This window comes from Polypterus senegalus, chromosome 14, assembly GCF_016835505.1.
Source record: "Polypterus senegalus isolate Bchr_013 chromosome 14, ASM1683550v1, whole genome shotgun sequence".
Lineage (NCBI taxonomy): Eukaryota > Metazoa > Chordata > Cladistia > Polypteriformes > Polypteridae > Polypterus > Polypterus senegalus.
Genome location: NC_053167.1, coordinates 134,550,090 through 134,689,112, shown reverse-complemented (window position 1 = coordinate 134,689,112; position 139,023 = coordinate 134,550,090). Strand labels below are relative to the sequence as shown.

The 139,023-nt window shown below is 41.7% G+C and overlaps 1 protein-coding gene across 1 annotated transcript; it reads left to right on the top strand.

Moving 5' to 3' along the window:
• The first annotated feature begins 17,586 nt into the window (after positions 1-17,586).
• On the top strand, positions 17,587-129,792 carry c14h1orf210 (chromosome 14 C1orf210 homolog). Its single transcript, XM_039734667.1, has 6 exons — positions 17,587-17,858; positions 51,266-51,486; positions 88,795-88,994; positions 101,313-101,814; positions 116,219-116,347; positions 127,817-129,792. Exons 1-6 carry the CDS (start codon positions 17,587-17,589, stop codon positions 128,206-128,208), a joined length of 1,716 nt encoding a protein of 571 aa, XP_039590601.1. The 3' UTR covers positions 128,209-129,792.
• Positions 129,793-139,023: the final 9,231 nt, after the last annotated feature.

Genomic DNA, 139,023 nt, shown 5'->3' with positions numbered 1-139,023 from the left:
AAAATGTACCCAAATCTCAGCCTGTCATTCCCTCGGATGACCACAAGGGTTATTTTAACACTGTGGATATGACTGTGTATATTGAACTACTTTTTGATCTATTTCAGTGTGAAATAATGAAAATAGTCAAACAGTGGAAACATGAACTTGCTCCAACTGTCCTTATCTTTTAAAATGATTCCAATTCCATTCTTAGTCTTCTGTCTGCTGTGCTTTACTGAACAACAGCCCTTGAAATCTTTCCAGTTCTGAAAAAAAAAGCCACATCAGACAGGAAATCCTTGATTATATCAAATAAAAAATGTGATTGGATGAAACAACACCACCCATCCCCCAACAGTGGATTTAAAAATGGGTGGAGTTACTGTGGTGTCGGTGGGGGGAGGGGTTGGGGGGCGTATGCCTGGTGACAAAAACACAATTGTGCCAGGAAAAAAAAAAGAAACTCCAAGGCAAAGCCGAGAGCGGGTCTGGTCGGGATACCCACAATGCCAGGTTTTGCAGCTGCCACAAAGGTTCATGGCTCCCGATTCGTTGATCATTTTTTAAAACTGTGTTCTGAGACGGTCTCTCTGACAGGCCAAAGGGCAGAAGGTCGAGGCAGCAGGCCAAGGAACTATTACACGGGGATAAGAAAATGGCAATAAAACAAATAAATGGAGCCATCATGCCAGCAGACCTAACCTTGGCATCCAACGCTGAACTGAGAAAGGATCCCCTTCTGCAGTGACACTTGAAGAGACTGGCACACCTTACCAACACACACAGACACACACCCTGTCACATTTTGCTTTCAGTTTAGACGTGAGTGAAGTGCAGATTGTAGACCTCCATTTAAGGGGATTTTTACACATTTCAGTCACACAACTCTTTTTCCACACGGTCCCCCCATTTGAGGGCACCATAATGTTTGGCAAGAAACAGTGGCGGGTCTATTAAAGCCATTGTCATATTTAGGACTTTGTTGCATATCCCTCATATGCAATGACTGCTTGAGGTCTGACATTCATAGACATCAGCAGATGCTGAAGGTCTTCTCTGGTGCTGCTCTGCCAGGCCTCCCTTCAGCTCCCACGTGTTTTGGGGGGCTTTTCCCCTTAAGTTTTCTCTTCAGCTCAGTTTGATTCAAGAAATTAATTCAGTCATTCTAGAGTTTTCCATTTTTTTTACCTTTGCCAAACTCCTGTGTTGCCTCAGCAGTCTGTTTGGATCGTCATTTTGTGTATTGAAGTGCCATCCAATGTGGTTGGGGGCCTCTACTGGAACTTGAACCGATCAGATGTTTCTACCCACCTCAGAATTCATTGTGCCACTGCCATCAGAAGCTCCATCGTCAATGAAGAGAAGTGTGCCAGGACCTGTGACAGCCATACATGCCCAAGCCATAACACCCCCAGCACCACCATGTTTAACAGATAAGGTGGTCTGCTTTGGATCTCTGGCAGTTCCTTTACATTTCCACGCTTTGCTCTCACCATCATTTTGATGAGGTCCATCTTTGTCTCGTCTGTCCACAAGAACGTTCCCCAGAATTCTGCAGGCTCTTTAAAGTTCTATTCCACAAACTGTAATCTGGCCATCCTGTTTGTGTGGTCTTCACCTTGCAGTGTGGCTTCTGTGTTTCTGTTCATGAGGTCTTCTGCTGATAATTGTCTCTGACACACACACACACATCAGCCTTCTGAGGACTGTTTCTGATCTATCAGACAGGCATTTGGGGCTTTGTCTTTACCGTAGTGAGGATTCTTTCTCATCGCCAATGGAGGTCTTCCTTGGCCTAGCAGTCCCATTGTGATCACTGAGCTCACCACTTGTGTTCTTTCTTCATGATATCCAGACATCCTGAGATTTCACCGATGTCTCCAATGGTTTGATTCTTGTTTTTCACCCTCATTATGGCTTCTGGTTCGTTTCCCAGGTCCTCCCTGCGTGGAGTTTGCATGTTCTCCCCGTGTCTGCGTGGGTTTCCTCCCACAGTCCAAAGACATGCAGGTTAGGTGCATTGGCGATTCTAAATTGACCCTAGTGTGTGCTTGGCGTGTGGGTGTGTGTGTGTGTGTGTGTGCCCTGCAGTGGACTGTCGTCCTTCCCAGGGTTTGTTTCTTGCCTTGCGCCCTGTTTTGGCTGGGATTGGCTCCAGCAGACCCCCGTGACCCTGTGTTTGATATATAGCGGGTTGGACAATGGATGGATGGATTATGGTTTCTTTGACTTTCATTGGTACAGCTCAAAGTTGGCAACTACAGAGTCCAAAGGGTAAAAACACGCCGAGGTATCTAATGAAGCCATGAAACCCACTTGAGGAATCACAAACACCTGTGACGCCAACTGTCCCAAACATTGTGGTGCCTTGAAATGGGGGGACCATATAGAAAAGTGTTGTGTGACTGAAATGTCTGCAAATCCCCTCAAATGAAAGTCTACAATGCCCACTTTAATCACAATGTCTGAAGTGTTGGATTTATCATTTTGAACTGGGGAGCAGAGGGGTTCATTAAAGGTAAAGGGGTCTTTGTCCCAAAGATTATGGAGGGCACAGTATATACAAGGTGGTACTGAGCCCAATTAATGTTGACAGCACGTTTAAATTAAATTTGGTTGGGTTCTGTCATCTTCATTGTGTGGCGGCCGCTTTTAGAGGTAAGCGTGTTTGTCGGCCCAGAATACTCGAAAGCAATTGGCTGCCATCTTTACCTTTGACCTCCTTTTCCATGATAAGAGTGTTTTAATTATAGACACACAGCTGAAAAAATCATTAAAAAAGTCAACCGGCTGCAGCCTTGCTCCAGAAATATCCCACACCAGGGCCTCGCAGAGTTTCATCTTTTTTCTTCTCTCTTTTTCATTGTTGTGATGTAAGGCTGGCAACAGGCGTGTGAGAGACGGGACTGGATGACCGCTCTGCAGGAATTCCTGCTGCTGAGATGGCTATCTGGCCAGGAAACGGCTCCCGAATGGAACCAGGGGCAGACCCCAGGCAGAAACAGGAAAGCCCCCCCACCCCCTGAACCAGCCTGTGTGCAAAGTGACTTGCATGCATACATTTTTTTATTTTTATTTATTTAGCAGACACTTTTACACAAATAAAAAGCAAAAAAATTGAAATTAATAAGCATGTAGGTTTGTGTCACCTTAACGGCAGAAAAAAAAAAAATGAAACAGTAGCTTGGCACATGACATGCAAAAGAGAAATGGCTGACATTATTTCTACAAACCCAACCACCCTGCCAACGCCCCCCTGTGCTTGGTCAAATCAGAGAGCCTGTGATATTAAAGGTGCCCCCCCCACCACCACTACCAACTTGGGAGAGAGGAGGGCAGATGATCGGGGGAGCAGACGTGAGCCTAATGCTCAGACAGAGTCACTCAAATGGAACATTCTAGAAGCGCTGAGCGATTCTACTTACAAGTCGAGTTAAATGTTTACAGGGCCTCTTGGGTCAGGGCCTGTTTATAAAAGCTGGGGTTGTGGTCACTTTTTATTTTACCTGTAAAGAGTAATTTATTGGGGTTTGGGGTACAAGGAAACTCCACATTAATTCTGTTGTTAGATTTAAGTGCAGCATTTGACACCATTGACCAGTCTATTTTACTACACAGGCTAGAAAATGATGTTGGGCTTACAGGCCCTGTGCTCGCTTGGTTTAGTTCTTATTTATCAAATCGATTCCAATACGTACAGAAATGTGTTGACAGGACTCCATCATTATACACAGAAGTTCAATATGGTGTCCCGCAGGGCTCAGTACTCGGACCTTTACTATTTTCACTTGACAGGCTTCCACTGGGATCTCTCATTAGGAAACATCATGTTCATTTTCACTCGTATGCAGATGACACCCAGTTATACTTTTCTTTTAGATCAAATGAAGTTTCTCCGATGTCATCTTTAATTAGATGTGCTAGTGAATTAAAGGAGTGGAAGGATGAGAATTACTTGTCTTTAAACACCGATAAAACAAAGATGTTAATTGTTGGAGGGAATGACGTTGATCACAACAATATTCTGTCATCATTTAACTTAGTTGGAATCTCCATTAATTTTACTGAATCAGCCCGCAATCTCGGAGTTCTCTTTGACTCTAGCGTGTCATTTAAAGCACATATTACAAAGTTGTCCAAATCATGTTTCTTCCATCTTAAAAATGTTGGGAAATTAAAGCGTTTCCTAAATATGTGGGATACTGAGAAATTGATTCATGCATTTATTTCTAGTAGGATTGACTACTGCAATGTGGTGTTCACTGGTTGTTCAAACTGTTCTTTATACAGCCTCCAGTTAATCCAAAATGCTGCTGCAAGAATTATTACAAGAACTAGAAAATACGAACACATAACTCCAGTTCTTAAATCCTCTCCACTGAGCTCCCGGTTAAGTTTAGGGCAGATTTCAAAAGCCTCCTTTTAGCATATAAAGCCTTAAATGGCCGAGGTCCAGCTTACTTGTCTGAACTTATCATGACTTACAAACCAGAGCGCACATTAAGATCTCAAGATGCCGGTCTGCTTATGATTGCAAGGATTAATAAAATAACAGCGGGAGGTCAAGCTTTTAGTTACAGGACCCCCCTAAACTGTGGAGTGGTCTGCCTGCAACTATAAGAGGTGCCCCTTTGGTCTCAGCTTTTAAATCCCAGCTGAAGACTCACAACTTCAGTTTAGCACACCCTGACTAGAGCTGCTGATTAGCCATACAGACTTCATCTCTGTTGTTGGTCATTAGCACTAAAGCATAAGTAACATGATAGTTATAATTTGTTACTAACCCTCACCTGTTCTGTTTCTCTTCTCAGTACTCAAATGTGGCACTTGGTGCCACTGTCCCCCTGCCAAGTTGTTCTACCTGACTAAGCTAAAGTCATCCCTGATGGAGTATCTCAGGAATCATCAGGTAGAGGGGTCCTTTCATCAGATTGGCTGGCCCAGCACTGACTCAGTTGTGGAATGACCAATAGGGAGGAGGCAGCTTGATGGCCGAGGTCTTCAGGACTCTGAACTACTACTACTGCTGAATTCTGCTCTGTCCATCCATCCATCCATCCATCCATCCATCCATTATCCACCGCTTATACGAGGTTGGGTCACGGGGGCAGCAGCCTAAGGAGGGAAGCCCAGACCTCCCTCTCCCTGGCCACCTCTTCCAACTCCTCTGGGAAGACCCCGAGGCATTCCCAAGCCAGCCGGGAGATATAATCCATCTTGCATGTCCTGTGTCTTGTAATAACCAGATGCCCGAACCACCTCAACTGACTCCTCTCAATGCGGAGGAGCAACGACTCTACTCCGAGTCTCTCCCGGATAACTGAACTCCTCACCGTATCTCTAAGGGAAAGTCCAGCCACCCTGTGGAACAAACTCATTTTGGCCGCTTGTATCCGCGATCTTGCTCTTTCAATCACTACCCAAAGCTCGGGGCCATAGGTGAGGGTAGGAACGTAAATCGACTGGTAAATTGACAGCCTCGCCTTTTGGCTCAGCTCTCTCTTCACCACGACGGACCGTTGCAGAGTCTGCATTACTGTGGATGCCGCACCAATCCGTCTGTCAACCTCTCGCTCCATTCTTTCCTCACTCATGAACAAGACCCCGAGATACTTGAACTCCTCCACTTGAGGCAGTAATATGCTCCCAACCCAGAGAGAGCATTCCATCCTTTTCCGGCTGAGAACCATGATCTTGAATTTAGAGGTGCTGACTCTCATCCCCGCTGCTTCACACTCGACTGCGAACCGCTCCGGTGAGAGCTGGAAGTCACTGTGCAAAGAAGCCAACAGAACCACGTCTTCCACAACTAGCAGAGACGAGATTCTGAGGTCACCGAACCAGACCACCTCTGCTCCTTGGCTGCGCCAAGTGCACTTATGGACACCATTATGCTCAGAATATGGTGTTCGTTATGGACAATCCATGACCAGCGAAGAAGTTCAACAACTGAACACCACTCAAGTTTAGATCAGGGAGGCTGTTCCTCCCAATTACACCTCTACAGGTTTCACTGTCATTGCTGACATGAGCGTTTAAGTCTCCCAGCAGGACAAGAGAGGCCCCAGGAGCTGCACCTTGCAGCGCTTCTTCCAGGGACTCCAAGAAGGCCGGGTACTCTAAACTGTCATTCAGCGCATAAGCGCAAAGAACAGTCAGAGTCCTTCCCCCAACGCGAAGGCGCAGGGAAACAACCCTCTCATCCAACGGGGAGAACCCTAACATGCAGGCATCGAGCCGGGGGGCCATAAGCAAGCTCACCCTGGCCCGATGACTTTTACCCACAGCAACTCCAGAGTGGAACAAAGTCCAGCCTCTCTCAAGAGGAATGGTTCCAGAGCCCAGACCGTGCGTAGAGGTGAGCCTGACTATATCTAGCCAGCACTTTTCAACTTCTTGCACCAGTTCAGGCTCCTTCTCTGCCAGAGAGGTAACATTCCATATCCCAAGAGCCAGTTTTGGCAACCGAGGGTCGGAAAGCCAGAGTTCCCGCCTTCGGCCACCACCCATATCACATTGCTCCCGACCCCTATGGCCTCTGTTGCAGGTGGTGGGGCCACAAGAGAGCGAAAAAAAATGTTGCTCCTTTGGGCTGAGCCCGGCTGGGCCCCACGGTCAAAGGTCCAGCCACTAGGTGCTCGCCAGCAAGCCTGGCTCCAGGGTAGGGCCCCGGGTACCCTTTACCAGGCAAGGGAAACACCGATCCTTGATTTAAATCCATGTGGGGTTTTAGGATCGAGTTAGTCTGGATCTTCACCTCAGACCTGTTTGCCTTCACTAGACCGCACAAGACCTTCTGCCACGGCAAGACCTCGATCCAAGAAGGGGAATTCTGCTTTGTACTTGTAATATTTTTATTTTACTATTATATTGTATTGAGAATTACTTGTGTTCTGTTCTGTGTATTGTATTGTATTGTATTGTATTGCCCCCTTTTTGACACCCACTGCACGCCCCACCTACCTGGAAAGGGGTCTCTCTTTGAACTGCCTTTCCCAAGGTTTCTTCCATTTTTTCCCTACAAGGTTTTTTTTGGGAGTTTTTTCTTGTCTTCTTAGAGAGTCAAGGCTGGGGGGCTGTTAAAAGGCAGGGCCTGTTAAACCCCATTGCGGCACTCCTTGTGTGATTTTGGGATATACAAAAATAAATTGCATTGTACTGTACATTTACTCTCACTATGCCAATCAGCTAATGCTGACAAATCCCACAATAAACAATCAGTCTTGGTTTAGATGGTCAATGTCTCTCGTCAGTATCCCTCAGTACAGCCTTCTTCATCATGCAGCTCAGATCTTCCACCCCCATCAGTGTGAAACCAGAGTCTGGTGCAGCAGAAGACCACCAGCTGTCAAGTTGTTCATGATGAAGTGCAGATCACCCTCCACACACAAACACACATACACACACAGAGTTCAAGGGTCTATAAAACCTGGTAGTGAGGGTTCAGTGCTGATCAACCCCCAAATCCATCATCTCCATTAACCACCTGCACTAAGACTCAGCTCATCATGCCCTTCATGTCACCTAATTGCTTCACCTCCTGTCTTCTACTCTGTGGTAAAGCATAGTTTGTGGTCCATTGCAGTGGGCTGGTTGTCTCTTAAAAACTGTGTGCTCAGACTAGGAGGAGCAAAGGTGAACGTGGTAGTGTGGCGGTGTAGCCCTGGGGTGACTGTATGAGAATGAGGGGAACATCAAGGGGTAATGCAGTTATTGCACATGAAGTATTTTGGAATGCAGTACACATTAAATGAAATATATAATATTTGTCTTAGAAATAGTATGAAGAGACTGTTCAAATGGACAAGTAAACACAGAGAATGTTCCAGAAGAGGGAAGGAGAGGCTGGGAGCATGCACTGATACAGCACAGTGCCAGACCCACCACATGGATAGGGACCCAAGTGCAGCAGGTTTTTTAGGTAGAATGCCCAGAGGGGACTGGGCGGTCTCTTGGTCTGGGACCCCTACAGATTTTATTTTTTTCTCCAGCCTTTGGAGTTTTTTTTTGTTTTTCTGTCCACCCTGGCCATCGGACCTTACTCTTATTCTATGTTAATTAATGTTGACTTATGTTTATCTTTTATTGTGTCTTCTATTTCTCTATTCATTTTGTAAAGCACTTTGAGCTACATTTTTTTTGTATGAATATGTGCTATATAAATAAATGTTGATTGATTGATTGATTGATTGAGCAGGTGACACCTCACGGTGGCTGGAGTGCCAGTCCTACCACCAACCCCCATGTTTCCCCTGTAAATTGGAGGACATGCTTGCAGGCCTTGATGCAGGTTAATGTCATACCCTGGATGAAGCAATTGCAGGTTAAAGATCAGAGTAGAGTCACTTCTTGCGTTTATAAGATTTGAACCAGGCAACTTTCCGACTGCTAACGCAGATCCTTAGCCTCAGAGCCACCACTCCGCCTTAGAATGTTTTCAGGTGATGGTTCAAAAAGCCAGCTGCTGTCATGTTCTTTCATGGACCCAGGAAGACTTGCCAGTTGTCACGTAGACAGTTTTCCATCAAAGAATAAGTTCTGAACTTAAGAAGACTTTTATTTGGGTGTTTAAGTCAATGAACCAATCAGAGTAAGCATTAATTCAGCACTGCTATGCAAATTCAGTTATCTATAACAGTGTTTCTCAACCTTTAAATATTTCCGACTCGAGTTTTCATAACAGTTTTAATCACGCCCCCCCCCTAACATTTTTTTGAAATGTAGATACATATTTTATTATACCAGTGTAGCAGGGCTACATGGTAATAGTGTTGAATGTTTGTTCTGAGTGCGTTTTGTTTCCATCGTCCCGTTTGCTGTTTGTGTGCGTTAGTAAATGTCGTCCCCATAAATACAAAGGGGGACGGATGATGGAAGGAAACCGCAGCCCCAAACCTGCAAAACACCTGTTAACTATCATTCAATCACATCCAGCACAGGACTATTTAAGCAATCAAGAGGAAACAAGGAGGAGAGAGGAGAGGAGAAAGAAGGAGACCATTTTTTCAGAACCACAAAGCAACTTACCTGCTGTTTTCTCACATCGCGCTTTTATCCTAGTTTGTTTTTCATTCCGGCGGACTGTCTTCTATCCCTCATCTGCAGAGACCCCGGGGTCGGATCATAATCCACCACGCGCCGAGGAATCACGGTGAGGTTGCTCCATTTACCCGGGAAATTCAAACAACTCACTTATCTCTCGTACAGTCATCCGTCTGCAGGACAGTTTTTATAACCGGATTATAATTCACGATCATTCATTCCGTTTATCATTCATTTTTGTTATTTGTGTTGTTTGTTGTATGTTACAGGAGCAAGGGAGGTTTTGTTGTATTTATATATGGTGGTGTCACGTTGTTGCTGTGGTGGAGGGTTTTATATATATGTATATATATTTTTTTTCTATTTATTTATTTTGCATATTTCCTGTTGTTATTTCATTTAAATACAATTAATCAGTTTAATTTTACATATCTGCTTTTCTGTTGTGCTTATATTTACACCGATTGTGGGGAAAAGTTTCATTTGTTAGAGGTACAGCTTGATATTTAGATTCAACCTCAGTAAATTATCCAGGCCACAGGTCTTGGAGGTGTAGCTGCCGGCTGGGAAAGGGGTCGGCCGTTACACCTACTTAACTTTTATCGACATTTATCTAACTCTATATTTATTGTTCTAGTATCAGAATGTAGTTTAAGTTAATTTGTTTTGGTTTTAACAGATGTTTTTTTTCATATTTTTGATACTTTTTTTTTTTTCACATCTTCACGCCCCCCTTTTTGTTACTTCCCACAGGTTGAGAACCACTGATCTATAAGAATGACTTTCTGTCTGTTCTGAGACTATTGGCGGACACCTCTGCTCAGGACAATGCCCCCTAGTAGACTGCTGTAACAGGGGCCTCCCTCTACATGAAGAGAAATTAAAGATGCAATGAACAAGCTTCCTCCTGCCTGGTTCTTGACTCACAGAGACCCTAAGGGGAAACAAATTTCTTTCTTTAATTAATGTATTTTCAATTTATTTCGTTCATGGTTTTAATTTATTTTAAATTCTTCCACATGAGGCAATTGGCAAACCAACATTCGTGTGCAGATGTGTGCAGTTCAGGTGATTTCTTCATCAGTGCCTACAGTGGGGTGCGTACTGTGCCCACTCAAGTATAAAAAGAGTCTGAGCACACTGGTAAAAAAAAGTGGTCGTAATTTAGCAGAGCAGCAGAGCTGCCAATCGTTTAACTCTCACGGAGCACAGACCAGTATATGGTTTGTCTCAAAATAATTAGAGCCAACAAATGCAATTCTATGAGCATTAAAATTGAACTGTTTCATTTTTCTTCTGATTTACATTTTAGACAAGTCAAACTTTATTTCTTAAGCACATTTACAACAGTGCTATACAAGAAAGGGTAAAAGAAGTAGTTAAAAGATATACTTTACACACGCACCACAGAACTGCAAACATAACCAACTGTTACATAAAATAAACTCAGAATATCGAGAGCCATCCATACATATTTATAATCACGAATGTGCACAAGCCAACATTTACAAACATAATGTTGAATTCTTGTAGGGTCAAATGCCAGTAAGAAGAGAGAAGACTTTAAAAATTACTTAAAAATGACCAATGTTGGGGCAGGCCTGATATAATAAGCCAGCGTTTCTCAACCTTTTGCGTATTTACGACCCGAGTTTTCATTACAGTTTTAATCGCGCCCCCTAACGTTTTTTGAAAGGAGCCCACTAATACCAAGTTGTTCTTTTTTAATTAATGATATATCATAGATGCATATTTTATTATACCTACTTAACTTTTATCAACATTTATCTAACTCTATTGGCACTTTTCCACTGCATAGTACGGCACGACACGGTTCAGTTCAGCTCACTTTTGGGGGGTTTTCCACTGGGAACAGTACCTGGTACCTGGTTCTTTTTTTAGTACCACCTCAGCCGAGGTTCCAAGCGCCGAACCGTTACCAAACGTGGCGTGTAAACTCTGCTGGTCACTGATTGGCGGAGAAAGTCGCATTAATGCGTCACTGGCTATTCTTTTCTTTAAAGGTACACACGCGGAAGTTTGTGTCCCGTCTCTCCATCGCTGGACGCAGTTTGTTGCATGAGTGGATGAATGTTTCTTCAGACATTCGAAAGTTCTCCAGCCACTGAGTGTTTGTAAAACCGGGAACAATCACATCCCACCACTCTGAAGCACGGTTAAATGTCCAAACAGATGATCTGTTGCAGAGACTTTTTTGCAAAATGTGGAAGATCTGTAATATACAGAATCAGCATTTTAATGTTACACTGGCAGTTAAGTTCATTTTATGCTTTGCAACAGTGATAAAAGTTAGCTAGTGATGTGCTTTTTTTAGATGCTTAACCTTGCGCGTCATCGAGCTAAAGTGTTGTCGTTGTCTGCGTGTTGTTGTAAAAGTTCCACGGTGTCACGGCAGTAGAGGCGCGCAACTATAATGACACGTGAATAATCCGCCCACTCTAAAGCGGTACTAAACTGCAGTCGAAACGCAAACCGAGCCGAACCAAGGTGAGCTGTACTGAACCGTGCTGTGCCGTACTATGCAGTGGAAAAGCGCCTTATATTTGTTTTTCTAGTATCAGAATGTAGTTTAAGTTAATTTGCTTTGGTTTCAATAGATGTATTTGTCATATTTTTGATTCTTGTTTTCTTTTTTTCACATCTTCGCGCCCACCTTTTTGTTACTTCGCACCCCCCTAGGGGAGCCCGCCCCACAGTTTGAGAACCACTGTAATAATGCAACAATAGCAACAATTTATTTCTAGAGCTATTTTCATACAAATGGCGCAGCTCAAAGTGCTTTACAAGATGAAGAAGGAAAAGTTTATATGAAACAAAAATAAGATTAGGCGATACTAATAAACAAAGAATAAAGTGAGGTCAATGGTCAGGGAGAACAGAAGAAAAAAAAAACAACAAAATAAAAAAACTCCAGATATGCTGGACAAACTCTGCAGGGGTTCCAAGGCCACAAGGCCACAAGACCACCCAGACCCCACTGGGCATTCTACCTAACATCAATGATCTCAATCAGTCCTCATGGTTTCCAGGCTTCTTGTGAAAGAATTAGATGATGATGGTCATGTGGACCTCTAGCCTTCAACCCATCAATGGAGGGACCACATGGTGCTCTGATCAGGTGGTGACTAGACCGCCACCACAGAAAACCTGGATTGTGGATAATTAAATGCATATATAGAATATCAGGGGTAGGGTACACTAAAATGAAGCTATTAGAATGCCATGTTACAATAACGTGTTTTTAGTAATTTTTTTAAAGTGTTCCACTGTATTAGCCTGGCAAATTTCTATCAATAAGCTTTATAGATTTGAAGTGCATAACAGCAAATGGCCGCCTCACCACTTCTTGGAATTCTAAGCAGACCCTCATTTGAAGATCTAAGGTTATGATTTGGAGTGTAAGGTGACTGACATTCAGAGATATAGGATGGAGCAGATTATTGAAGGCTTTGTAAATCATTAGCAGTATTTTAAAGACAATTCTAAATAGCACTGGTAACCAGTGTAGTGACGCTAAGGCTGGTGTGATGTGCTCTGATTTTCTTTTCCTAGTTAAGATTCTGGCAGCTGCATTCTGCGCTCATTGTAATCAATTTTTTTGTGTCGACCTGAGAGGAGTGCATTACAGTAATCTAGTTGACTAAAAACAAAAGCATGAACTCATTTCTCAGCATCTTTCTCATTCCAGAGAAAAGGAGCAGCCACCAGAAAAGCTTTCTTCAGCTTTGACCTCGGCACAACTAAGGGCTCATTTATACTTCACGCGACGCGACGCATGCTGCAGCGGATGCTCCTGCTACGCAAGCGTTGAAGTGTTTATACTTGCGCGCGTACTTTACGTAAATCTGGAGGAGTCCACCAGGTGGCAGTGCGAGATATTATCGCGGTGAGAACATGTTCGGCTTCTCTGTGTTGTGAATTGCCTAAAACACCTATTAAATTCCGATAACACCTTACCGCAATATCTCTGAAAAGGATGTTTATTGATTAAATCCATAAATCCAGGGATGTATGTGTCCATTCCAGCAAGCATTGGGCACGAGTGAGAAACAGTCCCTTGACAAGGCCTCAGCTCATCGCAAGGTGAATACAAGCACACATACACTAGCGTCATTTTAGCGGCACCAAATCCCCAAATCTGCATATCTTTGGAAGGAAACCGGAACACAGTGTGGAATACAAGCAGGAAATTCCAGCGACATAACTCCCTGCGAGACAGCAGTGCTATCGCTCCGCCACCGTGACACCCCCATGTGTGTATTTATTAACAGTATTCATTATTTAAACGAAATTATATGTAAAATCTAACATACACATTTTAATGCATTTCATCATGAAAGTGATATCAAGTATAAATCTAAATATTCTAAATGTGCAGAGAGTTGGAATATCATACATTTAATTTGTTCTGTTTGGCAATCTATTGCTGCTTTCTGCTGCTGAAGCAAAATGCCGACATACAGATGCATTCGTGGTGCTTTTATATTCAAGCGTCGCATATTCCCGATCGTAATGAAACAATACATTTTAAAAGTCTCACATACCATCTTTTGTGCCATCTATTTTTTATTGTTTTACTTTACCTGCTGTCAGGTCCAAGAAGCTCGTAGCGATTAAAAACTGGGATGACATTTACGACCGTCTGCTTTAATGATAAAGTAAACTACGAGGTTAAAGTGGACATTTCGAGATTAAAGACAAAATTTCCACTTTAATCACAAAATACACGTTTTCACCGTGTCCTTTATTTTTTTCTCAGTGGCTCAAATATAACGCTATACATTATGTTGCTGTTGTTAAGTTGCAAAAATTAAAAAATAAAAAAGACATATATAAATGACACGATACAATTTTAAAAGTCTCACATACCATCTTTTGTGTCGTCTCTTTTTTTATTTTTTTTTTGTAACTTCACATCGATTACATAATGTATAGCGCTGTATTTGAGCCATTCATCAAACAGCAAAGTGTGCACATCGATCCCCGAAGGATCTCCATAGAGGCTTTCTGTCACATGTAGATAGTAAACAGAGACTCTGACGCACGTTCCGACTTTTAGCACACTGCCCCGACTTTTGCTGGTACTGCAACTCGCGCACGCTGCCGCGTTAATTTCTGAGGACCTGCTCAGAGGACGCGTGAAATGAACGCTGGGAACGCGTGGCAGCCATGATGCGGGCGCGTACGCATTCTGAGCGTGAAGTATAAATGAGCCCTAAGAGCATATCACTAGTAGACAAGTGAAGAAATTTCAAGAGGTAAGATGGGGGGGCTGTTCCACTCAAACATTTAAAAACAAGTAGCAGACTTTTAAAATCAATTCTGAAGCGGACCAGAAGCCAATGGAGTGATGTCACCATTGGTAACATATGGTCACCCTTACAAGAGCCGGTCAATAAGAGAGCAGCAGCGTTCTGGGCTAGTTGTGATCAATACGTACATACAAAGCAATGCAATAGTCCAAACGAGATGTTGGAAAAGCAAGGATGGCCTTTTCAAGATGACTAAATGAAAGAAAAGCCTTTACCTTCACTTAAAGTCTCAGCTGGAAGAAGCGGCATTTAACCACCCAATTTAACTCTTAGTTGAGTTTGAATGAACTTTCGAAAATCAGGCCTAAGTCCCTAACTGAAGCTCTATGATATACGACAAGGTGACCAGACCGCCACCACAGAAAATCCGGAAAACCCGGATTGTGGAGCCATGAAGAAAATGATAATTAAATACATACTGTATATAGAATATCAGGGGTAGGGTACACTAAAATGAAGCTATGAGAATGCCATGTTACAATAGCGGGTTTTTAGCAGTTTTTTAAAGTGCTCCACCGTATCAGCCTGGCAAATTTCTATCAATAAACTATTTCAGTTGGCGTACAGCAGGATGCTAGGGGCTTCTTCCGGCAGTGGGAGAGATCATTGCATCTGATTGGGTAGTTACAGCCCGCTTCAAGATTGGCAACCCCCAGCCAGTAAGGTGTTGCTTCACCACAATCCGTTAACCTCACTGGGTGCTGGGGGTGTAATAATGCAATAAAACCGTTGTAAAGTTGGGCACTTGAAATATCAAGATAAAGACATTTAGAAAACGTGAACAACGTTAGCGAGACTGCTGTCATTGACAAGGAACTAGCGAGACTCCAGATGGCCATCGTCACCCTTCAGGAGACCGGACACCCAGGATCAGGATCTATGAGGGAGAGAAGCGTTTCCTTTTCCTGACAGTTGAGAACTACCAGAAGAAACCAGAGAACAAATTCACTGTTAGAAGTTTGCTGGGCTCTATCACTTCACTTACTGAGGGAAGTCTGTGCATCCTATCTCTCCAGTTCCATTCCTCAGCGGGATTAGCCAGCCTAATTAGTGCTTATGCATCAACTTTGACCTCCTGTACAGAGGCCAAGACATGATGACTTAAGGACTGCAACCAGAAGAATCCCTGAGAATGAGCCATCGTTCATCCTTGGTGACTTTAACGGCAGAGTTGGCACTGATTACAATTTGTGGCCCACTTGTCTGGGTGTGTTTGGCACTGGAAAGATGAACGAGAACGGGCATCACCTGCTGGTGTTCTGCTGTCATCACAGCCTCTGCATCAGCCACACACTCTTCAACACTCAACACAAAGTATCCTGGAGACACCCAAGATCTAAGCATTGACAACAGCTTGACCTGATACTCACTCACTAGGCACTGTCACAATAACAGTCCACAGACATCAAAAAGGTTTGGGGCAGCCACCTTGGTTGAAATGGTAATTTTTGTTGAGTTGTTTACAGGTTGGAGTCCAAAACAGAACTGATTTAAGAGTGCAAATATGGCGGCTTTAAAGGCCGAGGCAGGAAATGACGTCATCGGGACCGGAACCGGAAGGGACATCATCAATGGCGCCAGAACTGGAAGTGCCATCATCAGGGTTGGAAAGTGATGTCATCAAAGGCGCTGGTACCGGAAGTGATGTCATCAAGGTTGCCAGTTCCAGAAGTGATGTCATCAAAGGCTCCAGGACCTAGCGGAATTTCCTGAAGATGGTCTGCAGAGGATTGAGTGAGAAAGTCAGTGCAGCTCTTCACACCCTAGTCTGGCATGGTACTACTATTATTATTCAGACCCTTAAGCTGCCTCCCAATCGCACGTGTGTGACAGCACTCAAGCTTGTCCAGCGTCAAGATCACACTCAGCATTCAGAGCACCGACTGTGACACTGACCACTTCCTGGTCTTCAGTAAGATCAAACTGAGAGTAAAGGGGTTACACCGTTCAATAAAGGAGGAAAGACCTTATACTGACATCAGCAAGACATACAATCAAGAAAAAGTGGAGGAATTGGTGCACATTATAGAAAATTCACTCTCAGGCCCGCACAATGTGCACACAGAAAAAAAGATGGGATCAATTCAGGGATACTGTCTACAATGAGGCAATGTCTCATCATGGCAAGAAAACCATCAAATCGGCAGATTGGTTTGAAGCACACGAAAATGACACACATCATTAAAGAGAAAAGATTCACCCTGGCAGTAAATAAAGACTGCCGCAGTGAAAAAAACGTATAAGTATCTTCGGATTACCCGCAGTAAGGTGATGTGCCAACAACTCTTGGCTCCTGCTCTGCTCCCAGATCCTGATTGCAGCCAACACAGGCAATGTGAAGGAAATGTACGATGAAATCAAATTGGTGCTTGAAGTAAACTGCTCTTCTGAAGTCTACCAAAGGAGTGCTTATACAGGATACGGCACAATGTTGAAGCTTTATGCCCGGGAAAACTGTGTTTGCTGAAGACTTCCTAAGCGTCTACTGGTGTTGGATGAGCTTGATGGAGAACCTACCCTCGACGAACTCATCCTCTGGTAAAGCACTGGGCAAAGATGGAATCCCAGCGGAGGTCTTGAGATGCAGTAAGGGGGCCCATCATCACTGAAATACATGAAACACTGTGCCTCTGCTAGAGGGATGGTGCAGTTCCACAAGACATGAGAGACACCAACAGCTTCACCCTTTACAAACACAAAAACGACAAGGAGCGATTGCAATAACTACCAGGATATTTCACTCCACAGCATGCTTGAGTTGCACTGAGAAGGTTACAAATCCTGGCGGAGCAAGTCTACCCAGAATCACAATGTGGAATTCGTGCCAACGTGTCAACAATCAACATGGTTTTCTAACTCAGAGAGCGACAGGAGAGTTGCAGGGAGCAAAGTCAGACGCTTATGAAGATCTTACAAAGGCCTTTGACCTTGTCAGCAGAGATGGTTCCTTCAGAATCCTCCCTAAGTTTGGATACTGACAGGCTCCTTAGTATCATTAGATCATTCCACGAGGACATGAAGGGCACAGTGGTCTTTGATGGGTCAACATCTGGCACCTTCAACATACAAAGTGGAGTAATGCAAAGGTGGTGTTCTTGCCCTCACACTGCTTGGGGTCTTCTTCTCAGTTCTATTGAAGCATGTCTTCCGATCTTCTACAGAGGGTATCAACCTTTGCACCAGGTCAGATGGAAAGCTTTTCAGACTCTCCAGGCTAAGGGGCAAAACCATGGTTCGGGTGAAGTGCCTGTGTGACTTTCATTTTACAGATGATGCAGCAATCACCGCTCACTCAGCTGATGACCTCCAACTACTTCTGGATGGCTTCAGTGGGGCTTGTTGTGACTTCGGTCTCACCACTAGTCTGACAAAAACACAGGTCATGGGGAAGGATGTGGACTCTTCACCCAGCATCAGAATCTCCAACCATGAAGTGGAGGTCATCTATGAATTTGTGCACCTGGGCTCAACCACCTCAGACTCCCACTCACAAACATATCGGTAAGGCTGCTATCGCCATGTCCAGACTAAACAAAAGAGTGTGGAGCAGGGACGTGCGGTCAGGGGAAGCAGGGGAGGCAGAGCCTCACTTGTCATCATCTATCCATCCATCCATTATCCAACCTGCTGTATCCTAACACAGGGTCACAGGGGTCTGCTGGAGCCAATCCCAGTCAGCACAAGGAGCAAGGCAGGAAACAAACCCCAGGCAGGGCACCAGTCCACTGCAGGGCACACACACCCTCAAACCAAGCACAATTTAGGATCGCCAATGCACCTAACTGTTAAGTGAAATGTGGCTTAACTCAGCGCGGCTGTTTTAATCAAATCTGCACCTCCGGATTAAAGTTTTACTCGTGCAGACCGCCAGGGGAAAAAGGGAGGCGGATTGGCAAACATTTACTCGAGTCGGTTAAAATGTAAAGATGTTAGTTTTGGTAAATTTAAGTCCTTTGAGTATCTTGCCGTTGTTATTCATGGAGATTCTCACGTTCTAGTATTATCCGTGTATAGACCTCCTAAATATAACGCGTCTTTCTTTGAGGAATTCTCTGACTTAATGTCAATTTTAATTACGAACTATGACACACTCTTAATAGTCGGCGACTTTAACTTTCATATCGACAATCAGTGTGACCAAAAAGTAAAAGAATTCATGAACCTCCTGGACTCTTGATTTGAGACAGCTCGTTAATCAACCTACACATAAAGCAGGTCATACGTTAGACTTAGTGATTGCTAAAGGACTTAAAGTTGACATAAAGCAGGTCACTGATATCGGTCTATCAGACCATTTCCTTCTACTATTTAATATAGAAATAAAAATAGAAAACACTCATGAGAAGCATTTTGTTAAAAAACGCTTCTTTGACTCATCAGCAGCTTTAAAACTTACAAACATTCTAAGCAATCAGTCCGTTTATAGTGCCAACTATAATAGCGAGGATAATGTAAATAGTAAAGTGGAAAACTTTAATTCTAAAGTAAGAACTGCTGTTGACATAGTTGCACCTGAAAAGACAGTTAAAAAATCTTCTAGTATTGTTATTCCATGGAAGACCCAAAGAGTGTCTGATTTAAAAAGAACATGTCGTAGAGCTGAGCGTAAATGGAGGAAAACTAAACTAACTATCCATTATGAGATATTGAAGGCTAAAATAACAGAATACAATAACACTGTCCGCCTTGAGAGGCTGCTATTTCTCTAAGATTATAAATAACAATGCTAGTAATCCCAGAGTCTTATTTTCTACAATTGATCGTCTGTTAAACCAGGTACTGTGGTGGGTTGGCACCCTGCCCTGGACTGGTTCCTGCCTTGTGCCCTGTGTTGGCTGGGATTGGCTCCAGCAGACCCCCGTGACCCTGTGTTCAGATTCAGCGGGTTGGAAAATGGATGGATGGATGGATAAACCCAGGTAATACAAAGGAATGCCCCCAGAATACTTCCAGTGAAACCTGTGAGAACATTGCTGTATTTTTCAATCAAAAAATTAATGATATTAGAGATAACATAGTATATCTCCCCAACACTGCAGAACCTCCAAAGCCCCGGTACTCCATTATAAACAAATTAAATGCTTTCACCAGGATAGATTTACCTGAATTACATAGTATAATCTCTCAACTGAAACCCTCCACCTGCGTCCTTGACCCAATACCAACAAGGTTTTTCAAAGAAGTATCAGGCGTGCTAATTGATAGTATTCTTGACATAGTTAATTTGTCATTAGATACGGGGGTCTTCCCAGACTGTCTTAAGACTGCTGTAGTTAAACTGCTCAAGAAAAATAATCTTGACCCCTCTGCCTTTGAACATTTTAGACCCATCTCTAATCTGCCCTTCTTAAGTAAAATTCTAGAGAAGGCAGTCATTATGCAGTTAAATGACCACCTCAATAAACCTGCTATTCTTGATAAATTTTAGTCGGGTTTCAGAACAAATCACAGCACAGAAACTGCACTCGTTAAAGTAGTAAATGACTTGCGGGTAAATGCAGACAGAGGCCATTTATCTGTTCTCATCCTCTTAGATCTGAGTGCTGCATTTGACACCATTGATCACAATATTCTTAGAAATCGCCTTAGTCAATGGGTGGGCCTCTCTGGCAGTGTCTTAAATTGGTTTGAATCCTACCTGACAGGGAGAAAATTCTTTGTGAGTTGTGGTAATCATATCTTAAAGACACATGACATCCAATATGGTGGTCCACAAGGCTCTATTCTGGGTCCGCTGCTCTTCTCAATCTACATGCTTCTGTTAGGTCAGATTATCTCAGGGCACAACGTGAGTTACCACAGCTATGCTGATGACACACAGCTGTACTTATCAATAGCACCTGATGACTCCGACTCTCTCGATTCACTAACACAATGTCTGACTGGTATTTCTGAAGGGATGAATAGTAATTTTCTCAAACTAAATAAAGAGAGAACTGAAATTTTAGTAATTGGCAATAATGGATTCAATGAGGTTATCAGAAATAAACTTGATGCACTAGGATTAAAAGTCAAGACGGAGGTAAAAAATTTAGGGTTATAACCGTTGACTGTAATCTGAATTTTAAATCGCATATTCATCAGACCACTAGGACAGCATTTTTTCACTTAAGAAACATAGCAAAAGTTAGACCTCTTATATCAATGAAAGATGCTGAGAAATTAATTCACGCTTTTGTTTTCAGTAGACTAGATTACTGTAACGCACTCCTCTCAGGACCACCCAAAAAAGACATAAATCACTTGCAACGAGTGCAAAATGGAGCTACTAGAACCTTAACTAGGAAAAGAAAATCCGAGCACATTTCTCCAGTTTTGATGTCACTACACTGGTTACCTGTGTCATTCAGGATGGACTTTAAAATACGGCTTATGGTTTACAAAGCCTTAAATTAATCTCGCTCCATCTTATATATCGGAATGTCTGACACCTTATATTCCAAATCGTAACCTTAGATCTTCAAATGAGTCTCCTTATAATTCCAAAAGCTAAACTTAAAAGAAGTGGTGAGGCGGGTGGCCTTCTGCTGTTGTGCGCCTAAAATCTGGAATAGCCTGCCAATAGGAATTCGCCAGGCTGATACAGTGGAGCACTTTAAAACACTGCTGAAAACACATTACTGTAACATGGCCTTTTTACAACTTCACTTTAACTTAATCCTGATACTCTGTATATTCAATTCATCATAATAACTATTCATGGTGGCTCTAAAATCCGTACTGACCCCTACTCTCTCTTCTGTTTCTTTTTCGGGTTTCTTTGTGGTGGCGGCCTGCGCCACCACCACCTACTCAAAGCATCCTGATGCACCAACATTGATGGACTGAAAGCCAGAAGTCTACGTGACCATCATCATCAGGTCCTTCCATGAAAACTCTAAATACAAAGAGGACTGTTTGACTAATGTTAGGTAGATTGCCCAGAGGGGTCTGGGCGGTCTAATGGTCTGGAATCCCTACAGATTTTTTTTTTTTCTCCAGCCTCTGGAGATTTTTTGTTTTTCTGTCCACCCTGGCCATCTGACCTTACTTATTCTATGTTAATTAATGTTGACTTATGTTTATTTTTATTGTGTCTTCTATTTTTCTATTCTTCATTTTGTAAAGCACTTTGAGCTACATTTTTTGTATGAATATGTGCTTCATGATGCTCAAACAATGATGGACGGATTAAAAGGCAGAAGTCTACGTGACCATCATCATCATCAAGCCCTTCCGTGAGAATCCTAAATCCAAAGAGGACTGTTTCATTTATGTTAGGTAGAATGCCCAGAGGGGACTGGTCAGGTGGTCTCACGGTCTGGAATCCCTACAGATTTTATTTTTTCTCCAGCCGTCTGGAGTTTTTTTGTTTTTTCTGTCCCCCCTGGCCATTGAACCTTACTCTTATTCGATTTTAATTAATGTTGATTTATTTTGTTTTATAATTGTGTCTTTCATTTTTCTATTCTTTAATATGTAAAGCACTTTGAGCTACTGTTTGTATGAATATGTGCTATAAAATAAATGTTGTTGTTGTTGTTGTAACCTGCATGTCTTTGGACTGTGGAAGGAAACCCACGCAGACACAGAGAGAACATGCAAACTCCATGCAGGGAGGACCCGGGAAGTGAACCCAAGTCTCCTTACTGTGAGGCAGAAGCACTACCACTGCGCCACAGTGCCGCTCACCTGTCATCATGAAAAGTAAAAAAAAAACTAATAATGATAATATAAAATAAATGTGTCCACTGGTCTGTGCTATAATTTTTTTTTCGGTATGATTCCAATATCTTTGATCATTTTTATAGTTAAAATAGCTGAATTGGCGGATTTCCTCTTCAGATACTGGAGAGAAACGCGACGTGTGGCAGCGACGAGCCTCACCTCATCTCGGACTGCGCTCTGCCGCACACGCTGGGTTGATGCTGGGTTGCCTGTTGCTGTCTCTCTGTATGTTGCCAATTTAAGGTTTGCACACACGTTTATTATGCACCCTGACTTTCTACAGTCTGGCTAACATCTTTAATGTTATTATTAACATATTTAGTCTTGCTGATCGGACAATAAACCACAGTGAAAAGGCACAAGATGGGGCAGACAGTACCGTGATGCCCTAAAGGGGGCGCATGTGAGCTCAACAAGTGCCCATTGCTGCTGTTCTTCTACGCCAGGGGTGTCGAACTCCAGTCCTGGAGGGCCGCAATGGCTGCAGGTTTTCATTCTAACCCTTTTCCTAATCAGTGTCCAGTTTTCACTGCTAATTCACTTCTTAATTTTAATAGCCCTGTTTTGGAGGATTCAGTCTTTTGAATTTCTTTCTTTCTTCATTAAATGATAGCCAATCAGAACTGAGATGTGAATCGAGCCGACAGATGACCATCTAAACTGGGATTTCAAACTCCAACCAATCTCTTAATGAAAAGCCGATTCTTGCTGTTAATTAAACCTGTTATTTAATTCCATGGCTTGTTGCTGCTCTCTCATTCTATCACAGCAGACATTTCCAAGACTGTTGATTTTTCCGTTTTTTCTAAGAACACCATCCAAATGTTTTGGTGACCTGAGAGATCAACCTTACCGAGACCTTCACCTTTCTTTATTTTCAGATATTGTGCGATGGGCACAGGTGAGCTGGTCACGTGGTGGCTCGTTTTGTGTCTCGTTATTATTTGGCTGCTCATTAAGGAAAAAAGAGACAACTAAGGGGCCTGAGTCAAGTCAATTAAAACAAAGGCAAAACAAGTGAATTAGCAGCCAAAACTGGTCACTAATGAGGAAGATGGTTAGAATGAAATCCTGCAGCCACTGTGGCCTTCCAGGACTGGAGTTCGACCCCCCTGTTCTACGCAGAGGTGCCTATAAGTTAGCGATATCAGAAAGTCAAGTGCACTGTGGCGGGCCGTTTATTTTTATTTTTTGTTCTGACTGACAGCCAAAATGGAAGATTAAGATTTTTTAAAACTGAAGGAAAATAAGGAGGACTTTTACAAGAAAGTGACGGAGATTTTCGTGGAGAAGGACAGGCGCATGGACCTCATTTACAAATAAAGGTAAGACCATAAACGGTTTTTAATTTTAGAAAAAATGGGATCAGACTAAGAAAAAAAAAACAATCCAATAGTTAAAAACTAAATTTTGACCTTAAATAAAATATTCTTTTGCTTTTCTTGTTATCCTTTTTTTAATCAGTCTGCATTAAAATTGATTAAAGCATCAGAATTAAAAGCTAAACTAAATATTTCCACAAAGCTCAAAATTGAAATCTGTTTTTTTTTTTTTTTTGTACACCTTTCTATACTTTAATTTGTATTAAATGAGTGTGAATTGTGGAATTTAGAACACGTGGAGGGTGAGGAGCAAATGCGCTCTCTCTCGCTGCTAGAAATGTCACGTTCTTTCTTAGTCAAATGTGAACCTTACCTGTGTGTGTGTAAAGAATGATATGAAACATAACCAGCAGTCAACGTGCAGGCTGCCAATTGAATAGTCAATGAGCTACTCTTTGGGGTTCATATATCTTTAAATGTCACTCTGAAGGAGTCTGGGCCCCACCAGCCATGAACCTCACCGCACGTCACTGGTGTGGAGCAACAGCAGGCTGACAGAACACACTAAGGTCCAAGTCTACAAAGCACCCTCCTTTATGGCAACGAAACTTGGACACAGCATGCCAGGCACGAGCGAAACTCAACACTTTCCACATGTGCTGCCTCCAGTGAATCCTCAACATCTCTCGGCAAGACAACATCTGCAACAATGTTGTCCTCAAGACGGTCAGGATTGGTAGCACATACTCATACATGCTCCTGAAGCACAGACGGACATGTTGCGCGGATGGATGTAGGCCAAATACTCAGGTTACTTAATGTACGGAGAACAGGTAAATAGGAAAAGGCCTGCAGGCAGACCACAGCTGCAATTCAAAGATGTCTGCAAGAGAGACATGAAGGACCTTAGACACAGACACGGACACGTGGGAAATGTTGGCCTCCAAACAGCAATCCTGGAGGCAGGCGGTGCAGACAGGCTTCGCCTGTTTCGAAGAAACGATTGTCCAACAGAAAAAGAAGAAAAGCTAAACTCCTGTAAGAAAAATCAGACTTTCTCTCCACCAAATGTAGTAGAGACTGTAGAGCAGGGGTCTCCAACATGTCGCTCGTGAGCTACCTGTAGTTCGCCACCCATTTCCAAGTAGCTCGCCAAAGGGTTAATGAATCCTATATAAATTTGAAAACTTGATTAGTCAAATTATGGGTGGGTGATCTTTCCAAAAAAATCATATCACGATCCTTTTAACACAAAATCACGATCTACAATCTGAATTGCAGTCTATCATTTCAATGTGGCATACACTTAAGAGAATATCCAGACTCAAACTCATCAAGACCTCAGTGACACTTTATTTTAAATATCAAACAAAGTTGAATTCAATTGTTCTGTCGTTCGCTAGCTAAGAGGAGTTAAGGACCACGAAGCTGGCGAGTGAGTGAGGAAGGCAAACGGCCCATTGCGCGGATCTTGGAGTCACACAAATAAATCGGTACTGCAAGTGAACTCTGATACACAGCGCAAAGAGAGAAGTCGCAAAATCAACAGGAATATTCAAGCAAATTATAGAAAAAAAAAAACAATCTAAATCCATTAAGTAGTTCTCTCGTGGAAAGCGGACAGACATACAGACAGATAGAGAGACATTGGATTTTATATATTAGATATTAATAAACCTTCAACATAATGTGCAGTTAAAGTCTCAACAGCATTTCCAGAGCTTAGTAGAGCCAGATAACTATAAGAATCTTCACCAAGCTGCAGCTCTGAAAATGTCAGCTTTGTTTGGGTCTCCATACCCCTGTGAGTCTGACGTGAATGTCATGAAGTCAAAGTTCAGAACAAGACTGAGAGACGAACATCTAAATGACTCCATGAGAGAGAACCTCAGGGGCTCCACTCCACCATACACCTCAGTGCCAGTCATCTGACTAACTAAAAAACACATCACACATGCGACTGGACCTGTGAATAAAGTGACACAGTGACATGTGACAAAATGACAAATGAAGAAGCCATATCTGTGGATTTGGAATCACATTGTTTTGTTTTGATAGCATTCACGTTTTAATTCAGTAGTGAGAGATACACGAGAAAATGCATACAGACACACAAAATGCACTTGAAGGTGAACTAGATATTTGTTTGTGATGTTTTAATGCAAAATGAGAGTTGTGGACACCAACATTTTGTAAACGTTGAGGCAAAACAAGCTTATTCAGTTTGTTTGGGTTGAAATAAGTGATGAGAATAAATGTTAGAAAACATGAGGAGCTCTCGGCCATTTCATTTTGTAAAAGGAGCTCTCAGGGAAAAAAAGGTTGGAGACCCCTGGTGCAGAGACTGCCAATCCTGCACAGGCCTGCTAAGTCATAAAAGACGCTGCATTAGAAGCTGAACCCAGCGCTCAACGCCAAAGACTCTCGTGATTGACGGCTGCCTGTAATGCTGCATTGCTCTTTTCTTTACTGTGAAAATGTAGGGGTAAGGTTGTGTACTTGTTTGGATGTTCATTCAGTGTAGGATATCAAAGTGAATAAAGGAGATAAGAAAGAAAGAAAGAAAGAAAGAAAGAAAGAAAGAAATAAAGAAAGAAAGAAAGAAAGAAAGAAAGATGGAGGTAAAAGGAAAGAAAGAAAGAGAAAGAAAGAAAGAAAGATGGAGGTGAAAGGAAAGGCAAGAAAGAAAGACAAAAGAAAGAAAGAAAGATGGAGGTGAAAGGAAAGGCAAGAAAGAAAGAAAGAAAGAAAGAAAGATGGAGGTAAAAGGAAAGGAAGGAAACAAAGAAAGATGGTTCAGGATTGAGTCAGAGCAGTGGGGGTGAAAGAGAGGTGGCAGACCGATTTGTGCTTGTCGGCGGGGGTCTCTTCTGGCCAAGCAGAGCTTGTTGGGTCGTTTCACACACACGCACGTTTGGGACACAGTTTACAGGCTCAGATAAATGCAGGTACCCGCCAAACCAGGGGTTGGCGCTGCCCTCTAATTCTTTTTTCCTCTCTCCCGGCAGAACAACTGAAGAATCCACCTAATAATATCACATCCTCAAGACCCACCTCTTCATGACGTCACTTCCGGTTCCCATCCTCCTGATCCCACCTCTTCATAGCATCACTTCCTGCGAGCTCGACTATATACACCGCCCTCACTTTCTCTTGTGTCAGTTCCGATTGGAACTCAGTCAGTAAAGACGTCATTTCCTTTTGTGGTGTGACAGTATATGGGAGATCCTCCCCAAACCTTTGACGGTGCTCTTGTGTTTATTTAACCGTGGGCATCAGTGACGTGACTCTTCCTGAGTCACCAAGTCTCTGTGTTGGTTTTGAAGAAGATCCTGATGGTGTTTTTGCCGTCTGATTTTTAACCTGTGAGTATTTCTTCATTTATTGTGATTTTTTAACTTCCACTACAGCACTGTTTTTTATCTTCATATCATTCATTAATTAGCTTTTCTAAAGAACACTTGTGCTGCATCCATCCATCCATTATCCAGCCCGCTATATCCTAACACAGGGTCATGGGGGTTTCTGCTGGAGCCAATCCCAGCCAGCACTGGCACTATTTGCACTTTGACCAAATAAACGACATTTTGCACGTTTACACCAACCTTCACTGGTTTGAGACCTCATTGCGCAGACTCATCCTTGTCTCATGACTATCGCAGCTCTGGGTTCAAGGGACATGGCAAACTCCAAAACCCAAAGTAACGAGTGTAAACTACACATGGACCTCCCACCCTGCCATAATGCTTACAGTTCATGACGCACTGCCTCACTTTTTCAACTTTGACCCCAAAACAGGGAGCAATGCAAGTCACCTCACCTCAACCTCACGAATGACACACTGCAGACCCCATGTCCTTAACTCCCCCACCTAGGAATCAGAATTTGAAACAACACAGGACCCCCCACAATCCAGTTTAATGACGATATGCCCACCCTCTCTGAATACTGTTGCAATGGAGATCACTAGATAGGACCACCACCCCCCCAACCAAAACAATCCCAGATAATGAATTTTTACAGGCAGCCATCCCCTCACCCTTCCTACAGCATACAGTCTTGTGAAAAAGTAAGTACACCCCCCCATAGAAATGGTTGCCTATTCCAACCTATCTGAATGGCACATCTTCATACAGATAAAGGCCATCTCCTTCAATAAATGACACATTAAACTGACATGGTGTATTCATTCTCTTAATCTTAATTAGCAAAAACGGAGATCTGTTACATGGAAAAAAGTAAGTCCATCCCTACATTTCTCAAAACTTTAAATCCATTGTGGCAGATGGCCGAGGTCCTTGCCCGACCGGGACACCCCTTCTGTATATGGTTCTGGGGAGCAGGCATGGGCTGCACAGTACCTCCCCCGGACCACTTGGTGGCAGCCCCCCTGGGTGACTGTGGTGCCTCAGATACCTGCAGGGCTCCATGGGAGATGAAGTTCTCCACAGCCCTGTTGGGATCCGTGGTGGCTACCAGGGGGCACTGCAAGGGTTCCTGTGCCTGCCTGGGCCGTAGTTCAGCCACACCTGGAGGTGCAATCAGAGGCAGGTGGTCAAGCACCTGAAGCACTTCTGGGTGAGCTATAAAAGGACCAATCAGCCACCACACAAGGAGGAGGACAATGCTTGCCATGAGGAGGAGTGGTGCTGAAGAGAAGGGTGTCTTGCGTTGTGTTTTTGAGACTGCCTGTGCGACACGGGGAAGGCGTCCCCCCCATACGTACCTCCGGTGTTAGTTTGTTGTCAGGTGTTAGTTTGTGTCAGGTTGGTGCCTATATAGCGCCTTTGTTACACCATCAGAATAAAATGAAGTGTTCTACATGAGGTGCCAATGATTAGAACCCCGTTAGGGAGTCTGCAGGTGGACCTGTCTCTCTTATTTAAACCTCAGATACCGAGGGTCTGCTCTTCTCTTTGCTACTGACATGCGGGGTGGCATCATGATGAGATCAAATGAGCTCTCTAAGGGTTGTGGATGTCCAGGAATCTGGCAACGGACTGAAAAAGATCACTAAATCATTTAATATCAAACATTCAACTGTAAAGAAAATCATCTAAAAGCAATTTGTAAAATCAATACTTGGACTTTACCAGAGAACATGCCATATCAGTGAATAGTGTTATACAAAAATACACAGACCTGAATTTAAAGTGTGGCAGTTGATGCCAATCACCACATATCAAGAAATAATCTGCCAATGTCTTTTCCTGGGCAATTTCACCCACCCCTACAGAGAGAGGCTGGGAGGAGGAACTGATACCCACCATACGACGAACCACCTGGACTGGGACCCGAGTGCAGCCAAGACACTGGAATGAGGCGAGGTTTTTTTTATAGTGGCTGGAGTGGCAATCCTGCTACCAACCCCCAAGTTTTCCCTGCAAGTTGCAGAGTAGAATCACTTCTGATGTTCACAGGATTCAAACTGGCAACCTTCTAACTATATGATAGATAGATTTATTCATTTGGATGATGACTTGATACAAAGCAACTTACAACATCTGAGATACAATTGGTTACATTTCCTTTCTTTTTTAAATTGGAGCACAGGCAGGTGAAGTGACTTGCTCGTGGTCACACTGTGTCAGTGGTGGGATCTGAACTCACAACCTCAGGGTTTGAAGTCCAAAGCCTTAAATACTACACCACACTGCCTGATAGATAGATAGATAGATAGATAGATAGATAGATAGATAGATAGATAGATAGATAGATATGAAAGGCACTATATGATAGATAGATAGATAGATAGATAGATAGATAGATAGATAGATAGATAGATAGATAGATAGATAGATAGATTGCTCTGGCATCATACCTCTGTTAAAAGAAGCCATTTTGGGACTGTTGGTGGCTGGCAAGATAAGCTGTAATCAGCTCTGCTGCTAATTTCTAACCAAGAGGCCTGTTTTCTATGAGCCCCTCCACGACCCACATGGTCAGGGCAGTCAGCCCGAGGTCAGCGGTGTCAAGCTGTGCAGACTGTCTGCAGAGTCACTCACACTCAGTGCCTTTTTAATTTTTTTTTTTTTGTTTGTTTCCCCTCACCCAGACCCACCCCTGGCACCACCGGCATGCAAGCTTGCGCCAATTTACTTGCAGATCACAGCAGCACAGGCAGCTTCTTAATCATCAGACACAACGGGAGCAAGGCGCTCGCTGACTGGGAGGAAGCCACTCTATTGTTTCAGGGGTCATATCACACTTCCTCCCGAGCAAGGTGACACAATGTTTACTCCATTTAGGCCACTCTTTTCCAAACAAGCTTCATTTTTCAGCTTAGTGGGTGAGACAGCAGAGTGCGCGGCTACAATTTTTTTTTGTTCATTTTGGATGCAGAAACCGGGAACAAGATGCTCAATCTTATTTGAGGAAGCGCAATTGTGTCTGATGGTGGCTGTCAATGTTTGGCAGCTGAGCTGTAGTGCAGGCACAGGAAAGGGAAAAGGAAATGTGGAGAAATCAATGCATGAGTGGGAACTCAGTCTTTATATAGCGCCTTTTGTAGATTGTGTATAACCATTGATGCAAACTTCCTTCCACCAGCCCTGAAGTCACACCTAGTGTACCATGCCACTGCCATATGGATTAAAGATGGTACATGGTAGACGCCTAAACCGTATTGTTGATAACAGCAGTGGCTGCTGGGAAAGAATGAGCCTCTGACAGAACATCAGCCCACTTAATTTACAGGCGCCTTGACAAAGTCTTCATCCACCTCAGTGATTGTCCTGTGTTCTTATTGTCCAACGTGTTCTTTGGAATTCAAATGGATTTTTGGGGGGTTAGCACCATTTGATTTACCCAACATAGCTACCACTTTGAAGAGGCATATTAAATTTTTATTGTGACACAAACAAAAAAACAGAAATCCTTTAAGTTAATCCTGATACTCTGTATGTTCTATTCATCATAACCCCTACTCTCTCTTCTGTTTCTTTTTCTGGTTTCTTTGTGGTGGTCTACTCAAAGCATCGTGATGCTCCAACAATGATGGGTGGATTAAAAGGCAGAAGTCTGCGTGACCATCATCATCAAGCCCTTCCGTGAGAATCCTAAATCCAAAGAGGACTGTTTCATTTATGTGAGGTAGAATGTCAGAGGGGACTGGGTGGTCTCATGGTCTGGAATCCCTACAGATTTTATTTTTTTCTCCAGCCATCTGGAGTTTTATTTTTTTTTGTTTTTTCTGTCCACCCTGGCCATTGGACTTTACTCTTATTCTATGTTAATTAATGTTGACTTATTTTATTTTCTTACTGTGTCTTTTATTTTTCTATTCTTCATTATGTAAAGCACCTTGAGCTACTGTTTGTATGAAAATGTGCTATAGAAATAAATGTTGTTGTTGTTGTTATATCAAACTTAAAGAATGAAACAAGATTCCATCCATCCATCCATTTCCTAACCCGCTGAATCCGAATACAGGGTCACGGGGGTCTGCTGGAGCCAATCCCAGCCAACACAGGGCACAAGGCAGGAACCAATCCCGGGCAGGGTGCCAACCCACCGCAGATGAAACAAGATTTATAAACTTTAAACAGAACTTTTCTTAACAAGAGCTTTTCCTTTTTTGCTCTATCAATTTTCTCTTTTTTGTGTGAACTGTTTCACTTTGAATTTTTACTAGTTTTTAAAACTGAGGATATTTTGTCTTTGGAATCATTTTGACGAGTCAGGCATTTGCTGAATCCCATTTACAAGCTGGAGCCGCTGAACTTTGATAATTTTGGATAAATGCAGCTCCACACCTCATTGGGACTGGGACTGCCAAAACCAGAGCTTTTCTTTCTTTATTTCTGGCTTTAGAGTCATTCCGGTATGTGTTCAGACCAAAGTGTGTGTGTTTGTTTGTTTATTTATTTATGAATTTATTTGTGCCCTCCGGTGGGCTGGTGCCCTGCCCAGGATTTGTTCCTGCCTTGTGCCCTGTTCTGGCTGAGATTGGCTCCAGCAGACCCCTGTGACCCTGTGTTAGGATATAGCGAGTTGGACAATCACTGACTGACTGACTGACTATTTATTTATTTAAAGAGCTTCTGTTAAAAGCCAAATTTCCCCCTGGGGACAAATAAAGTTCTATCTATCTAGTGATTTCCAGTGGGGAGAGTACAGTAATATGAACAAGTGTGCATTGTAGTGTGACTTCTTATGGAAAAGAAGCAGCATGTGAAATTTTTAAAAAATCATACCATACTCCGTCATTGTGATGTGAACCTGAGGCCTGCACTGAGCTGAGCTTTGCCAGTGGGCAGCAGATTACGCAGCAGCATAACACAGGAAAACATGGCTTCAGGGAGCAGTACTCCTTGTTTCCCGCCACTAATAAATTCTTTTTAAGTGAGTTTTCCATCCATCCATTATCCAACCCGCTATATCCTAACTAGAGGGTCACGGGGGTCTGCTGGAGCCAATCCCAGCCAACACAGGGCGCAAGGCAGGAAACAAACCCCAGGCGGGGCGCCAGCCCACACACACACACACCAGGGACAATTTAGGATCGCCAATGTACCTAACCTGCATGTCTTTGGACTGTGGGAGGAAACCCACAAAGACACGGGGAGAACATGCAATCTCCACGCATAAAGGACCCGGGAAGCGAACCAGGTCTACTAAATACGAGGCAGTAGTGCTACTGACTGCGCCACTGTGCCATCCTTAAGTGAGTTTTTCATTTTTCAATTGCAAAACACCTACAAAACAAATTTAAGTGTCAGTTTCGTGAAACTGTTTGGGAATCAAAACGTTGTTTCACTCATTATTAATTTTGACTGGTCGGCAGCTGATATAAAGTAACATTATCAATTTACTTATCTTATCGTTCTGTTAATCAGGTCTGCAGTCTGTAGAAATGGTACTTCGAAGTACCGTATATACTCTGTGGACGATAGAAGGCGCTGTTGCCCTGTGAAACCCAACAGACAGATGCTCTGGACACAAGTATAAAAGCATTTAAAGATTTTTAATTCTTTTCTTTTCAAAAGTGCCTCCAAAACACCACATCCACCAAATACACAATAAAATAACACACTAATTCTCTCCTTCTTTCGTCCCAGCAGCTCCATCACACTCCCACCCAACTCCACGAGTCCTTTTTATAGTCCTTGACCCGGAAGTGCGTCTGTCCTTCCGACCATGTGATTCATCAGCACTTCTGGGTCAGATTGAGAATTGTATATTCTTCAGCCCGGAAGTACTTCTGTCCTTCCGTCCCCATGACTTGGCAGTACTTCCGGGCTATATGGGAAACAGAAATCCCCGTGTCTCCCTGCAGCGTGACCTGGTGGCACCCACGGTAACCAGCAGGGCTGTGAAGCTGAACTCCATCTCCCATAGTGCACTGCGGGAATCCGGGGCACTGCTATGCTGCAGGGAAGTCGTCATCTAGCATCCTGGGTGTGTTGGTCGTGTTGAGCTGCCGGCCGTCCATCACAACTCGCGTATAAGTCGGGTCTTGAAAGCTGAAAAATCGATCGTAAAATCAGACCCTGACTTGTAAGCCCGTTCAAAAATACGACACTTAATTGTTTTGATTTTTTTTTTACATCTTCTTGCCTCCTCCAATCTCTCACCAGTTTCTCAAATACATCAAATTTTGTTGCAGCAGTGCAGTTACCAATTTCTTTCACCACTTCAACGACGTTTAATTTAAAACCAGCTTCATATTTTCTTCTGATTGAACGCTCCATCGTAGACAAGGGATGCTCTTACGATAAAGGTGCATGAGGGTGTGAGACACAAAAAACACAAAACAGTGCAAACATCGCTTTAGAATAGTTCGGGTAGTTGGTCTCGTCCGATGCGAGAGATGGACGTCTGAAGTGGAGCTCTGCTAGCAGTGGTGTTATTTTTCATATTATTTACTTATTATCCTGAGATATCCTGTATTTATTCAACCCAAGAGGGACTGCTACAGTATATGTAAGCACATATAAACATGGCCAACAAGAAGGGGGATTCGAAAGAATCGAAAACTAAAGCTACACCCAAGCTGCGATCAGCAAGCCCCAGTTCTAGATACGGCCTTTCAGAGACAGACCTGGATCAGATGGGCGAAAGCACAGACTCCTCAGGACCACAGGCCGCTACATCGTCGCCGGCTGAGAGCGATAAGGGGAGCGAAGGTGCGATCGTGAGTGCAGATCTGGATAGCTCGCTGACTGGAGAAGATCACATGAAACTGGAAAGGGCCTTGAAGTCCGCGGCTTCAATTACGCAATTACGTGAGCCTGGAGCCTGCTGCTTCATCTACGGTACAAGAAAGCACAATTGAACTATCTGAACTGAAGGTGTTGTTCGCTGAGCTCACACAAGATATAAAGAAAAGCGAGAAGGCTAATGAGGAATTGAAACAGGAGATAAAACAGGCCAATGAATGGCTATGACAGGAATTCCAACAGGCAAATGAAAGGCTGCGACAGGAATTCCAACAGGCAAATGAAAGGCTGCGTCAAGAGGTGCAACTTGAGCTTCGACAAGTGCTGGGAAAAATTGAAGAGCGCATTCAGGAAAACTCGGTTAAACTGAGCACACTTACTGATCAATTGGACCATTTCAAGGAGACATTCACGAATTGGATTGAAATGGTCGAACATTTAGCTGCCAGTGATGAGGAAAGAGCAGTAAATGTCAGTTCCAAATGCAAAAAACTCGGAGAAAAACTTGGAGACAGACTGGCTGCTTTAGAAGATGGGAGTAGAAGGTATAATGTCAGAATTGAAGGTCTGCTGGAGAATCGAGAAAGTTCAAACCCTGTGAAATTCGCAGCTGAACTTTTTTCTAAAATAATCGGGGACGACTTTAAAGCAGAATCTGAGATAGCAGCGGCTTACCACGTATGCGGATCAAACACCGTCAGACCCCGACCAAGATCTTTTATAGTTCGTTTTGAACGATTATCATTTAAGCTAGAGGTGATGGCACTCCTCAGAAACAAGGAAGATATTATATATGAAAATAACCACATTCGTATCTTCCCTGACTTCCAGCAACAGCTACTAAACACGCAGCCTTCTATAATATTAAACAGCAGCTATGGCAAGCCAGTGTCAAATACAGCCTCCTGTATCCGGCAAAACTGAAAGTGGAATGGCAGGGTCAATTCTATGTCTTCGCTAGCAAGGAAGCAGCAGAAAAGGAATTAAGAAAGCTGATCCCGGGACTATTCTGATACATAATAGTGAGTCATGGCGGTTAATGATAAAGCAAGGATTAACAATCTACTGTCTGATCTATTCGTTTTAAAATGCGGGTTTTTATCAGCATATATTGTAATATATTCTCATTATTACTTAGTATTACTAGGGGCTATCTGTTTATGTTTTATTGTGCTTAATTATTCTTTTTTTTTCTCTTTTTCTTTTCTAATTATTTCATCTCTACCCTAAACGAGACTGTTCAATATCATACCCTTGGTTTACTGTTATTGCTATTACTGCATTAAGACTTGTTATGCTTCTTCTGGACACTTTTTAACACCATCCCCCAGGTTTATTATCTGGGTGTATCATCTTAATGCACTAAAATTGCTGAAGACTATATATATATTTTAAGTGCAAAACTCCTTTTTTTTTTAGAGATATCTCTATCTTTTAACCCTAAAGCGCCGCTGCATTGGAGCTTGTTTTGCTTTGGACGTACTCTGTCTCTGGGTATGTCAGAGGACTGGGACTGTGTGAAGTGGGTTTTAGCCTCACTTGGGGAGGCAAAAGGGAGGGTGGGGGGTTAAGGGGGGGAGAGAAAGAGAGCAGGCCTGATCTATACCTAATCTATCCTCTCAGTCTTTATAATTATAATAAGACTATAAAATGACATCAAAAACTCAGAATCAGTGTCTCCATGATGGGACAGTTAACTTCGTAAGCTGGAATGTTAAAGGCCTGAATCACGAATTAAAGAGAAAGAAAGTACTCTCACCTAACAGGTCTAAATGCTAAAATAGTATTTTTACAGGAAACCCACTTACTAAGCAAGGATCAGTTCCGCTGCAAAAGACTGGACTGGCCAAATGTTCCATTCTAGTTTTACGAAGAAAACTAGAGGTGGGAATTCTCATACATAGAACAGTACCATTTGTAGCATCAGATGTAGTATTGGATCCTGAAGGGAGATATGTAATGGTCATGGGAGACTTATCTAACTGTAAAATGATCTTGATAAATGTTTATGCACCTAATGTTGATGATAAGGAATTTATACAAAATTTATTTGCATCCATTCCCAATCTGAACACTCATAAAGTTATAATGGCTGGGGACTTTAATTGTGTTCTAAATCCACTTTTAGATAGGACTTCCTCCACAGGGGAACGCATCTAACACTGCAAAGATAATTACAAAGTTTATAACTGATCACAACTTATCAGATCCCTGGAGGTTTTTAAACCCAAATTCAAGAACATATTCTTTCTACTCACCAGTACATCATTGCTACTCAAGGATTGATTACTTCTTTATAGACAATAACTTCTTGCCTAAGATTAAATCTTGCAAATATGATGCTATTGTTATTTCTGACCATGCACCTATGATCTTGGAGCTAAAATTACTAAGCCCCATGCACACACCCGCAGATGGCCTCAACCCGCTTCTATTAGCTGACGAGAATTGTACTGAATTTATATCCAAACAAATCAAATTCTTTCTAGAGACAAATACATCCCCGAGATCTCTGCAGGAATACTCTGGGAAACTCTTAAGGCCTTCTTAAGAGGACAGATTATCTCATATCTTTCCCACAGAAATAAATCCGCCAAGAAAGTAGCAGAGATAAAAAGCGAAATTACTAAAATAGATGAAGAACATGCCAGACTACCAAGCGAGACTCTACATAGGAGAGGCAGGCTCTACATTCAGAATTAAACCTCTTGACAACTAAAGAAACCGAACAACTAATTTACAAATCCAGACATCATTATTATGAACATGGAGAGAAAGCTAATAAGCTTTTAGCTCAACAAATTCACAAGCAAGAAGTGCAACAAATCTCGTAATCACTAACACTAACGGAGATAAAATCATCGAACACAAAAATATAATGCACACTTTCAGAGACTACTATAAATCCCTATATACTACTGAGTTTAAAGAAGACAATACACAATCTAATGCATTTCTGGATACATTACAGATACCACAAATAGACGCTTTAGTGTGGAGGAACTTGATAAACCTCTGCATTATCAGAATTACTAGATGCTATAAAGTCACTCCAAGGTGGAAAGCAGCAGGCCCTGATGGCTACCCTGCAGAGTTTTACAAGAAATTCTCCGCTCAGCTAGCTCCCTCCTATTAGCAACATTTACAGAAGCCAGAGATAACCAATCTCTTCCACAAACCTTTCGCCAAGCACTAATCACTGTCTTTCCAAAACAAAATAAGGACTTATTACAATGTGCATCATACAGACCAATTTCACTTCTGAATAACGACGTTAAAATACTCTCTAAAATCATAGCTAGAAGGATGGAGAAAGTGCTCCCCACAAGACCAAACTGGATTTATTAGGGGCGACACTTATCTTCAAATCTTCACGCCTGTTTAATGTAATATACTCACCAACTAAATCAAACACCCCAGAAATATTATTATCATTGGATGCAGAAAAGCATTCGACATGATTGAATGGAAATACCTTTTTACTACATTGGAGAAGTTTGGGTTTGGCAACATTTGTGCATGGATTAAATTACTGTATACTAACCCAGAAGCTTCAGTTTGCATCAATAACATTTGCTCAGACTACTTTAAACTAGAACGTACTAGACAAGGATGCCCTTGTCACCGCTGTTGTTTGCACCATTGAACCACTGGCAATACATTGTCGAAATACTGATCAGATAAAGGGGATTAGCAGAGAAGGACTGGAACAGAAAATCTCATTATATGCAGATGACATGGTACTGTATATATCAGAAAATTCTGTGCCTGCAGTCTTAGCAGCACTCACAGAATTTCAAAAGATCTCTGGTCTCAGAATTTATCTGAATAAAAGTGTACTCTTTCCAGTGAATTCTCAAGCATATAATATTAGATTAGAACCCTACCTTTTATCATTGCAGAACAGTTTAAATACCTAAACATCACAAGTAAACATAAAGCTCTTTATCAACAAAATTTCGATGGAAAAAATTAAACAAGACTTGCATAGATGGTCAACCCTTCATCTCACACTAGCTGGAAGAATTAACACTGTTAAGATGAATATTCTTCCTAAGCTCCTTTTTTATTTCAAAACATCCCAATATACATTAATAAATCATTCTTTAAGCAATTAGATTCAACAATAACCTCATTTATTTGGAATTCAAAACATCCACGCATCAAAAGAGCGACCCTACAAAGACAAAAGGCAGAAGGTGGCATGGCTCTACCTAACTTCCAGTTTTATTACTGGGCAGCAAATATACAGGCGATAAAAACCTGGACACAAATAGAAGAACATACACAGGCTTGGACCGCAATAGAAGTAAAATCCTGCAGTACTTCTTTGTATTCCTTGCTCTGTGCTCCAATAAACACACGATCGGCAATACACTAATAACCCAATTGTGCTCCACTCACTTAGAATCTGGAACCAATGTAGAAAGCATTTTAAGACGGAGAAGCTTCTATCTGTGGCACCCTGCAAGAGAACCACCTCTTTCAACCTTCACAAACATATGCAGTTTTTAATATCTGGAAAAAATTTGGAATTAACTTGCTTAGAGATCTTTATATAGACAACGTCTTTGCATCCTATGAACAATTACATTCCAAATTTAACATTCCAGCTACACATTTCTTTCACTATCTTCAAATCAGGAACTTTGTTAAACAGAACCTTCCAGATTTTCCTCATCTTGCACCCTCATCCATGCTGGAAAAAATATTGCTCAATCTCAAGGACTTAGACTCCATCTCTACAATATATAAAATCATTTTACAATCCCTCCTTTCAAAGATCCAAGAGGACACTGGGAAAAGGAAAAGGAGTGGAAAGTAGCAATGCAGAGAATTCACTCAAGCTCCATATGCAAAGCATACAATTATACAACTCAAAATTATATATCGAGCACATCTGTCTCACTAAAACTCTCCAAAATGTTTCCAGGGCATGATCCAACCTGAACGTTGCAACCAAGTCCCAGCCTCACTAGGTCACATGTTCTGGGCCTGCACCAAATTAACATTATTCTGGACAAAAATTTTAATTACCTCTCAGACAGCCTTGGACTCACAATCCCTCCTAACCCATTAACAGCTGTGTTTGGGGTTCTTCCAGAGGGCTTAAAGTGGAGAAAGACAAACAAATTGTGATTGCATTCACTACACTGTTGGCACGCAGACTTATTCTGATAAACTGGAAGAACCCAAACTCTCCTCTTTAAGTCAGTGGGAAACTGATGTGTTATATTATTTGAAATTGGAAAAATCAAATACTCAGTTAGAGGATCTGTACAGACTTTTTCAAAACATGGCAGGATCTAATCAGTAATATTTTAAAATAAGTTCATAAAGCACAGAGAATTTATTAATTTAGGTATGTTTACAAGCCTTAAATTTACACGCTTGGCTTGCTCTCTCTCAGGGTGGGGATCGATCTGTTCTTAACTAATTTTTTTTTTGTAAAAACTTGATTGCTTTGTATGGATTGTAATAAAATTAATAAAAAAAAAAAAAAATTACACAGCTGAGAGCATCTTCTCTCCAAAATTGCGTATGGATATTACAAAGTGCCAAAAATCACGGCTGCAAGACAAGATTGGAAAACACTTGCCTCAAGACCCACACATTGATGGTGATTGGTGACAGGAACAGGACCTGCTCTAGAATTAGCTGTGAAGAAGAGTCAGACTGAATGTCAGGTGATGAGTTTGTTCACTATGGATGACGTTCACATAGACAATCCTCAATAAGTTATACTAAACACATACTGAGGGAGCGTCTCATATTCTTTTCTCAATGCTTTAAGTTCACCCTTGTATTGCTTATACCGTTTGTACATTTTTTATCTACCAGGATGATGCTCTGTTCTGGTGTTGAGTTCATAATTGTTATAGAGTGGAGCATTCAATAAATATAATATTTGATTAAAATACTTTTAAATTATAAAAAAAAAAAATATATAGAATAGTTCGGTATTAGTTCGGTATTACCGTGTGGTCACGTAGGCACAATACATAGAAATAAAATGGCCGTGTGCTCTGTGGATACTCTCTCAGGTGGGTGTTAGCATATTGTAATCTCTAGGTGAGTTTTCCACATTCGACTTATACAACCGACATTGTAAAATACTGGAAATTATACAGTAAAATCAAGACCCGACTTATCTGCGGGAGAAATTAAACGCGAGTGTATATGGTAAATACGTCAGTTCATTGGCCTTTATTTTTACGCACCTTACAGTGTGCTTGTTCTTGACCCCATACCGCGATGTGCAACAATTTATTTTATTTGGCCCATTTGGATTTTTGGTTTGGTAACTTACCAGTTAGTCTCACTGAAGCCAGATGTACTGTATAATATAGAGTACCAATAATAGCGCACTGCTGTAACGATAATGTGCAGTAAATACATTTGACTTGACCATTCCTAGTTTTCCTCATCTTTCTCTGTACGTTTAGCATTCATTTGCTCAGAGATTGATGCGCTTGCTGCTTCCTAAACAGCTCTTTTTGCCCGCTTCTTCTCTTCTTTCGTCGTCATCTTTTTTCGTTAAAACTGATTAAGTCAGTGTTTGTGTTGCAATTACTTAGTACGTTTTCCTTCATTTTTCTCTTAAGCCGGCACTTAACTCTTCAATTTGCCTCAAGAACAATTTAAGATGTGAAGAGGTAGGGAAGGTGGTAGGGGTGAGAACGGCCCATACTCATGTGCCTCACAGCCCTACTGGCCGCTGTCAAGAGTTGATTCTACAATAAAATAAAATACAAAGAGGAATAACCTTGGAGGTCAATCATCACCCGAAAGTGGATAGTAGAAGTCATGTAGTATATGTGTACCAAATTTCAGGTCAATAGTTCAAACGGTTTGCAAGCTACAAGTGATTTAAAATGTGGGATAGACAAATGGACAGCCACAGTAGAGTACCTATATATATAACTAGCAAAATACCCAGCGCTTCGCAGCGGAGAATTAGTGTGTTAAAGAAGCAATGAAAAAGAAAAGAAAACATTTTGAAAATAACGTAACATGATTGTCAATGTAATTGTTTTGTCACTGTTGTGAGTGATGAGTGTTGCTGTCATATATATATATATATATATATATATATATATATATATATATATAATATATATATATTTACACACACACACACATATAAACATATATATATACATATCTATACATATACACATATATATACATATACATACATATCTACATATATACACACACAGCTATTTCGTATCAGTGCAATACGCTGCTTGTTAAAACAGATAACTCCGCTCTTACATGCAAGTCTGCGTGGATATTATGAACTATCAGTATTTGTTCAAGTTCTATTTAAATTTTAAATAGAAGGAATTTTTATTTAGTCGACAGAAATATCTTTGGTAGGAATGGTAAAAACAGACAGGAATATTATTCGTGAATAAATCAACTCAAACCTTAAATAACTTAAAAGAACAAACATTGAAATTTCTTTACTCTTATGTAAATTTATATAAAAATAAACTTAGATTTTAAATATCCCAAAAGATTTTGCTCTCCATAAAAATATATCCTTTCAAAATTATACAAATTCAAATATGAACATGCTGCATAACAAAACCTGGAAATATAAATAAAATGTGTTCCTTTCAGCAATAACAAATCAAATCATTCAGTTGTCTTTGCTCAGATGTCATTTTAGAGCTGGACGCCTGGCATCTTTTTTTGGCCACAGGTTCGTTTCTGTTTGGTGTGAGGTTCTGTGTTGTGGAGATTCTCAGGATGGATTGCAGGTGCTCATCAGTGAGGCGACTCCTGTGTGCTGTTTTGTTAGTCTTTATCACTGAGAAGAGCTTCTCACACAGATATGTGCTACCAAACATGCACAAGGTTCGAGCCGCATGTAGACGGACTTTTTGTTCTTCAAAGTCACCAAAGCGCCGTGCAAACTCAGTGCGCTCAGTTTATCAGCAAAGTGCGTATTTGGGAACACCGTAGTGACGACTTGGTTTAACATTACTTGGCAACAGGGAAAGTGAGGCAAGGTGCACTGGTGCATTTGTGTCTCCCATAAAAGCAGCTTCACTTGAAATCACTTTGTGATTGTGCACGGGTAAAAACGTCCGCTGAAGTGTCAGATTCTTATTTAATTCTTCTGCTTTCTGTATCTTCTGCATTGCATTCAGGTCTTTCAGCCTCACTGATGAGCACCTGCAATCCATCCTGAGAATCTCCACAACACAGAACTCCCTGATGTTTTGTCTCATAGTGCCATCTTAGATTAAATTCTGTAATTACAGCCACATTAGCTCCACAAATGAGACACACGGTTCAGTAAACATATACTCAGCCTCCCATCGGTTTTAAAGGCTCTATTTTCAGAATCAACTTTTCTCTTCAGCATCGTGAGCTAGCTTCGCAATAACTTGCAGCATCATAAGCTAGACTTGATTAACGCGGTAAGTGTTCGGCAAGGCAGCTGAAGCGCTGCATTATGGGATCTGTAGTTTGTGTTACCAGCGCTTCATATACCCGGCTTTAATAACAATAATACAGTATATAAAATGATCTCGGGCGGATATAATTACACGCCGGGCGGATGTGGCCCAGGCCCTTGAGTTTGACACATATGGACTAAATAGAACTTGAAAAGATATATTTTTTCAAATGTGATCGCGCAATTCAGATAGAGTTGACGCACACTACAGCCTGCATGCCTCAATAAGTCATCCTCCCTCGCTCTTACTTTTTACCGTTCATCTAATGATTACACCGAGTATGGCTTTACCAAAACAATCATTGATGGCGAATAAAGTATCCATTATTCGAGTATGTAGATCGGGATATATATATATACATATATATATATACCCGCGTATTGCAGCGGAGAAGTAGTGTGTTAAAAAAGCTATGAAAAAGAAAAGGGAACATTTTAAAAATAACGTAACATGACTGTCAATATACAGTATTTGTTTTGTGAGTGTTACTGAGTGTTGCTGTCATCAAGGATTTGATTATCATTATTTCTTTCAATCAGGTTCGTGTTTGTAGGATGTGTTGTGTTCAAGTTACATTCCGTGTTTGTCAATCGCTGTAAAGATGACAGGTTTCATTCATCGATTCGTTTCTTACTGCATCAATAAACAGCTCGTCTTTTAAGTCAGTGAGAAACCAATACTCAGTTAGAGGATCTGTGCAGACTTTTTTCAAAACATGGCAGGATCTAATCAGTAATATTTTAAAATAAGTTCATAAAGCACAGAGAATTTATTAATTTAGGTATGTTTACAAGCCTTAAATTTAACACCGTTTGGCTTGCTCTCTCTCTCAGGGGTGGGGATCGATCTGTTCTTAACATAATTTTTCTCTTTGTAAAAACTTGATTGCTTTGTATGGATTGTAATAAAATTAATAAAAAATAAATAAAAAAAAAGAAAATTACACAGCTGAGAGCATCTTCTCTCCAAACATTGCGGTATGGATATTACAAAGTGCCACAAATCACGGCTGCAAGACAAGATTGGAAAACACTTTGCCTCAAGACCCACACATTGATGGTGATTGGTGACAGGAACAGGACTTGCTCTAGAATTAGCTGTGAAGAAGAGTCAGACTGAATGTCAGGTGATGAGTTTGTTCACTATGGATGACGTTCACATAGACAATCCTCAATAAGTTATACTAAACACATACTGAGGGAGCGTCTCATATTCTTTTCTCAATGCTTTAAGTTCACCCTTGTATTGCTTATACCGTTTGTACATTTTTTATCTACCAGGATGATGCTCTGTTCTGGTGTTGAGTTCATAATTGTTATAGAGTGGAGCATTCAATAAATATAATATTTGATTAAAATACTTTTAAATTATAAAAAAAAAAAAAAAAATAGAATAGACCGTGTGGTCACGTAGGCACAATACATAGAAATAAAATGGCCGTGTGCTCTGTGGATACTCTCTCAGGTGGGTGTTAGCATATTGTAATCTCTAGGTGAGTTTTCCACATTCGACTTATACAACCGACATTGTAAAATACTGGAAATTATACAGTAAAATCAAGACCCGACTTATCTGCGGGAGAAATTAAACGCGAGTGTATATGGTAAATACGTTCAGTTCATTGGCCTTTATTTTTATGTACCTTACAGTGTGCTTGTTCTTGACCCCATACCGCGATGTGCAACTATTTATTTTATTTGGCCCATTTGGATTTTTGGTTTGGTAACTTACCAGTTAGTCTCACTGAAGCCAGATGTACTGTATAATATAGAGTACCAATAATAGCGCACTGCTGTAACGATAATGTGCAGTAAATACATTTGACTTGACCATTCCTAGTTTTCCTCATCTTTCTCTGTACGTTTAGCATTCATTTGCTCAGAGATTGATGCGCTTGCTGCTTCCTAAACAGCTCTTTTTTTTTGCCCGCTTCTTCTCTTCTTTCGTCGTCATCTTTTTTCGTTAAAACTGATTAAGTCAGTGTTTGTGTTGCAATTACTTAGTACGTTTTCCTTCATTTTTCTCTTAAGCCGGCACTTAAGTCTTCAATCTGCCTCAAGAACAATTTAAGATATGAAGAGGTAGGGGAAGGTGGTAGGGGTGAGAACGGCGCCCATACTCATGTGCCTCACAGCCGCCCTACTGGTCACTGTCGAGAGTTGATTCTACAATAAAATAAAATAAAAAGAGGAATAACCTTGGAGGTCAATCATCACCCCGAAAGTGGATAGTAGACGTCAGGTAGTATATGTGTACCAAATTTCAGATCAATAGGTCAAACGGTTTGCAAGCTACAAGTGATTTAAAATCTGGCACAGACAAACGGACAGCCACAGTAGAGTACCTATATATATAATTCACTAATGGCACGCAAGACAGTGAGCGCAAGCAAGACAGAGAGCCACACCCACCAACTCACAGAGCCCTGCCCGCCAACTCTAAGACCATGGGATACGCTCAACAGAGCTCCGCCCGCCAACTCTAACCCTCCTACCGTGTCATGGGATACGCATAACAGAGCCACGCATGCCAACTGTAACCGTCCTCCTGCGTCCAGCATCGCTCTCGAGCCATGTGCACTGCCTGCTCATGTGCCCACACGCAACAACTCACCAAACACAGCCTCAGTCACTTTCGCCTGTGCAAAAGTCCACATGCACCTCTGAGCCACGTTGACTTTTCCCCGCACGCAAGACAGAGAGCCCCACCCGCCAACTCTAACAGAGCCCTGCCCATGGGTTACGCACTAAAGAGCCACAAACGCCCAATCTAACCCTCCTCCCACGTCATCAGGGAATGCACGACAAGGCACCGCCTGCCAACTCACCCTCCGCAGGCAATTATATGGCGACAACAACTTCTCAACTGTCACTCTGGAACAACTCAGTATGCGTGCTATATTAAGCGTCAGCAACGAAGACTCACTACACCTTAATGAACAGGTGCTGAAACTTATCCCTAACGACGAAGTAACTTTCACGAGCGTTAACTCCATCGTCTCAGACAATCCTGCAAATCAACTTGCATTCCCCGAAGAATTTCTTAACAGTCTTACTCCCACTGGCATGCCTCCGCATAAACTCAAAATTAAAATTGGTTCAGTCATCATGCTTCTCAGGAACCTCATGCCAGCAAAAGGTCTCTGTAATGGCAGCAGACTCTCTGTTACCAGCATTCACCGCAATGTACTGGAGTGTAAGACTATCACATCTGCTACCTCACAAACTGTCCTTATTCCCCAGATTTCCCTGACCCCATAAGATTATAATTTGCCTTTTACTTTTACACGCAGACAATTTCCTGTTAGATTGGCCTTTGCAATGACTATTAATAAGGCACAGGGCACAGATATGCCTGTATCTGCCAAAAACAGTTTTCAGTCACGGACAATTGTATGTTGCTCTCTCCAGAGTTCCATCTTTTCATTCACTGACAGTCGTATCCTCAAACCCTCCTCATTGGGACAACTGTGTCTTTCAGGAAGTGTTCACTCATCAATAAATAATTATATGCAGCGTATGCTACGCCGCGGGTTGGCTAGTTATATATAGAGATATGTCTGCAGACCACTGTGAGTGAATTGTTCTTCAAAGTGGGTGGGAACAATCAGACGGCTCACTGAGTGTCATACTTCTAAACCAATCCAGAGCCTCAATGGAAGCTCCACATGAAGAAATGACTAAGGGGGCTGCACCCCACTCAGTGAAATGATCGAGTCTCCACACACGCCAAACACATGAGTGGGAAATAACATTAAACGATGGGGTATCCAGGCACTGCATTGTTAAAAGTGTGATAAACTCTCTGTCACCCAGGGGCCTGTGGGGGTCTTAATCCTGTAAGTCACCGTCTGCTAGTTTAATTGTAATAGTTCAATAAATGTAAATAATAATGTTTTAAATAGCGGCTGGTGACCAAAAGATGTTGGAACCAGAAGTAGTGTACCACCAATTCCAAATCTTTTATACTGTAAAAGTTTGTCAAAAAACAAAGCACTTGACAGTTCCATGTTAGGGTTGTGCTCAATTTGACGCACTGTGCCACACATGCCTGTAGGGGGCAACACAAAACAGAAAAAACAAAGCAGTGTATCCCCCAGTCAATATGTGAAGGTGCATTCCAGCTCAGCGAGTTCTGTTTGTCACCGAGAACAAAGGTCGCTGGCTGTCACTTTATCTGCCAAAGCTCCCATTGCTGGTCTGGCTGGATGCCCGTCCATTGCAGTGCACGTTTGCACACCACCTCTCTTGTTAAATTAGAACACTTTAAATCTGCCCAGGAAGAATGTGCTAATCCCACCCAAAGGGTTTAGCCTCCTTTCACCCTCAGCAGCTGACATTGTTTTTACTGAATCTCATCCGTCAAGGGCTTTTAGGAATCAGAAGCACAGATAGAGCAGTAATGAAGAGAGCGTTAGGCGAGCCGACTTGAGGTTGCTGTAATGGACTTTAACCACATTCTTGGTTATCATGACAGTGGAGTGGCGACATGGGGTGTGTAGGCTGGACATGCCAGCAAGAATTTCACTGAAACGTGACGATAGGACTAGCACAACTACTACATTGTAACCTTTACAATGGCTATGGTGGTCCCATTGGAAAGACAGTATATATATCGCTGTCCCATCCACTGACATAAGAAATGGAGAAAATAATCTGATGTTCATGTATGATACTCATGAAGTATTAACTTCTTTAAGTTTGTTAATAATCCTTAAGAGAAAAATCAATAGAAATTCAAAAATGTCATCATCTAAAATCCATCCATTATCCAACCAGCTATATCCTAACTACAGGGTCACGGGGGTCTGCTGGATCCAATCCCAGTCAACACAGGGCGCAAGGCAGGAAACAAACCCTGGGCAGGGTGCAAGCCCACCGCAGGGCTTGCACATACACACACACACCAAGCACACACTAGGGACAATTTCAGAATCGTCAATGCACCTAACCTGCATGTCCTTGGACTGTGGGAGGAAACTGGAGTACCCGGAGGAAACCCACACAGACACGGGGAGAAGATGAAAACTCCACGCAGGGAGGACCTGAGAAGCGAACCCGGGTCTCCTAACTGCGAGGTAGCAGTGCTACCCACTGCGCCACCATGCCGCCCATCATATAAAATAATAGTAATAATAATAGTAAACAGTAAGTTTACTATTATTATTTTTAGAAGATGACATTTTTGAATTTCTATTAATTTTTCTTTTAAGTATTACTAACAAACTTAAAGAAGTTAATACTTCTTTTCATACCATACATGGATTATCATATCATACATGGAAATCTGCTTATTTTCTCCATTGCATATATATATATATATATATATATATATATATATATATATATATATATATATATATATATATATATATATATATATATATATTGTGAGACTTACCTGGACACCACCAATCGGAAACCACATCTTTATCAATTGCACACGTTTATTAATCATAAATAAATTCAGGTTCACAGTCCCGAACACCACACACAATGCACACAGCAATAATCACCACAATATGGGCTTCTTTCTCTCAGTCCTTGGCCGCCTTTCCTCTCCTCCTGGGAGCTTTGTCCTGCTCCCACTCCCAACTCAAGCTCACCGAATGTAGGATGGCGGCCCCTTTTATTCCCGCCCGGATGTGCTCCAGGTGTCTGATCACGTCATTCTGGCATCACTTCTTGGTGTGGCAGAAGTGCTGCCCTTTGTACCGGAAGCACACCGGGCGTCCCCGGAAGTCTCATCCGCCATCTTGCCGGTGTGGCAGAAGTATCAGTTTCCCGAGTCCCTTGAGGTCTGAGCCGCTCCCTGGCGGTGGCCACGGGTCCCAACAGGCCAAAACCTCTTTGCTCCTCTTCCGTGGTCCTCTCCTAGTCCAGGGTGGTTGCCCCCTCGTGCCACCTTCCAGTCCTTCCAAGCATCCTGGCTGGGTAAGGTCCCCAGCAATCTGTGACAATATATATATATATATATATATATATATATATATACACAGTGGTGCTTGAAAGTTTGTGAACCCTTTACAATTTTCATCAGATTTTCATTCAAGTCCTAAAAGTAGATAAATAGAAACCAGTTAAACAAATAAGACAAAAATATTACACTTCGTCATTTATTTATTGAGGAAAATGATCAAATATTACATATTTGTGAATGGCAAAAGTATGTCAACCTCTAGGATTAGCAATTAGTTTGAAGGTGAAATTCAAGTCGGGTGTTTTCAATCAATGGGATGCCAAACAGGTGTGAGTGGGCACCCTGTGTTATTTAAAGAACAGGATCTATCAAAGTCTGCTCGTCACAACACGTTTGTGGAAGTGTATCATGGCACGAACAAAGGAGATTTCTGAGGACCTCACAAAAAGAGTTGTTGATGCTCATCAGGCTGTTAAAGGTTACAAAACCATCTCTAAAGAGTTTGGACTCCACCAATCCACAGTCAGACAGGTTGTGTACAAATGGAGGAAATTCAAGACCATCGTTACCCTTCACAGGAGTGGTCGACCAACAAAGATCACTCCAAGAGCAAGGCACACGTGTGATAGTCGGCGAGGTCACAAAGGACCCCAGGGTAACTTCTAAGCAACTGAAGGCCTCTCTCACATTGGCTAATGTCCATGTTCATGAGTCCACCATCAGGAGAACACTGAACAACAATGGTGTGCATGGCAGGGTTGCAAGGAGAAAGCCACTGCTCTCCAAAAAAAACATTGCTGCTCATCTGCAGTTTGTTAAAGATCACGTGGACAAACCAGAAGGCTATTGAAAGAATGTTTTGTGGACGGATGAGACCAAAATAGAACTTTTTGGTTTAAATGAAAAGCGTTATGTTTGAAGAAAGGAAAACACTGCATTCCAGCATAAGAACCTTATCCCATCTGTGAAACATGGTGCTGGTAGTATCATGGTGTGGGCCTGTTTTGCTGCATCTGGGCCAGGATGGCTTACCTTGATTGATGGAACAATGAATTCTGAATTATATCAGAGAATTCTAAAGGAAAATGTCAGGACATCTGTCCATGAACTGAATCTCAAGAGAAGGTGGGTCATGCAGCAAGACAACGACCCTAAGCACACAAGTAGTTCTACCAAAGAATGGTTAAAGAAGAATAAAGTTAATGTTTTGGAATGGCCAAGTCAAAGTCCTGACCTTAATCCAATCAAAATGTTGTGGAAGGACCTGAAGTGAGCAGTTCATGTGAGGAAACCCACCAACATCCCAGAGCTGAAACTGTTCTGTATGGAGGAATGGGCTAAAATTCCTCCAAGCCGGTGTGCAGGAATGATCAGAAGTTACCGGAAACGTTTAGTTACAGTTATTGGGGGGTCACAGCAGATACTGAAAGCAAAGGGTCACATACTTTTGCCACTCACAAATATGTAATATTCAATCATTTTCCTTAATAAATAAATGACCAAGTATAATATTTTTGTCTCATTTGTTTAACTGGTTTCTCTTTATCTACCTTTAGGACTTGAGTGAAAATCTGATGATGTTTTATGTCAAATTTATGTATAAATCTAGAAAATTCTAAAGGGCTCACAAACTTTCAAGCACAACTGTAGATACAAAGAAACGGCAGGTCTCAGGTTCAGGCCTTACCAGTGACTGACTGCCTGTGTGACCCTGAGTGAGCCACTTCACCCATCATTGCTCCCCTTGTTGAAGAATATACGCAATGAACAGATATTTGTGAATGATGTAGGAATATTATTTTCAACAAAAGACACTATATAAAACTGGTCATAAGTGTAGCCCTCAAAATAGACTCCCTCTGTGACCTCAAGTGAATGATTTTCCTCACCACTGCTCCACATTGTATAAGACCGGATTTAGTTATAAGATAGCTGTATTTCTGGGTATTTTGTTTACAATGAAATTCAATAAATACAACAATAATTGCCAGTTATAACCATCACTGACTCCCTGTATGATTTGAAATGAGTCCCTTCATCTACTGTTGACCCCATTGATGAAAATATTTTGCAATTACAAGATATCAGTAAAAGAAGTGAATCTCCCAGAGGCATATTGGCAGTTCACGGCGGCGGCTAAACCAGTGAATTTTTGTTTTATATAGTGCCTTTCATTGTGAAGAGCAAAGCTATGCACTTTATTAATATGTTAGAAAACATTACACAATCTATCTATCTATCTATCTATCTATCTATCTATCTATCTATCTATCTATCTATCTATCAATCTATCTATCTATCAATCTATCTATCTATCTATCTATCTCTTATATTGTGCCTTTCAAATCTATCTATCTATCTATCTATCTATCTATCTATCTATCTATCTATCTATCTATTATATAGTGCCTTTCACATCTATCTATCTATCTATTATATAGTGCCTTTCACATCTATCTATCTATCTATCTATGCTATTATAAGATATTTGTAAATTACACAGGAATGCAGTTCATAATGAAAGGCACTATATAAAATAAAAAATAACAGGTTTGCTCCCCTCCACTGTCTCTACCATTGGCCCCCATTATTGAAAACTTTACACAATTATAACATAATTGGAAACAGTACAGGTATTCACAATAAAAAGCACTGTATAAAAAACAACTCAAAGTTTTAGCCCCTCACAACTGCCTGCTTGTAAGACCCCATATGAATCATTTTCTCCACCAGTGCTTGCATTGCACAAACCTTGATACGATTATAGGAGACCCAGGACTGTTGAAAGGCACTATATAGTGCAGGTTTAGTCCCTTGCATTGACTCCTTGTGTGCCCCTGAGTGATTTACTTCACCCACCATTGCTGCCATTGTAGAAACCTAGACACATTATAGGATCCTCATCAATTGAATAGGAATGCCTTTTACAATGAAAGGCACTATATAATAAAGCAGGGCACAGTTTTAGTCTCCACCACTGATATCCCGATTGACCCTGAGTGAGTTACTACACTTTCTAGTGATCTCTCTGTTGAAATATGAAAATAAAAAATCTACTGCAGCTGTAAAGCTCCTACACAGTGTTCATTCTAGAAAGGCGCTATATATAACACAAATTTCTCTGGGTAAGTAAGTGCTGTATATTTAGCAATTTGCCCATTTAAAATGATATGTCACTGATACGCTCAAGCCCAGGAGTCAGGGGCTCACCGTCATTCCCGGATTTCTCCTGCTTTTTTTTACACCCCTGCCTCCCAAGGAGACCAAAAATGTGGAATCCCTTGCCCCATATGAAGCAGGAGCTGTCCTCTATTTGAACTGCTAAGTTACCTGAGGGCGCCTGACTGCCCCCACCCCCCCCACCCCCCTCCTTCTGGTGGGATTCTCTTCCCTCAGCAGTTACACATTAACCAGGGTGCAGCGCCAGCCTGCAGTTCACCTTTGTACAACTGGCTTCCATTTCGTGCCGAGGACTTGTCAGAAGAGGACTTGAGGGCGGCTTGTCGTGGCCTTTTTCGTTTGGACTTGGAAATCCAGGAGTCGACAGGTGAGTCCCGTTACCAGCTCTGCACCTCTGTGCCAAATGTCGGTCTCATCTGCCAGGTGGGGGGTCCACTCCACTCCTCGCTGGGTGGAAGCCAGATTCGGCTTACCGCTGCATTGTTTACATTGCTAGCCAGGAGATTTTCCTTTTGACTTTTAAAAGTAGAAGAAGAATGAATCCATGGGCTGGATAGAAGTAGTTAGCTTTTGTCACTTCCTGGCTTGCTGAAATAAGATCTAAGCAAGTACTGATGACACTCATGTGACATTGCTGCTTCATCATGTGACAGGCCAGAAGGTGAGGCCCTGCAGGGGGAATACATGGCCGGAGAAGGAGGAGAGCCACAATGATGAATTACTTAGGAGGCCAGTTAGGGTCAGAAGGTTGAGGAGAAATGAAGGTGTGTGTGTGCGTGTGTGTGCGTGTGTGTGCGTATGTGTGTGTGTGTGTGTGTGTGTGTGTGTGTGTCCTGGCCACCACTGGAGTGTTTCTTTGGGATCAGCAAGCCATCCGTGTTATTTGTTTGGTGCTGACCTGGTTGTATTTCTTCATCTTTGAAAGATCTCTGGGCACACAATGCCTGGGCATTCTAGCCCCCTAATCACTCCCTCTCCCTTATTGGCTATCTTCTCTCACCCCTTCACCACCTAATAGTGAATGCATATAAGCATATGCGTGCAAAAATGGTTGCCATCGCCTCACCCAGGTGGATTCTGGACATCGGTACTGCTTGATGTGGCTCCCCAATCACTATTTAATTAGTTAAAAAAAAGCAAATTATTATTATTATTATTACAATTGTAATTTCCTGAATGGGCTGCTCAGTTCCAGGGGCAACTAAACAGCATTCCAGCAGTGTAGAAGAGTTAAATGAGTATGGAGGAATTTGTTGGGCAAAATCAAATAAATAAATAAGCATTGTGAAATGATTCAGCCAACACAGGAAAGAGGTTTGGGGCAGCCGCCCATATACTTGAAACTGGCTGCCAAATAGTTGCCGAAAAGGTGGTTCAGGTTGGTACAGGTCAGTCCATAACACAAGAACCAACCGTATAGCAAATATGGCGGCTATATATGTGGCAACGGGAAATGATGTCATCAGGTAGAAACTGGAAGTGACGCGTGGCCGGAACCAAGAAGTGACATCATCGGTTCCAAGTGGAATTTCCTGTGATTGGTCTGTCAGTGGAGAAGAGCAAGGATTAATGCACTCTATATCCCCTGGTCTGGCGAGGAATTATCATCTTTTGAGCCTTTAGCTGTCTCCCATGTGCATGTGTGTGACTGCATATAAATAAAAGTATTGTTTAATCTACACTCTATATATAAAATCCTAAGCCTAAAAGTGCAACGATTTTGTGCAACGATTTTATGTCACTTTTTTATGTCACTTTTTTGTCATGCTTTAAATCTGGCTTATTTTAAAACCTACATGTATATGTTTGGTATTATTTATTTTAGAATTTATTGAACTTTAATGTGATGTTGTTAGATTTTCACATTCTTATTCCATTTTAAAATTATAAACTAAAAAATATCAAGAATTCACGTCCAGCAAGACGAGACTTTGTGCCAAGAGATTTAACCACGCCCGGGGCCGGAAATAAAAGACAAAGAGTAGAACAGTGCCGCACAAAATGCAGCAAGCCAGCAGCTGATCGAGCAAAGAGGAGGTTACTGTACAGGGGGTCCTCGGGTTACGACACAGTTCCGTTCCTACAACAGTGATGTAACCCGAATTTTGGTGGAAGTCGAAACTCACCTTAGCCTAAGTCACTTACAGTACCTAACCTAACACATTTGCAAAATCATAATCTAGAACATTAAAACACAACTAAGCCACAGAAAATGGAAAAGGACATAAATATACTGTATTGTAGTAACAAAAAATAATTCCTTACCTTTATTCCTTCTGATCGCTTTACAATATCTAATTTCACTTCCATCATGATGGCTTTCCTCTTCTTCGAAGCACTACCATCTAAAGACTCTGACTTTCGTTTAGGAGCCATGATATGGGCCAAAAAGTTGCCAAACAAAGCAACACAAACGGAATATTTCCTCCGCGTGCAACCAAACTAGTTCGCCAACTCCCTCACTCATACGCTGCGTTATTGCGTATTCTTCCGCTGCGCGCAACCAACTAATTTGCCAACTCCCTTACTCATACGCTGCAGTACTGTGTATTCTTCCGCTGTGTGCAACCAAACTAGTTAACCCACATAGTCTGTAAGTACGATGCTAACGCCGTAAGCTAAAACACTCACATTTCAATTTTTTTACGTTTTTATGGGAGTGAGCATTGTAAACTCAAAACGCTGTATTTCGAGACGTTGTAACTCGAGGACCCCATGTATTTGTTTCCCATTCTATCACCTTTTAAGAGGGGGTTTCGGAGGAGCGACTGCGTCTCCTTGTGGTGAGTTCAGCCCCCCTCTTCACAACGTGAGTGGCAGAGACGCGAAGTGGCTGGTGTGTTGCACAGGCCGGGTGGGGGTTGGCAAGCGAAGCGAGCAGGGGGCGAACCCCCTAGTGTGATAATAAATAAAGAAAAGGAGTACAATAAATAAACAGAAGTGTCACAGAGTATATGTTGTTTGTTGCTTATTTGTTAGGAATGGCAGCCTGGTTCAAGGGTGAGAGTGTGATTATGTCAAGGATTGGCTCGCAGTGTTTTCCTGTTTGCAATGGTGATGGACAGGCAGGGCCGTCTTAACGTTTGGGCACAATTGGTAGGAGCAAAGGAGCCCACAATGTTTCTGATGCCTATGCTTTGCTATCAGAACACTGGCCTCAGCACACTACTTTGCCTGGGGGGTCTATGATGCTGTTAAGATGGCCATGTGAACAAGTTGACACATGTGGTCAGACAGGAGTCTCCATGGACTGCATGGTCGTGGTTGACTTTGGGATCTGCAGTGAGAGTAGACTTTACAATGAACCTGGAGAGGTGGTGGTACACATTGGAAAGAAGGAGAATGAGAGTCAGTAGGAGGAAGATGGATTACAAGGTGGTGGAAGGAGAAGAAATGGTGAAGGTCAACGAATTTAAATACTTGGGTTCAGCAGTCCAAAGCAAAGCAACGGAGAATGCAGAAGAGAAGTGAAGAAGAGAGTGCATGCAGGGTGGACAGGGTGGAGAAGAGAGGCAGGAGAGATCTGTAAAAGAAGAGTGCCTGCAAGAGCGAAAGGAAAGGTCTATAAGACGAGTGTGAGACCGGCCATATTGTTTGGTTTGGAGACGGTGGCAGAGCTGAAGATGCTACGATTTTCGTTCAGAGTAATGAGGGTAGAAGGGATTAGAAATGAGGATATTAGAGGGACAACACAGATAAGACAGTTGGGTGACCAAGTGATAGAGGCGAGATTGAGATGGTTTGGGCACATGCAAAGGAGAGATGAGGGGTACATCGAGAAAAGAATGTTAAAGGATGGAACCGCCAGGCAAGAGGAAAAGAGAAAGGCCAAAGAGGAGGTTTATGGACGTGGTGAGGAAGGGCATGAAAGCAGTCAGTGTGGCAGAAAATGATGTGAAAGACAGAGATGCTGTACATGGAGATGGATGATCCGCCTTGGAGTCCCCAAAATGGGGTCACCACTAAGCGCTGAAAGAAGACGTATTTATTTCATTCCGTTCATAATATTCCTCCAAATGCAATATGAAATACGGCTTGAATTTTAAAACTGTCACTTTCACTTGTCAAACCTGAGAGGGTGGGCTCCAGTGTAGGTTTAGTTCACCAAATGACAGAACAGTGTTTCTCAACAGCAATGGGGATTAGTGAGCTTAAATAATGGAGATATGACGACTAGTAATGTGGACAAAATGGAAGAGATGATTGTTGACTTCGGGAAGGCTCATGCTGTCCGCACATCACACTTCACTTCGAGGGCTCTGAGGTCAAGAGTACCAAATTCCTTGGTATGTTACTTGGCAGCTGACCTTACCTGATCAATTAACATCAACCTCCATAGCCATGAAGGTGCAGCAGCAGTGTCTCCTCTTCTTTCCATGACTGATGATGGCAAGCCTACCTGCCACCCCCATCATTCTCACCACAATCTACAGGGGCACCATGGTGAGCGTTCTGGCCAGCCGCATCACTGTCTGCTTTGGGAACTGCAATGTCTCTGACTGAAAAGTCCTAAAACAGAGAGTGCAGACAGCAAAAAGATCACTGGGACCACCAAGCCCTCCAGCAAAGACATCTTTACCAAGCGTTGTATCCACACAGCTTATGGCATGATGATGGACCCTTCCCACAGTCTCTTTGTCCCACTCCCATTTCACAGAAGGTGCTGTAGCATCCAAGCCATTTCTGGAAGGCATTACAACAGCTTCTACTCTTTGGTGGTCCGGACTCTGAACTCTGTGCTGCCGTCCTGGCCTCAGATCTGCCCCTAGTAGTGTATTTATATGTAGCACATTTGTTACACTCATTACTGCTGGTGCTTCTCATTTTTAGTTGTTTGCAGTTGCTTATTTATTTGTTACTATCTATTTCAGTTTATTACTCTTTATTCACTTACCTGTTATTTATAGTGTAGTATACCTGTCTTGCTCTTTTCCCGTGTTTATTTATATGTTGCACCGCGGTCCGGCAGAATGTCATTTCGTGCCACTGTTTGCTGCAATAGAGTTTATGGATGTTATGACAACAAAGTCACCTGACGTGATCAGACTAGCGAGGGCTGTGTTTTGATTGGTGAATCACCTGCACACTGGACTTAAACCTTTGGTCAACAAACACCACATTAACAGCACACACTTCAGATGCCAGCTCCTAATGCTGAATTCGGAAGGTTACTGTCATATCTCAGTCAGGTTTCTTCCCCTAGCTGGGGTTCAGATTCATGTTGGATGTCTCTGTTGTCCATGCTTGATTCTTTCATTTACAATGGCATGCAAAAGTTTGGGCCCCCTTGCTTAAAATGTCTGTTACTTTGAGTAGTTAAGGGGGCAGAAGATGAACCGATCACCCAAAGGCATAAAGTTCAAGATGAAACATTTGCTTTCAGCGTTTCATGCACAATTGGTGTATTGTTTTTGTTTTGCATAATTGTACAGTGAAAAAAATAAAAAGGAGCACCATGCAAAAGTTTCAGTTAACTCAGATAACTTTTCCCTATGTCTAAGACCTTCATTAGACCATTACAAATACCATGGCAGATATCCTCCCATTATATAAAAAGGATGACAGAGCAGATCCAAGCAACTGCAGGCCAGTAAGCTTAACATGCATCAGAGGAAAATTAATGGAAGGAATTATTAAGGACTAGCAAAATACCCGCGCTTCAAGAGCAGCGAACTACTGCCTTAAAATTTTTATTAAGAAGAAACGTAAACCTTTTTAAACTGAGGAAAAATATTCCAATAATTATTTGTTAAGGATCTCTTTGTATACCATGTTGTCAGTTCGGCCCTCCGGTTGTAAAATGACCAAGCTGTGCGCTGAGCTTACTCTTGAGCATATAACGTACAGTCGGCCATGTGAACAGTAATCTTGTCTCAAATCTCACAGCTTGGATTGCTGCTGTCATAATCGGTTTGAGTTTCATGGTTTGTTTCAATGACGACAGTATTTGTAGGACTTGTTGTGTTGAAGTGACATTTGGCATCTGTCAAGTGTTGTAAGCACACAACCAGTTTCATTGATAACTTCACATCCAGCTTTTGAGAGTTTAAACATTCATAAACATCAAAGTGTCCACTACTTAAATCGTCACCTGTCAATCTAAGATGTTTAAGAGGCATTGGTGGTTGTCCAAATGTGTAAAGTATTTGGCCATTTCGGTACACTTGAAAACGACGACCGAACAATTCAGCGGCAGCCATCAACTCACATGCAGATCCATAGGTGAAGGGCTTAAGCATTTCACTCTTCTAGTGCTCCTGTGTAGTCTAATTATCTCCTGTACCGTCATCAGTCCACACCTTGAACCTGTCCAGTCATTCAATACATAAGACACAATGTTCCTCCGGATATCAAGAGTGAGCCTGATATGGCCGTGCAATATGTAACAAAGAGAATGGAAAAGGCAGGTGCCATCTCCGGGCATGGAAACCACTCAGTAAGTGACAGTTCTTTGATCAATAGACATGTTAATGGGGGTACAGTTGGAATGATAAAGGAAATGGGTACCTGAACAATGTACAGTAAGTCTAAAATACCTACACAATAACTGTAATCGTAATAAATGAACAATAAAACAGCGGAGAAGCCGTGGATTAAATAAAAAGGCTGCAGTTATCAGCAGGGAGACGTGAATCCCGTGGTGAAGCAAGGAAGGGAATGAAGAGACCGGAGCGACGGACGGCCTTATATAGTCAGACAGCCAACAACGTGGGAGGCGTGGGGATGGGGGACCCAACGCCGCCTCACACAGTGACCGAGCTGCAGGCTATGGACGTATATAAGTACGTAAGGAGGATTCAGTTAGCGTTGTGAACCCACATACCAAATTTCTTGAAGATGGGCCCATAAGTAACAAAGAACATTGGAAAGTTCAATATGGTGGCCGACAGTGGCATCATACCACCAAAATAAGTACGTACATTGGTTTCGGTTAGCGCAGGGAAGCCGCCTACCAAATTTCGTGAAGATGGGGCCATAATTAAGAAAGTTCAACATGGCGGACGTTGTCGACCGTTATGACCGTTACACGTAGAATTTCGAAATGAAACCTGCTTAACTTTTGGAAGTAAGCTGTAAGGAATGAGCCTGCCAAATTTCAGCCTTCTACTTACTCGGGAATTCAGAGAATTAGTGATGAGTCAGTCAGTCAGTCAGTGAGGGCTTTGCCTTTTATTAGTATTGATAAGATTGAGCAGCACATGACAAGGACAGGAGTTTACTGAACTGTCACCGTGGGGTCAGAAGAGGGAGGTCGTGTTTTACTAACATGCTGGAATTCTATAAGGACGCAACAAAAGGATACGATCAAAGTGGAGTTTATGATATTATTTATCTTGACTTTCAGAAAGCATTGGATAAGGTGCCACATGAGAGGGTGGGCATCAAATTAAAAGTAGTAGGAGTTCAGGGTGATGTTTTTAGATGGACACAGAATTGGCTCAGACACAGGAAGCAGAGAGTGATGGTGCGAGGAACCTCATCAGAATTGGCCGATATTAAGAGTGGTGACCAGCAGGGGACAGTGTGGGGGACGCTGCTATTTTTAATATATATAAATTATTTAGATAGGAATATAAGGAACAACCTGGTTAAGTTTGCAGATGATACCAAGATAGGTGGATTAGCAGATAATTTGGAATCCGTTATATCATCACAGGACTTGGATGGCATACAGGCTTGGGCATAGTTGTGGAAAATGAAATTTAATGTCAGTAAATGTAAAGAATTACACATAGGAAGTAAAAATGTGAGGTTTGAATACACAATGGGCCATCAGAAAATCGAGAGTCCACCTTATGAGAAGGATTTAGGAGTCATAGTGGACTCTAAGCTATCGACTTCCCAACAGTGTTCAGAAGCCATTAAGAAGGCTAACAGAATGTCAGGTTATATAGCGCCTTGATGTGTGCAGTACAAGTCCAAGGAGGTTCTTCTCAACCTCTATAACACACTGGTGAGGACTCATCTGGAGTCCTGTGTGCAGTTTTGGTCTCCAGGCTACAAAAATGACAGAGCAGCACAAGAAAAGGTCCAGAGAAGAGCGACTAGGCTGATTCAGGGTTACAGGGGATGAGTTATGAGGAAAGATTAAAAAAACTGAGCCTTTACAGTTTAAGCAAAAGAAGATGAAGAGGTGACCTGATTGAAGTATTTAAAATGATGAAGGGAATTAGTCCAGTGGATCGAGACTGTGATTTTAAAATGAGTTTGTCAAGAACACGGGGACACAGTTGGAAACTTGTGAAGGGGAAATTTCACACATACATTAGGAAGTTTTTCTTTACACAAAGATCGATAGACAATTGGAATAAGCGACCAAGTAGTGTGGTGGACATTAAAACGTTAAGGACATTCAAAACTCTACTTGATGTTTTTTTGGAAGAAATAAGTGGAAAGGACTGGTGAGCTTTGTTGGGCTGAATGTCCTGTTCTCATCCAAATTGTTCTAATGCTCTAATGTTACATCTACTTATTTGTCTGACGCCTTTATCCAGGGCAACTTATAACATTTTTGATCCAATTAGTTTGTTACATTTCTTTTGGTTTTCCAATTGCACCACAGGCAGGTCAAGTGACTTGCTAAGGGTCACACATTGCCAGTAGCGGAATTTGAACCCACAACCTTAGGGTCTAAGGTCCAAAGCCTTAACCACTACACTACACTGCCTGTCGTAGGCCTATGGCTTGTTCAAAGTCATCGTTAGGAAACGCCGGGTGATGCAAATGTCAAAGCTGTATAAATTCTTGGACCTCTTAAACCCTGTCCCAACAATCAGCAGTCATGGGATCCTCTAAGCAGTTGCCTGGCATTCTGAAAATCAAAGAATTGAAGCTCACAAAGCAGGAGAAGGTGACAAGGTGACAGCAAAACTTTTTCAGGTCGCTGTTTCCTCAGTTCGTCATGTTATTAAGAAATGCCAGTTAACAGGAATGGTGGAGGTCAGGCTGAGGTCTTGAAGACCAAGAAAACTTTCTGAAAGAACTGCTTGTTGAATTGCTAGAAAGGCAATAAACCTTCAGGTTTGGAGTGGTGGTCCACTGTTCTACTGTGCAGCAACACCTCAGCAAATATGATCTTCATGGTATAACCAACAGAAGAAAACCTCTCCTACATCCGCATCACAAAATTCAGCACCCGAAGTTTGCAAATGAACATCTAAACAAGCCTGATGAATATTTGGAAACAAGTCCTGTGGACTGAAGAAGTCAAAATAAAACTTTTTGGTCATAATGTGCAAAGGTATGTTTGGAGGAAAAAAGGAGGTCTGAATTCCAGGAAAAGAACACGTCACCAACTATTAAGCATGGCGGTGGATCGAACGAGCTTTGGGCTTCTGTGGCAGCCTGTGGCACAGGGAACTTGTCATTGGTAGAGGGAAAACTGGAGTCAAATAAATACCAGCAAATCCGGGAAGCAAACATCACACCATCTGTAAAAACGTTACAATAAGGATGGGGGTCCTACAATAAGATAATGGTCCGAAACACACCTCCACATCTACAATCGAATACCACAAGAGGCCAGGCTGATGGTTTTACCTTGATGACCTTCGCAGTTCCCGAACCTAAACATCATTGACAATCTGTGGAGATCTTAAAAGAGCAGTGCAGGCAAGAAGGCCCAAGACTCTGGAAGAATTAGAAGCCTCCTGTAAAGATGAATGGGCTAAAAGACCCCAAGTAAGAAGTGAGAGACTCTTAGCTGGCAACAAAAGGCATTTACAAGCTGCAATACTCGCCAAAGGGGGTCTTAATAAGTACTGACCTTGTCAGGTGCACAAACTTTTACTTCAGGTCCTTTATATTTTTTTTGGTATTTTGTACCTGTGAATGACGGAAATAAAAATCTAATTGAGCTTAAAATATTAGAAATGTGTCACCCTGAACTTTAAGCCTTTTGGTGATCAGTTCATCTTCCGCTCACTTAATTATTAACAGCAACACATATTTTAAGCCAAAATAGGCAATTATAGAATTAAAGTTGCCACTTTGCACAGGAATTCTGGGTAACCTTTTTACTTCACTGGTAGTCGACGTGTCCAGCCAAAACTTTCAGTGTGCGCAGGAGGCGCAGGATTCCCAAGACGAGCAAAGAACATACGTCCACTCTGCAGACAATTCACCACTCAAATGAGAGCATTTACTCTTTTAGGGCAGACGTCGACTTTTGTCAAGAGGAGGGGCTGAGGGTGGAAATCAACTGTCAACGATGACAAAACCCGCCATTACATTTTAGTTTGCTAGAAGGAAAGTTAGCTTGGTGGGTCTGTGCTCGCGTGAGTAGTGAAGAGCAAACAACAGCAAAAATGGTACAGTCACCTGGCAAGAGATCAAAGCGAAAATACTCAGTGGATGCCATTTTGCGTATTGTCACTGAGCTGGACTCTGACTTGTTGGACTCCGATTTTGATGCAAATGATCTGGAGATCGAGATCAGAAACAAAAGTGAGATAGCTGCCTCAGCTGATTGGTCCCCAGCTGATCATGGTGTTGAACACGTTTGTGTTGCTGATGCACCTTTGGCAATGTTCGCCCGGGTGGACCGTCACTTACAATGACAAGAGGTATACGAACCAGATTGCCCTGCATTGCGACTGTGACTGCCACTGCTGCCAGAGCTGCAAGCCACGATAAGACAGCATGGCAGCCAGCCTGCCGCTCATCCCTGCCAGCCGTCATGCTGCCCGTGAGTGGTTCGAGGCACAAGAGACGGCAAACACACAGCAACAGACATTTGATGTTGATTTACACGTGAAACTATTGCTCTGTGTGCTTTTCAGAAAACTGCATTTTTTTTGGAAAAAATACTCAGTCTGGGCGGCATGGTGGCGCAGTGGTAGCGCTGCTGCCTCGCAGTTAGGAGACCCAGGTTTTCTTCCCAGGTCCTCCTTGTGTGGAGTTTGCATGTTCTGCATGTGTCTGCGTGGGTTTCCTCCGGGTGCTCCGGTTTCCTCCCACAGTCCAAAGACATGCAGGTTAGGTGGATTGACGGTTCTAAATTGGCCTTTGTGTGTGTCCTGCGGTGGGTTGGCACCCTGCCTGGGATTGGTTCCTGCCTTATGCCCTGTGTTGGCTGGGATTGGCTCTAGCAGACCCCCATGACCCTGTGTTCGGATTCAGCGGGTTGGAAGATGGATAGATAAAATATTCAGTCCTCAAAGAGTTAACTAAAGTCCGCCCTGTGACGAGTGAAAGTGACAGTTTGAAATTCAAGAAATTTTATGGAAATAAATAAATAAATAAGCAACAAACAATATAATCTGTGGCACATTGAATGATTTGTCAGTCACGGGGGTCTGCTGGAGCCAATCCCAGGGCGCAAGGCAGGAACAAATCCCTGGGCAGGGCGCCAGCCCACCGCAGGGCACACCCACACACCAAGCACACACTAGGGACAATTTAGGTCAGCAAATGCACCTAACCTGCATGTCTTTGGATTGTGGGAGGTAACCCACGTAGACATGGGGAGAACATGCAAACTCCACGCAGGGAGGACCCGGGAAGCGAACCCACAGGTCTCCTAACTGCGAGGCAGTAGCAAGAACTCTTGAAGAACAAACGTCACATATGAAGGTGTTTTATTTTAGCCAGGGTTGCTATGCCAGGCTTATGTTTGCTTAATTCTTTATTCTGCAATTACTAATAGTGTATGTTAATATTATTTTTTGTCTGATAATGTATTCTATTTCAATTTTTTGTGTACTTTACAACTATTTAGCTTGAATGTGAGTAATCTTGTTCTCCTGTGTTCCTGGCATTTCATGGGCAGACCCCACCCCCAAGAGGTGGGGCCACCAATACATCACTGCTAGGGACCGCCTCCAGCACCATAAAAAATAAGGCTTCAAAGTGGAGTCCCTGCAGTTCATTGAATGCACCTTCGTGGACAGTGGCGTTTTGCTCTCGTCATTAGATTTTCTGATTTTCAGTTATTTATTTTTCTTTTTGATTCTTTTTGCTTCTGTCCAAGGATTTCAATTTAGTAATTTTGAGATTTTTTGCTTCTATTTTTTTGGTCTTTTGAGCATTTTATTATAGTTTCTAATTTTTGCAAATACAGAAGATTCTTCTGACCCTCATCTCTCTACAGCCTAGGGATTTACAGTTATCCCCTCCCTTGTGAGAGCATTTTGAAGATATTTTACGACTTTGCATATATATTTTTTAACTTTTAAAGCCAAAGCGCATTTGCCACAGTGTAGGCTGAACCAAACCTGTAAAGTACAAACCCGGGTTGACCCTAGAGTGGACCTCTTTTAGGCAGGCTGATTAGGATTCTGGCCTACTTATTGGTTATATTCTGAAGGTCTTGCATCACATTTGCCATTTTGTTTGCTGCAATCATAGCACATGGCGTGCGCCTCGGTTGCTTATGTAACCGACTGGAATCCGTCTTACTCTGTGCCGTGTCAGAAAGAAGTCAACTTAAGCACATAAAGGCAAAATAGAAGTTTATTTTCGTTTCCCCCACAGTGCCCACCATGCATCTGGCGACTTGACAGAGAACTACAGTTCATGCGATCTGTGCGGCGTAACATTAATTACTGCCCATATGATAACAAATGCTACTAACTCTTTACAGGAACAATTGATTTTGGGGACGTTCATAACTAAAAACTACAAAAAAAATTACAAATGGCGGATAACACTTACAACTCACTAAGACTGCATTAAAAAAAAACTTTCAACTGAAAATTACTGGAAAACTCGTGCAATGTAACATGGCCTTTACGGTCCGTAGCTTTATCATTGTTTCTTATAACAAAAAAGGTGGCACATACTTGTGCTAGGAAATGATCCATTAGGTGCTAACGGGACGGAAGGCCACTTGTGATGGTACAGGGTGTGAAAGATGCCCGGACACAGACAGACACGGAGACAGCCAGATGTCCAAAAGCACACACGTTTATTTCACACAACACTACACAGCACAAACATAGTACACAAATTAGCACAAAAACAGCTCACAGTCCTTCTCTCCTCACTCTTTTGCCACCTCCACTCCACTCGTCGCAAGCTCTGTCCTCTTCCGCCCGACTCCGGCTCTTTGAATGGTATCTCTCATCAGGATGTGCTCCTGGTGCTTCCTGACAATCTTCCGGCAGCACTTTCTGGTGTGGCAGAGGTGCTGAAGTCCAGGGCTCCACAATTGTCCGGGCACCCCCTGGCGGTGTCCACGGGCCCTAACAGGGATGAGCTTCCAAGTTCTGACTCCGTGGCCCCCATATAGACCAGGGCGGCGGCCCTCTGGTGGTCCAGGGGAGGTATTGTCCCCTTCCCGGTACTTCCAGGCGTCCCGACTGGGCAGGGTCCCCAGCCGTCTGCCACAAGGGGTAGTGGCTTCGGCAACTGTAGCCAGCCCTCTCTGCAAATCACTGCACACTAGCATGGATAAAGTGGAAAATGACATTTTCATTTCAAAAGGTTTCCATCCACTCTAATATTTCCAAAATCAGTCTCTAAATGTTTATCACCCACCCGTCAAAAAATCTGTAAAACTTTCCTATTGGGTAAGAGTGGCTTGCCAGCCGAGGCCAATGATTGTTCATGGAGAAAACCAAAATATATAGAAAGAACAACAAAAAAACGAACCCGGCATCTTCCTTTGGATAGGTGATGAAGTACAACTGCTTTTAAAGGTTAGAGACGTGTATACAGCTGCCAAAGCTTTGGAAAATACACACTGGGAGTTTGGCCAAAATAAATACAGGGAAATATTTCAGTGTTTCATAGCATTGTACCCAGCAGCCAAGAAGTTAGGTAAGAACAATCCCCACAGCAAACATGAAATCACAAAGGGACTTATCAGAAGGAACTAAAGTCAGTGCCTAAGCACATGACAACCATATGTCAGCACTTCGAAAAGATCATTTTTTCCCCATCCACACAGCTACGCCTTTTCAGTATGCACGGAACGTCAAAATAAATTTTAAAAATCACTTTTCAAATCTGTTCCATGTTAGTATGGACTAAAATTCTGAACTAAAAAGCACAAAACTCTCAACAGGTGCTTTCCCAATGCAATAAATTTGTTTTCAGGAACCAGTGAGTTCCTGAACAATGTAGGCCTTAGGCCACTTGTGGTCCATGTCCACTAAGTGTGCTATGTTCCCATAATGCAACAGGAACTGTAACCTTGAGCAATATATGTGACGTGCAAAGAAGAGTAATGTGGTGCCAAGTTAGGTGTGTTCAGAAGTTCAAAGGATCCCTGGTACTTACTGCTTTGTAAATCGCCTTGGATGAAGGCGTCTTCTAGATAAATAAATAAATTAATAATAATAATAATAATAATGAGGCCGATCTCAGAGGCAAACCTGTAGCAGCTCCTGACAAAGTGATGAACGGCAAGGAGACCACCAAGAACCTAGAACCAGGCAAAGCGTACAAGGACCTTGGCATTGATGAGAGTCATGACATCAAGCTCAAGTTGGTGAACTCCAAGATCACCAATAAGGACTTTTATTAAGTGTGACTTCTCTCAAGACAGAGCTTAACTCACAAAATAAGGCCTCAGCCATCAACAGTCTGCCTTTACTGGTCATCCTCTACCACTTTGGCGTCATCTTGTGGTCATCTTTGGAGCTACAGAACAAAGACAGAAAGAACAGAAAACTCCTCTCGATGCACAGCCTTCTTCATCTAAAAGTAGATGTCGAGTTTCTCTACATCTCACGACGCCAGGGAGGCCGAGGACTTTCACAGCTCGAGACAGTGGAAGAGGCTGCAATTGTCGGTCTGGGTGAGTGCCTTGAGCGGAACGGTGGGCAGCTACTGCGACTGCTGCTTAAACACCACCAGGCTCTACACTCGGGCAAGACCATCGTGAATAGATTCCATGAAATAAAGTTAAAAAAAGGTATGGCTTACCTGAGACCACGAGCGCTAGTAGTGAGGAAACCAAGCAAATGCGCAAGTCCAAGATAATGGAGGTGTTGATGCAGCTCTACAAGGAGAAACCACTGCATGGCCAGTTCTCCAACAACTTGGACAGAATGTATATTGATAAAGACACAATACACGCATGACTTTGAGACGCAGGTCTCAAGGGGGAAACCGGAAACTTCATCACAGCTGCTCAAGATCAGGCCTTAAACACCCAGCACCACCAAAAGAATGTCATAGGAAGGTAAGTCAATAGCAAATGCCATCTGTGTGGGGAAGCTGAGGACACCATCAGCAACATAGTGTTCCAGATGCCATGTACAATACTGCCCCCATTTCTGGCAACTTCATGGGGGTGATTATTGCATCAATGAGGTGTATGTGAGGAAGAAATCATTACTTGAAATATATCTCTCTATTATAATAAAAAAATCCTGGGACAAGACAAGGCTTTTTCAGAGAGATACTTTCATGTCCCGCGAGATGAGATTTTGTGCCAAGAGATGTAATCAGGCCTGGGGTCGGACATAAAAGACAAAGAGTAGATCACAAAGTAGAACGACGTAAAGAATTCAAAAACGTTGGCACGATACACATGCAGAGCAGGTTAGAGGTAATGAAAGTACTAAAATTTGAAAGTCTCAAAAAAATTATAGTAAAGATCGCATTAGCGCTAACAAACGGAAAGTATTACTCTGTGAAATAATGGAACAGTGAAAAGAGATTGAATATATTGTTTGATTTAAACTTTAAGTCGAAGACTTATAGATCGTCTAATTTGTGTTGCCATCGGGGAGAAGTAGTGTTTCCTCTAAATGAAGAGGCCTATCCGCGAGAATGAAAAGATTTGTTGTTTGGTGAAAGTGAAATCCACATACGTGAGCGGCAGAGACACAAAGTGACTGGTGCGTAGCGCAGGCCAGGAGTGTTGCAAGTGAAGCAAGCAGGGGGCGAAGCCCTAGTATCTATTAATAAGCAAGCTGAAGAACCAGGCAGGAGGAAGCTTGTCCATTGCTTCTTTTATTTCTAATCATGAAGAAAGATACACCTACGGAATGGTCACAAAGTAAAGAAAGAGAGCTATACAGGTAGTCCCCAGGTTACGGACATCCGACCTGTGACTGACGAACGGGCCACAGCTGCGACGCATGCGCCTCAGTAACTGCTGCTCTGTCATCTTAAGCCTGTGGACTCTGCAAGCGCTGGCTGGACGGAGGCTGGAGGGGGGGCAATTTCCCTGCTCATGCAGTGTAGTGTCCCTCAAGCGGCTCCAGGCGGCAAGCGGTTTCACTGCCCGCCCACCACACACGGCTGCCCCGTTCGTTCTAGGTGGGCGGCTGGTAATGCTGCAAGCGGTGACCCGGTTGTGGCTAAATGGAGGCCATTGAGGGTGAACCGGGCGGTGGGGGGTAGCATTGTAGTGTGCATCGGATGGCTGTCTATTGAATGGGGGTGATTCACTACCCACCTTTGGCAGCAACATGTTCATTCTCGGTGGGCGAACGCTGAAGGCAGCATACTGTAGTGGAGGTGACTGTGAGGTGGGCTGGTGATGAACCACCCGTCGATGTCCCCATTCATTCTCAATAGCAAGCCTGCTTGTACTTTTACACACATAGCAGGAAGTTGTCTCTTGTCAGTACATCAGACGTGTTGACAACGGGTGCCTTCCTGCTGTGATAACGTGTACAATGCTGTGCAGAAGAGCTCATCTTAATCTTTTGACTTCACCCTTCAACAATGTCTCTGAAACACAAATCTGATGCAAGTGCTGGTGATATAGTAAAGAAGAGAAAAACCATCACCATGGAAAATAAAGTAGAAATAAAAATGTCAGAGAGAGCTATATAGGTAGTGCCCAGGTTACAAACACTTGACCTACGACTTACGAACTCCATTATTCATTGGCAGAGCACTTGGTTACAGTCAGTCAACAACAGCATTTATTAAATTTATGTACCGGTTCCAACTTACATACAAATTCAACTTAAGTACAAACCTACAGTCCCTGTCTCATACGTAACCCGAGGACTGCCTGTATTTATAGATAACTGAATTTACACAATAATGTCGAATTATTGCTTAGTCTGATTGGTTCAATAGCCTACATTCAATCTGATTGGCTAAAAGACATGAGGTGTTTTAGCAGAGAGCATTAACAAGCCTACATACTCCAAAATAAAAGTATTATTTCTACTACATTCTTTAGCCTTCTTCATCTAAAAGCAGATGTCAAGATGTTGACTAGATGAGTGATGCACACCGACTGGGACAGAGTATGGGAGACAATTACCCAAGATTCCATGGAGAGAGAAGAACCATTGGCTAAGTTGTGATCACGTGACGCTCGTCAAACAAAGAGTAGTGGTGGTGTATGGGAGTTGGACGTCATCACTGTGGGACCAGAAGGAAGAAAGGAACCCGGAAGTGCTGTTCTTTGTTTAGCCTGGGCCGGCTTATGGCGGCGGCGTTTCGTCTTGTCTATGGGAAAAGAGAGAGAGAGGTTAGTACGCTGCCTTCGTCCTCTGGAAGAGCTTGTCACGGTGCGCGTCGGGTCTTTCAGCTGCTCCCGATGCGCTCGTGCGTGACACTGTGCATATATATACTGTACTGGAGTACTACAGCCACTCTAACCCGATACAAACAGGCAGACACAAGTTTGCCACACAACACACACTTTAATTTGCAGGTGGGAGCGTTTTCTCTGCTACCCACATCACATAGCCACAGTAGTTATAGCAAAGTAAACACAGTCCCTTCTGTTTGCTAGTCCTTCCTCTTCAGTTAGCTTCATTCATCTCCTCCTGACTCTGGCTCCTCTAATGGAGTGAGGCAGAACCTTTTTTTTTCAGCACCAGGGAGTGCTCCAGGTGGCTTCTCAGGATTACCTGGTTGTAAGGTTTCTAAACTCTTTTGGGACTCCCCGCTAAGGGACAACATGCCGAAGAGCGTCCCAAAGCACAATTGCCACATCTGTGGAAGACAGCTTATCTGTTACCGGGGCAATCACAGGCTCCCAGCGCTACAGAGGCTCACCGCCAAAGCAAATCTGAGCCAATCGCAGTTGTGCTATAAGCGCTTGTAGTCGATGGGTGATGCAAGGAACATTATAAATGCAAGGAACAGTATAACTTGGCCACAACTCTGCCTGACTGCTGTATCTGTGTATTTGAGAGTGGTAGATCCCGCTACAATAAATAACTGTGCTGTTCCTGTTTTAAGCTGAATAAAGCTAGTTTTGCTAAAGTACTGAGACTCAGCCTCATGTTTAGGGGTGCAAGGCAGGGACTTACAAGTCACCCCTGGAATCACTCCCAGGTGTGGTGGAAATCCATTTAATTGCTCTGCAGCTCCCCCTGAAGGCCCCTATGGATCCCAACAGAACCCAACAGGGCTGTACCAAATTCCAAGTCCCAGCATGCCCTGCGGGATTCTGTGGTGTCACAGCCACCCTGGAGGGTTGCCGTCTAGCGTCCCAGGGGTGGTAGTGACTTGCAGATGCTCCCTTCCCCGGTCCATCCATCCAGGTGGCACCCGGCTGGGTAATATATAATATATATATATATATATATAGTAACCACAAGGGGGTGCCAGAGAGCCCCAAACCACAGACACAGTAACATTTACAGGATAAAATAAAAGGTTTTTATTCTCTCCCAAGGCACTTTCCACAATCCTCTCCAGATATAAGCCACAAGTATACAATGAATCAATCACAAATCACACAATTCTTCCTCCTTTCTCCTCCAGTGGAGTGTTGCCCTGCTTCCTCCCAACTCTGACTTGTCCATGTGTGGAAGCGGTCTCCCTTTTAAGCCAGATCTGAGAATGCTTCCAGTGCTACTGTGTCTCCTTGAGGAAGCACTTCTGAGTCACAGACAAAGTAGGATGATCCACCCCCAAAAGGTCCCTCCATCAATCCCTAATGGACTGTACTTCTGGACTCCATCTCCCTAGAACCCTTGCAGAATGTCGCAACTGGGTTCTCATCTGAGGACCACTGGCACCTAGCACATAGGCGATGGAACCTCTCCCACTCCTCGTCTTTTCTCGATCCATCTGATATAATATGTTGGCCGGGTGTAAATTCATTCAGCCCATTTGCTTGAGTCCTCACATTTGCATCCCATCTGGGTAAGGGGAAATCCATATATACATGCATGCGTGTTGGTGGACCTCCTTGGCTCAGCCAAGTTATTTGATAACCTACCAAGATGACACTGGCTGCTAACACTGTCTTCCTCTTCTTTCCCTATAGCATGGTGAAGGCATTTAGCTCTGCCTCTTCTGGTGCTGCCACTATAAGGTCCTGGGCATCCCAGAAGAAGGAGCAACCTGCGAGACAGAGCTCTGTTAAAGTAGATGACTCACGACCCTCTTGTTGAATCCAATAAGAGAAACAATGTAGATAGATAGATAGATAGATAGATAGATAGATAGATAGATAGATAGATAGATAGATAGATAGATAGATAGATAGATAGATAGATAGATAGATACTTTATTAATCCCAAGGGGAATTTCACATACCCCAGCAGCAGCATACTGATAAAGACCAATATTATATTAAAAAATGATAATAATTCAGGTATAACAGACAATAACTTTGTATAATGTTAACGTTTACCCCCCAGGTGGAATTGAAGAGTCGCATAGTGTGGGGTCTCCTCAGTCTGTCAGTGGAGCAGGATGGTGACAGCAGTCTGTCGCTGAAGCTGCTCCTCTGTCTGGAGATGATCCTGTTCAGTGGATGCAGTGGATTCTCCTTGATTGGCAGTCATCTGCTCAGCGCCCGTCGCTCTGCCACGGATGTCAAACTGTCCAGCTCCATGCCTACAATAGAGCCTGCCTTCCTCACCAGTTTGTCCAGGCGTGAGGCGTCCCCCTTCTTTATGCTGCCTCCCCAGCACACCACCGCGTAGAAGAGGGCGCTCACCACAACCGTAGAACATCTGCAGCGTCTTATTGCAGATGTTGAAGGACGCCAGCCTTCTAAGGAAGTATAGTCGGCTCTGTCCTCTCTTGCACAGGGCATCAGTATTGGCAGTCCAATGTACACTAAAGAGTGCCATCTTTTCAGTTCTGCTTTTATTTTGTGTCTCCGGACCAATAAAATGGTTGACCCGGCTGGCACCTCAAACTTTCTAAAGCTGATAATTGTACCACATACAATATATATATATGAATGGGTCATTAAATTGTGGAAAAAAACATTATTATAACCCCAATTCCAAAAAAAAAATCATGGTGGCGCAGTGGGTAGCGCAGTTAGGAGACCCAGGTTTGTTTCCTCCCTCCTCCCTGCGTGGAGTTTGCATGTTCTCCCCGTGTCTGCGTGGGTTTCCTCCCACAGTCCAAAGACATGCAGGTTAGGTGGAAGGCTGATGCTAAACTGGTCCCTGACATGTAAGGTGGGATTGTGCCTGCCTGCAGGACGGGACTGGACCTCAAAACCGGCCCAGGCATCCTTCAACGAGTGAGGTGATGAGGACGACCTACCAAGCCCATTTTTCATTGTAATATTCTTAAAATGTGTGATGAGTACGCAGCTCGCTACTTGCTATGAGCCTATGATATGAACTCTGTCTAAACTGTTGCCAAACTTAATCTGTACACTGTTTTTTAGACACAACTTAAAATTTGACAACATGCTTAGAAATAAAATTTAATTAAAAATAAAAATTTAGTAACACGGCTTACACATTATTAGAGTACATGTCAAATGTTAGTGTAAGTGCAGGTTCCCTAGTAGCTGCTCATTTACAATGAAATAAATTATAATAAAAACCTCACCTGATTGAAATGTTCCATTAACTTAACGATCAACTATAAATGTTCCGTCCTAATATGATAAAATTCCTGTCCTGTGCTTTATAACTTTATTTCATCATACTAATAATCACAGCTGAAAAGTTTTGAAAACCACTAATTATCACTCACGTAGACGACCAGAGAACAATAAAATGCATAATACATAATCTAAAGAAGAATTTATATACTAGATATGAGATCAAATAAATTGCAATAATGTATATGCTAACCGAAATGTTGCGGTATTGAAACAGAAATCGGCAAAAGCCAGTTATGACCAAATTTTTCGCTGCAACGTTGTGTACTGACAACTAAAACAACTTGATGACGTAATACGGTATATTATGTAGGACTATAGAAATCGCAGTACCGGACAGATAATGTTTAGTAGTTTAGAAAATTAATTTTAATTATCAATAGTAACCAGTACATAAAATGTATTTCATGAAACGGCCGTCCCATGACCACACCAGAGTCCGCGGATCACCCGGGCATTGCCCAAATGCCCTAATGGCCAGTCTGCCCCTGCCTGCCTTGCGCCCAACTTTTGTTAGGTAGGCTTCAGCTTCTCCACAACCCTGCTCTGTTTAAGTGGTTTTAGAAAATGAATGGACACATCATAAGTGAAGGTTGTAGGTTGGAGGAGGCGTTTTGCACGGAGGCAGGAAAGTACCGAAAGAACCTAAAAGGAAAGTAATAATTTGCAATAAACAAATATTTCAAATATGTGTACTATATGTGCATTGTAAACGGTGCGCATAATGATCATGTTAAGTAAGACGCTACATTTAACAAATCTGCTCACGTTATATTTTTGCTTAGCTGTGTTTTAAAAATTTGCTGCGCTTTCTTAATTGAAAAATGGAAACATTTTGTTATAATGATTAATACGGTAGAAAAATGACTCCCCGTCCTAAAATTCGTAAATGTAATACTGTAGTTTTAAATGACGGAAAAAGGAAACTTAACGATGTTCTAAAGTTTAAACTTTAAGGAGGTAAACAACTTCGCTTTACTTCTTAACGTATGATTATGATTTGCAATAAGGAGATTATAAAAATGCAGGCTACAAATGACATTATATAAGCAAAACTCCATAAGGAGTAATGAGGTGGCAGCGTGCAGGAGTTGCGAAGGAAAAAAAAAAAGAAAGGAAAGAAATGAATGTGATTGGCTTTTCCAAAATTTGTTCCCGCCCATGCCAACATGAAAGGCAAAGTAAAGCCTGAAATAAAGATTGACAGACGTGCGTCTCCTTCCTTATGATTGGCTGATAGTACAACACTGGGCGGGTTAACTGCGTTGATTGCAAAAAAGATTGACGTCTTCCACCCCGCCTTCCGAAGCGTCCAGCTTGCTCTTTCTCGTTTTTATTGAGACTGAGATAGAAGTGAGAGGGTAGAGGATTTGGCGGAGGTCGGAGGCAGAAAAGAGGATGTCGCTTTTAAAGAGGTAGGAGGGCGGATGGAGTTTTCCAAGAGGAATTTGGGCGTTTTGTTGGAGGGGAGGATGTCCTAAAATGGACACCGTCCGTGCGAGCCTTAGTGTGCCCTGTTGCCGTCCAGCACCCAATTCAAGTCCTGCCAAGATTGGCACAGGCGCCCTGCAGTGCTGAACTGGTTAAGTGAGTTTGAAAATAAATGGATTTATGGCTTTAACTGAATAATAAAATAACGGTATTTACACACAGGTGTAGTTAAAAACCCTTTCAGGCTGAACAGTTTTTTGCTTCATAGTTTGCGTAGGGCTGCCAACTCTATTTCTTTGGAAATGAGAACATTCAGATCGAAAAATGAGGACTTTTGAGGACGCCTTTCCCTATGTTGTCATAATACTGAACTGGTCCCCATGTGTATATAATGTAACTGCTTGTCTTATTTCATTATTCTATATTACATAGTTTGTATTTATTCCGATTTTGCACTTTGCACAATTGCACTATACAGTAGTCTTTTGCACATTACCTACATACATGTAGATATGTATATACAAATATATATTTCTTTCTTGTATATGTAGAAATGTTACTTTGTGACAGTTGAATACACACATAGACATGCGCAGAGAGCAAGGTAAAACCGGAGTCCAGTTCCTTGTATGTGTACATATACTTGGCCAATAAAGCTGATTCTGATTCTGATACAGTATGCCTTTATACTGTCTTATGGTTTTTTAAAATTATATAAACCTTTAGTAACAGTTCCTCATTATAATTATGATATGATGGCTGCAATCACAGTCACTGGCAAACTAATTAGCCATTAAATATTTTTAATATGTTAATCCTCTTAAATTAACAGACTTCATTCCTTCCATTCTTATTTGGATACCTTAACTGTCGTAAACCTATAAAATAATTTTACTCTTTTCAATTTAGTTTATTTGCATTTATCTATATTCTTTCATATTTTTTCCACTGAAACAATTTTTCTCAGTAAATCTGATATAATCTGACAATCTGATAAAACGCGAATATTTGCGTTCATGTAGTCTGTGAACTTGCACTTTCTTTTCGGCATTATGGGTATTCCTGAAATTTCTGTAAATGAGAGAATTATGAAACTATTATTGAAGAAGTGACTTATTACTTGATCAACTGATGATTAAAAAGATATTGTATTTATAGGACAGAATAAATGTGTGATTTTTTTTTTATTTAACTGAAACTTTAATATAGTAATAATAGCATAATAGACTTACTCATTTACTGTACAATTATAAATCCATTTTGGAACAATGGGTGGTAATGACGATATTTTCCATTAAAATATTACAAATCAGTACTTACTCACACTTAAATACGACAGACTGTAGCTGGATGTACAACATTTCTTGTTTAACCAAGCTCCTAAAAGAAGAATCGAAAATAAGATCTCGCATAGAAAACGTGAAATTGTAATTTCGATTTTGAATAAATTGACTTAGTTACAATGAATTAGGATCACAAATAATTAAAGAAAGGAACAGCATTTATAATGAACTGTCTACTCACCAAAAAGATGAAGCGAAAAAGCCAAGTTGGACAGATGTCGACTGTTCTCGTCAATATCTGCCCTGTTTACTACCGGAATGGAAGTGAAGATTCTATGGAAAAAATAGTGCACACACTTCTTCTGCAAATGCTGATTGGTGAACGGTTTTCAATGTTTACCAATAATAAGGATGTGGAGATTTTCAAATTTTAGGAGCCAAAACTCCAGACATTTTCAAAATTTTATAAACTCCTCCTGGACCGTCCATGGTGCCTTAAAAATGAGGACATGTCCAGGAAAATAAGGATGGTTGGCAGCCCTAACTTTTATAAATGAAACATGTTCCATTCTGGAGGAAATGTGTGTTCAGACTATAAACCTAAAGTCTTGAGGTAAAACATAGTTGCTGTGGAACTTGACCTTCAGTGGCCATCCACCTGACAAAATGATAACGAGCGCCTTTTGGTATGTATGACCCCAATTCCAAAATAAAAATATAAAGTTGAGACAGAGTGGAGAATGCTAAATAAAACAAAAAGGAGTGATTTCTAAATTTATTTTGACTTGTTTTCAGACACAAACAGAATATAAAGAAGGTATTTCATGTTTTACCTCATCAACTGCATTGTTTTTTGAAGATACACGTTTATTAGGAAGTGGATGACAGAATAAAGTTCCAAAAAATGGGCAGGGGTAGTTTAGGACAAATAATAACGAGACGAGTTGAAATAGGAAGGTGATGGGAGACAGATAAGATAATCATGTTCTAGTATATAAGGAGCCTTCTCTAGTCCTCGAGTAGCAAGAATGGGTCAGGGCTCGTCAATTGGCCAACTGATGCATCGACGAGTAATCACAATGTACCCCCAAAGACAAATTGGTAGGATTGTGGCCATTTCACTCTCTTGCAGGGGTGTCCAACTCCAATCCTAGAAGGCTACCATGGCTGAAGTTTTTCCTCCTTGCCACTTTGTTCATCAGTGACCAATTTCTGCTGTTAATTAACTTATTTTTGCCTTTGTTTTAAGACTTGGTCCTCTGTTGCTTCTTTTTTCTTAAATGGCAATCAGAAATGGCATGTGAAGGGAGCCAACAATTGACCAGCCATGTCAGGGCCTGAAACTCCAACCAATTTCACCTCCACCAATTTCGTAATTAGAAGTCGATTCTTCTTGTTAATTAAACCCGTTCTTTAATTCCATGGCTTGTTGTTGTTCTCATTCTGCCACAAATCTTAAGAGCTCCGTTAAGATGTTTTATGGCAGATGAACATTATTGAGACCTTCACCTTTTTTCATTTTCAGATATGATATGATGGACATGGATTACCAGGTCAGGTTTTGGCTCGTTTTTGTATCTCATTATGGGCTGCAGGCTTTTGTTTTTTTTTTCTCTAGTCCAGCGGTTCTCAACTTTTCTAGTGCCACGACCCTTTAATACAATTTCCCATGCTGCGGCGACCCCAACCGTAAAATTGTTTTCATTGCTACTTCATAACTGTAATTTTGCTACTGTTATGAATTGTAATGTAAATATCTGATATGCAGGATGTAACATAATTAAAGCGTAGTGATTAATAACAAAAACAATATGTAATTATATATTGTGAAATATTTATTTCTAATTACAAATAAAGGAAATTTTGTCTTTATGACTTATATGTATTTGTTTTTCTTCATTGTGTATTGAACTGTATTCACCGTATTCATGTTGTATACTTATGTGAAAAGCATGGCGTAGCATGGGTAACAGTCTTAATATAACAACAGTAAACTACATTGCTACAAAATTTTTGCGACAGTACGCGTAAAAAGCCAACGTCAGTGCGAAGGTTGAGGCTGCTTCTTTCTCACCAGATCAGAAATTCTCGGGGCAGTCTTTGCAAGAGCACAACGAAGATCATCTTCTGCAACAAGTCTACTTCTGTATTTAGACTTGATAACCAACAAGCTGGAAAACCCTATTTCACAAAGATATGATGTTGGCAATGGAAGAAAAAGTGCGTAAATCCCTGCTTACATCACGCCGTTCGATGTACAATAATGTAAACAGTTAAAAATAAAAAAGTTACGACAATTAAAATGTTTGAAACTATTCTGATTCAATTGTCTGCAGCATCTATACTCGAATGACAATTATAGTAAAAAACTAGTAACTACCAATGGAAAAAATGTGTACAATAACAAGTTTTACACATTAGAATGGACAAAACCTATATTTCCAATGGTTTTAGGCGACCCCTGGCAAATCGTCATTCGACCCCCAGGTTGAGAACCGCTGCTCTAGTCCAACTGTTTTTTCTTTCCTCCTGACTATCTGACCTTACTTTATTCTTTGTTTGTTAGTTTTGCCTAATCTTATTTTTGTTTCATATAAACTTTTTTCTTCATCTTGTAAAGCACTTTGAACTACACCATTTGTATAAGATGTGCTATATAAGTAAATGTTGTTGTTGATAAGGAAAAATGAAACGATTAAGGGGTCTGGGTCTTAAATAGTATGTCAATTATAGTTTAGGCAAAAGAAGTTAATTAGCACAAAAAAACTGGTCACTAATTAGGAAATATGTTTAGAATGAAAACGTGCAGCAACTGCGGCCATCAAGGATCAGAGTTGGACACCCCTGCTCTACAGTGCACACTATAGTTAAAAGATTCAAGGAGTGCAGAGGACAAGGCCAAAACCCACATGTGAATGTGTGGGACCTCCAATCCAGGGATGGCCAACTCCGATCCTGGAGAGCCGCACTGGCTGCACGTTTTCATTCTAAAGATTTTCTAAATTAGTGACAAGTTTTTTAAGCTAATTAACTTATTTTGCCTAAACTCACCCATAACAGATCTTATTTAATTTCATGGATTGTTAGTGTTTTTACTCTACCATGTTAGTTCATTCTTAAATCATAGATTTTTTTTTCCTTTCTAATGATTAGGGGGCTCTGCACCCCTGCTCGCTTCGCTCATCAACCCCCGTATGGGCGCTATGCGCTAGCTACTTCACGGCTCTGCCGCTCACGTATTGGGAACCGGATGTACAATTTAAACTGATTGTTATGTTCATGGGATTTGTTATATATGCATAATAGACCTAACTATTTTACATTACAGCGAGTAATTAACATTGTAAAAAATAGTAAAACTTAAATAATTGAAAGAAAATTATGCTTCATGTTGCGTTAGAGGTATTCGTTGCGTTATACATTTTCTTCTGTTTGGCTTTGAAATGAACACACAAATTGTTTTTTAAACTTTTACTGTAAAGCTTCAGTAAAAACAATATTTTGAATGAACTTTTCTTGAATACCGCATTGAATTTTGATTCCGTGTTTGGAGTTAAATGGTGACAATGCAACGTATAACTGCCTGTGAGGGAATTTCGTTTCTTTCTCTCTAATAAATAAATCGACTTTTTCGAATGTTTGTCCTTGAGATTTGTTAACTGTCGTAGCAAAAGCTATTTTAATGGGAAACTGTAAATATTTTAATACAAATGGCATTTCGAGATCTCCTTTGGTGTCTCATGTTAGATATACTACATTACCTTTCTTGTCGCCAGTTAAAATTTTACATGTTAGAATTGTTCGACCAATTTTCAGTACAACTAATCTTGTCCTATTGCATAGCCCATCACTCAGACATAAATTACGCAATAACATAATAGTACGCCCTTATTTCAACAGTAATTTGGCCGGTGGAAGACCAGACGGTGTTAACAGTTGTAGATATTCTTTGTGATATTGTAAGTTGATGTTTTCATCTTTCGCACCATCACCACCAACTGTTTCAGCAGAGTCTATTGATGCACATTTAACTAATTTGCCGTGTAACCAATCGACAATTTTCACATTTGTTTGATTTCATCATTTCTTGGTGGTAGGATGTACTCATTTCTTCTGTTGATAACCCTTTGGGATAAAATTCTTCAATAAGATTTGGACATAGTAAGTCTTCTTTTATTGGGAACTTAAAGTGAGGAAAACGTAAAAATTATAAGAGCAGAGAGGGGAAAAACTGTGTCTGACAAAAGCATTCACACAAATGAGAGGTGAGAGGACCGCGGGCATGGGCCGTGAACCGCAAATGGTGGAGAGGAAGGTGGAACTTGAGAAAATCTCTTGGCAGTATTCTCGTCTTGTCTCAAGATTTTCTTTTATAATAGAGAGATGTGTCATCCAAATGATTTGAAGCCTAAAACGGAGGAGTAATTTTCCATTCTTCACTTTCTCTTCTGTTTCCTTCTAAATACTTAATTAAACAGGTGGAAATGGTGACAAGCTAGATATAGAGCTGATGGTTGCTTTGTCATTTGTATCTTATTGCTAATAAGGAGCAGTTAAAACACTGAATACAACTGTTTAAGACTAAAAAAAAACCAGGGGTTCAAAATCTTAACAAGCAAGACAACTAAAATAAAGCAGAAAAACGTCACTTGAGCAATAAATGTGCCAACAGCGATGAATGATTTCTCATGAAGCAGTTGGGTGGGAACAAAAACCTGAAGCCACTGCAGCCCTCCAAGACCGATGCTCCTCAAGCCCTGATTTAAAGGGTCAGAGTCTTAAATAGCAAATCATCCATCCATCCATTATCCAACTCGCTATATCCTAACTACAGGGTCATGGTGGTCTGCTAGAGGCAATCCCAGCCAACACAGGGCGCAAGACAGGAACAGATCCCCACACTGGATGCCAGCCCACCACAGGGCGCACACACACATACACACCCACACACCAAGCACACACTGGGGACATTTTAGAATCGCCAATGCACCTAACCTGCATGTCTTTGGACTGTGGGAGGAAACCGGAGTACCCGGAGGAAACCCATGCAAGACTTTCACTTTGTCTTTATGGATAACTGAATTTAAATTAATGAGCAAAAATGGCAAATTTATCCATCCATCCATTTTCCAACCCGCTGAATCCGAACACAGGGTCACGGGGGTCTGCTGGAGCCAATTCTAGCCAACACAGGGCGCAAGGCAGGAACCAATCCCAGGCAGGGTACCAGCCCACTGCAGGGCACGCACACACACTGCCCCACACACACTAGGGCCAATTTAGAATCTTCAATCCACCTAACCTGCATGTCTTTGGATTGTGGGAGGAAACCGGAGCGCCCGGAGGAAACCCACGCAGACACAGGAGAACATGCAAACTCCACGCAAGGAGGACCCGGGAAGCGAACCCAGGTCTCCTTACTGTGAGGCAGCAGTGCTACCCACCGTGCCACCCTAAATAGCAAATCAATTAAATGAAATTAATTAGTAGCAAGAACTAGTCACTAATTAAGAAAATGGTTAGAATGAAAACCTGTTGCCACTGTGGCTCTCCAGGATCGGAGTTGGCCACCACCTGCTCTAAACCCTCCGACGTCACTGCCTTAAGAATCGTCGTGCGTTTGCAATGGCTATCATGGCATGGAATACTTCGATAAACCTTTGCCAGTCAACACTGTTCACCGCTGCATCAATATATACACGTTAAAGCTTTCCTTATGCAAAGCAGAGGCCATATATTAACTCTGTCCAGAAGAGCTGTCCACTTTTCCGGGGTTCGGCTCATCTGAGATGGAATGTAGAGCAGCAGAATCATATTTTTTGGTCCAATGAGTCAAAATTTAAATAGTTTTTGTTAAAAATAGCTGCTGTGCTCTCTGAGCCAAAGGAGAAAAGGACCATCAGTGAGTGATTAAAAAGTCAGCATCTGTCATGGCAAGAGTTTGTGTGGTGTAGGTAGTTTGTACATCTTTGAGGGCACCATTTATGAACAAGAATATGTACAAATGTTGGAGCAACATAGGCTCCCAATCAGATGCCATCTTTTGCTGGGACATCTCTTCCATTTTTCAACAGGACAACAGAAAACCCCATTGTGCCCAGTTTACGAGCGCATGGCTATGTAAGCAACAACAGTTTATTTCTTGTATAGCCCAAAATCACACAAGGAATGTTGCAATGGGTTTTAAAAGACCCTGTTCTTTGACGAAGCATTGACTCCCCAAAAAGACGAGAAAGACTTTTGTCAATCCTGTTGCAGTTTAGGGTATAGAGATCTCATTTATGACTTGGTGTGGATCCGAGTGTGAAAATATGTGCACACCAAAAAATCAGTAAAATTATCCCCCAAAAAAATCACATTTTTTAAATCTGGCTTGCACATATTTCTATGCAATTTAACATTTATAAGTCACACTCACCCTATAAATGTCCATATTTAAATGCACCTCGAACGGCAACCAGAAACATCCATATATGGAGCGTGCTAATCAGCCTCATGCATATGCAATTATGATGCTGCAGAACCTCTTTGGCTGGTAGAGCAGCCTCCCACCTGACATATCGAGACCCCCACCGCCTGTATTCAAGATTATCTGTCTGTGCCACGCAACTGAGCATGCAAGATCATGTGTGGCTTGGAATTATGGTGTCTCTTCACTGGATTATGGAGGTCAGGGAAAGGTAAAAGATATCACTGTCTGTGAGGGTAGCCATACTGACATGATTGCTGTTACACTGAATAGTTCAATGAGAGTTCAGAACATTACGTCACCAACAAACCAGCAATCAGGTGCAACACCATCAGGCCTGCTAAAGCTACTTTGTCTGAAAATAAATTAACAATAAATCACTCTATTCTATAAAAAAAATCCTGGGACAAGACGAGATTTTTTAGCCTGGGACGAGACGTGACTTTTTCAGAGAGATACTTCCAAGTCCCGCAAGATGAGACTTTGTGTCAAGAGATTTAACCACGCCCGGGGCCAGGAATAAAAGACAAAGAGTAGAAGACAAAGTAGAACATTGTAAAGAATTCAAAAACGTTGGCGTGACACACATGCAGAGCAGGTTAGAGATAATGAAAGTACTAAAATTTGAAGGTGTAAAAAATGATAGTAAAGATCGCATTAGCGCAAACAAACGGAAATTATTACTCGGTGAAATAACGGAACAGCGAAAAGAGATCGAAAATATTGTTTGGATTTAAACTTTAAGTCAGAGACTTGTAGATCATCTAATTCATGTTGCTATCAGGAAAAAGTAATGTTTCTTCCCAATGAAGAGGCGTATTCACGAGAATTAAAAGATTTGTTGTTTATTGAAAGTGAAATCCACATACGCTAGAAGTTTGGGCAACCTTGTTAATAGTCATTATTTTCCTGTATAAATCGTTGGTTGTTACGATAAAAAATGTCAGTTGAATATATCATATAGGAGACACACACAGTGATATTTGAAAAGTGAAATGAAGTTTATTGGATTTACAGAAAGTGTGCAATAATTGTTCAAACAAAATCAGGCAGGTGCATAAATTTGGGCACCACAAAAAGAAATGAAATCAATATTTAGTAGATCCGCCTTTTGCAGAAATTACAGCCTCTAAATGCTTCCTGTAGGTTCCAATGAGAGTCTGGATTGTGGTTGAAGGTATTTTGGACCATTCCTCTTTACAAAACATCTCTAGTTCATTCAGGTTTGATGGCTTCCGAGCATGGACAGCTCTCTTTAACTCACACCACAGATTTTCAATTCTATTCAGGTCTGGGGACTGAGATGGCCATTCCTGAACGTTGTACTTGTTCTTCTGCATGAATGCCTTAGTGGATTTTGAGCAGTGTTTGGTCGTTGTCTTGTTGAGAGATCCAGCCCCGGCGCAGCTTCATCTTTGTCACTGATTCCTGGACATTGGTCTCCAGAATCTGCTGATACTGAGTGGAATCCAAGCGTCCCTCAACTTTGACAAGATTCCCAGTCCCTGCACTGGCCACACAGCCCCACAGCATGATGGAACCACCACCATATTTGACTGTAGGTAGCAGGTGTTTTCTTGGAATGCTGTGTTCTTTTCCTCCATGCATAACGCCCTTGTTATGCCCAAATAACTCAATTTTAGTTTCATCAGTCCACAGCACCTTATTCCAAAATGAAGCTGGCTTGTCCAAATGTGCTTGAGCAGACCTCAAGCGGCTCTGTTTGTGCTTCCTCTGCATCACTCTGCATACAGCATCTCCTTGTGTAAAGTCGCGAATGGTTGAGCGATGCCCAGTGACTCCATCTGCTGCAAGATGATGTTGTAGGTCTTTGGTGCTGGTCTGTGGGTTGACTCTGACTGTTCTCACCATTATGCTTCTGTCTATCCGAAATCTTTCTTGGTCTGCCACTTCGAGCCTTAACTTGAACTGAGCCTGTGGTCTTCCATTTCCTCAATATGTTCCTAACTGTGGAAACAGACAGCTTCAATCTCTGGGACAGCTTTCTGTATCCTTCCCCTAAACCATGATGGTGAACAATCTTTGTCTTCAGGTCATTTGAGAGTTGTTTTGTGACCCCATGTTGCTACTCTTCAGAGAAAATTAAAGGAGGAGGGAAACTTACAATTGACCCCCTTAAATACTCGGATTCACCTGTGTATGTAGGTCAGGGGTCACTGAGCTTACCAAGCCAATTGGAGTTCCAATAATTAGTTCTAAACGTTTGGGAATCAATAAAATGACAACGGTGCCCAAATTTATGCACCTGCCTGATTTTGTTTGAACAATTATTGCACACTTTCTGTAAATCCAATAAACTTCATTTCACTTCTCAAATATCACTGTGTGTGTCTCCTATATGATATATTTAACTAACATTTTTTATCGTAACAACCAACGATTTATACAGGAAAATAATGACTATTAACAAGATTGCCCAAACTTTTGCATCCCACTGTATATGACCTCAATCAGTCATCATGGTATTCAGGGTTCACATGGAAGATCTTGATGATGACGGTCATGTGGACATCTGGCCTTCAATCCATCAATGTAGGGACATCACGGTGCTTTGATCAGGTGGTGGTGGCACAGATTGTCACCATAGAAAACCGGAAAAAGAACAGCAGAGAAAGTAGGGGTTATTACGGATTGTGGAGCCGTGAAAAAAATAATTAAATGCATATACAGAATATCAAGGCGATACTAAAATGTAGCTCTGAGAAAGCCATATTCAAATAATGTGTTTTTAGCAGTTTGTTAAAGTGCTCCACCATATTAGCCTGATGAATTTCTATCGGTCAGCTATTTCAGATTTTAGCAGAAAGCAGTCTCACAACTTCTTTTAAGTTTAGCTCTTGGAATTCTAAGCAGACCCTCATTTGAAGATTTAAGGTTACGATTTGGAGTGTAAGGTGACAGGCATTCTGAGACATAGGATGGAACAGATTATTTAAGGCTTTGTAAACCTGCCACCCAGTATTTTAAAGTCAATTCTAAATGGCACAGGTAACCAGTGTAGTGACATTAAGACTGGTGTGATGTGCTTGGATTTTCTTTTCCTAGTTAAGATTCTAGTAGCTGCATTCTGCACTCGTTGCAATCGATTGATGTCTTTTTTGGGTTGCGCACATACTAATAAAAGCTCAATGATATGAATTATTATGCGTGTGAGTCGTCATTTAGCCCTTTTACCTGCATTTCCCTACTTTATCGAGGGTGTCGTGATTTCCAGCTTTCTCTGTAGTGCTGCGTACACACGGGTCAGAGTTGCAGTAAATATCCACACGTTCCTCTGTCAAGTTTTCTTTTACAAATCTTGGTGTTTGTGTGGGAAGTTGCACACACATCTTTTGAGCCAGTTTATAAACGAGGCCCCCTGTCCTCATTTACCTGGGCTTGTTTTAGACTTAATGGAGAGGGACACATACAGTCGGCCTAAAACGTTGGTCTCAGAGCAACAGAGTCAAAGTTGAAGATCTCACTGCCTGGTCACTGTGGATTCTTTGATCATAATATAGTTTGTGATACTGATTAGCAATAAAGACTTCATATGAATTACAGAAAAGGATTCATTGGGTGCCAGAGGACTGTAGGGCCATAACATACTGCCCCATAATTGTCAGGGCTTGAAGTTCCCAGCTCCCGGAAGACAAATCCTGCCATTGTATGCAATGCACGCATTCTCAAAGACAGCAGTTTGAATGCGCCAAAAGAGCATTTCTTATATTGCCTGTGTTGCCTTTCTATGTTTTTCACTTTTTGTTTTGCCCCTCTTCTTAATTGTTTTTTCCCATGAGAAGTTACATTCTTGCTTATTCAGTGTAATATCTGTTTACTTCACAGGATGGAAGTTTATGTTGTGTTTGCTTCTCGCACTGAGAACTAAAGCACTCGGGGTGTTTTTCCCTCAATTGTGCAACTGTGAATGCCAAGGTGATGATAAAATCAGCTCAGTTGTAAATGCTGTGAACTGCTAAGAGTTAGCGTGGGTGCAGAGAGCAGTGAAATGCATGCAAACAATTCATGGGGCGGCCCATCCCAGGTTAACTCATGATGCGTAAATTCATTTGGCAGGCAAGTTAGAAAGAAAAAGGCAGAGGGAAAGTCAGCCCAGCTGCGATCACTGTTACAGTTGGCGGGTTCAGTTTATTTGTTTTGTGTCCCTCTGAATTCAGCATAAAAGTTTTACAGTACTCTGCATATTATGTATTTATTTATATAAGATCCAGGCCTTTAATGACCTCTTGGGCACGGCCATCAGCAGTGTGTCTGTCTGCGCAGAGAGTGTTCACCTTCTTGAGAGGTTTACTTACCTTGGCAGTGACATTCATGTCTCTGGTGACTCTTCCTGTGAAGTCAGTAGACGGATTGGGAGAGCATGGGGGTCATGAGGTAGCTGGAAAGGGGTGTGTGGCACTCCCCATATCTATGCAAAAGGACGAAGGTCCAAGTCTTTAGAGTCCTGGTGCTTCCTGTCTTGCTATATGGTTGCAAGACATGGACGCTATCCAGTGACCTGAGACGAAGACTGGATTCCTTTGGTACTGTGTCTCTCCGGAAAATCCTTGGGTACCGTTGGTTTGACTTTGTGTTGCTCATGGAGTCCCGAATGAGGCACATTACCTGCATTGTGAAGGAGCGTCAGTTACGGCACTATGGCCATGTGGTGCGTTTCCCCGAGGGTGATTTGGCTCGTAAGATGCTCATTGTTGGGGACCTGAGTGGCTAGACAAGGCCAAGGGGTTGCCCATGTAACACCTGGCTGCGGCAGATAGAGGGTCATTTCTGGAGGGCGGGACTGGACCGCCTGGGGGGTGGCAAACCGGGATCCAGAGTTGTTTCGCCGTGTAGTGGGTGCAGCAACACACTGTACCAGTGCATGCTCCCCAACTTCACTTGACTTGCATATTGTTTGGGTTAGGGGTAGGTTAGTGTAGTGTACCCCTAATCCTAACCCTAACTTTTTCTTGATTTGCTACTCTGTGCCACAGTTTAAAATTACAAATCAAACATTTCACACATCGTGATTAAAGTCAACATTGCAGACCTTCGTTTAAGTGGGTTTGTATGCATTTCGGTCACACAGCACTTTTTCTACATGGTCTCCCCATTTCAGGGCACCATAACATTTGGGGCAATTAGTGTCGCAGATGTTTGTCATTCCTCAGGTCGGTTTCATGGCTTCATGAGATACCTCGGCTTGCTTCTATCCTTTGGAGTCTGAAGTTCAACTTGAGGACGTAAGTTGTGCAAGTGAAAGCCAAAGAAGCCTTTATGTGGCTGAAACACAAGAATCAAAGCATTGGAGACATTGATAAAACCTTAGGATGACCTTAGGTAACTGTCTGGAATATCATGAAGGAGAAAGAACACACTGGGGAGCTCAGTAATCACAAAGGGACTGGTGGGGCAAGGAAGACCTCCATTGCTGATGATAGATGAATCCCCACTGTGGTAAAGAAAAAGCCCCAAACATCTGTGCGATTGACCAGAAACAGTCATCAGGGGGCCGATGTGTGTGTCAGAGACGACCTTTAGCAGAGGACTTCATGAACAGAAACGCAGAGGACACATTGCAAGATGCAAACCACACAAGCAGGATGACCCAATTACAGTTTGTGATTAAGGACAACAAAGAGCCTTCAGAATTCTGGGAAAAGGTCTTGTGGACAGAAGAGACAAAGATGAGCCTCATCAGAGTGATGGCGAGAGCAAAGTGTGGAGCCGAAAAAGAACTGCCCGAAATCCAAGGCAGACCACCTCATCTTTTAAACAAGGCGGTGCTAGGAGCATTATGACTTGGGCATGGTCCTGGCCCACTTCTCTTCATGGATGATGGAACTGCTGGGAGCAGTGGCACAATGAATTCCGAGGCATGTAGAAACATCTGATCTGCTCAAGTTCCAGTAGAGGCCCCCAACCACGTTGGACAGCACTTCAATACACAAGATGACGATCCAAGCAGACTACTGAGGCAACACAGGAATTTGTCAAATGGCTGAATTAATTACTTGATTCAAATTGAGCTGAAGAGAAAACTTAAGGGGAAAAGCTCCCCAAAACAAGCGGGAGCTGAAGAAAGGCCTGGCAGAGCTGCTGAGGCAACACTGGAGTTTATCAAAGTAAAAAATACGAAAATTCTTGAATGGTCGAGTCAGTAACCTGATTTAAATCCAACTGAGCAGGCCTTCCATATGCTAAAGAGAAAACTGAAGGGGACAAGCTCCCCTGAAACAAGCAGCAGCAGCTGAAGATGGCTGCATGAGGGACTTGGCAGAGGATCACTAGAGAAGATCCTCAGCACCTGCTGTCTATGAATCTCAGACCTCAAGAGGTCACTGCATGCAAGGGATATGCAACAAAGTCCTAAATATGACAGCTTTAACAGACCTGCCATGGCAGTTTCCAAACATTATTGTACCCTGAAGTGTTTGGGTAGCATGTAATAAACGTGTTGTATAACCCAAATGTGTGCAAATCCCCTTAAATGAAAGCCTGCAATGTGCAATTTAATTGTGTCTGAATTGTTTGATTTGTAATTTGAACTGTGGAGCAGAGGGGGAAATTAAGGACAAATGTATCTCTGTCTCATTCATTATGGAGGGCACTGTATATGTGTCAAGTCAAGTCAAGTTAGGGAGCATGCACCGGTGCACAATGAAACAACTCGGGATCCTGGTTGGAAACCCCCAGGCAGACACGCAGTCCAGTGCCACCCTCCGGAAAAGACCCTCTATCTGCCACAGCAGGTGTTACGTGGGTGACCTCGGGTCCTCAACAATCAGGATCTTACGAGCTGGATCACCCTTGGGTAATCGCGCCACATGGCCGTAGTGCCGTAAGTGACGCTCCCTCACAATGCAGGTAATGTGCCTCATTCGGGACTCCATGAGCAACACAAAGTCAAACCAGTGGGACCCAAGGATTCTCCAAAGAGACACATAAAGGAGTTCAGTCTTCATCTCAGGTCACTGGATAGCGTCCATGTCTCGCAACCATATAGCAAGACAGGAAGCACCAGGTCTCTAAAGACTTGGACCTTCGTCCTTTTTCAGATATCAGGAGTGCTACACACCCCTTTCCAGCAGCCTCATGCCCCCCATGCTCTCCCAATCCGTCTATTAACTTCATAGGAAGAGTCACCAGAGACGTGAATGTCACTGCCGAGGTAAGTAAACCTCTCGACAAGGTCGACACTCTCTCCACAGACAGACACACTGCTGATGGCCTGGCTATTGGGTTTTATCAGGACACTCACAAGCCCAGACACTCAGACTCCTCACTCAGTCTCTCGAGAGCCCCGATCAGAGCCTCCATTGACTCCGCGAAGATCACAGCATCGTCAGCAAAGTCAAGATCAGTGAATCTCTCTTCACCAACAGAAGCCCCACAGCCACTCGACCCCATGACCGTGCCCAACACCCAGACCATGCAAGTATTGAACAGAGTATATGTGTACTGGTTCTTTATTTAGTAGTTAGTGTCATCCAAACTTGTATTTTAACTGTGAATTGTTAACATTGATCTGCTCCAGCACTCCGTCACAAAATAAGTTATAATTACTCTAATCCATGACAAAATTTAAATGAATCATTATAGCTGCTAAATGTTGTCTCTAGTTCACTCCCGTAACGACATTTAGCCAGTCTGATTGCTTTTCTGAGTTCATACTCGTATGTTTCCAATGTCACCATTTTGAGACGTGTACATGCATTTCATTTAGATGCATAACAAACTCATATCCTTGTCTTACAGATCCTTTTTATGCATGGGACAGTCAACTGCATACAAAGAAATTCACCCCCAGTGCCAACTGTGAAGTTTCTGTGTGCTCTCTGGACATTTTCTTGAATCAACCAAGAATGGGACGTGCCAGGGTGTTTCTCAGTGTGGCCATCTTTGGATTTGCACAGTTCATCTTTGTGGCATCGAATGAATGCCATGTCAATGAGGAGGTAAGAGTGAAGGGTCCTGGGTTGCCTTGAAAGCTTGCATATTGTAATCTTTTTAGTTAGCCAATAAAAGGTGTCATTTTTTTTAAGCAAAAGAAGATTAAGAGGTGACGTGATTGAAGTGTTTAAAATTATGAAGGGAATTAGTCCAGTGGATCGAGACGGGGACTTTAAAATGAATTCATAAAGAACACAGGGACACAGTTGGAAACTTTTAAGCAGGGGTGTCCAACTCCAGGCCTGAAGGGCCACAGTGAATGCAGGTTTTCATTCTAACCCTCTTCCTAATCAGCGAGCAGTTTTCACTGCTAATTAAATTCTTTTTCCCTTCATTTTGATAGCCCTGTTTTTAAGGATTCAGTGCTCTGTAATGGTTCATTTCTTCATTAAATGAAAGCCAAACAGAAATGAGACATGAAACAAGCCAGTAGATGACCAGCTAAACCGGAGCTTCAAACTCCAACCAATTTCATTCTAATCACGTTTTTAATGAGAAGCCGATTCTTCTTGTTAATTAAACTCATTATTTAAATTCCAAGACTTGTTGCTGCTCTTATTCTGCCACAGCAGACGTTTCCAAAACTTTTGACTGTCAAAATGTTTTGGTGACCTGAGAGATCAGCCTTACCGAGGCCATCACCTTTCTTTATTTTCAGATATTGTGTGATGGCTGCAGAGGAGCTGGTTATGTGGCGGCTTGTTTTGCCTCTCATTATTGTTTGGCTGCTAATTAAAGAAAAAGGAAACAAGTCAATTAAAATTAAGGCAAAGTGAGTTAATTAGCAGCAAAAACTGGTCACTAATTAAGAAGATGGTTAGAATGAAAACCTGCGGCCACTGCGGCCCTCTAGGACTGGAGTTCAACACCCCTGTTGTTCAGGATAAATTTCACACAGATGTTAGGAAGTTTTCCTTTACACAAAGAACGATAGACACTTGGAATAAGAGACCAAGTAGTGTGACAGATAGTAAGACTTTAGGGACTTTCAAAACTCGACTTGATGTTTTTTTGGAAGAAATAAGTGGATAGGACTGGCGAGCTTTGTTGGGCTGAATGTCCTGTTCTCGTCTAGAGCAGGGGTCTCCAACACGTCGCTCACGAGCTACCGGTAACTCGCAACCCCTTTCCAAGTAACTCGCCAAAGGGTTAATGAATCCTACATGAATTTGAAAACTTGATTAGTCAAATTAGTGGTGGACGATCTTTCCAAAAAAATCATATCACGATCCACAATCTGAATTGCAATCTCTCTTTTCAATGTGGCATACACTTAAGAGAATATCCGGACTCAAACTCATCAAGACCTAAGTAACACTTTATTTTAAATATCAAACAAAGTTGAATTCAATTCTTCTCTCGTTTACTAGCTTAGCGGAGTTAAAGAACACGAAGCTGGCGAGTGAGTGAGGAGAACCCACCCCCCAACCCCCTCAGCCCATTGCGTGTTTCTCGGATTCGCACAAATAAATCGGTACTGCAAGCGAACTCTGATACATAGCGAAATGAGAGAAGTCGCAAAATCAACTGGAATGTTCAAGCAAATTATAGAAAAAAAACAGATCTAAATCCGTTAAGTAGTTCTCTCGTGAAAACCAGACAGACGTACAAACAGAGAGACATTGGATTTTATATATTATATATTAGTAAACCCTCAACATAATGTGCAGTTAAAGTCTCAACAGCATTCTCAGCATTCCTGGAGCTTAGTAGAGCCAGATAACCATAAGAATCTTCACCAAGCTGCAGCTCTGAAAATGTCTGCTTCGTTTGGGTCTCCATACCTCTGTGAGTCTGACATGGATGTCATGAAGTCAAAGTTCAGAACAAGACTGAGAGACGAACATCTAATTGACTCCGTAAGACTGAACCTGAGTGGCTCCACTCCACCGTACACCTCAGTGCCAGTCATCTGACTAAGTAAAAAACACATCACACTTGTGACTGGACATATGAATAAAGTGATACAGTGACATGTGACAAAATGACAAATGAAGAAGTCATATCTGTGGATTTGGAATTGCATTGTTTTGCTTTGACAGCATTCATGTTTTAATTCAATAGTGTGAGATACACTAGAAAATGCATACAGACACACAAAATGCACTTGCAGGTAACTCAATATTTTTTTGTGATGTTTTAATGCAAAATGTGAGTTGTGGACACCAACATTTTGTAAATGTTCAGCAAAACAAGTTTATTCAGTTTGTTTGGGTTGAAATAAGCTACGAGAATAAACGTTAGAAAACATGAGGAGCTCTCGGCCATTTCATTTTGTAAAAGTAGCTCTCCGAAGCTTGGAGACCCCTGTTTTAGAGTGTTGTAATGTTCTAACATTTTGCTTGACTTCTCACTACGTTCATAAATCCTCACACGGTACAACACCCTAGTACTACAAACTGTAGAAAAAAAGAAAAAAGAATTGCAGTTTCTTTTGGTCACAGTGGGCATTGTGTCTAGTGACAGGGTTATCATGCAGCGCCCTCAGGCAGCCGAAGTGCAGAACAGCTTCATGCGTGCGTACCGTTTCACCCGCAGTTACAGAAAGTAATCACTGGCTATTGTGTTTGTCCTGCTAGCCTGTCAACATGGGCTTCCTGTTTTGAAGGATTTGGTGAGGAATGAAAGGTTCAGCTGAAGGATGGAAGAGAAGATGTCTATTAAAATGAAAAAAACAAAATTTCTAGTGCACATTGCACACTTTAGAAGGGAACTGCCTGTGACAGAGTCATATGGAAAAACTTATCTGCATCAAGGCCTTAGTCGAATGACTCAGGGGGAGCTTTAGTGATTCTCGGCAGGAGAATAATGTTTAATGAAAGCAAAAAAAAATCCATCCAGTTTTTTTTTTATTCTGCAAGTCTTAATTTAATATTTAGCTATGATCTGTAATTAACAGACTCTCATAGTTTTTCCATCATCTATACCAACAAATGTAAGAAAAGGGAAAAAATATCCCTGGACAGAGTGACAGATCATGGCAGGGAACCCACATGTGCACAGCCGTATACAGTATGGCAATCTGAAGTCACCTGTGAAGCTGGCCTCGCCTCACACGATTTCTTGTCGGAAGGTGATGCACTGCAAAAAATAAAATCTAAGCAAGTGAAACGTTTGTTTTTTTTATATTAATCCTGTAGTGGTCACAGGGACGCCAAGATTCACACTGTCCAGAGACAGAGGTTTATTTATTTTATTGCAGGGACTCCAGGAACACCACCAGCCTTGACCCAGCACACTCTCGCACACACACAGCATAATGAACCGATAAATATTAATGGCTATATTAATCAAATAATGAAAAAGAAATAACAATATTACAAAAAAACACGTACACAAAGGCCCTCCCCAATTATCCAATGACAATAATCTATACTAATAAAAGGCAAAGCCCTCACTGACTGACTCACTCATCACTAATTCTCCAACTTCTCGTGTAGGTAGAAGGCTGAAATTTGGCAGGCTCATTCCTTACAGGTTACTTACATAAGTTAGGCAGGTTTAATTTCGAAATTCTACGTGTAACAGTCATAACTGAATCCTACTTACGTACATATATACGTCCATAGCCTGCAGCTCGGTCGCCATGTGAGGCGGCGTTACGTTCCCGATCCCCACGCCTCCCACGTAATTGGCTGCCTGCCCATATAAGGCCATCCGTCGCTCCGGTCTATTCATTCCCTTCCTTGCTTGGCCACGGTATTCACGTCTCCCTGCTGATAACTGCAGCCTTTTATTTAATCCACGGCTTCTCCGCTGTTTTATTGTTCGTTTATTACGCTTATAGTTATTTTGTAGGTATTTTGGACTTAGTTTACATTGTTCAGGTACCCATTTCTTTTACCGTTCCAACCGTACCCCCATTAACATGTCTATCGAGGTGATCACCATCGATCAAAGAACTGTCACTTACCAAGTGGCTTCCATGCCCGGAGATGCCGCCCACCTTTTACATTCAGACGTCGTGGTACATTTTCTGATGCAGCTAGACAAAAACAACTTCGTGACGCTGCCGCCAAATACTCGTAGAAAAATCCACAAGTTCATAGAGACACTGTCGCTAAATACTCGCAGGCAAATCCACAAGTTCATAGACACGCAGCCGCTAAATATTCGCAGGCAAATCCACAACTTCATACCAGAAATGCCTGTTAAACATCTTAGATTCACGAGTAGTGATTTGGGTAGTGAACACTTCGATGAATTAAACCTGTTATCTTTACAACGGTTGACCAACACGGAATGTAACTTGAACACAGCACGTCCTCCAAATACAAACCTGATTGAAAGAAATAATGATAATCAAATCCTTGATGACAGCAACACTCATAACAGTCACAAAACAATTACATTGACAATTATGTTACGTTATTTTTAAAATGTTTCCTTTTCTTTTTTATAACTTCTTTAACACACTACTTCTCTGCTGCGAAGCACAGGTATTTTGCTAGTTATCTATATACACTACACAGTATACAGTTAACACTTACCACAAAGGCCAACACAGTCCAGTATAACAGTGGCTGAGGACAGCGAATGGGTGAAGTGAAATCCCTGTCGACAGCCCTCTAAAAGAAACGTAACGGTTTGTCCTACCAGGTTCCTGTTGCAGCGTGAGGATTGGTGGTTATTGGGAGCACAAGATGAGGCCAACCAAGATGAATTCATACCAACAAGCAGGCGCAGAACTGCACATACATCATATGTACATGACAAAACTATAATCCAGTGGTTCTCAAACTGTGGGGCGGTCCTCCTAGGGGGGCACGAAGATGTGAAAAAAAGAAAACAAGAATCAAAAATATGAAAAATACATCTATGGAAACCAAAACAAATTAACTTAAACTACATTCTGATACTAGAAAAGTAAATATAGAGTTAGATAAATGTCGATAAAAGTTAAGTAGGTATAATAAAATATGCATCTATGATATATCATTAATTAAAAAAGAACAAATTGGTATTAGTGGGCTCCTTTCAAAAACGTTAGGGGGGCGATTAAAACTGTAATGAAAACTCGGGTCGCAAATACTTAAAGGTCGAGAAACGCTGCTGTAATTCAAGGTAGTGGTAGTTTGTAATCCAATAGTGTATATGAAGACTCGAAAAAAAAAACTGATAGATGATCGTGATCCCTGATGTCTTTTTTGGTTCGTATATAAGAGCCCGTCTGATTAATCTCCTTCCCAGCAACCTCTGCTTCCTCCGAATCAGCCCAGTAGCATTACACTGCTGGGACTGCTGGGAGATGTAGGCTATTTTAAGTAGTGCTGCTAAAAGCCGCTATATCTTCTTTTCCTTATTGTAAGATTTATTGAGTTGCCAATTTAGCTAGCTTATTTATAAGTTAGCTTATTTATAAAAAACATTGTCAAGTAAATTTTCCTTTCCCCATTGGCAGCTTATTATTTTTAGCTAAACAAAGGCAAAACAAGTTGATTATCGAGTTTTTGCATATGCAGTTTTTGCAGTGTGTCAGACTTGACAACTTCAGTCACCAATGTTGTCCCCTAAGGTTGTCAAAAACAAAAATTGGAATCACAGAGGATGACGAATCATTCCGTGATGACATTCCAGCACAGTTTTACATGCCTAAAGTGTCTTGCGCTTGTTATATTCTGACAGCCAATAACATGTTAGCGGTGCCACGTCTTCTTCCTTGTTGATTTCTGTCATCTCATCCTCCTGTGGCAATATCACACAACTCTCGAAGATCACCTCGGCCTGTGTCTTCTTTCATTTTGTCACTTTATTGCAGTCGCATTCTGTTCTTCTTGAGAGCCAGATTGTACTTGTGCAGCTTTAACAGTTTTCGGACGTATAAATCTTCATGATGCATTGGTAATGTGCTGTTGCAGGTCATGTTGTAAACTCTCATGGAGGTTTTTCCCTTCATTCAGATGATGAAACTGCACGTTGAGTCCATGTAGTAATCGTATTAGATTGGCTTTACAAGCAACCAGTTCTCTGGGTCAGATCTTAAACTAGATGAAACCATGTTAGTTCAGTAACTCCTATATTAAAAGTAACACACTGTTACTATTAATGAGTGTTACATGTAATGACTTATCAGTTGTGAAGTTCGACACTTTTCATAGGTCGTTGCCAGATGCTTCTAAAGATTTCGGTGTAGAATAAACTAGTTACTACGAGAATGTTCTTGAAATTCTTACTTAATACTAGATTGTTCTGGAAACACCACCTTAGTGCTAGAATGTTCTTGATTTGTTGTTTTTTTTTTTTTTTTTTGCTTACTCTAGCCAGATAAGAACCCCCAGTATGTTTGTAGTACAAAAAAAGTTCAACATGGAGTGACTTCTAAATGTTTCACAGTCAGGCTGAAATTTCATAGGTAAGCAAGCTGTCCTTGACTGAAATAAGCCTTGTGGAGAAATGATTCTACAGGCATCAATTGTTTACATTGGTTTGTGGACCACCCAGATGTCACAGTATATGACTGGCAGTCACGGGAGTACAGTACATCTCAACTGCTTCCAACTCGCTAGGTTTCTGTAAATTAAGCCTATGACTAAAAACCGCTGGAAAATTTGTGTTAAGTGACATGGCTTTAAGGAAGAAAGAGACTACTGTATATGCCATTTGAGTTGTCACATTTGCGGCCAGCCCATCTCAAAGCCACACATCTAAAAATAATTGTGCGTAGTTCCTGAAGTGGCTGTATAGCTGATCGGAAGGGGAAAAATAGGCTCTTTAAATTAAGGGTGTCTTTTGTGTAAATGAAAATGGTGACCTAAAGACAATAATGCTACTTGTTTGGGTGCATGATACAGGGCACTTTGAATATGCCACAAAGTTTAAAATGTTCAATTTCAGGTGTTTGTGCCAAATTCTCAAAGAAGCACATGTCTGTCATACTTTACTGACAACAAGGAACTTTGTTATATCAGGGAAAAATAGCATAACACCATTCTAGCTACTCTACAGTCAACATTTCCTTTAATTTCGAATGTATTGTATGTTCTTGTGTTCTTATTTTTCTTCTTGTTCAGTTTTCTATAACACCTTGTTCTGGTGTGCATTTGTGAGAATAGCTCTATAATATAAAGACTAACTGATCGAATGACCAAAGGGTGAAGATGGACACAACTAGGGGTGACATTATAAAGTCAGAGAGACATAGAACCCAGTGGTGCCTTTTAGTGCACCGTGATGGAATGAGCAGCTAGGAACACGCATTGTAGGATAGATAGATAGATAGATAGATAGATAGATAGATAGATAGATAGATAGATAGATAGATAGATAGATAGATAGATAGATAGATAGATAGATATGAAATGCACTATATAATAGATAGATAGATAGATAGATAGATAATAATAATAATAATACATTTTATTTATATAGCGCCTTTCCCATTCTCAAGGCACTTACAGAATATAAGAAAGAACGGCAGGGTATACAGTATATAGCATTGTACAAACCAAATAAATCAATAAAGAAGATTACGACAGAGAATTCAGAGATGAAAAGCCTAACAGACAACATAATTGATGGTCTAACACACACACACACAGGTTACATGAGCATCTTGACAGAGAGGTAAACTGAGAGAAGGGTAAAAGCTAAAAGCTTTCCTGAACAGATGAGATTTGAGTTGTTTTTTTAAAAGAATTCATGGAGTCAGCTGATGTGATTAATTTCGGTAGGTCATTCCAGAGTCTGGGCGCTATACAGCTGAAGATTGATAGATAGATAGATAGATAGATAGATAGATAGATAGATAGATAGATAGATAGATAGATAGATAGATAGATAGATAGATAGATAGATAGATAGATAGATAGATAGATAGATAGATAGATAGATTCAAAGGCACTATATAATATCTAGCCTTTATTTTGGTGTTACATGGCAGCTGCAGGTTGCCACTAAACTGAATTAACTTACATTGAATTTGTACAGAGTTTGGTAATATATGATAGATAGATAGATAGATAGATAGATAGATAGATAGATAGATAGATAGATAGATAGATAGATAGATAGATAGATAGATAGATAGAATGGCAATATATGACTGATAGATGGATAGACAGAACTTTATTTGTCCTCATCACAGCAACACCTTCTCACCTCTGACTTTCTTTAACATCCTGATTTAATGCCAGACAGACTATTACTAAAAGAGAGGAGTGTTATAGTTTTTAAGTAACGCCCCATTCCACTTTCTATATTTCAGATTTCTTTTTTTTGTTTAAAGTTTAAACATAAAGACGTTTTTGATTCTTGCTACTATTGGTATTGCAATCAGAATGCACAGTATATCAACTTTATATATTCTGACAGTAAGATGTGTCCTTCAGAATGATATGGTGGCCATGGGATTTCAATAACAGATATACGTACAATGGATAGTTACTTGGAAACAGTAAAAGTGGAGAACACGTGTCCTTCTTCAAAACAGTAAAACTAGATATATTAATAATAATAATAATAATAATAATAATAATAATAATAATAATAATGCATTTTATTTAATAGGCGCCTTTCTTATCACTCAAGGTCACCTTACAATAGAGTTAAACAACAATTAACAAAATAAAAACAAGAAAATGATAAATCACAAAGCAATAATTAGTGAACAAACAAATATGACAGGCAGTAACAGTGTAGAATTCACAATTGATATGCCAGCTTGAAAAGAAAAGTTTTGAGGGTAGTTCTAAACTGTTATTAAAGCAAGCTGACGAATATGAGAGGGAAGAGAATTCCAGAGTTGAGGAGCACCAGGAGAGACGCTCGAGCTCCCATAGCACTGAGTTTGACGTGTGGTACAGGAAGTAGAGCTGCAGATGAAGATCTGAGTAAGCAAGAGGGAGTGTAAATCTGGAGGAGATCAGTGAGGTTGTGCAGAGCTTTAAATGTTCAGAGCGGTATTTTGAATTGTATTCTGTAGTGAACAGGGAGCCAGTGAAGTTGAGAGAGAGTAGGTGTAATATATTCAGTGGGTTTAGAACAGGTTATTATCCTGGCAGCAGAATTTTGAATAAGCTGTAAGCGATGAATACGTTTTTGTGGGATGCCAGATAGAATAGCGTTACAATAATCTATACGTGAGGTGACTCGGGCATTAACCGATACTTCAGTATTGTGCTGGGTAAGAACAGGACGAAGTCTAGAAATGTTTCGGAGATGTTAGAAGGCAGTCCGAGAAATGGTACTTATATGGGAAGAAAAAGAGAGTACTGTCAAGAATAACACCCAGGCTCTTAACTTGGGAAGAAATATTTGTGTTAATATTGTTAATTAAAAGAGAAGAACGCTTAACCTTAGCAAGTGTAGATTTAGAGCCAATGAGGAGCACCTCTGTTTTATTGCTGTTTAGTTGGAGGAAATTGTGAGTCATCCATGTCTTTATGTCTTGGAGACATGCCATAAGGGCATCTGGAGGGAAAACAGAAGTGGACTTAGTGGATAGATATAGCTGTGTGTCATCAGCATAGCAATGAAACTTAATACCATGGTGCCAGAAGATATTACCTATTGGGAAGATATAAATGAGAAAAAGAAGCGGCCCCAAAACAGAACCCTGCTGAACTCCTGGAGTAACGACTGCGTTCTCAGATTTAAAGCCCTTTATTTGAACAAATAGCTTCCTATCAGTGAGGTAGGAAGAAAACCACTGGAGGACAAGGCCAGAGACTCCAAGACTAGCTAGACGTTTCAAAAGTATCTGGTGAGATATGGTTTTAAATGCAGAGCTAAGGTCAAGAAGCACAAGAATTGATAAAAGTCCCATGTCAGCTGCCTGGATTGTGATTTTCATTAGGGCAGTTTCTGTGCTGTGTTTAGGGCGAAACCCAGATTGAAACTGTTCAAAAAGGTTATTTTTTGAAAGGTGGGACTGGAGTTGGGAGGCAACTATCTTTTCAAGAATTTTGGATATAAATGAAACATTTGCTGCGGTGGGTTGGCACCCTGCCCGGGATTGGTTCCTGCCTTGCGCCCTGTGTTGGCTGGGATTGGCTCCAGCTGACCCCCGTGACCCTGTATTCGGATTCAGCGGGTTAGAAAATGGATGGATGGATGAAACATTTGAAATAGGCCGATAATTGTTAAGAATATTTGGGTCTAAACCAGGTTTTTTCAGAAATGGAGTAATTGAGGCTGTTTTTAGTGAGGGGGGACCGTGCCTGTAGTAAGGGAAGAATTAACTATAGTGGTTATCATGGGGGATATACGAGACAGACAAGACTTGTAGATACGTTATAACAGTTTTTTTCTAGGTATTCCTGACAATTTTAAGTGTTCAGACATTTATTCCAAAACCTGTGTAAGTAAGAATAACATTCAAAGTGCATTTTTTGGTTAAAAACTATGCTGAATTTTGCAGCATATCCTGCTTTAACATACGTGTACAACATAACTACTTTAAGTTAATCTTATAAACATTCTTACGGGGCTTTATTTTGAGGGGTAGATCATGAATATTAAGTGAAGGATGATGAAGTTATGGCCACTTAAATGAAAGTAGCAGAAGTGTGGCAGAGTTTAAAGGACTAATAAGTCCGCTATGCACATGGATATTCAGTGTACTCTGACAAATGAAGAACTTCGATGTTCAATATGAATCAGCTACATGAAAATCATCAATTAATTATATGAGATATGCTCTAATGGAATTTTCAGTTATAAATGAATTATAACACATGTTCGGTTTCACCCTAAAGGAAAATGTACAGGTAAGTCAGTTTTTTTGTCCTGCTGTTGTAGGTGCCTTCAGTATGAAAGGCCTTCAGTAAAATAACAGCTGATTATCTATATATATAATTCACTAAGGGCACACAAGTCACTGAGTGCAAGCAAGACAGAGAGCCACGCCCGCCAACTCTAAGACCATGGGATACGCACGACAGAGCCCCACCCGCCAACTCTAACCCTCCTCCTGTGTCCACCGTCGCTCTCGAGGCATGTGCACTGCCTGCTCATGTATCCGCACGCAACAACTCACCAAACACAGCCTCAGTCGCTTTCGTCTGTGCTACAGTCCACATGAGAGAGACACACACAGGCGCGCGAGGGAGAGACACACAAGCATGCGCGAGAGACACACACAAAGGCACGCAAGAAAGACACACACACAGGCGCGCACGTGCATTGTGGCAATGTTACTTTTCTTGGTTGTTTATTAAATTACGGATTTTTCAAATGTTCATTTTTTCCCCTGTGCTTAAAACTCATTAAAAAAAAGTGTTTTTAGCGAGCGGTTCCTAGCACTATAGTGCGAATTATTGCCGTGTTAGTTTTCTCTGTTGTTCAAGGTTTTCTCAGTGTTATTCAATATTTTTACATTTAGTTTACTATTACGCTGTGCATTCTGAGGTGTAATTAACTATATTTGTGCTTAAAAACTTGAAAAAAATATATATTTACATACAGTTCGTATGGTATTTACATACAATCCTATGGGGGAAATTACTTCGGTTCACGACCAAATCAGTTTACAACCAGAGTTTTGGAACGAATATATAATCGACCATGGGACAGAGCCCCGCCCGCCAACTCTAACCCTCCTCCCGCGTCATGGGGTATGCACGACAGAGCCCCGCCCACCACTCTCACCCTCCTCCCGCGTCATGGGGAACGCACAACAGAGCCCCGCCCGCCAACTCTCACCCTCCTCCCGCGTCCACCCTCACTCTCGAGGCATGCGCACTGCTTGCTCATGTGCCCGCCCCTAACACGTCACCAAACATATCCTCACTCGCTTTGGTCTGTGCTACAGTCCACATGCAGCTGTGAGCCACGTTGACTGTTCACGTTGATAATTATGCGGCGTATGCTACGCCGCGGGTTGGCTAGTGTAGTATATTTTTCTCTTTTAAAAACAGCCGGTGAAAAGTTCAAAGAATATTATAAAATCGTGGGCAAAAGTAGGTTTTTATTTGTTCAAATGGATAAACGCCATGCACGTCATGATGTTTCCAATAGCTTTATTAACTAAAAAGAATGTCACAATGGCACAGTGTACTTACTGTAGGTACAATCTTATAACTGCACAAATTGCCAGCCTTCATTATTTGCACTTTCTTGTAGTCTACTTGCTACACTCAAGCACACTTTATTAGTAATAATGATGATAATAATAATAAGAAGAAGACAAATAATACAAATAAATAATACAATAATGAATAAATAAATAATAATATAAGAATAAACACTTTGTTTCGCATACTCACAACTGTAAGCCTACTTTTGCCCACCCCTGTATATCTTATGAATACAGAAACGGCCTTATGTGCCATTTTTATCAATATATAATGTATGATGCTTACCAGTATTTACATTTTTAAATCTAGATATGGAACTGCAGCATGAAAAATTTGAAACAAATACCTGATCTTCCTGAAAATGTGACTATCTTGGATTTGTCGCTGAACAAGATCAATTTTTTGGGCCCAGAAGAACAAAACTCCTTGCGGCACCTTCAAAACCTGCATCTCCTCAACCTCTCCAATAATCCCATCCCTCATTTAAAAAGCGGGATACTGTCAGGCCTCAGGAATCTACAGCTCCTTGACCTAAGCAGCTGTGGCTTGGAGACGATTGAGCCTGATGCATTCCAAGGCCTGACCAACCTGATGATGCTGATCGTGAGCAATAACAAACTGAAAGGCGCCCTGCCAGAGGCTCTGCTTCAGCTGGACAGTTTAGTTGTCTTGGATCTGCGTAACAACGATTTAACCAGGGCAGATCTCAACTTTCGGGAATGGCTGGAGAAAGTAAAGGTCCTTCGGCTTCAAGGCAATAAGTGGAACTGTTCACACGAGGAAAATGAGCAAATTCTGATGAGGACAGCAGGTGAGTGATCAAGCAGATACGTTATTGAGTATGTGAGAAGGTGTGACCAGGTTACGGTAACTCAGCACTAACCTGAATTGTGAGACATTGACATTTTGTGAGGTTTTTTTATTATTATAAACCAACTGTGGCTAATATGCATAGAGTGTAGCGAAGATGTATTTAGCTCTTCCCATTTTTTTTTTCTTACTAATTGCACATTTTTGACACGGAATCTATTAGATTCACAAAATTAGGGACCCCCTGTGGCTGCAGGTTTATGTTCCAACCAGATTCACAATAAGTGATGATAATTAATTTCATTTAGTCAGCTGGTCTTTTCTTTCTCACTTGTCTTATTCTGCATTCAGAAAAGCACAGCAGTATGATTTTCACATTGTAAGACATTTAGAAATATTTCAGTTTTTTGCTATAGCTTTAAATACTGAACTCTTTTTTTGTTGTTTCCTAGTGAAAAGGTAAACAAAATGACCCCTTTTATTGGCTAACTAGAAAGATTACAATATTCAAGCTTTCGAGGCAACTCAGGACCCTTCTTCAGGCGAGACTGTTTCCTCTTATTTTTCCTTTTTTCTGTTGTCTGCTCCCTTCATTGCATCCTAATAGTGACAATTAAAACAAGCAAAGTAGACACCCGGGCATACAACAGTAAATGATGAAAGGCAGCAACTGCTTCAGCGTCAGACCCTAATTAGTCAATAATGGAAAGGCAGAATGAAAATCTGGATGAACATAAATAAAAAGTAAAAAAATAGTTTATGCATTATCCATATATAACTGCTTATTTTTTATTAGAACTAGGGGGCTTTGCCCCTTGCTTGCTTTGCTCACCAATCGCCCTGCCTGTGAAACGTGATAGCATCTTTGCGGTTCTGTCGCTCCTTTTCCTTGGTGATATTTTTCTCTGAGGCTAAGGATCTGCACTGGTATCCCGAAGGTTACCAGTTTGAAACCCCATCACTGCCAAAAGAGATCCTACTCTGCTGGGCCCTTTGGCAAGGCCCTCAACCTTCAATTGCTCCAGGGGCGCTCACTGTACAATGGCTGACCCTGTGCTCTGACCCCAAGGGGTATGCGAAAACTAACAAATTCCTAATACAAGAAATTGTATAAGGTGAAATAAAGAACAAAAAAAATATATACAGTATATAACATTAGCTTCCACTGCTATGCTGATGACACCCAGCTCTATCTCACTGGCAAACCTACTGCTTCCTTTCCACCCTCCTCACTTATCAATTGCATAGCAGAAATCAAACCCTGGTTTTCTTCAAACTTTCTTAAATTAAATAGTGACAAAACTGAGGTTCTCCTCATTGGTACAAAATCAACATTATCCAAAACTGATAATTTTTCCTTTGTTATTGATAATTCCTCTGTCTCCCCAACCCCACAGGTTAAGAGTCTGGATGTCATCCTTCAGTCCCACATCAACATCATCTCCCGGTCTGCATATTTCCACCTGCGTAACATTAATCGTATTCGCCTCTCCCTCACTCCCCACACCACTGCTATCCTCGTTCATTGCCTTGTCACTTCTCGTCTGGATTATTGCAATTCCCTTCTCTTTGGTCTTTCTCGCAGATATCTTTATAAGCTTCAGCTGGTCCAGAATTCAGCTGCTGTGAAGGACAGCCGGGTCCCATGCCCGGCAGGGACGCCCCGCTCCTTATGTTCTGGGGAAGCCGCCATGGGCAGTCCAATACCTCCCCCGGGATGCTTGGTGGCAGCCTCCCTGTCCGACGGTGATTCCCCAACCACCCGCAGGGCTCCATGGGAGATGGAGTCCTCCACAGCATGGTTGGGGCCCGGGGTTGCCACTAGGGGGGGCTGCCTGCTTCCAACAGCCCGGCTGGACAAGTCTTCAGCCCCACCCGGAAGTGCAATCAGGACCAGGAGGTAAATCACCTGGAATGCTTCCGGGTGGGCTAAAAAAGGGCCCAGCCACCACCACTCGAAGAGCCAGAGTTGGGAGGAAGGAGACGAAGCTTGAGGAGGAGTGGTGGTAGAGGAAGAAAAGTGTGTTGTGGTTCAGTGTGTGGTACTTGGGACTGTGTATTGCCTGTGGGTCATGGGGAAGACGTGCGCCCACGGGTGAAGAAAACTAAAATCTTTGTGCATTTTATACGTGCCTCCGTGTCCTTCTGTGTCGGGTCAGACGCCTATATAGCGCCTTTGTTACACTGGCATAGTCGGGTGGAAGAGGACAGAGCTCGGAAGAGAGGAGTGGAGGCGGTCTGAAGACTGAAAAGGCATTGTTGTGCGGCCAGGACTTAAAGGGGTGATTGGTGCTGAGGCACTGGGTTCGTGCACTTACGACTTGTACAGTAATTAGTATTGTAAATAAACGTGTGTGGTGAAACAACATGTCTGCCTGTCTGTGTCCGGGCTGTACCCCACACTGCCCACATCATTACTAGAGCCCCCTCTATTCACCATATCACTCCTGTTTTGCAGCAGCTTCATTGGCTTCCAGTTCAGTTCCAAATTCAATTCAAAATTCTCCTGCTAACTTTTAAGGCTCTCCACAACTTCGTGCCTCCATACCTGTCCGACCTCCTCCATGTTGCCATTCCCTCCCGCACCCTCAGATCCTCTTCCTCCATCCACTTGACTGTCCCCTTCACTCATCTTACCACCATTCAGTTGCTCAGCTCCCCAGCTTTGGAACTCACTACCATCTGAGCATAGAAATATTGAATCATTTTCACTTTTCAAATCTAAACTTAAAACTCATTTGTTCAAGGCTGCTTTTTCTCTTTGATTACAATTGCTCTGTCTGTTGTATTTTATTTTTGTTTATAATCTGTGTTTTGTCTATTGTCCGGTGTCCTTGAGTGTTTAGAAAGGCGCCTACAAATAAATAAAACGTAATGTAAAAAAATTAAAATATGGGGATTGTACAATTTAAACAGATTTTTATTTTCATGGGAATTGTTACATATGCGTAATATAACTAGCTATTTTACATTAAAGCAAGTAATTAATCATAGTAAAAAGGTAATAATTTGAAAGGAAATTATGTTTCATGCTGTGTTAGAGGTATTCATTGCATAATATGATTTCGTTCTGTTTGGCTTTGAAGTTAACACGCAATACACCCCCTAATAAAAAAAAAGAAAAGGCTTTTACTAGAGGCACCCACTCCAGCAGTACGTTTCCTGCATTTTCAGTCTTTATCAGGCTGCCAGTTTTATTTTGCCTGCCCCTCCTACCACCCCAAGTGTATGTTGCATGGCAACGCACACTGATAGGAGAGACCAACGGCAAACTGCAGGCAGGCACAAGGACTGGATGCTTGACATTCCAGAGAAACTCTCAGGTCAGTTGTGATATATAAATTGCCCCAGTTTACACTTTCTTTGCTAGGGTCTTCTGCCAGTTGGCTGTGACCAGCACATTGCCATCTGGGGAGTATACTTGCCTGACAAATGTATAGCATTGAAGAAGTGCTGTATGTCTCATGTAGAGTCAGGTGTCTCCTCTACAGTATACCTGCATGCCTTTGAGATGTCATCAAGTAAAGCAAAGCAAGTGTGACAAGGTCAAGTATTGCTTATTCTACCAGGATATTCTAAAAGGGCCTGGACACATTTGCTGGGACACCACCAAAACAACAAAAAGATCCTAAAAAATTGGATTTGAGTGATTTTTCAAACTCTCTGTTTTCATCAATTCATATCACACACACATCTCCAATCAGTCATTCAGCAGATTTAAATGAAGAAAGTCGTCCCTCTGCTGTTTGGTGTCATCATGTCCCCCACACTGAACATGGACCAGAGAAAGCAAAAGAGAGAGTTGTCTGAGGAGATCAGAAAGAAAATGATAGACAAGCATGTCAAAGGCAAAGGCTAGAGGACCATCATCTCCAAGCAGCTTGATGCTCCTGTGACAACAGTGTCAAACATTAGAAGAAGTTTAAGGTCCATTGACTGCAGCTAACCTTCTTGGACGTGGCCACACGAGGAAAATTGACCACAGAAAAGGCAGAAGGAGAGTGAGAATGGAAGATTTAAAAGCCAAGGACAACATTCAAAGAGATATAAGCTGAACTCCAAGGTCAAGGTCCATCAGTGTCTGATCGCACCATCCGTCACTGTTTGAGTGACAGGGGGCTCAATGGAAGAAGAATCAGGGTGATGCCACATAAAAAAGCCAGACTGGAATTTGCTAAAATGCACACTGACAAGCCACAGGGCTTCTAGGAGAAGAATGTCCTTTGGACAGATGAGACAAAACTGAGGCTTTTTGGCAAGTCACATCAGCTCTGTGTCCAAAGATGAAAAAAATGAAGATGTCAAAGAAAAGAATACCAGACTTACTGTTAAATATGGAGGAGGCTTGCTTAGGATTTTGGGATTGCTTTGCTTCGTCTGGCAGACACTGTGTGCCTCGAGTCAGTGCAGGGAACAATGAAATCTCAAGACATTCTGGAGTGAAACACACTGCCCAGTGTCAGAAAGGTCTGTTTCAGTCAGAGGTCATGGACCCCCAAACAGGATAATAAGCCAAAACACACAGCTGAAAGCCCACAAGAATGGCTAAGAACAAAATATTGGACCTTCTCTGAGCTCTGATTTGAATTCCATTGAACATCTATGGGAGCGGCACGGTGGCGCAGTGGTAGTGCTGCTGTCTTACAGTTAGGCAACCTGGGTTCGCTTTCTGGCTCCTCCCTGTGTGGAGTTTGCTTGTTCTCCCCGTGTCTGCGTGGGTTTCCTCACACAGTCCAAAGACATACAGGTTAGGTGGATTGGCGATTCTAAATTGTCCCTAATGTGTGTGTGTGTGTGTGTTGTGTGTGTGTGTGTGTGTGTCCTGCGATGGGCTGGCACCCTGTCCAGGATTTGTTCCTGCCTTGCGCCCTGTGCTAGCTGAGTTTGGCTCCAGCAGACCCCCGTGACCATGTTTTAGGATATAGTTGGACTGGAACTATATAGTTGGATATAGTTGGGTTGGAAAATGACTGAACATCTATGGAAAGACCTGAAACATGTCATCTGGAGAAGACCTCCTTCAAACCTTACACAGCTGGAGCAGTTTGCGAGGGATGGTGGACAGGTGCAGAATGGAGAGCTCTAGGAATCGCTTGTGTACAGAGACTGCAAACTCTAAAAGTTGTGCAACCAAATATGTGGTTAAAGGCTCCATCATTTTTGTCTGTGCCATTTTCATTTGTGTTATTATTTGAAATATACTTTTGAATCAAAAATTATAAACAAAGCCTATTTTTTTTTTAATTCAATGATAGGGGCTAATTACTTTTATCAGTTTCAAATTATTTCAGAGACAGTTATGGGGTCTTCTTTTTTTCGTGGAGGAGTACTAACAAATTTGTCCATGTCTGTTTAACTGGCTTTCCTTGATTCAGTGGAGGTTGTAGCTCTCCTAGAATTCTCCTAGAATTACCAAACTCCTTACCCAGTTACAAACAAAACAACACAGCATATTTAAACCCACTTAATCTAGTTGAGGTTGGCAGGAAGCTGCAGCCTACATTGGCATCATCAGGCACATGAGATGAGCCAACGCCAGACAAAATGCCTGTTCATCTCAAGGCCCACCCATGCACACACTCACAGGCTGCCAATTTTAAAATGGCAATCAACCTAATATGCAGGCCTTTGCATATGGACATGAAAGCTGGATTACCTGGAGGAAAATAGAAAAAAAAGTCATGAGGAGAAATGTGCAGATATTCAAACCCATCAATGTTAATCACTGTGGCACTGAGCTATCCCTACAAAGTAAACATTATATGTTTGTGTAAATTCAGACAATGCTACCTCTCAGCTGTAAAGCTTGACCACGTCACTGTGTATAAAGGGTTCAGATTGTTCTGCTTGATTAGTGCTGCACAGCAACAGACACTGATACAAGGAGATGGCCAAGGGTGGAAGATCAGTCAAAGCCTAAACTGTGACGATGCGGGTTCACTCCACGCTCCCATCTTGCCTCTGGGAGCCCTTGAACCCTACACCGTTGGTAATGTTACCGATGAGCTAGGCAGTGAGGCACAACATAGCAAGGGGACGGTGCAAAAGTGCTTTTATTAAAACAATAATCAAAAACAATGTTCAAATTAAATAAAGTGCAGTGCTTCAAAAATCAATAAATGAATAATCCATAAAAACAGAAGTGAAAAGTGGAGGTTAAAATCCATTAGAAAAAATCTTAAAACAAGGAGGTTAAAATAACGCAGGAAGCAATCCTTTAAAAACCTGGCGGCTACCCTGCTTCTCCCATCCTAGCTTCTCAACAGGGGAGTCGCCCTACCTATAGCTGACCTTCTCTCTACCTGCTTCACCTGATCGGATTGCCTCACCGACCCCTGGCGCCGGTAGGCTCCTCCAGACAGCAACTTGGGTCCCACAGCGACCAGGGGTTCCCACGCTGGGGAATACACACCCAAAGTCCCAACTCCCGCTGCCTTCTGAGGAGAGTCATCCGCCTTCCAGTCACTCCCACTCTTTAAAATAAACTCAGCGGGAGCGACCACTACGACTGCTCCCCGGATGTTGGCCCAACACCCAGGCTCCCTGCTCAGCTGCACGCCAGCCTGCACTCACTCGCTTGCTCGCTCTCCCACACCGACTTTCTCTCTCTCTCCACTGCTTCCTGTTTTCTGCCTTCTCCTGCAACCTAAGTTTCTTTCTTTCATTTCTTCTTTCCTTTAGCCGACTCGTGCTTCTGTATATGAAGGGGAACGTGGTAGTCACGGCAATCAGCAGCTCCTGGGAACAATTACGGATGTGGACCGTTTCTCACCTGTGCACTTAGGTGAGAAACGCCCACATCACGAACTCCTCAGGAACCGCATCGGCCACACACCAACACGCCCCCTCGCTAAGCCACGAGCGCGGTGATTATTTATTAAAACTGGCCTTAGAACCGGAGCTGTGGACCCGCTATACCACACTGACACCCAACCATATGTATATATTAGGTCTGGGAAAATTAACACATTAATTGTTGCAACTACCCAGAAAATAGGAGACAGAGCTGGAGGTGGCAGAGTTAAAGATGTTAAGATTTGCATTGGGTGTAACGAGGATTGACAGGATTAGAAATGAGGACATTAAAGGGTCAGCTTAGGTTGGGCGGTGGGGACACAAAGTCAGAAAGGCGAGATTGTGTTGGTTTGGACATATGCAGAGGAGAGATGAGGGGTATAATGAGAGAAGGGTGCTAAGGATAGAGCTGTCAGGGAAGAGGAAAAGAGGAAGGCCTAAGAGGAGGTTTATGGATGTGGTGAGAGAGGACATGCAGCTGATGGGAAGATGATTGGCTGTGGCAACCCTTAATGGGAACAGCCGAAAGAAGAAGAAGATTTAATAGGCGCCTTTCTTAACACTCAAGGTCACCTTACAATGAAGGTGTGATGTTGATGGATAGGATTAGAAATGAGGACATTAGAGGGCCAGCTCAGGTTGGACGGTTGGGAGACAAAGTCAGAGAGGCGAGATTGCGTTGGTCTGGACATGTGCAGAGGAGAGATGAGGGGTATAATGAGAGTAGGGTGTTAAGGATAGAGCTGCCAGGGAAGAGGAGAAGATGAAGGCCTAAGAGAAAGTTTATGGATGTGGTGAGAGAGGACATGCAGGTGATGGGTGTGACAGAGCAAGATGGAGAGGACAGGAAGATATGGAACAAGATGATCCACTGTGGCAACCCCTAACGGGATCAGCCAAAAGAAGAAGAATGTCGCCTGTTTAACACATTAAAAAATATTGTTGCATCCTGAACCAGAAACGTGATCACGTCAGGCAATGCTTTGATCAGGGTAACATTTTAATGTAATTTTTTTTTATTTTACATTACAGGACAATAATACAAAACAGTGTGAACTTAAAGAATTACATACACATCCATTACCAGATTTATATATTACCTTTAAAAATCTTAAGAAATGAGATTTTATTTGAAAGTTTCAAATGACATATTTCACAATGCCTTGCCACATGTCAGTACGTGGTACTGGTATTGATTTATTTGATGTATACATACCGACATAGGTGTAGGGGAGTGGGAGGAAGGAGGGTTTATGGTAGTCCTGGCGCAACAATTAAGAAACGTTTTCTTATCGCCTTCTTTTCAACTTGCCTTTTAGGAGGGGAAGGTATTCAAATTCAGGTTGTACTTACTCAAATAGTATTTTGTTATAAGTTCAGGTTTAAGGTCATTGTTTAAGTTTAAACTATGCCATTACATTTTAAAAAATTCTTTTGTGCTAATTCTACATTAATTTTGCGATTGAGTGTATATTTACTTCATGGTTTAGAATGGATTACAGAAAATGTATGCATTTAATTTAAGATTGCATGTTTTAATGTTAGATGTGATTAATTGCAATTCATTGCATGCAGTTATGCTATTACTTAGTTAATTTTTTTAGTTGATCCCCAGCCCTAATATATATATCTCGAGCAGAATTAAAGCAAACTGGACACACCTGAGCACAATTTGGAGTGCCACAGCAAAGGGTCTGAATACTTCTAGGAATGACAGATTTCAGTATTTTATTAGTTATGAATTTGCAAGACTTTCTGAAAACTTGTGTTCACTTTGTCATTATGGATAACTGAATTTAAATTAATGAGCAAAAATGGCAAATTTATCCATCCATTATCAAACCCGCTGAATCCAAACACAGGGTCACGGGGGTCTGCTGGAGCCAATCCTAGCCAACACAGGAAGCAAACCCCAGGCAGGGCACGCACACACACCCCAAGCACACACTATGGACAATTTAGAATCGCTAGTCCACCTAACCTGCATGTCTTTGGACTGTGGAAGGAAACCCACGCAGACACAGGGAGAACATGCAAACTCCACGCAGGGAGGACCCGGGAAGCGAACCCAGGTCTCCTAACTGCGAGGCAGCAGCACTACCACTGTGCCACCGGTGCGCCTGGATACTAAATAAAGCGTGCAGAAATTAAAGTGTTTTGAATGCCTTCGCATTGGAAGGACCAGGGGAGAAAACATCTACAGAGCATTATCTCCTTTGGAGCGATAGATGGCAGCACCCCGGGTAGCAGCATCACCACAGTTTCCCACAGGGATTCATGGGAATTGGAGTTTGGTGATTCAGCCCTGTTGGGTGCTGTGGGTGCCACTAGGGGTTGCTAAGAGGACTGGGGAGCCCCAGCCTTACCCAGAAGTGCTCCTGGGTCAAGCCTTCGGGACACTGGAAGCACTTCCAGGGATAACTTAAAAGGTGCTGCCTGCCTTGATTCTGGGAGCCAGAGTTGGGAAGGAGAGGATGACGCTTGCCTGAGAAGGAGTGGAGTCAGAAGGAAGGAGAAGAGAAGAAGAAAAAACACATTGCGTTGTGCTTAATACTGTGCTGTATATCATGCATTGGTGGGGTACAAAAGAAAAGAGTTTCCCACGGTTTAATAAAGGCCTTGTGTGGACTTGTGCCTGATGTTTGCCTGTGTAAGGTCTGTGGAGCTGGTGCACCCCCTGGTGGCCACAATATATATATATATATACTGTACATATACTGTAATATACACTCACCTAAAGGATTATTAGGAACACCTGTTCAATTTCTGCATTTCTTCATTAATGCAATTATCTAATCAACCAATCACATGGCAGTTGCTTCAATGCATTTAGCGGTGTGGTCCTGGTCAAGACAATCTCCTGAACTCCAAACTGAATGTCAGAATGGAAAAGAAAGGGGATTTAAGCAATTTTGAGCGTGGCATGGTTGTTGGTGCCAGACGGGCCGGTCTGAGTATTTCACAATCTGCTCAGTTACTGGGATTTTCACGCACAACCATTTCTAGGGTTTACAAAGAATGGTGTGAAAAGGGAAAAACATCCAGTCCTGTGGGCGAAAATGCCTTGTTGATGCTAGAGGTCAGAGGAGAATGAATGGGCCGACTGATTCAAGCTGATAGAAGAGCAACTTTGACTGAAATAACCACTCGTTACAACCGAGGTATGCAGCAAAGCATTTGTGAAGCCACAACACGCACAACCTTGAGGCGGATGGGCTACAACAGCAGAAGACCCCACTGGGTACCACTCATCTCCACTACAAATAAGAAAAAGAGGCTACAATTTGCACGAGCTCACCAAAACTGGACAGTTGAAGACTGGAAAAATGTTGCCTGGTCTGATGAGTCTCGATTTCTGTTGAGACGTTCAAATGGTAGAGTCAGAATTTGCCGTAGACAGAATGAGAACATGGATCCATCATGCCTTGTTACCACTGTGCAGGCTGGTGGTGGTGGTGTAATGGTGTGGGGGATGTTTTCTTGGCACACTTTAGGCCCCTTAGTGCCAATTGGGCATCGTTTAAATGCCACGGGCTACCTGAGCATTGTTTCTGACCATGTCCATCCCTTCATGACCACCATGTACCCATCCTCTGATGGCTACTTCCAGCAGGATAATGCACCATGTCACAAAGCTCGAATCATTTCAAATTGGTTTCTTGAACATGACAATGAGTTCATTGTACTAAAATGGCCCCCACAGTCACCAGATCTCAACCCAATAGAGCATCTTTGGGATGTGGTGGAACGGGAGCTTCGTGCCCTGGATGTGCATCCCACAAATCTCCATCAACTGCAAGATGCTATCCTATCAATATGGGCCAACATTTCTAAAGAATGCTTTCAGCACCTTGTTGAATCAATGCCACGTAGAATTAAGGCAGTTCTGAAGGCGAAAGGGGGTCAAACACCGTATTAGTATGGTGGTCCTAATAATCCTTTAGGTGAGTGTACATATATAGCTAAAATGAGTCATGTATCTTAAAATAGTTTTTTTTATTCATGAGCTTTCCTAAAACAAGATGGAGAGTGTCAAAACCTACTCCATAGCTTTTCTCACGCCTTCCTTCTGCCTCAGGACCATTGGCACTCGCACCAGTAGGTACAAAGACAGTTTCTATCCACAGACTGCCAGGTTATTGAGTATGATATAACAACAATTGTTACATAAACATTGTTTGTATATGTAAATGTTGTTGAACAATATTTAATGTAAAGTTCATGTTGCAGATAATTGATTTATAATGGGTTACATAACTTCATAACTATATAGTTTAACTTTAAAATATCTAAACTGAAAACGTGATGTGTATAGTAAATTTACATGTTACAATTCGTTTGTTATTGTTAAGTGACTTTAAGATAACACAGTATGTATGTAAAGTAATAGGAGTTATCGGGCAAACATGAGAAAGACCTGCCCCATGGACCGCAGGTGGGCGGATGTCTCTCACGAGGCTCTGCCATGTCACATTTAAGATTAAAACTGTAAATGTCTGAAGCTAAAACAGACAATCAAAGTGATTTAAGGACCTCTTTTCATGACAAGTCGCCAACTAGGTATTTTACTTGTAAAACATCTTTTCTTTCATGTTTGCACTAAGTTTTTTGTATTTCATCCTTTGTGCACGCAAGTTACTGTGTATTCATTAATGTGTTCTGTACTGATTACTCACCATGTAGTTCTTACAGCGTGGAGGTGTGACGGTGTGAGTAAGACAAGCCCAAGCAATAAACGCCCATTTCAAAGAACCAACCTGTGTCTGTGTTGTTGTGGAGAAAGCTTCAGTATATTTTATATATATATATATATATACAGTGGAACCTCGGTTTGCGAGTTCCGGAAATGTGCTCGCAGTACAAAGCACTCGTATATCAAAGTGAATTTCCCCATAAGAAATAATGGAAACTCAGATGATTCGTTCCACAACCCAAAACTATTCATATAAAAAGGATTAATACAAAATATAAAGTAAAAATAATGGGCAGTACGGTGGTGCAGTGGTAGTGCTGCTGCCTCGCAGTTAGGAGACCCGGGTTCACTTCCTGGGTCCTCCCTGCATGGAGTTTGCATGTTCTCCCGTGTCTCGTGGGTTTCCTCCGGGTGCTCCGGTTTCCTCCCACAGTCCAAAGACATGCAGGTTAGGTGGATTGGCGATTCTAAATTGGCCCTAGTGTGTGCTTGGTGTGTTTGTGTGTGTCCTGCGGTGGGTTGGCACCCTGCCCAGGATTGGATTCCTGCCTTGTGCCCTGTGTTGGCTGGGATTGGCTTCAGCAGACCCACGTGACCCTGTGTTCGGATTCAGCGGGTTGGAAAATGGATGGATGGATAAAGTAAAAATACATAAAACAAATTAACCTGCACTTTACCTTTGAAAAGAATCATGGCTGGTGTGAGTGAGTTTCTAAATTCTTGTGGGATTCCACCTAACGGGACGACATGCGGAAAAACGTCCCAAAGCAATCACAGTCTCCCAGCACTTTAGCAGTTCGGTATAAAAAGCGAATCCAGAAAGATCGCAGACATGCTATAAGTGCCTGCCATCAGTGGGTGATACAAGGAACAAGGAACATTATAAATGCGCAGGGCACAGTACTACTTGGCTACGACCCTGCCTGACTGCTGTGTCTGTGTATAGGAGAGTGGCAGATCCTGCTATAATAAATAACCGCACTGTTGCTGTTTCAAGCTGAATAAAGCTGGTGGTGCAAGATGGGGACTCACACGTCACAGCACACACACACACACACAGTCACAATGCTGTAGTAAACAGTATACGCTAGTACGGATGTTGACTATATGAGTGAGGCACGCTGACTCAGACAGAGAATAGGAGACGATTGCCCACAATCCCGCAGCAAGAGAGAGAAGAACCATCAGCTCAGTTGTGATTACATGACGCTCAGCAGACAAAGTGTATCCATACTAATCGTATTGCAAGACGTCACTCGTTTATCAAGTCAAAATTTATTAAACATTTTAGCTCGTCTTGCAAAGCACTCATAAACCAAGTTACTCGCAAACCGAGGTTCCACTGTATATTAATGTATATTTTATATATATGTGATATGGTTTGCGTATTTGTAGCTATGAATCCATAGAGGGTCAAATTGAGTCACTTATCTTAAAATAATTTTTTATTCCTAAGCTTTCAGCAACCTACCAGGTGTCATCATCAGAGGAAAAATTATTAGACATACAGGAATCAAAGGCAACATATGGCAAATGGGGGGTGTCTTAAAGTCTTTTTTATTATTTGGATGTCTTTTTTTTAATACACTGGGTTTATGTCCAAGTGTTTGTTAATGGCGTTTTCGTTTGAGAGCCACGATTCAGCCTTTTAGTATTAGCCCAGTGTCCCAGTTAAACATGTGCCTGGTTGAACTGGTACATGCATATATCAGAGACTGTGGTCCCTTCCTCCTGGCAGTATTGCGATGTTCTTGCACACGTGTTACGAATGTTTTAGATGACCAACAACCTCTGAACCCCACCTTATTAATGCCTACCCCCATTTTCTATATACAGAAAACGGGTCACAACCGTAATTCGTTTCAAAACTCTGGTCGCAACCCGATTTGGTCATGACCCAAACTAATTTTCCCCATAAGATTGCATGTAAATACAATTAATTCGTTCCAGACCATACGAACTGTATGTAAATAGATTTTGTTAAAGATTTTTAAGCACAAAAATAGTTAATTATACCATAGTGTAATAGTAAACTAAATGTAAAAACATTGAATAACACTGAGAAAACCTTGAAGAACAGAGGAAACTTACATTGCAAGTGTTTGCGCTATAGCCTTATGAACCGCTCGCTGTAAACACTTTTTTTTAATGAGTTTTAAGCACAGCAAAAAAAATGAAAATTTAAAAATCCTTAATTTATACAAAAACTAAGCATAAACAATCAAGAAAACTAACCTTGCATGAGTCGAGTTCTGGCGTGAAGGAAGTGAGGAGGAAGCTGGTTGGAGAGGAGATTACAGTTTTGAGGAAGAGTCTGGCTCCGCGATGGAGGGATGTTCTCCTTCAGGTGTTTTCTCTCTTGTGATTTCTTGGGTTTCTGGTGTTTTTAGCTGTTTAGCTGGTGGATCAGACTTCAATTTCTTCTAACTGTTCTTCTCACCAACACTACCACTCTTCACTTGCTTAGAGGCCATGGTTAATTGCAAAATTAATGCAAAAAGCACATGAAATAGAGCACAGACTTCACAGCGAATGCACGCGCGTCTGACCGAGAACAATGTACAGGGAGAGACTGAACACGCGCAGAAATCACTGGCACGTACGAACCGGAAGGGAAACTGGCTGACTGCCAGTGTTTTTGTTCGCCACCCGATTGTGTGGTCGTGAACAGATGCAAAAGTTTGGTGAACTTTTTGATCATAACCCTATTTGTATGTGTTCTGAAACGTTCGTAACCAGAGGTTTTACTGTATTGTTTTAGAATAACTCGGTTTATGTATTGGATGGAAATCTGACTAATTCTTAGCAGTGAGCTCTGTTGGCTGCAAATGCCTGTAGAAGGAAGAAAATTAAAATACAATTTGACATTAAACCAGCAACCTGCCTCTTATTTACTGACATATTCCTTCTTTTTCAGCCTCCACAATAAAATGCCTCTTGCAAGATAAACAGAAAGACTGGGCAATCAGACACGAAGAGTGGAGAGATGAGCATGCGTTCTCATTATTTTTGAAGAAGAGAGATACCATTTCCCTTCAAAATAACAGTAGGTTTACTTGCAGCTTTCATTATCGTATTATATGTTCTACTATTTTGCATATATAAAAGCCAAATCTATGATCTTTTTCTTATTGAATGGAAAAGTAGTGCAGCAGTTTAATTCTATCGCCCTACAGCTACATAGAGCTGGGTTCAATTCCAGACCACATCTTTGCACATTTATCACAATTCTAATATCTCAATTTCTTTCAAAATCCAGAGAATGTGACTTTTAGCTAGTTTTGGGTCAGTGTTTCTGTTTACACAGTCATGCCTGGTGGTTCTCAATAAAACTTTGATCATAGAAAAAAGACAGAAAAAGCAACAAACAAAAATACCTGAGGATGGTCTGCTGTCCCATCCTGGGTTGTTTCCTGCATTGTGCTTAATGCTTGCTCCTTCCAGCCCTGAAATGCTCTACACAGGCACAGACAATAGATAGATATTGTGGCGAGTGGCTGTGGCTGCTGCCCAGCTGGGACACCCATGAGGTGTCCTCCAGACCACGAGGGGGCGACCGCCCTGGTTGCTTTGGGGACCACGGGAACAGAGCTTTGAAGCTCAACCCTGTAGGAGCCCGTGGTCACCGCCAGGGGGCACCCCGGTGCCTTTGGAGCCCTGGACCTCAGCACTTCCGCCACACCCGGAAGTGCTGGGGCGAAGAGGACCGGGGACACCCAGAGTGCTTCTGGGTGCGCAGCCGACACTTCCACCACACGGGAGTGTCGGCGGAGGAGTGTCAGGAAGCACTTGGAGCCCATCCGGGTATGTATATAAGAAGCCACCTCCCTCCATTCGATGACTGGAGTTGGGAGAGGAGAAAGGCAGAGCTTAGAGGAGAGGAGTGGAGGCAGTCAGAAGAAGAAAAGGCATTGTGAAAAGGCCAGGAATTAAAGGGGTGATTGGTGCCGCGGCACTGGGTTGTGCTCATTTTATTGTTAAATATAGTGTAAAATAAACGTGTGTGGTGTTAAAACATCATGTCTACCTGTCTGTGTCCAGGCTGTAACCCACAATATATATGTTTTAATTAATTGGGGGGGGGGTGGTTATTTATGATATTCACCTACTTGAAGCTGCTTGTCCAAGTTCTAATTGAATGTTGCATGATCAATAACTGGCACAGGAGTAACTAAAATAATAATAATAATAATAATAATAACTAGGGGGCTCTGCCCCCTGCATGCTTCGCCAACCCCTGGGCCTGCTTCTGCTAGCCTCTTTGCGGTTCTGCCGCTCACGTATGGGGATGCACATGTACAATTTAAACAGATTTTTATTTTCATGAGAATTGTTATATATGTGTAAATAGATCTATCTATTTTACATTAAGGGAGTAATTAATCATAGTAAAAAATAGTAAATCGTAATAATTTGAAAGTAAATTATGTTTAATATTGCCTTAGAGTTATTCGTTGAGTAATACAATTTAGTTCTGTTTTTCTTTGAAATTAACACACAAATACTTTTTAAACGTACACTTTTACTGTAAAACTTCAGTAAAAACAATTTTTTTAATTAAATTTTCATCAATATCGCATTGAATTTTGATTCTGTGTTTGGACTTTCATTGTGACAACACAATATATTCAGTTATACACACACTTTCTCTCTATTAAATATAACAACTTTTTTGAATGTTTGGCTCTGAGATTTGTTGTCCTTGCAAAAGCTACTCTAACGGGAAACTGTAAATGTTTTAATACGAATGGCATATCAAGATCTCCTTTGTTGTCTAATGTTATCTGCGGAAGATATACTACATTACCTTTCTTGGATACATCCTACTTTCTACAGTAATTCGTAGGGTGGAAGACCGGGCGGTGTTAACGGTTGTAGATATTCTACGGGATATTGGAAGTTGATGTTTTCGTCTTCTGCACGATCACCACCAACTGTTTCAGCACAGTCTATTGATGCGTATTTAACCAACCTGCTGTGTAACCGATCGACATTTTTGGCGTTAATTCATTTGACTTCATTGTTTTTCAGTGCTAGGCTTGCCCGTGTACTCATTTCTTCTGTTGATAACCCTTCGTGGTGAAATTCTTCAATAAGATTTGGATACAATACGTCTTCTTTAATTGGGAACTTAAAGTGAGAAAATTGTTCAAATTTATAAGAGCTAAGAGAGCAGAAACTGTGTCTGACAAAAGCATTCACACTAATGAGAGATGAGAGTACCGTGTGCGTGGTTGAATATGGTTGAGAGGAGGGTGTGACTTGACAAAATCTCATGGCCAAAATCTCGCAGGACTTGAAAAAATCTTCCAAAAAGTCTCGTCTCGTTGCAGGATTTTTTAATAACTAGGGGGCCCAGCACCCTGCTCGCTTCGCTCGCCCATCCCCGGTTTTGGTTTACCAGATATACAATTTAAAGAGATTGTTATTTTAATGGGAATTGTTACATATGCATTATTTTCACTTTTACTTTAAAACTTTTGTAAAAACAATACTTGTCCTTTATTTCCGGCCCCGGGCGTGGTTATATCTCTTTCTCGCAGGACGTATAACGCTGTGAAGGGGGTGCGGCTGAACGCATGCTAAGGAGATGTCGTTGGATCATCTGCTGACTTTCTGCTGCTGGCGAGCTGCCTGTTCTGCTTGTATCGCTGCCCGATCATTTCAAAGCCTGTACAGCAGCTGTCCTTTTGCCACTTCGTGTCTCTGCCGCTCGCGTTGTCAAGGGGGACAGGGTGGCTGAAGAAGCAGCTAAGGAGAAGCAGTTGGATCATCTGCTGGCTTTCTGCTACTAGCAAGGTGCGTGTTTTGCTTGTCGCTTGTTGTTGTTTTAAGAGATGGGAGCACATGAAGCATGTCTGCCAAAAGCAATCCAACAACTGCTAGGTTAGATGTCTGTGGATTTGTTTTAAATGATGTCTCACTGCCTTGTCTCGCGTGACGTTGTAAAAACAATACTTGTCCTTTATTTCCGGCCCTTTGTGTGGTTAAATTTCTTTCTCACAGGACGTATAACGCTGCTCGGGTTGTGAAGTGGGGGAGGCTAAATGCATGCTATGGAGATGCCGTCAGATCATCTGCTGTCTTTCTGCTGCTGCTGTCGCGCTGCCTGTCGCTCATTTCAAAGCCTGTACAGCATCTGTCCTTTTGAGGGGGTGGGGTGAGCTTTAGGGTGGCTGAACATCATCTGCTGGCTTTCTGCAGCTGGCAAGCTGCGTGTTTTGCTTGTTGTTGTTTTAAGAGCTGGGAGCAAGTTAAAGTGTCTCTCGCGGGACTTTAAATTGTCTTCTGAGAAGATCACGTCTCGTCTTCCTAGTCTCCCTCCCCAAGATTTTTTTTATAATAGAGAGATAATAATAATAATAATAATAATAATAATAATAAATTCCATTTATATAGCACCTTTCCCATTCTCATATGTATCTCACTTCATTTTATGGTCAATCAAATATTCCCTGTCACCTTCAAGTCCTTTTATCTTGTCTTATTTGAGCCCTCCTAGTCTTGGTAGATGTTCACCATTCTCTTCCACATTCACTACAAATGTCTGTCTTGTGGTATTGGTGTAATTTTATATTATATATAGCATTAAGTATACCCCTAGCCTTAGGTGTATCTTACATCTTTTGACCTACTGACCACAAAAATTCCATTTATGTTTTCCTACCACGTGCCATTTTACTGCCATGGCCATTTTTTTGTGATTTTTCTCATGTTGTATATATACTGTGGTAACTGACCCGGGCACAGACAGGCAGACACCATAGGTGCAAAACCCAACACATGTTTATTCATGTTTACCAATTACAGGGCACACACAACCCCAAAACTCCCCCAAAGTCCAGGCCTCACAATGAATCCCTCTCCTCTTCCGGCCGTCTCCACTCCTCTCCTCCAAGAGTTTGTCTACTCCACTCCCAACTCCAGCCATCGAATGGAGGGTGGCGGCCCCTTTTATACACACCTGGATGTACTCCAGGTGCTTCCCGATTAGCTTCTGCCAGCACTCCCAAGTACCGGCTGTGCACCCGGAAGCACTCCGGGTGTCCCTGGTCTTCTTCCCCCCAGCACTTCTGGGTGTGGCCAGGGCTCCTCAGACATTGGGGTGCCCCGTTGGCGGTGACCATGGGCCCCTATAGGGTTGAGCTTCTAAGCTCTGTTGCCGTGTTCCCCAAAGCCACCAGGGCGGTCACTCTCGCGTGGTCTGGAGGAGGCATAAGCCCTCCTCCGGAACTTCTGGGCATCCCGGCTGGGCACCACCCACAGCCACTCGCCACAATACATATAGATTAAATCAACTACACCTGGAACATCTGTGGTGATCTAAAAGTAGTGGCACTGCTACTCAAAATGCAGTTTAGATACACCAAACACTGTTGTTTAATTTGTGAATGGGACCACCGAGCTAAAGAGTTTCATTACATTGAAAAGATCTAAGTGCAGTACAAGCATTTGTTTCCAGGGCAAGAAAGTGTGACACACAAACCTCTTGTTGACCCTACAAAGATACTGTTGCCTCATTTTCATGTAAAACATAGTATGGCGAAAACTTTCTTGAAAGCATTAAAGGAAGTTGAAGGATTTTGATATCTGAGACAGATGGTTCCATGAATAATTGATGCCAAGATTAATTAAGGCTAAAAATTCATTTTCTCCATTTACCTGTGCACTTCTTCCCTGTGAATCTTGGTGCAGTCAGTGACAGACATGGTGGAAGGTTTCACCAGGGCATTGCAACAATGTTAAAGGAGCATCTGGGCAAGTGAAATCCATCAGTGCTGGCTCATTATTATTAGATGTGAGGCATCAGATGTAAAGTGCAAGCAAAAAGAGCAGCAAAACATTTTAGTTCAATTGGACCAATGCAGTGTGTCAGCATCATTTGGCAATTAATAACACTAGATTCAGTAAAAGTTCATTTAATGTATCTCCAAACTCCTATGTGATACAGTCAATCTGAAATCATATATGTGTTCAGCTTAAAGCTTTCTATCATAATCAGCAAATAAAAATCTGGAATGCAAAACCTTCACAATTTTTTTTCTTTAGTTTAATTGGTCATGTCTACTGTAAGGTTGCTCATCACTAAGGTCTCATTTCATGGATATGAGCAGTAGCTTAGTCAAAGTAGAAGCTGCATGAAGTGCCACAGCAGAATACTGAGAATAAAATGCACAATGGAAAAAAAAAAACTCAGTAACAGGTGGTAATCATTATCCGGCTTTCCTTTGTTAAAAATAACTATCATATGTACTGGCAAAATATGAAGGCTAATCAGACACTCTAATCAATGCCAGAAGAAAGTAGCGAGTCTTATTCCTGGAAGTAAATGCCATGTCAAATGGGATGTTCCTTACATTGATAGGCAGGTCATTCTGCATGATTGGGGCCCTGGAGCAAAAGGCCAGACCTCCTAGGCCAGGGGTGCCCACACTTTTTTGGCTTAGGAGCTACTTTTAAAATGACCAGGTCAAAATGATCTACCTACATTAAAAATGCTATATTTATATATACAACATAAAATATATGTTGTTGTACCTTCCATAACTGAATAAACTTTATGGCATAATAACAATTCAATACATTTATGGTCACTACAGTATTTGGATTTAATAATCGTCATGTGGGAAAAGGCTGACTCGCATAAATAAGTAGAGCCGAATAATGCAGTCAAGGAGCTTTTGAATTCAGCCGAGTGAAAAATGACGGCTGTTCGATTAACTGCGATTTTAGTTCCCTCTCCTTTCTCTTTCCCAGATCGCTTTTCGGAAGGAAGTCAGTTTCGTAGTTTTTATGAACAGTTCGAAAGTGCCTTTCCACATTTTCCTTCTTTGGAATAGCAATGATAGATTAACAGATCAGACAAACGCACTTCGATTGTGACATTGTGAGAGAAAAAAAATCCTCTTCCACATCCAGCCCATACCCTCCCCAAACAATTTTTTTTTAAATCCCTTCTTTAGTCGATATAAATTGGAAGACTAACTAGATCACAGTCGGAGTTTTGCAGTAGCTCTCGCATTTGATCGTGTGTGCGGGATGACAAGTGTGTTAGAAGTGAAGAGATCTCAGACTGGCCGCCCTGTATGTCAATCAAGTGGCAAATGCCATAGGGAGGATATACAGCATGATAGATTAACATTTTAAAAAAGATTTTTTTGAATGCAACGGAATCTACCTGCACTACCTTTGTGATCTACCGGTCGATCGCGATTGATGCATTGGGAACCGCTGTCCTAGGCAACTAAGTCAAAAAAATTAAAAATGTATGTACTTTGTTGATCCTTAAGGGGAAATGTTAGGTCTCTGATATGCCTACGGTATACATCATGAGTTTCATCTTGATTCCAACCATCAATCTTCATGTAAATTAATGTTTAGGTGGATATAAAAGGCACCATTTGATTGGTAGATAAATAGATACAGTAGATAACAACTATATGATAGATAGATAGATAGATAGATAGATAGATAGATAGATAGATAGATAGATAGATAGATAGATAGATGTTAAGGCATATTTTTTACTCTATACAACATTTTCACTACAGCACAAGGAATATTCAGAACTCCTTCCTTTTACAAGCTGCAAACTAATTTGGTAATTCTTAGTCATACAGTGTCCATCTGTTCACAAGTTATACAGTAATCAATACGGCTGAGGCATCACAGCCATTTCATGGGCTTCTGCTTCCTTTACACAGATGGTTTAAGGTGATTGATTACTCGTACAATTCAGAAAAAGAAAACACTTTGATGTTAATTGTCTCTGCAAGTGTTATGTATTTCAGTTTATCTTGTTTGTTTGAACAAAAAATAAAATATAAGCATCTACAATTTTTAAGTGTAATCCAAATGGAAGCTATACCAGACGGATGCTGCCACCCAGAATACTGGGGAACACATGACTCCAGAATGCAGTCTCTCTCTGTCCTTCCACAAAGATGGCTTTTCAGCTGGGAAAGGTACCACTAATCACCCTGGTCAGGATGCCCGTCCATCTACATTTTTCTCTATGGTGTATACTCACACATCCACGCATAGGCATTTATAAAGGTCACTATCCAATCAACTTAAATTGCACATCTTTCCAATATGAGATCAATCCAGAGCAACTGGACAATATGTAAATTTCATATTGGCAAGGGTCAAGCCACGGATTCAAATGTTCCGTGAAGCTGTTGCAGAAAATACTTAGTAAATAAAAAAGTACAGAGTCATCATCCATCCATCCATCCATCCATCCTCTTCCGCTTATCCAAGGTCGGGTCGCGGGGGTAGCAGCTTAAGCAGAGAAGCCCAGACTTCTCTCTCCGGGACGTGGTCGAAGTTCTGCCGAAGGTAGGAGTTGAAGTTACTTCTGACAGGGGACTCTGCCAGCCGTTCCCAGCAGACCCTCACAACACGTTTGGGCCTACCAGGTCTGACCGGCATCTTCCCCCACCATCAAAGCCAACTCACCACCAGGTGGTGATCAGTTGACAGCTCCGCCCCTCTCTTCACCCGAGTGTCCAAGACATATGGCCGCAAGTCCGACGACACAACCACAAAGTCGATCATCGAACTGAGGCCTAGGGTGTCCTGGTGCCAAGTGCACATATGAACACCATTATGCTTGAACATGGTGTTCGTTATGGACAATCCGTCACGAGCACAGAAGTCCAATAACAAAACACCGCTCGGGTTCAGATCGGGGGGGCTATTCCTCCCAATCACGCCCTTCCAGGTCTCACTGTCATTGCCCACGTGGGCATTGAAGTCTCCCAGCAAAACGAGGGAATCCCCAGAAGGTATGCCCTCTAGCACCCCTCCAGAGACTCCAAAAAGGGTGGATACTCCAAACTGCTGTTCGGTGCATACGCACAAACAACAGTCAGGACCCTTCCCCCCACCCGAAGGCGGAGGGAGGCCACCCTCTCGTCCACCAGGGTAAACCCCAACACATAGGCTCCGAGTCGGGGGGCAATAAGTATGCCCACACCTGCTCAGCGCCTCTCACCGGGGGCAACTCCAGAGTGGTAGAGAGTCCAGCCCCTCTCAAGGAGATTGGTTCCAGAGTCCAAGCTGTGCGTCGAGGTGAGTCCAACTATATCTAGCCGGAACCTCTCAACCTTGCACACTAGCTCAGGCTCCTTCCCCTTCAGACAGGTGACATTCCACGTCCCAAAAGCCAGTTTCTGTAGCCGAGGATCAGACCGCCAAGGTCCCGCCTCCGGCCACCACCCAACTCACACTGCACCCGACCTCCTTGGCCCCTCCCATAGGTGGTGAGTCCATGGGAAGGAGGACCCATGTTACCTCTTCGGACTGTGCCCGGCCGAGCCCCATGGGTGCAGGCCCGGCCACCAAGCACTCGCCATCGAGCCCCACCCCCAGGCCTGGCTCCAGAGGGGGGCCCCAGTGACCCTCGTCCGGGCAAGGGAAAACGTCGTCCACAGTTTTTATTCTTCATTAGAGGTGTTGAACCGTTCTTTGTCTAATCCCTCACCTAGGACCAGTTTGCCTTGGGTGGCCCTACCAGGGGCATAAAGCCCGGGACAACATAGCTCCTAGGATCATTGGGACACGCAAACCCCTCCACCACGATAAGGTGACGGCTCAAGGAGGTGACAGAGTCATCATTATAAATGAAATCCAAAGACATCCTTTATTTACATCAGCTGGTGAAAGCTTACTACGTGAGCAGCAAGGCTCTCCATGGCAAGTCTAATTCAAGTCAATTCCATGTTCCCAACTTTGTGGGATGGCCCCTTCCTGTTCCAACATGACTGCACTCCAGTGCACATAGCAAGGTCTATGAAGAAATGGATGAGTATGGATGAACTTGACTTGCCTGCACTGAGCCCTGACCTCAACTTTGGGATGAATTTGAGAGGAGACTGCGAGCGAGCCAGGCCTTCTCATCCTACTTCAGTGCCTGACCTCACAAATTCCCATTAACACACTCCTACACCTTGTGGAAAGCCTTCCCAGAAGAGTTGAAGCTGTTATTGCTGCAAGGGGTGGGCCAACTCCACATTAAAGCCTATGTATTAAGAATGGGATGTCATTAAAGTTCAATATAGTGTAATAATATTTATTTTTGTACATGGTGTGACCTGAAATGTATGCAAATCACCTTAAATGAAAGTCTGCAATGTGAATTTGAATTATGTCTGAATTGTTCAATTTGTAATTTTAAACTGTAGAGCAATGGGGAAATCAATGAAAAATGTGCCTTTATCTGTGACATTATGGAGGGCACTGTAGTTACGGACCTTATGTAAAATATCAGGGACACATAAAGTTCTATCTAAGTCTATCTAACGAAACGTATTTAGTTTTATGTCTCCTTAGTGTTCTCATTCATCCACACCAGAAATTTCAAAAAGTGTTGTACTCCTGCTTCTGAGAGCACCATTAACATGTCAAGGGGAATAGAAGATAACTACGGAAGCCGAGAGAGGACGTGCAATATATCATTTTTTTAAATTGTCTCCTCGAGATAACAGACTAATTTTATCGAGACGTCGTGAAAATGAAAAACTGTTTTCTTGAGATAATGGAATAATTTTATCGTGATCTTGAGAAAATGAAACTTAACCTTTGCTCCTGGCATCAGGCTCGTTTAGATTGCGAAGCCTATACAGCTTAAAGCCTTGCTAACCTTCTACTTCAATGATGGACACTAACGTTATTATTTTCTAAGCTAAGGCATAAACATATTTCAGCCTGCGCCAGCCCTTGATTGAACAAAAATCTTCTGCCATTTCAAACAGGACATGGCTTCAATAGGCTAAACCTTAAACGTTAAATACAATTATTTCATAATTTCGAGAAAACAAGATCTTTTGTTTTATTGAGGTCTCGATAAAATTATTCAGTTATCTCGAGAAGGCAAAGTTTGTTTTCTCAAGATCTCGATAAAATGAGTCCATTATCTCGAGGAAACAATTTTAAAAAAATAACGATAAAATATATAAAACCATTTTACAGTCCCTCCCTTTCAAAGATCCAAGAGGACAGTAGGAAAAGAATCTCTCACTCAACATATCAGAAAAGGAGTGGAACTCAAAATTATATATTGAGCTCATCTGTTTTGTTTAAAATTGTCCAAAATGTTTCCAGGGCAAAATCCAACCTGCAAATGTTGCAATCGAGCTCCAGCCTCACTGGGTTACATGTTTTGGGCCGTGTGCACCAAATTAACAACATCCATCCATCCATCCATTTTTTCTAACCCGTTGAATCCGAACACAGGGTCACGGGGGTCTGCTGGAGCCAATCCCAGCCAACACAGGAACCAATCCCGGGCAGGGCGCCAACCCACCGCAGGACACACACATCCACTCTCACACACCAGGACAGTTTAGAATTGTCAATCCACCTGACCTGCATGTCTTTGGACTGTGGGAGGAAACCCAAGCAGACACGGGTAGAACATGCAAACTCCACGCAGGGAGGACCCGGGAAGCGAACCCGGGTCTCCTAACTGCGAGGCAGCAGTGCTACCACTGCGCCACTGTGCCACCCCAAATTAACAACATTCTGGACCAAAATCTTTAAATGCCTTTCAGACAGCCTTGGGGTCACAATCCCTCCTAATCCCCTAACAGCTGTGTTTGGTGGGCTCACAGAGGGGTTTAAAGTGGAGAAGGACAAACAAACTGTAATTGCCTTTACTTTACTACTGGCATGTAGACTTGTTTTGCTCAACTAGAAGAACCCTAACTCTCCTATTCTAAGTCAGTGGGTAACTGATGTTTTATATTATTTGAAACTGGAAAAAATCAAATTCTCACTTAGAGGATCTGTGTAGAACTTTTTCAAAACCTGGCAGGATCTGAGCAGTAACATTCTAGAATAAGCATTTAAAGCACCGAGGAAGCAGATTCTCTCCCTATTTCTTTTTCTTCTCCATTTATCTTTATTCACTTATTAATTCATCTATTTACTTATTTTTACTAGCGTTAAGTTTTACTCTGCTGGCCATGATCTCTTTCTCAGGGTTGAGGATTGATTTGTTTTCAATCCTATTTTTCTAAAAAGTGATCTATTTGTATGGAATGTTGTGTGATTACAATACAATCAATAAAATCAATAAATAAAAATAACGATATTGCACGTCCTCTCTCAGCTTCCGTAGATAAAAACTATCTTCACTTTTTTGTTTTTATGTAATCTATTGAAACATATATTGTATGACTGACACATGTGGAAATGGAGTTATCTGTTATCTCACTTTGTATTAAATTGAATGCTTGGCTATAGGAAACAATTAAGATTTCTGAATCTTAGAATCTGCATATTTTGCTTTAATTTTAAGTGTCTTGCATTTTTATTAATTGGTGATTACTTAGGAAAGCGACTGGAACAAAAATGTGCAATGGCCTGCCAGAAGAGTTTGGCACCGATCTGTTAGGCAGTAAGTTTGAGCAGTGCCTCAAAGTACCACCTTAATGACAATTTACTTCAATTTTTTACTTAAACTCTATTATGAGAGTGTAATTTTTTTCTTTCTTTTTTTTAAATTTAGCAAAGGTGGCTGAACAAGATGACAAGGCCAGCAGAGGATACAGCTGGCAGTACATTGTGATAGTGTTGGGCGTCGCTATCGGCTTGTCTGTCTTTATAGCCGTGGCAGTGAAATGCAAGCTCTTTCACCGCTATCTCTCCAGCTACCGACATAGCCTGCTCAATGAGCCTGATGCCTACAGTAATTATGAGCCCGATAACATGGCGGTGAGAATCCCGGATCAATACCGTACAGGAAGCCAGACGCATGCGTCCACCCACAGTGCCACTGAGCTTGAAGATGATGATGATGGATTCATTGAAGACAACTATATCCAGGCCAGTGAAAGACAGCGGGCAGAGCAGGAGGCAGGACTTGATGAGGAGGATGATCTGCATTTTACTATTTCTTAAAACAAAAAAAAAATATAAACAGAAAGGGTTGTAGTTAGTAGGTAGTTTCTGGTTTAGAAATGTTTTTGTCTGTACTCCATAATACTCCACTATGTGCCAGTCAGAATGATCAGGTACTGTACGTGATCAGAAAGGAAAGCAAAATGCAAATTTTATAAACAGGGCTTAAATTAGAGGAGAGGCCTGTCCCATTTGCTTCTGCTACACAAAACTCAGGCTAAGGCTAGTAAGCCTTTGAAAACAGCGGTGATACAAGAACAAAACAGCAAAGCTTTCTACCAAGAGCATAAGGATCCTGACAAGTGAGAGACCATTTGGTCCGTCCACCTCTACAACTGTATACATATTACAGAAAGCACTTTATAGAAACAGTCTACTACTCCCCCTTACAAGGTCCCGAAATATCTGGTGGGTGCTGCATCTGCTGTCCCCAAAGCACTGCACATTTACCTCACTCACCAAGTTCTGACTGCCTCACTTCCTTCCATCTTTCCTCCTAGTTTTAGACCGAGTACTGGCACATGCCATAGTATAAGTTTAGGGCAAAATATTATAATTTATCACATATTGATTCATCTTTGTTTTATTATTTATTTGCTAAGTAAAAGACCCAGTGTGCTCTCTGAACAATTCAATAAAAACTGAAGATGAACTGAAATAACACTTAAAAATCCCCCAATTCCGTTTTGGCCAAGCCCATCGTCAAATCTGCAAAGCACATAGAAATCGTGCTGTTTCTTCTTCTACCATCAGAACCCCCAGGACACACCAGGCTGTCATAACTACAATCAGTCGTAATTACAGAGCTTCTTGAATAAAACACTCCCTGGCCTCAGTGTTCTGTTCTTGAGGTGTTGCTCCACTGCTTTCCCCAGGAGTCACCACCAAATATGGGACCTTATGATTAAGTTTTACAAGCCACTGTTTGGCACACTGATGAAAGGATAACAATACAGAGTGCAAATATTGTTTGTTTGGCTTGAAATAGATACAAATACTCTCATGCCTACATGATGAAATCCACATCTTTGCTGTCTCGATCTTTATTCTGTACTCGCTTCGCACGCCCAGCCCTTCCCCCAAAACCCGGGCCGTGTTATGCACCAGCCATTTCACGTCTCTGCTGCTCGCGTTGTGGGGCTGAACGCACGCTAAGGAGATGCGGTCAGATCAGCTGGTGGCTTGTTGCTGCTGCCGAGTTGCGTGTTCTGCTTGTCACGCTGTGCGTCGATCATTGAAAAGCCAGCAGATGTTCTATTGTCTCACGGGATGTCAAAGTGTCTTTCCGAGAAGATCACGTCTCGACCCAAGATTTTTTTTATTATAATAGACAGACATGCATACACTACTAGTTGAATGTTTGTGCACAGCCAGAAATTTGAATGTTTATAATAGAAATTCTGTTTTAATCAGGATACCATTAAATTGAGTTGAATAATACAGTCAAGACATTACTAGTGTTGCATAATGGCTGTTACTGCTTTGAAATTACTAATTTTTAATTTATTATTCACATTTAGATAGATAGATAGATAGATAGATAGATAGATAGATAGATAGATAGATAGATAGATAGATAGACAGTGAGAGGCACTATAAGATAGATAGATAGATAGATAGATAGATAGATAGATAGATAGATAGATAGATAGATAGATAGATAGATAGATGTGAAAGGCACTATATGATAGATAGATAGATAGATAGACAGATAGATAGATAGATAGATAGATAGATAGATAGATAGATAGATGTGAAAGGCACTATATAATAGATACATAGATAGATAGATATGAAAGGCACTATATGATAGACAGATAGATGTGAAAGGCACTATATGATAGATAGATAGATGTGAAAGGCACTATATGATAGATAGATAGATGTGAAAGGCACTATATGATAGATAGATAGATAGATAGATAGATAGATAGATAGATAGATAGATAGATAGATAGATAAACTTCAATGTGGACACACACCAGATTGGCTAGAATGCAAGAAAATTAAAAAGAAAGAAAGCATAAAGCTATGTGGTAGGATCTAGTTTATGTTTCTTGACTCAGCCTTACATCACCAAGTGCAATGCAAAGTGTCGGATGAAGTGGTGTAAAGCCCACCGTCACTGGACTCTATAGCAGTGGAGAAGTGTCCTCGGGAGTGACGAATCACGCAATCCGATGGGCGAGTCTGGGTTTGGTGGTACTCGCCTGATTGCATTGTGCCAAGTGTAAAGTTTGGTGGAGGGGGATTATGGTGTGGGGTTGTTTTTCAAGGACTGGGCTTGGCCTTTAGTCTGCAATGTGAATTTGAATTATGTCTGAATTGTTCAATTTGTAATTTTAAACTGTAGAGCAGTGGAGGAATCAATGAAAAATGTGCCTTTGTCTGTGACATTATGGAGGCACTGTAGTTACGGACCTTATGTAAAATATCACGGACACATAAAGTTCTATCTAAGTCTATCTAACAAAACATATTTAGTTTTATGTCTCCTTAGTGTTCTCATTCATCCACACCAGAAATTTCAAAAAGTGTTGTACTCCTGCTTCTGAGAGCACCATCAACATGTCAAGGGAATAGAAGATAACTCACGGAAGCTGAGAGAGGGCGTGCGATATCATCATTTTTAAATTGTCTCCTCGAGATAACAGACTAATTTTATCGAGACGTCGTGAAAATGAAAAACTGTTTTCTTGAGATAATGGAATAATTTTATCGTGATCTTGAGAAAATGAAACTTAACCTTTGCTCCTGGCATCAGGCTCGTTTAGATTGCGCGCCTATACAGCTTAAAGCCTTGCTAACCTTCTACTTCAATGATGGACACTAAGCGTTATTATTTTCTAAGCTAAGGCATAAACATATTTCAGCTGCGTCAGCCCTTGATTGAACAAAAATGTGGCGTGCTGATCAATACAGTTCTGCTCTTCTGCCATTTCAAACAGGACATGGCTTCAATAGGCTAAACCTTAAGCGTTAGATACAATTATTTCATAATTTCGAGAAAACAAGATCTTTTGTTTTATTGAGGTCTCGATAAAATTATTCAGTTATCTCGAGAAGGCAAAGTTTGTTTTCTCAAGATCTCGATAAAATGAGTCCGTTATCTCGAGGAAACAATTTAAAAAATAACAATAAAATATATAAAACCATTTTACAGTCCCTCTCTTTCAAAGATCCAAGAGGACAGTGGGAAAAGAATCTCTCACTCAACATATCAGAATAGGAGTGAAACTCAAAATTATATATTGAGCTCATCTGTTTTGTTTAAAATTGTCCAAAATGTTTCCAGGGCAAAATCCAACCTCAGAATGTTGCAATCGAGCTCCAGCCTCACTGGGTTACATGTTTTGGGCCGTGTGCACCAAATTAACAACATCCATCCATCCATCCATTTTTTCTAACCCGTTGAATCCGAACACAGGGTCACGGGGTCTGCAGGAACCAATCCGGGCAGGGCGCCAACCCACCGCAGGACACACACATCCACACTCATACACCAAGCACACACTAGGGACAATTTAGAATCACCAATGCACCTGACCTGCATGTCTTTGGACTGTGGGAGGAAACCCACACAGAACCACGAGGAGAACATGCAAGCTCCACGAGGAGGACCGGGAATGAACCCGGGTCTCCTAACTGCGAGGCAGGAGTGCTACCACTCGCCACTGTGCGTCCCAAATTAACAACATTCTGGACCAAAATCTTTAAATGCCTTTCAGACAGCCTTGGGGTCACAATCCCTCCTAATCCCCTAACAGCTGTGTTTGGGTGGGCTCACAGCGGGGTTTAAAGTGGAGAAGGACAAACAAACTGTAATTGCCTTTACTTTACTACTGGCATGTAGACTTATCTTGCTCAATTAGAAGAATCCTAACTCTCCTTTTCTAAGTCAGTGGGTAACTGATGTTTTATATTATTTGAAACTGGAAAAAATCAAATTCTCACTTAGAGGATCTGTGTAGAACTTTTTCAAAACCTGGCAGGATCTGAGCAGTAACATTCTAGAATAAGCATTTAAAGCACCGAGGAAGCAGATTCTCTCCCTATTTCTTTTTCTTCTCCATTTATCTTTATTCACTTATTAATTCATCTATTTACTTATTTTTACTAGCGTTAAGTTTTACTCTGCTGGCCATGATCTCTTTCTCAGGGTTGAGGATTGATTTGTTTTCAATCCTATTTTTCTAAAAAGTGATCTATTTGTATGAAATGTTGTGTGATTACAATACAATCAATAAAATCAATAAATAAATAAATAAAAATACGATATTGCGTCCTCTCTCAGCTTCGTAGATAAAAACTATCTTCACTTTTTGTTTTATGTAATCTATTGAAACATATATTGTATGACTGACACATGTGGAAATGGAGTTATCTGTTATCTCACTTTGTATTAAATTGAATGCTTGGCTATAGGAAACAATTAAGATTTCTGAATCTTAGAATCTGCATATTTTGCTTTAATTTTAAGTGTCTTGCATTTTATTAATTGGTGATTACTTAGGAAAGCGACTGGAACAAAAATGTGCAATGGCCTGCCAGAAGAGTTTGGCACCGATCTGTTAGGCAGTAAGTTTGAGCAGTGCCTCAAAGTACCACCTTAATGACAATTTACTTCAATTTTTACTTAAACTCTATTATGAGAGTGTAATTTTTTTCTTTCTTTTTTTTAAATTTAGCAAAGGTGGCTGAACAAGATGACAAGGCCAGCAGAGGATACAGCTGGCAGTACATTGTGTGATAGTGTTGGGCATCGCTATCGGCTTGTCTGTCTTTATAGCCGTGGCAGTGAAATGCAAGCTCTTTCACCGCTATCTCTCCAGCTACCGACATAGCCTGCTCAATGAGCCTGATGCCTACAGTAATTATGAGCCCGATAACATGGCGGTGAGAATCCCGGATCAATACCGTACAGGAAGCCAGACGCATGCGTCCACCCACAGTGCCACTGAGCTTGAAGATGATGATGATGGATTCATTGAAGACAACTATATCCAGGCCAGTGAAAGACAGCGGGCAGAGCAGGAGGCAGGACTTGATGAGGAGGATGATCTGCATTTTACTATTTCTTAAAACAAAAAAAAAATATAAACAGAAAGGGTTGTAGTTAGTAGGTAGTTTCTGGTTTAGAAATGTTTTTGTCTGTACTCCATAATACTCCACTATGTGCCAGTCAGAATGATCAGGTACTATGCGTGATCAGAAAGGAAAGCAAAATGCAAATTTTATAAACAGGGCTTAAATTAGAGGAGAGGCCTGTCCCATTTGCTTCTGCTACACAAAACTCAGGCTAAGGCTAGTAAGCCTTTGAAAACAGCGGTGATACAAGAACAAAACAGCAAAGCTTTCTACCAAGAGCATAAGGATCCTGACAAGTGAGAGACCATTTGGTCCGTCCACCTCTACAACTGTATACATATTACAGAAAGCACTTTATAGAAACAGTCTACTACTCCCCCTTACAAGGTCCCGAAATATCTGGTGGGTGCTGCATCTGCTGTCCCCAAAGCACTGCACATTTACCTCACTCACCAAGTTCTGACTGCCTCACTTCCTTCCATCTTTCCTCCTAGTTTTAGACCGAGTACTGTTCTGTATGAGGAACACTTTCACATGCCATAGTATAAGTTTAGGGCAAAATATTATAATTTATCACATATTGATTCATCTTTGTTTTATTATTTATTTGCTAAGTAAAAGACCCAGTGTGCTGTCTGAACAATTCAATAAAACTGAAGATGAACTGAAATAACACTTAAAATCCCCGATTCCGTTTTGGCCAAGCCCATCGTCAAATCTGCAAAGCACATAGAAATCCTGCTGTTTCTTCTTCTACCATCAGAACCCCAGGACACACCAGGCTGTCATAACTACAATCAGTAAGTAATTACAGAGCTTCTTGAATAAAACACTCCCTGGCCTCAGTGTTCTGTTCTTGAGGTGTTGCTCCACTGCTTTCCCAGGAGTCACTACCAAATATGGGACCTTATGATTAAGTTTTACAAGCCACTGTTTGGCACACTGATGAAAGGATAACAATACAGAGTGCAAATATTGTTTGTTTGGCTTGAAATAGATGCAAATACTCTCATGCCTACATGATGAAATCCACATCTTTGCTGTCTCGATCTTTATTCTGTACTCGCTTCGCACGCCCAGCCCTTCCCCCAAAACCCGGGCCGTGTTATGCACCAGCCATTTCACGTCTCTGCTGCTCGCGTTGTGGGGCTGAACGCACGCTAAGGAGATGCGGTCAGATCAGCTGGTAGGCTTGTTGCTGCTGCCGAGTTCGTGTTCTGCTTGTCACGCTGGCGTCGATCATTGAAAAGCCAGCAGATGTTCTATTGTCTCACGGGATGTCAAAGTGTCTTTCCGAGAAGATCACGTCTTGACCCAAGATTTTTATTATAATAGACAGACATGCATACACTACTAGTTGAATGTTTGTGCACAGCCAGAAATTTGAATGTTTATAATAGAAATTCTGTTTTAATCAGGATACCATTAAATTGAGTTGAATAATACAGTCAAGACATTACTAGTGTTGCATAATGGCTGTTACTGCTTTGAAATTACTAATTTTTAATTTATTATTCACATTTAGATAGATAGATAGATAGATAGATAGATAGATAGATAGATAGATAGATAGATAGATAGATGTAAAGGCACTATATGATAGATAGATAGATGTAAATAGGCACTATCTGTTAGATAGATAGATAGATAAACTTCAATGTGGACACACACCAGATTGGCTAGAATGCAAGAAAATTAAAAAGAAAGAAAAGGTGCTATACAGGCGTATTTCTGTTGGTATAAAGGAGCCCTAGTTATGTTTCTTGACACACTTCTGCTTGTGGTGTCAGAGAGGGGATGTCCAGCATTGTTCATAATGGCACTCAGCTTTGTTTTAATTCTCTCCTTCGACTAAGACTGCAAAGCCCCATTTTCAGCTGCCATTCCTTCAATGTCCTAATAGTAAACTCCCTTAGCATTCCCTTAATTAGTTGTGTGTTAATGCTAATTGGTTAATAGAGAAACTGTTGTCATTTTTTTAGCACTGGTAAAACTCATTATTCTGTTCACTTGCCTTCCAAGGTTCTGGCATTGCTAAAGTCCAGTTCTGGCCTGGCATTTGTAAAGTTCATTCCCGAGTTCAGACGTGGTCAAAATGAGAGTTTTCAGTGATGCTAATGCAATTAGAAAGGTTTCTGTAATAATCAGTATTTCTATCAATAATCAGCATTTAAAATGACCTAATATGGATAAGCAAAGAGAGTTGACCATTGGGTGGGTGAAGGAATGACTGCTGAAAAGGGGGCTTTGCAGTCATATATGAATAATAAATTAAAAATCAGCTATTTCAAGCAGTAACAACCATTATACACACTGTCTTTAAAATATTTTTAAATAAATGTAATAGTATCTTGATAAAAATAAGCATTGATTTCTATCAAAAACATGAACATTTGACTGGTAGTCATTTCTTGTGCATCTCTTTGGTGGTTTCCCATCCATACATGCCTTCCACATCTAAGTTTGTCTAATTTGCTAAAAAAAAAACCCTGCAAGGCCAACCCTGAAGGTCCATTTACAAATATAATTGGACTCTTAGCGTCCAGACAAGGAAATCCCTTTTCACAGCTGTTGCTCATGGACGTATTTTACTATGCGGTGTGGCCTCACAGCTAAGGCATTGCATTCTAAAGCACCTACAGGTGGGCTCGATCTTCACCTGCAGCCCACCGAGTGACTCAGTGCACCTACCAGTGAATCAGTTGTAGTCAGAATAAATACAGAAAACCACCAGAAAAATCAAAAGTCGCATAAAAACACAGCAAACCTGCAGTTGAACCAAGATCAGGTGAAGGCATAGCTAAGTAGAGGCAGATGAGATCTCAAAGGGGTCAGCTTTGTTACGTTTCACGTTATTTTTTTCAGCTTGTAATTTTTCCATTTATAACCTTTACCTATTTTATCATGTTTTGTTTTACATATATACACAAACTGTTTGCCTTTTGCATATGCACTCTGCATTCTCAATGTGTTGAAAGGCACTATATACAATCATTTTGGATAGTTTAGTGGAATTAAACACAGCGTTATGATAGTCAAAAATTGAGCTTAGCTTATATCCATTGTTTTTCTTGTTCAAAATGGATAGTTGCCTTTATATTTGTTTACTTTCAAACTGAGTTTTAATCCTTACATACTTTATTTATTCCTTTCATTTCAAAAATGTATTCTGCATATTTTTGGATCTGATAGCAAATATTAAGTAATACAATCATATGCTTTTTAAGTGATTTGAGGTTCGGTTCACAGAATTTTTACACTTGCTGCCTTTGGATTGGGAAGTGTAGTGGACAGATGGAACAGATGTGTTACACGGTAAATGAAAAGAACTAAAAAAGGAATGAACTGTATCATAAAATATTACTATTACTGTTTGCAAGTGTATACTATGACAGAAAGCTTTATCGTGCATTAATTGTATTAAAGGTATTTTCAAGAAGATACCCAAAGGCATCAGTAGACGCTCCTGTCATTTGGAAGTTATCACTCCAGTATCTTAACTGATGAATATTTTTACATGTTTTGATTTATGTTAAGTCTCCAAGAACCTTGGGTTTTTTTTTTTGTTTACTTGCACTTATGAATTCTGTAAATAAAAAGATTTTTTTTTTCTTTTCAAATTAAATATTGTGCTGTCAGCAATCAAGTAATCTTATATTTGTGTTTCCTTTTCTAATTCTTTCCTAATTTAGGTCACCATAATGGCTCATTTACCTTGCCAGATTAATTTGTTGATCTTATAAATATGTCTTAATCCTGGTCTTACATTTACAACACACTCCTTTTTGAAATTTTATACCTATTTAGCTTAACTCAAAGATTGAGAGAGAGAGACACACACATACACAATGTGATTTTAAAACCTTATACATGTAATATCCACTAGGGGGTGCTGAAAACGTTTTAATTAACTGATATGTTCAATTGGTCCTTAGCATCCATCCATTGTCTAACCCGCTGAATCCGAACACAGGGTCACGGGGGTCTGCTGGAGCCAATCCCAGCCAACACAGGGCACAAGGCAGGAACCAGTCCTGGGTAGGGTGCCAACCCACCGCAGTGGTCCTTAACACTTAAATGGTAATCAAGCTAAAATAGCCAAGATTGATAACATACATAAATCAATAATACAGAATTATATGAAAGTTTAAATTGGTTCCATTTATGAGTTATTAACATTTTACATTGGCAATACCACTAAAAGGTAGCTGTCTTAAAGCTAATGGGACCTGCGACAAAGACCAGCCCTGGGCCTCAGTCTGTGTGGAGCTGCAACACTTCCCTTGTATCTTTGGGACTGATATTTTTTCAGTTTCCTTCCACATTCTAAGAATGTGCAGGTTGGGATAACTGGTAGTTCTAAATGGTCTCAGTCTGGAAGTGTGCTGTTCAGTCCAGGGTTTGTTCTTGTCCCCTTGTATTGGAATAACTGAGTCCCTAGAAAAGCACGGCATCATGGTTCGATTTAAAGTCATTTGAAGAGTGCATGTGAATAAAACTGCATTCATAATATTAAGAATGGACTCTGATAACCATATCTGAGAAAAAGGACAACAGGGTGAACCATAAAGCCTTCCTTATGAACCTGACTGGAAAGTCAAAATACCAAATTGCATCTGGAGAAGAATATTAAAGACACATACAAAAGTTTGGCATTAAAGAAAATTTATATTAAGAATATAATGAAATGGTGGCGCAGTGGTAGCGCTGCTGCCTCGCAGTTAGGAGACCCGGGTTTGCTTTCCGAGTCCTCCCTGCATGGAGTTTGCATGTTCTCCCCGTGTCTACGTGGGCTTCCTCCCACAGTCCACAGACATGCAGGTTAGGTGCATTGGTGGTCCTAAATTGTCCCTGGTGTGTGTTTGGTGTGTAGGTGTGGGTGCCCTGCCTGTGGTTTGTTTCCTGCCTTGTGCCCTGTGTTGGCTGGGATTGGCTCCAGCAGACCCCTGTGACCCTGTAGTTAGGATATAGTGGGTTGGATAATGGATGGATGGACAGTTTCTCCTATTTTTACTTTTTTTTGTTTTTGAGTTTTCACTAGTAAAGAAGTCAATAATATTCTGCAAAGTAAATATTCAGGTCTTATTAAACACATAGACTATAATTACTTGCTAACTGTGAAGTATACCTACAGCATAACTAAATTTTACTCCCTTAAATTGGTACAGGTTAGGGGTCTCCAACTCCAGTCCTGGAGGGCTACTGTGGTCTGTAGGTTTTTATTCTAAACATTTTCTTTATTAGTAACTCACTTCACTCGTCAAACCCCCATGCTTGTGCTACACGCTAGCCTCTTTGCGGTTCTGCCGCTCGCGTATGGGGATGCAGATGTACAATTTACTAACTAATTTACATTACAGCGAGTAATTAACCATACTAAAATATATTAAAACGTAATAATTTGAATGTAAATTATGTTTCATGTTGCGTTAGAGTTATTTGTTGTGTAATACGATTTCGTTCTGTTTGGCTTTGAAATTAACACGCAAAAATATTTTAAAATTACACTTTTACTGTAAAACTTACTGTAAAAACAATTTTTTTGAATTACATTTTTGTCAATATCACAAGTACTAGGTTGTTGTACCGTGTTACCCATTATGAATGTAGAGAAAAGCCAAGCAAAATGACACCTTTTATTGGCTAACTAAAAAAATTACAATATGCAAGCTTTCGAGGCAACTCAGGCCCCTTCTTCAGGCGAGTTGTAATACAGAAACTGAAGTT

Bases quoted from the DNA above. Each gene is read 5' to 3' on its own strand.
- c14h1orf210 (XM_039734667.1), top strand. From the start codon at position 17,587: ATGGTTCGGGTGAAGTGCCTGTGTGACTTTCATTTTACAGATGATGCA. The intron at 51,487-88,794 runs GTGAGTCCCGTT...CTTGTCTTACAG, and splicing joins GGAAATCCAGGAGTCGACAG to ATCCTTTTTATGCATGGGAC. The intron at 101,815-116,218 runs GTGAGTGATCAA...CTTCTTTTTCAG, and splicing joins AATTCTGATGAGGACAGCAG to CCTCCACAATAAAATGCCTC.